The 144,179-nt window shown below is 44.0% G+C and overlaps 1 protein-coding gene across 1 annotated transcript; it reads left to right on the top strand.

Moving 5' to 3' along the window:
- The first annotated feature begins 33,934 nt into the window (after nucleotides 1–33,934).
- Nucleotides 33,935–126,557, top strand: DMBX1 (diencephalon/mesencephalon homeobox 1). Its single transcript, XM_030206315.1, has 5 exons — nucleotides 33,935–34,272; nucleotides 85,611–85,766; nucleotides 93,631–93,809; nucleotides 108,119–108,473; nucleotides 125,232–126,557. Exons 2-5 carry the CDS (start codon nucleotides 85,613–85,615, stop codon nucleotides 125,630–125,632), a joined length of 1,089 nt encoding a protein of 362 aa, XP_030062175.1. The 5' UTR covers nucleotides 33,935–34,272; nucleotides 85,611–85,612; the 3' UTR covers nucleotides 125,633–126,557.
- Nucleotides 126,558–144,179: the final 17,622 nt, after the last annotated feature.

Here is a 144,179-nt window from a genome sequence, read left to right as displayed (position 1 = left end):
TCTCACTGTGAAGTCACTGGTACAGTACACACCTATCCTGTTAGAATATCAATAATATGCTTTGATGTCCCCATGCATACCTCTGACCCACCCCCATCCTCCCACCCTGTCAGACTGTCATAGTAATGCTTGAAGGTTTTCACTTATATACACTGTCAGCTAGCACATTTGCTTATTTCCGATCTGAGGAAGAAGGGCAACCTTCGAAAGCTAATCAAGAAATGTATTAAGTTATGTCCAATAAAAAAGGTATCATCTTATTTTCTTTTCCATGTTTTATTTTGTTTGATTTCTATAGATTCTACATGGAATGTTGCTATTCCACTAGCAACATTCCATGTAGAAGTCGGCCCTTGTAGATCACCAATGTGGCCGCGCAGACTTCTGCTTCTGTGAGTCTGACGTCCTGCACGTACGTGCAGGACGTCAGACTCACAGAAACAGAAGCCTGCGCAGCCTTCTACATGGAATGTTGCTAGTGGAATAGCAACATTCCATGTAGAATCTCCAATAGTAGCAACATTCCATGTAGAATCTCCAGTAGTAGCAACATTCCATGTAGAATCTCCAATAGTAGCAACATTCCATGTAGAATCTCCAATGGTATCTATTTTACTGTCATAGTAATGCTTGAATGTTTTCACTTATATACACTGTCAGCTAGCACATTTGCTTATTTCCGATCTGAGGAAGAAGGGCAACCTTCGAAAGCTAATCAAGAAATGTATTAAGTTATGTCCAATAAAAAAGGTATCATCTTATTTTCTTTTCCATGTTTTATTTTGTTTGATTTCTATTGATAACCTTAAGAGTGGACTAACACACTCCTCTACTGAAGATCACATGAAATTGATCTGAACGCTGACGTCACTGGTTTTCCAGTTATTAATCTAACTACTAGACCACTCTGTCCTTGTTTAGCTGTTGTCTTTACAGACATCAGTTGAAGTGACTTCATTTATTTATTATTAGGATTTGAGGAATTCACTCAAGGCGGTGTACAGTAAGAATAGATCAAACATGAGCAATAGGCAACTACAGCAGTAAAAATATTCAAGGAAGAACAACAAAGTATGGCATGGTATACTACTTACAATGTCAACACAATACAAAATAAAACATTTTAATTGATAGTGAAAGGGTATAAGCAAAGATGGAACTTATAGATAGGTAAGAGAGTAAGAGGAGTTAGGAAGTAAGGTGACTAATTTAAAGAAAGTTACACATGAGGTCAGACAGATGGTTAAATATTATCTCAGCTAAGGCATAAGTACATAAGTAATGCCACACTAGGAAAGACCAAGGGTCCATCGAGCCCAGCATCCTATCCACGACAGCGGCCAATCCAGGCCAAGGGCACCTGGCGAGCTTCCCAAACGTACAAACATTCTATACATGTTATTCCTGTAATTGTGGATTTTTCCCAAGTCCATTTAGTAGCGGTTTATGGATTTGTCCTTTAGGAAACCGTCTAACCCCTTTTTAAACTCTGCTAAGCTAACAGCCTTCACCACGTTCTCCGGCAACGAATTCCAGAGTTTAATTATGCGTTGGGTGAAGAAAAGTTTTCTCCGATTTGTTTTAAATTTACTACACTGTAGTTTCATCGCATGCCCCCTAGTCCTAGTATTTTTGGAAAGCGTGGACCCTTCACATCCAGCTGTTCCAGGAGTGGATAAACATGTAAGGCCATTTCTTCACGTGAATAAGCTTAGTGGCCTGGTGTAAGGAAAATCTATTCATGTAGCAAAATTATCTTTGCTTTAATGGTTTGTATGTTGCTTTTCATTGCCAACCTGTCCAGCAGCGTCGAACGAAGCAGTCTGCAGCAGAGTCTCGAAATGTTGTAATAACTGAGCTCAATCCTGGAATGAGTATTATCGATTTGTAATACTGATAAGGCAAACGCACATTAGCAATTCACATATTACAATGGTTTGTTATGTGGGAAAAAAAAAACAGTCTACGTCTGTTTTAACCATTTCATATCCTTAGAATTCACCTCTGATGAGTAAAGCTTTCCAAGCCTTCAGAGAAAGATCAGGTTTAATGGTCTATTATTAGTGATCCCTGTTTGCTTTTCAGCGTTGATTATGCATGTGATAAAATCCTGGTTTATGATAATTGATTTTCCCCGGACTCTGTTCCTATGAATAATGCTATTGCCCTCCCCGCCTTTTCCCCCTTTTTTAAAGATCAAATGGAATTGATGCCTGTTCTTCTTTAAGTTGGGAGCTGCTCAGAGTATTTGCTACAATCAGATCGGTCTGAAGAGAGGATGGTTAAACTTCTGGATATATCCCTTGCTGCAGAGCCTCCGAACCCTTCAATTGAGAGCAACGTTTGCATCCATTTTCTCCTCATCTATTTTAAAGGCTGTCAGAGTTTGTTAGTCTCTCTCAAAATTACTCCTTTGGATCATCTTCTTACGAAAACCAAAATCTGAGCTTTTTTTTTGTCTGAAAGCAATAGCTGAGGATTAGGGCAAGGAGCTTTGTTTCGCTAAAGCGAGGGATTAGAAAAGATTTGTCTCCATAAAGTTGTGGTTTGATGGTGCTTTTTATCCTTAGATGTTGCTAAAGCTGTGTTGCTTCAGGATTAGAAGGGTACAAAGAGTCTCCTTGTGCTGTTTCAGAGCCGAGAGAGAGAGAGAGAAGAGGCAAGGGTGAGCAGGGTAGGCATTCAAGGGGTGCAAGAGTTCTTGGTCACAAATCAAAAATGTAATTGAACTGAGATGAACCTGCTTCGGAAACCTAGGCTTTTTCGAGATCGCTCTTCAGTGTTTCAGATGTGTGTGTTGAGTTCCTCTGGATTCTCGTAGTAACAATTTCCTGCTCATAGTACAATGATACTTTAAGGGACAAGAATCAAAAAGAATGAATTATGCAGATATGAGGCAGCAAGTTTGAAAGACAGCAATATCGGTACCATCTGACTGTATCAGCTGAAATGTTAGAAAACATGATCCCATGTTGAGGAATTCACTCAAGGCGGTATACGGCAAGAATAAGTCAAACATAAGGAATAGACAATTACAGCATTAAAAATATTCAAATAACATTAAAAGTAGAGTTTAGTATCAGGCTCATTTTCGAAAGCGAAGGACGCCCATCTTTCGACACAAATCGGAAGCTGGGCGTCCTTCTCACAGGGTCGCCCAAATCGGTATAATCAAAAGCCGATTTTGGCCATCACCAACTGCTTTTCCATCGCAGGGACGACCAAAGTTCACAGGAGTGTGTCAGAGGTGTGGCGAAGGCAGGATTTGAGCATGCCTAACACATGGACTTCCTCGACCCATAATGGAAAAAGAAAGGGCATCCCTGATGAGCACTTGGATGACTTTACCTGGTCCTGTTTTTCTTACGGCCAAGGCACAAAAAGGTGGCCGAAATGACCACCGGAGAGAATTGGGGATGACCTCCCTTTACTCCCCCAGTGGTCACTAACCCCCTTCCCACCCTCAAAAAATATCTTTGAAAAAATTTTGTGGCAGCTTCTATGCCAGCCTCAAATGTCATACTCAGATCCATCACAGCAGATGCAGGTCCCTGGAGCAGTTTTAGTGGGTGTAGTGCACTTCAGGCAGGCGGACCCAGGCCCATCCCCCCCACCTGTTACACTTGTGGTGGTAAATGTGATCCCTCCAAAACCCACCAGAAACCCACTGTACCCACATCTAGATGCCCCCCTTCACCCGTAAGGGCTATGGTAGTGGTGTACAGTTGGAGGTAGTGGGTTTTAGGGAGGGTGGGGGGGCTCAGCACACAAGGTAAGGGAGCTATGCACCTGGGAGCAATTTCTGAAGTCCACTGCAGTGCCCCCTAGGGTGCCCAGTTGGTGTCCTGGCATGTCAGAGGGACCAGTGCACTACAAATGCTGGCTCCTCCCACGACCAAAGAGCTTACATTTGGTCATTTCTGAGATGGGCGTCCTTGGTTTCCATTATCGCCAAAAATCAGAAATGACCAAGTCTAGGGAAGACCATCTCTAAGGATGATCTAAATTTCAGAATTTGGGCATCCCCGACCTTATTATCGAAACGAAAGATGGACGTCCATCTTGTTTCGATAATACGGGTTTCCCCGCCCCTCCATTGGGATGTTTTGAGAGGACGTCCTCAGCAAAACTTGGGCGTCCCTTTTTTTTATGCCCCTCCAAATTACATAAAAATGTCAACACAATATTTAATAAAACATTTTAATCGACAGCAAAGGTTGAATGCAAAGATGGAACATATAACTAGATAAGAAAGAGTAACAGGTGTAAGAAAATAAGGGGACTAATTTAAAGAAAGTTGCACATGAGGTCAGAAAGGTACTTGAACATTATCTTAGCTAGGGTAGGAATAGATAAATATGTCCTGCTATAGTATGTGCAGCCGGTGTCATTCCGTGCATGTGTGTGTGTTTGTTTGTGTGTATATATGTCTGTTTGACTAGCCCTTGTCTGTGTGTTTGAATAGCATGTTAGGAACTTCTTCCATTAAAGGCTGGTTGAAAAGCCAAGCTTTCACCTGCTGTCTGAAATACATCACTCTATCAAAAAAATGCTGACCAGTCAATCTTCGCATTGAGACCACACGGTTCTACAGACTTAAGCCGAAATATCTAGCGTTGTTCCAAATGTAGCAATCTCCTGTCAATGTTGCCTCCTCGGGGTCTCGGGATCACATGTCAACCACTCTAATGGTGAAGTCATCCAGAGAATGCGAACGTTGTAAACAATGGGACACTAATGTTGCACCCGCCCTCTAGTGCAAAATGCTGTGCCTGTGTTTGTTGATACAAATATTTAGAGGTCTGATGGTCTTACCAATGTACAGTTTCGGGCATGAGCATGGCAACACATGGACCGCACGAGATGATCTGCAATCCGTATAGCAGGTAGAGTGGTAGATTTTCTTATCCACTGGAGTGATGCCGCAGGTCTTGCAGTGGCCGCACCTATAGTGGCCAACCCTGGTAGAGTCCAGTGCAATTCCGGACACAGGAGCTAGTTCAGCTGGGCTGATGATTTCTTTAATATTCCTACCCCGAGAGAATGCGTTCATTAATTCTTGATCGCTAAACACTGTATGTGATCTCATGACATCCCAATGTTTGTGTAATATGTCAGCTAGCACTTCACCTCCCTCAGTGTTACCTCATCACACACACCATCTTGTGTTGTTCACATTCTGCTAGCTTAGGTGTAAATAAGAGGTCCTGATTGATGTAATGGGCCCTACTGTAGGCCATTTTAAGTCTGTAGAACCGTGTGGTCTCAATGCGAAGATTGACTGGTCAGCATTTTTTTGATAGAGTGATGTTACACATACATGGATACGAGGACTGTTCACTGTTTTGATTATTATTTTTCTTTTTTGATATTTTTTTGTTTGACATTTTCCCTCTATTGGATCCTTGTGGGTACTGCTGTATATTATGACTCGGTGATGAAAAAGAATTCCCTAACTTGCCAACTTGCACATTCACTATCAAGGGTATTCTTAATTATAGACACACTTATGTTTAAGAAGGAAAAGCCTCAAGAAGCTCCTAGATTATTGACATAGTCTTAGAGGAGCTGGACTTCTTCATCATTGGCAAAAACCTCTGTGAGATGGTAATATGCGATGAAACTACAGTGTAGTAAATTTAAGACAAATAGGAAATGTTTCTTCACCCAACGCATAATTAAACTCTGGAATTCGTTGCCGGAGAACGTGGTGAAGGCGGTTAGCTTGGCAGAGTTTAAAAGGGGGTTAGATGGTTTCCTAAAGGACAAGTCCATAAACCGCTACTAAATGGACTTGGGAAAATTCCACAATTCCAGGAATAACATATATAGAATGTTCGTACGTTTGGGAAGCTTGCCAGGTGCCCTTGGCCTGGATTGGCCGCTGTTGGGGACAGGATGCTGGGCTCGATGGACCCTTGGTCTTTTCCCAGTATGGCATTACTTATGTACTTAGTTAATTATTTCAACTTTAAAATATATTTTAAAAAGTATATATATAAAAAAAATGAAAGAAATGATGATGGTTTGGAATCGACAAGATTAACATCTATGGTAACGATGAAGGTGTTGATGCAGAGGGAATCCCTTCGAAAGAAATGTTTTGGGATTAGCATCACTGAGGCACCAAACCCACAAATGTTACTGATTTATTAGCGGGAGGGTTATAAGGAATCTCCTTTGAATTCATGCGCTAATGTTGCCATTAGAATGCAGCCGCTAATAAAAATTACCCTGGGGGGCACTTACTGACACCTATTTTATAGGCAGTAAGGGCTCGGGTGGTAAGTCTGCCCTGTGCGGTAATGAGAATGCGCTGATTAGCGCAGGAACGCCCACTCTCTGCTTCCCGAACATGCCCCCTCCAGCAAAAATGTTAAAATAATTTTTTTGCATGTGGGTAGCGTGCCGATGAACGCACTCAGGCATCCATCCCACAGTATGCGAAAAGGGCCTCTAAGATCCTTTAAAAATTAAAAACTTTTCCAAAGAATGGCTTATGTCAGTGATTCCCAAAGTTTTTCAGTTCACAGCGCCCTCCGTGTCCGAGCAAGTTTTCACAGCATCCCCTCCCCCACCCCCTGGCCACGCAGGTCTCCATCTTTTTCTCTGCACAGTGCAGGGTGTCCCTGTAACCAGCCTCTCCAAATTCCACACTGATTACGATTTATAACAAATTACTACTCTACCTATGAAAAGCTATTTGTTATTATACTTCCTCTTTGTACATCTGTATGCTGCACAAGCAGGCATGTTTGAAAATATAAGTGAGATTAAATAAACAAATGCTACCAACAATAAAGAATGACAACTCAGATGCATCAGCTCGTAGGTTTGCTTGCTTTTTGTTTTGAATGGGAAGGGAAACACAGACTGACCTACTGGCTTCAACTTTTTGACTTCATCCCATATCCTGTTTTCATCCACAGGGCCGCCGAGAGACTGGGCCAGACCTCGCCGCCTCCTCGAGGTCACCGCCGCCGCTCTGCCCCTCCACCCCCCACCCCCCTGAGGTTGCCCTCGCTCCCCCCCTCCACCCACCCGCCACCAGGCTGGGCCCCCTGCATTGAAATCACAGCGCCTCTCACCTCAGTGTGAAAGCGCTATAGGCAGCAGGGCAGCAGATCGCCTCCCTTCGGCCCTCCTTGTGTCCCGCCCTCACGGAAGTTACGTCAGACGAGGGCAGGACACAGGGAGGGAAGGAAGCACGAAGGGAGGCGATCTGCTGCCCTGCTACCTGCAGCGCTTTACACGGAGGTGAGAGGCGCTGTGATTTCAATGCAGGGGGTCCGGTCCGTTGGCAGATGGTTGACGACAGAGGGCGGGTGGGACTGCGGCGCTGGGCCCCCCTTGGAGGCCTGGGGAATTTTGTCCCCCCTGCCCCTCCCCCCTGGGCGGCTATGTTCATCCAACCTCCTTGGCAGTCGCCTCTGCGAGTCCCAAAGGCCGTCTGCTGCCTGTCCCCAGTGGCTGCGACAAGAAAAAAAAAAAAAACAAGCGCAAGGCCGCAGCAGCCTTCAGGCATGCGCTGTCGGTTCTGCTGGTCCTCTGCACCCGCTGACGTCAACTTCCAGTTCCGGGGGGGCAGAGGACCGGCAGAACTGACAGCGCATGCTCGAAGGCTGCTGCGGCCCTGTGCTTGCTTCCTTTCGTGTTGCTGTTTTTCTGCCACTGCTGTCTGCAGTAGCAGTTCAGGCGGGAGGGAGGTCGGGATTTGCCGCGGCACCCCAGAGAGTTCACCGCGGTGCACCGGGGCGCCGCAGCACACAGTTTGGCAAACGCTGGTTTATGTAATTAAGAAACGTGCTTGTTTCCAAACTGATTAGACTCCTCTCTATGAAAAGCTGATGATGTAGACTCTGCAGCCTGGGCTCTGAAAACGCAATAACCGTGTAGGAGCAGGTCCATAATTCTTAATCATTAGCTTTACAGCTTAGCTGTAGTCCCACTGTTGAAAAATGCTTCAAAAAGCAAAATAAATGATCTTTCAGTTACAAAAGTATTGATTTTGCCCACATCCAGTAATAAAGAGCAAGTCACCTGTAGGTAAAACTCTTGTAAAATATATTTTATACTATAATAGTCTGGAAATAGAGTTATACGCAGCTGAGCAGAGATATGACATATCTTTTCTATTAAGATATTTTCTCAACATATTTCATGTCACGAGCTTTATAACTGGAATGAAGCCCAAAGTCTTTCTTCCCCCCCCCCCCCTGCATTTTAGAAAGTTTTATGATGCCTCTTACTTGCCGCAGACTTCATAAACCTGAAAACAATTCATATTTCGTCTTTATGAACTCTCCCGGTTTCTAAACTACTGGCAAACATGAGGTCAAGTCTCAGGATCTGTGAAAGTCCTGAAATGTGTGGATGGTCAGTGGGAAGCTGATACAATTATTATTATTATTATTATTATTATTACATTTGTATCCCACGCTTTCCCACTCAGAGCAGGTTCAATGCGGCTTACATAGTAATGGGAAGTACAATATAACAATATAATCTGGGCAAGTCACTTAACCCTCCATTGCCCCATGTAAGCCGCATTGAGCCTGCCATGAGTGGGAAAGCGCAGGGTACAAATGTAACAAAAATAAAATAGATACTATTGGAGATTCTACATGGAATGTTGCTACTATTTGAGATTCTATATGGAATGTTGCTATTCCACTAGCAACATTCCATGTAGAAGGCTGCGCAGGCTTCTGTTTCTGTGAGTCTGACGTCCTGCACGTCACTTAACCCTCCATTGCCCCATATAAGCCGCATTGAGCCTGCCATGAGTGGAACAAAATAAATATTATGCTGTTATATATATATATTGTTACATTTGTACCCCACACTTTCCCATTCATGGCAGGCTCAATTCGGCTTACATGGGGCAATGGAGGGTTAAGTGACTTGCCCAGAGTCACAAGGAGCTGCCTGTGCCTGAGGTGGGAATTGAACTCAGTTCCCCAGGACCAAAGTCCACCACCCTAAACACTAGGCCACTCCTCCACTGTTGCTACTATTTGAGATTCTACATGGAATGTTGCTATTCTACTAGCAACATTCCATGTAGAAGTCGGCCCTTGCAGATCACCAATGTGGCCGCGCAGGCTTCTAAATAGTAACATACTAGATGACGGCAGAAAAAGACCTACACAGTCCATCCAGTCTGCCCAAGATAAACTCATATGTGTATACCTTACCTTACCTTGATTTGTACCTGTCTTTTTCAGGGCACAGACCGTATAAGTCTGCCCTCCACTATCCACACCTCCCAACCACCAACCCCTCTTCCCCCCACCTGCTCCGCCACCCAATTTTAGCTAAGGTTCTGAGGATCCATTCCTTCTGCACAGGATTCCTTTATGTATATCCCAAGCATGTTTGAATTCCGTTACCGTTTTCATCTCCACCACCTCCCGCGGGAGGGCATTCCAAGCATCCACCACCCTCTCCGTGAAAAAATACTTCCTGACATCTTTCCTGAGTCTGCCCCCCTTCAATCTCATTTCATGTCCTCTCGTTTTACCGCCTTCCCATCTCCGGAAAAGATTTGTTTGCGAATTAATACCTTTCAAATATTTGAGCATCTGTATCATATCACCCCTGTTCCTCCTTTCCTCCAGGGTATACATGTTCAGGTCAGCAAGTCTCTCTTCATACGTCTTGGAACGCAAATCCCATACCATTCTCATAGCTTTTCTTTGCACCGCTTCCATTTTTTTAACATCCTTCGCAAGGTACGGCCTCCAAAACTGAACACAATACTCCAGGTGGGGTCTCACCAATGTCTTATACAGGGGCATTAAAACCTTTTTTCTGCTGGTCACACCTCTCTCTATACAGCCTAGCAATCTTCTAGCTACGGCCACCGCCTTGTCGCACTGTTTTGTCGCCTTCAGGTCCTCAGATACTATCACCCCAAGATCCCTCTCCCCGTCCGTGCCTATCAGACTCTCCCCGCCTAACACATACGTCTCCCTTGGATTTCTACTCCCTAAGTGCATCACTTTGCATTTCTTCGCATTGAATTTTAATTGCCAAACGTTAGACCATTCTTCCAGCTTCTTCAGATCTTTTTTCATGTTTTCCACTTCCTCCGGGGTGTCCACTCTGTTGCAAATCTTTGTGTCATCCGCAAAAAGGCAAACTTTACCTTGTAACCCTTCGGTAATGTCACTCACAAATATATTGAACAGAATCGGCCCCAGCACCGATCCCTGAGGAACTCCACTACTCACCTTTCCCTCCTCCGAGCAAACTCCATTCACCACCACCCTCTGGTGTCATGGAATGTTGCTAGTGGAATAGCAACATTCCATGTAGTATCTCCAATAGTATCTATTTTATGTTTGTTACATTTGTACCCTGCGCTTTCCCACTCATGGCAAGCTCAATGCAGCTTACATGGGGCAATGGAGGGTTAAGTGACTTGCCCAGAGTCACAAGGAGCTGCCTGTGCCTGAAGTGGGAATTGAACTCAGTTCCTCAGGACCAAAGTCCACCACCCTAACCACTAGGCCACTCCTAGATAATGGGAAAAAGAGAAAGGTGGGAGATATAGTCTGGAACAATGTCGTTGTTTCATGGGTATGTGTTGGGTAGATGGGTTCATAAGATTAGTCTGGGTCATTTGGATAGGCTTGCTTAAATAGATGGGGTTTTAGTGCTTTCCGGAAGGGTAGATAGTCACAGATTGAAAGGATAGGTCTGGGAAGGCCATTCCAGAGTTGGCTGCCCAGGAAGGAGAAGTTGGATCCATAATAAGTTTTGTACTTGAGTCCTTTGCAATTGGGGTAATGCAGGTTGAGGTAATTTCGCGAGGATTTAGACATGTTTCTGGTTGGAAGGTCAATCTGGTTAAACATATAGCCCGGAGATTCACCATGGATAATCTTATGGATTAACGTATGGACCTTGAAGTTGATTTGCTCTTTGATGGGGAGCCAGTGAAGTTTTACACGAAGGGGTGTTGCACATTCAAAACGTGATTTGCCGAAAATAAGTCTCGCTGCTGTATTTTGGGCAGTCTGAAGTTTTTTCAGGATAAGACCCGTGTGCAAGACCATGTGTTCTCAACAGTAGAATGACTCCATTGTTCATCTTATAGCAGGGAAACTCAAGCAATGTATTTGCTGAGGTGGATCAGTGGAGTGACACAAGGGTATAGACTTTTTTACTCCTAGGTTCTTGTTCGATTGTAGCCTCACATTAGAATTGCACTGAACATTTTAAACTTCTATAAATGAAGCTCATATTTACGTGCTAGGGAAAATCATCGATAAGCACTATATCCTGGATTCTATATATCAAGCCTAGCATTCCGCACCGAAATCCAAACGTATTCTGTAACAATGCACATAACTTAATTGGCTTAACAAGCCAATCAGAGTTGATAACAGTGCTTAACAAGCAATTATGAGCACAGATTGGCGATAATTAGAATTTATGTGCATAACTTGCTAAGCATATTCTGTAAATCACTGTGCCTAAATTCTAAATTCCAGGCATGACTTTAATTCAGTGCTGGATTTATGTAAGAAACACCTCGGGATGTCGAATATACTTCATAGGCAGCTCACGCACAGTGTCTTACATACTCGAGTTTTTCAAAATCTTTTTATGCATATGAGCAGATTTAACACAGTGCGTTACTGCTGAGGTTCATCGATCAACCTTTTACTTGTGTTGATTTTCTGGAGTTTGTGGCTGTTTATGAAGTATATTAGACATCCCGAGGTGTAAATTCTAATGTGTACGTTCAAAAGGGGGCGTGGCTATGGCTGGGGAAATGGGCGTGTCATATATTGGAGCAGTGGGAATTCCTTCTAATGAAGATTAATTCAAGACGAGCCCCTGAGCACAGGATCACTACGAGGAAACATTTTCTTGGATTGATAAAAAGAAAACTCTATTGGTAACTTACGCTTTTGAAGAAGGACTTCCTGTTTGATATGGACAGTGTGTATGAGAGCAACTGCTTCAATTATTGACTCTGAAATTTATTTTAATTGTAGAATATAATCCAGGGTAGGATGGTATGGTTAATACTTATGTGAGACTTTGAATATTGGAATAAAGTGTTAGATATTGGTATTAAAAATGTTGTGTATGTTTGAAAATTAGTCATAGTATTAATATAATGAATATAGATGAGGCAGATTTGCATAATGCAAATCTGTCTCATGTACATTCATTAGGGAAATCCTGAAAACTTGATTGGCTGGTGGTCTCCCAGGACAAGTTTGAGACCCACTGGCCTAATGCTTAGAGAAGTGAGCTAACAACCAGCAAAACCAGGGGTCAAATCCTGCCTCTGCTTGTGAACTCAGGTAGTGATACCACCCTTCATTGCCTCAAGTGCAAACTTAAGAGTTGATACTCAGCAGGAATTATCTGGGTTCCTAATTGGGTAAGTCCAGCTGATGGGGTCCGTACCCAGATTTTCAGCATCTTTACCTGGATAATGCTACTTAATATCTAGGTAGTGCTTGGGTGGTCCAGGACAGAGACGAGTTAGCCAGGTAACTATCATTAGGACAGTACCAAGTACTAGTCTGAATATTGCTGGTACTCAGGTACCCGGAATCAGGATCCCAGAATGGCCTGGCGCTGATTATCTGGGCATAAAAAGCTACAGTGGCTGGCATTTTAAAAAACACTGAGCACCACAAGCTGAACTTTGACCCGTTAGATTGTAAGCCCTCTGTACCTGAATGTTACTCACCTCGAGCTACTACTGAAAAAGATGTGCACTAAATCCAAACATTTGGATTGAGGATGGACTTGGGAGGGCTTTGAGCAACTTCTCTAGTTGGAACTTAATGTAAGCCCCCTGCTGGTGGAGTGATAGTATTACAACTTAAGAAAATAGATGTTAACAAGTCAAGGCTGGTGGTAAAGGGTTTCCCAGTAAACTCAACACCATGCAAGGAACTTAACATTAAAAATGTATTCATTATCACAATAATAATTAAAAGTTAAGAAAATATATTCTTATTCAGCCAAGCAAGTATCAATTTGTACATTCTTTTTCCCAGATTTTAGCATTCTGACATGAATAACATCACAGAAACAATTTCAGATAAGTAACTGTTTTTTGATTTAACATTGACCTAAACTAATTCAGTTAACACAGGTTTTTGTTAAATCAAGAACATGATGCTTTGTTACTTGTTTTCGGTTTTCAGATTCGAAAGCACTCCACTTCCAACAGGATTCCAGTTGGGTAAGTAGGTTCTTGTCTTTTTCTCCTTCTATCTTTCTTCTCTTTCTTCCTATATTTCCATGCATTATTATTAAGTGTGCACACTTTGGTCAAAGAAAGTAGTAACTTAGCTCTGATTGTCCGATTCTCTGTTTGTGGGGATAAAGTTGGTCAACTTTGAAGATCTCCAAGTCTTAGGTCTTCCTCTTTCCCTTCCTACTCGACTTTAACCAAATCAATAAGAAAAATCCTGTCTACGTAGTGTCTGCATCCCTTAATGTATCCCCCCCTGAAAAAAAGATAGCATTAGAGGCAAAAAAACATAGTAAAAGATGTTTTTGTTATATTAAAAGCAGGAAGCCGGCAAAAGAATCGGTTGGGCCGCTGGATGACCGAGGGGTAAAAGGGGCGATCAAGGAAGACAAAGACGTAGCGGAGAGATTGAATGAATTCTTTGCTTCAGTCTTCACTGAGGAAGATTTGGGTGGGATACCGGTGTCGGAAATGATATTTCAAGCGGACGAGTCGGAGAAACTTACTGACTTCACGGTAAACCTGGAGGACGTAATGGGGCAGTTTAGCAAACTGAAGAGTAGCAAATCTCCTGGACCGGATGGTATTCATCCTAGAGTACTGATAGAACTGAAAAATGAGTTTGCGGAGCTACTGCTAGTGATAATCAATTTATCCTTAAAATCGAGCGTGGTACTGGAAGATTGGAAGGTGGCCAATGTAACGCCCATTTTTAAAAAAGGTTCCAGGGGAGATCCGGGAAATTATAGACCGGTGAGTCTGACGTCGGTGCCGAGGAAAATGGTAGAGGCTATTATTAAAAACAAAATTACAGAGCACATCCAAGGATATGGATTACTGAGACCGAGTCAGCATGGCTTTTGTGTGGGGAAATCTTGCCTGACCAATTTACTTCAATTCTTTAAAGGACTAAACAAACATGTGGACAAAGGGGAGCCGGTTGATATTGTGTATCTGGATTTTCAAAAGGCATTTGACAAGGTACCTCATGAAAGGCTACAGAGGAAATTGGAGGGTCATAGGATAGGAGGAAAAATCCTATTGTGGATTAAAAACTGGTTGAAGGATAGGAAACAGAGAGTGGGGTTAAATGGGCAGTATTCACAATGGAGAAGGGTAGTTAGTGGGGTTCCTCAGGAGTCTGTGCTAGGACCACTGCTTTTTAATATATTTATAAATGATTTAGAGATGGGAGTAACTAGCGAGGTAATTAAATTTGCTGATGGCATAAAGTTATTAGAAGTCGTTAACTCGCATCAGGATTGTGAAAAATTACAGAAGGACCTTACGAGACTGGGAGACTGGGCGGCTAGATGGCAGATGACGTTTAATGTGAGCAAGTGCAAGGTGATGCATGTGGGAAAAAAGAACCCGAATTATAGCTACGTCATGCAAGGTTCCACGTTAGGAGTTACGGACCAAGAAAGGGATCTGGGTGTCGTCGTCGATAATACACTGAAACCTTCTGCTCGGTGTGCTGCTGTGGCTCGGAAAGCAAATAGAATGTTGGGTATTATTAGGAAAGGTATGGAAAACAGGTGTGAGGATGTTATAATGCTGTTATATCGCTCCATGGTGCGACCACACCTTGAGTAGTGTGTTCAGTTCTGGTCGCCGCATCCCAAGAAAGATATAGTAGAATTGGAAAAGGTGCAGAGAAGGGCGACTAAAATGATAGCGGGGATGGGACAACTTCCCTATGAAGAAAGACTAAGGAGGCTAGGGCTTTTCAGCTTGGAGAAGAGACGGCTGAGGGGAGACATGATAGAAGTATATAAAATAATGAGTGGAGTGGAACAGGTGGATGTGAAGCGTCTGTTCACGCTTTCCAAAAATACTAGGACTAGGGGGCATGCGATGAAACTACAGTGTAGTAAATTTAAAACAAATCGGAGAAAATGTTTCTTCACCCAACGCATAATTAAACTCTGGAATTCGTTGCCGGAGAACGTGGTGAAGGCGGTTAGCTTGGCAGAGTTTAAAAAGGGGTTAGACGGTTTCCTAAAGGACAAGTCCATAAACCGCTACTAAACGGACTTGGAAAAATCCAAAATTCCAGGAATAACATGTATAGAATGTTTGTACGTTTTGGAAGCTGCCAGGTGCCCTTGGCCTGGATTGGCCGCTGTCGTGGACAGGATGCTGGGCTCGATGGACCCTTGGTCTTTTCCCAGTGTGGCATTACTTATGTCCTCTACTTGGCTCACTTTTATTACATAGAGCAGTGATTTAACCTATTGTGATGTCATAGTGGCTCATTCCACCAATAAGAGCCAACCTCATTAGTGATGTCACAATGGCTTGATTGTATAGAATGTTTGTACGTTTGGGAAGCTTGCCAGGTGCCCTTGGCCTGGATTGGCCGCTGTCGTGGACAGGATGCTGGGCTCGATGGACCCTTGGTCTTTTCCCAGTGTGGCATTACTTATGTACTTGCATCAAGTAGCTATAGTTTGGGTTCCTCTTTCCCACATGCATCACTTTGCACTTGCTCACATTAAATGTCATCTGCCGTTTGGATTCCGAGTCTCGTAAGGGCCTCTTGTAATTTTTCACAATCATCTCATGGTTTAATAACTTTGAATAACTTTGTGTCATCAGCAAATTTAATTCCCTCACTAGTTACTCCCATCTCTCGATCATTTATAAATATGTTAAAAAGCAACTGTCCCTAGTGCATATCTTCACTACAGCAGTTATCACCACCAAGCTCTTATATGGGTTGTCTTTACCTTTTTCTTTTTCTGTTTTTTGGTTTCATTTGTTTAAATTTGTTTCTAAATACTGATCTCTGTTCCTCGTGAATGTTTAATGCTTGTAAAACTGGAAATGCAAATAAATAAAAATGTTTAAAAAGATATCATAATAATCATAGCTCATTACTTCAGTAAATTAAGTGGTATATCAAGAATCCAAAATAATTCAATAACACAATAAACCAGTCTGGAGACAGAATTTAATTCAATTCTATTCTCACTAGGAGCTAAGAACAATTCTAGCATTACAATCAACATTCATGCTATATGTCATGAACTAATCATCTTGAGACATGTTAGTATATGATATGTCCATTAGCAACATTTAACCTGCAAGATCTTATAAGGCTTTGTGATTGGTGAAGTCTTATAGTTTTGCATGAGTGGGGAGGATAGAAACATAGTGACAGATAAGGGCCAAAAGGCTCATCCAGTCTGCCCATCCTCAGTAACCACTAACTCTTTCATTCCTAAGGGATCCCACATGCCTGTCCCATGCTTTCTTAAACTCTGACACATTCCCCATCTCCACAACCTCCAACGGGAGGCTATTCCACTCATCCATCACCCTTTCCATGAAAGAGTATTTTCTTATATTCCTCCTAAGCCTATTTCCTCTTAGCTTCATTCTATGCCCCCTTATCATGATGGCTTCACTGGCTCCTGTCAATCTGTTCCTTGCTGATCTTTGGATGGTGAAGGTCAACTGATCCTTGACTCCAATCTTCTAAGAAAGATGATGTCAATTGTTCCAAAGATTGTATTCATAGAGAAGTTGAATGCATTTATTGTTTCGGCCAGAAGGAAAATGAATGTAAGAGAAGCTTCATGACAATCCCAGATCTAACTCTTGATCTTCATGTGGTCAAGTCGCTCTCAGAATTATCTCTCGACGGGAGTTGTGTGGATCTGCTGTTTGGAGTGATCTGAGATAACAGCTGGGCAGGCACCTTTTTGGACCCCCCCCCCCCCCTTGATTCAGTGTCAGGTCCTGAGGCCCTTTACCATCATGTCCGAGCCACAGTACAAAGCCTGCGGTCATGTGCCTGTGGGCCTGTGCCTGAAGGGGTGTGACCAAAGTGACCACACCCCTTTGAAGCCCAAGAGGAAGCATTAATCACTTTGGACCCTTCATCTACTGAATCCCTCCCCTTTACTGACCCTTCCTCCTTCCCCCCCCCCCCCCCCCCCCTCCTCCTGCTCCCTCACTCATTTAAATCGCCTGAAACCTCCTGCTGGGATTTGTGCAGTACACAAACTCCAGATTAGATTAGAATAGATTAGGAAGGCAAAAAGCTCTAGAGGTGGGAGTGTTTATTTATTTACATTTTCCTCACACCTTTTTCAGTAGTAGCTCAAGGTGAGTTATATTCAGGTACTCTGGATATTGCTCTGTCCCAGGAGGGCTCATAATGTAAGTTTGTACTTGAGCCAACGGAGGGTGAAGTGACTTGCCCAAGATCAGAAGGAGCAGCAGCGTGATTTGAACTGGCCACCTCTGGATTGCAAGACCAGTGCTCTAACCACTAGGCCAAAGTTCTTCAGTTTGTGAACTCATGGATCAACATGTTAAACCTCTCCCTATGCCAGTGACATATAGAGTTTGGACACCTCATCTCCTAATGTCTTTGGTGATAATGGTGGCCATCTTGCCCATACCTGTTTTTTTTTTTCCTACTGCTGCTTCTGAGCAGCAGGAGTCTTCTCAATCCCCATCGGGGCTTGGTGGGGTGGGGGTGGGGGCATACCTTCCCACCCACCTTGGGTCTGCCTATGGAGGGAAGGTCCCGATGGGGCCTCTTGGCTAGAGCTGAAGGGAACATTGTGGGTTTCTAGATGCCCCATTCAGTTCTGGAGCATCAGCAGAGGATCTGGAAACCCTCTCTGGCCTCCAGTCCACCTTGGACTCAAATGATTTTTACCTTCAGGAGGAGGAAGAGGAGCAATCCCATGGGATTCAGCTCTTCCATTGTGAGGAACTTCCTCACCTCATTGACAAAGTTAGGAAAGCCCTTGGGATGCTCGAGACTGCCACTGCAGACCCCTCTGAAGGGGACCCTCTATTGGAAGGCCTTGCAGGGCCCCCAAAGCATTCTTGCTTCATAAGGCTCTCACCTGCATGATGCTGACTGAGTAGGATAACCCGGATGGGACTCTTAGGGGGGCTAGGACTCTGGATCATCTCTCTATTTTTGCACCCTTCCTTGGCCACCTTTAAATCTAGACTGATAGCCCACCTCTTTAACATTGCTTTTGACTCGTAACCACTCGTAATCACTTTCCTCCACCTACCCTCCTCTCCTCCTTCCTGTACACATTAATTGTTTTGATTTGCTTACTTTATTTTTTGTCTATTAGATTGTAAGCTCTTTGAGCAGGGACTGTCTTTCTTCTATGTTTGTGCAGCGCTGCGTATGCCTTGTAGCGCTATAGAAATGCTAAATAGTAGTAGTAGATGCTTCCTTCTCATCTGTTGAATGTACTTTATCTCCTCAAACAGGTATGACTTTGCTCAGCAGAGAGACAGATTCCCCGATGTGGGGTTGGATGGCTCTCACGTTTCTTTAATTTCTAAGGAAGGATCTATTGGACCTCTCGTGGTTCAGGAAAGCTTAGTCAAGGCTCCTCTGCCAGTGGCAGTTCGAGTTTCTTCTGAGCCAATACAGGAAGGTACTATGTTGTCTGATAAAGTGGTTTTTTTGCAGGATATTTGGCAGGTGGTTATTAAATGAATTGAACACTCTGCTCAGGGGACTATTCCCTTGTTATGTAAATTTTCACAAGAAGGGTCTGTTAAATTTGCAGAACATGAGCAGAGGTTGTGGGGGGGGGGGGGGGGGGGGCTGGAAATAGCATTGAATAAATCTGAGCAATTTATAACAGCCCTTGCAATCTACCGCTGTGTTGGTGGCAAAGGATAGTTATTTAATCCACTCTCATCTGGAAGCTATGGAAAATAAATTGCAGATTAAGAACCCTAGGACACTTAATTTCCCAATGACCCATTATCTGGCTCCTTTAGAGTTATTTAAAATATATTTGAAGAATGTTTTACAATACTCTCAAGCTGATCATTTATCTGTTGAGAGTATATATTATGTTATAAGAAGCTTTATCCAGATTAGGGAAGAGGGTGGAGTAGATCAGACTGTCTGTCTCTGCAGAAAGTCTTGATCTATCTCAATTTCTGGAATCTTTGCAGGATTTAATTTCTAAAAGGACGATACTGTTGGTTAAATTTTCTTCTGAAATTGAGAAAACCACTATACTTAACTTGCATTTTCCCAAGAAGAACGTGCTTTTCTGTGGACAGGCAAACGCGGGTCGGTAGAAAGCAGTTCCTACAGCTGAAGTCTAAAGCTCTAGCTGCGTGGGCGACTTTTTTCTTACTACTACTACTACTAATCGTTTCTATAGTGCTACTAGACGTACACAGTGCTGTAAAATGTCCGTACAAGTGCCTGAACACGTGATGGGAATCATAGGTATATTTTCGTTGATCCTTCTCATTTAGGGGCACTTTTACTAAGCTGCGTAGGTGAATACGTGCATTCTACGTGCATCAGTTTGGAGTTACTGCCCGGCTACTGCATGGCCCGGGTGGTAATTTTGTTTTTTTACGTGAATTTGCTGTGCGCGCCGGAAAATAATTGTTCTTTTCCTGCGCGCGGCGGAGACCCTACGGTAATCATCATTCTACATGCTTACACGATTACTGCACGGTTACCATGCGAGACCTTACCGCTGAGTCAATGGCTGGTGGTAAAGTCTCAGACCCAAAACGGATGTGCGCCAATTTTTATTTTGCCGCACGTCCAATTTCGGCAAACATTTTAAAAAGGCCTTTTTTACAGGCGCGCTGAAAAATGGATCTGCGTGCGCCCAAAACACAACCCATTTTTCAGCGCACCTTAGTAAAAGGGACCCCAAAGAATCTTTTCATCTAGATAAACCAGCTCTTCAAGATGTTACTTAATTCAGGGGCGTAGCCAGACAACAGATTTTGGGTGGGCCTAGGCAAGAAGTGGGTGGGCATCAAGTGTTCTTCCCTCCCCCCCCAAACCACCACCAAAAAAATATCTCAGCTGACGGGAAAACGCTTCTTTCCACCTTGGCAGTCTGCAGCAGGTATGCGCTAAAAACTGAGCATGCTCAGGTGCCAGTCTCATGGAGAGTAGCGTTTTCGTTACCATCAGGGGGAAGTCTTCAACTGGCCAAGCTTGGAATCCTCACCAGCTACCGCTAAACGTGTGCTACTGCTGGGTGGGCCTGAGCCCTAAATGGCCCACCTGTGGCTACGCCACTGCTTAATATAATATGGGGTTGAGTTTGATGGATGTAGTTGAATGTGTTGTATTTTTCTGCCCTCTATTAAGTTGTTTTCTTAGGGGGTCTTTTACTAAGCCTCGATAGCGTTTTTAGTGCGCGCTAATGATTAGCACATACTTAGTAACATAGTAGATGATGGCAGAAAAAGACCTGCACGGTCCATACAGTCTGCCCAACAAGATAACTCATGTTTGCTGCTTTTTGTGTATACCCTACTTTGATTTGTACCTGTGCTCTTCAGGGCACAGACCGTATAAGTCTGCCCAGCACTATCCCCGCCTCCCAACCACCAGCCCCTCCTCCCAACCACCGGCTCTGGCACAGACCGTATAAGTCTGCCCAGCACTATCCTCACCTCCCAACCACCAGCCCCTCCTCCCACCACTAGCTCTGGCACAGACCGTATAAGTCTGCCCAGCACTATCCCCGCCTCCCAACCACCAGCCCCTCCTCCCACCACTGGCTCTGGCACAGACTGTATAAGTCTGCCCAGCACTATCCCCGCCTCCCAACCACCAGCCCCTCCTCCCACCACTGGCTCTGGCACAGACTGTATAAGTCTGCCCAGCACTATCCCCGCCTCCCAACCACCAGCCCCTCCTCCCACCACTGGCTCTGGCACAGACCGTATAAGTCTGCCCAGCACTATCCTCACCTCCCAACCACCAGCCCCTCCTCCCACCACTGGCTCTGGCACAGACCGTACAAGTCTGTCCAGCACTATCCCCGCCTCCCAACCACCAGTCCTGCTTCCCACTACCGGCTCTGGCACAGACCGTATAAGTCTGCCCAGCACTATCCTCACCTCCCAACCACCAGCCCCTCCTCCCACCACTGGCTCTGGCACAGACCGTACAAGTCTGTCCAGCACTATCCCCGCCTCCCCACCACCAGCCCTGCCTCCCAACCACCGGCTCTGGCACAGACCATATAAGTCTGTCCAGCACTATCCCCGCCTCCCAACCACCAGCCCCGCCTCCCGATCTTGACTAAGCTCCTGAGGATCCATTCCTTCGGCACAGGATTCCTTTATGCTTATCCAATGCATTCTAAAAACGCTACCGCGGCTTAGTAAAACACCCCCTTAGTTATTACCTTTTTTTGATGTAATTTATCTTTTCTGAATGTCAGCTCTTTGCAGCTGCTTGATGTGGACTAAATGAAGATATAATTTATTTTAAAATATTTTTTAAAACTTATTTGTTATGTGCTTTCTTTTCTTTATCATGTATTGTAATAATTATGGATAACCAATAATTAAAAAAAAATTATTTCTCAAGAACAGTTAAGGTCTTTATGAATGGTCTGAATTTGGTAAATTTATGACGATATACAAGTCCGCTTTAGATAGAAAATAAAAATCAGAATCAATCCAGCTGATTTTCAGCCTGCAGCAGTTCGCATTTTTTTTTTTAAAAATTAGCCCTGGATATTCAGTGCCAGGCCACGTGCGGGGTCCAGCACTGAATATCCAGGGCTAATTTGCCTGAAGCTGGGTGCTGGAGCTTATGTGGGTCCTGGCCAATATTCAGGGCCATCGAGAGGTGGGGTGGGGGGGGGCAAGATTCCCTAGACCTGGCCTCCAAGGAGGGCTCAGCGCCGGCGATCAAAAGAGACTACTCTGCCGGCCACAGTTACTTCCTCCTGCTGCATCCTGCCTGTGTGGAAACAGGAAGTTACTTCACAGGAGGCGGGACAGGGCAGGAAGAAGGACCTATAGCTGGCAAAGCACTCTCTCTCTCTCATTCACTGCTGCAAGGGAAGGAGCGGTGGGGGGAAGCAGCAGCAGTGGGGTGGTGCCAGGGCCCTGAAGATTGTTTGCTCCGGGCCCAGCTTTGTCTCTCAGCGGCCCTGCCAACATTCAGTCGGGGCCTCCCTAAGACGGTTACACAGGCCCCGGCTGAATATTGGCCAGGAACTGCATAACTCTTAAAAAGCTGTTATTAACCCTTGAGTCTCCTTCAGCTCCCCCAAAACAATCCCCTCCTTCTCCCCCCCCCCCCCCCCCCCGCCTGGAAGAGTCACAACCTCCCTTCTCCCCTGAACAACCCTCAACTCCCAACCCCCCCCCCCCCCCCACACACACACACACAGGCCTACCTGATATCCCTGGTGGTCCAAGTGGGAGAGAAGGGGGCAGGAGCAACACCCACTCACTCCTGCCCCTTGTGGCTGCCTTCAGAAAATAGCTGCCATGAGGGACTGAATATTGCTGGCACCTGTGTAACCGCCGGCTTCTTCCCTGTGCCGCCCCTCGTACCACCCATGACCTGCCCACTGTCAACATGGACGGTCGGAGACAATATTCAGCAGCGCTTTCTGGTTACACACTGCTGAATATCGGTGGCTGAAAGTGATTTAAGTGGGCCAGAGCTTCTCCTGCCTGCTTAAATCGCTCTGAATATCGGACAGATCATGACTATGATCGAACAGGACAAAACGCAATCTTCATCCATTCCAACTCTCCACTTATAACTCATACGATCACTATACAACTTTGTATTTGTTATCCACCGACTGGGCAAACGCCTTTGACAGTGCAATGTAAGCCACATTGAGCCTGCAAATAGGTGGGAAAATGTGGGGTACAAATGCAACAAGTAAATAATAAATAAATGATGAAATATAAGGAATAGTTAGAGACGCCAAATAGGAAGGAGTCAAGGCATATAGAGCTTTATGTGTCAAAATTAACACCTTGAATTTAATTTTATATTCAACTGTTAGTGGTTGGTAATATATGTATGATTTTGTAAACCGCTTAGCGGTCTATAAATTTTAGTAAATAACTAATAATCCAAAGGTGCAAGGTTCCAAGCTGAACTTGGTCTACCTAACTGTAGCAGTTGGAGTTCACAGGGCAAATGCAGTTGGGCATCTCTGCTTCCCTCCAGGCCTCCTTAACCTAACTGTGCCCCAGGCTTTTATATTTCCTGGACCATGCTCTCCTGGCTCCACCCCTCCCATGTCACTTCCCTCTGTGGAACTATGGATTTTTAAGGTGACTCTGACACCGTGAGGGAGTATAGATTTCTTTTCTACAGGTATGTGATATACACATATGAGGGAAAGGGAAATGGGACTTGATATACTGCCTTTCTGTGGTTTTTGCAACTACATTCAAAGCAGTTTACATAGTATATACAGGTACTTATTTCTATCTGGGGCAATGGAGAGTTAAGTGACTTGCCAGAGTCACAAGGAGCTGCAGTGGGAATTGAACCCAGGTCCCCAGGATCAAAGTCTGCTGCACTAACCACTAGGCTACTCCTCCATGTAGAATCTCAAAGAGTAGCAACATTCCATGTAGAATCTCAAATAGGGAAATGGGACTTGATATACTGCCTTTCTGTGGTTTTTGCAACTACATTCAAAGGGGTTTACATAGTATATACAGGTACTTATTTGTACCTGGGGCAATGGAGAGTTAAGTGACTTGCCAGTGCTAGGTGTCTAACATCATGAGTTGCATGGGTATAAGATATGCATGCGTAAATGTTGGTTTCCTAATATCACAGCTTACACCAGGGGGCATAGCCTTCAGCCTCACTATGAGCTTGTTCTCAAGGGCTGCTCTTCCACTGGACCCCTTTTTCTTCCTCCTGGTCCAATCTGCTATCTTCAGAAGACACCTCCAGGGGTTCCTTCTATAGACAGCCCACAGCTCTTTGCTCTTTTGTGTGTCCAGTTCTTACAGCCAGTGACCTGCAATTCCAGGGTTTTCCCCAAAAAGGATGGAAGCAGCGTGGGCAGATAGGAAAAATTTTCCCCACCCCAAATCTGCCCTAAACCAGCCCAAAACCCACCCAAAGTCAAATGCCCCCACCCCCAACATCACCACCCCCACTGTCACATCTGATGTCATTAGCCCTACCCCTGACATCACCTCTGATGTCATTAACCCCACCCCTGATATCAACCCTACCCCAGAAAAGCTTCTATTGGACCAAATTGGACCAATAGAAGCCCCCGAAAAAAGCGCAAACCCCGCACAACTGCAACGAAAAAGCCCAATTTCCCACAGCCTGCAGCCTTTGAAAATTTCCAGCATCCTGGCTTAAAAACCAGCCCAATTAGGTAGGAAACCCATCTGGCAATGCTGGATGGAAGGATCTAAAACCCAGTCAGGTCATGGCTAGACTACCCCAAATATATTCTAGTGAGGAGTTTTCCCCGACTCCCTGACCAGCTTCAGTTACCTTTGCTTAGTATGTCTGCCTTATTAATTCCAACTTTATTTATCAACTTTAATGGATAATCTTCCCCAAAGTCTGCGAATGTGGATCATTTGTCTGCTTTTACTCTCAGTGAGCAATTTGCATATTGTGCTGTTCACCAGCTCACTGAATGTATCAAAATGTTTCTTTTTCCAGAGGGCTGCTGTGAGCAGTATAAAATGTATCCGTTAAAAAGCTCTTTTTATCTGTCAAACAGAGAGAATAAATCTGCCTTTTAAAATCACTTTGGCCAAAGATTTCTTCCTCTCCTGTATCTCAAAAAGCCCTCCCTTTAGGGTTTTTTTTATGCACATACCTTACAGGTGGAGATACACATAGGCGGGGGAGGGGGGCAGACCTCCCTCATGCATGCTCAGTTTCACAAAAAACAAGTATGTGCCAGTGCCGGGGGGGGGGGGGGGGGCAGGAAACAAGGTAGGCTTCTGTTGGAGGAGGGCTTTGCTGGTAAGGTTTAGGGTCCCCGCCAGCCAAAGCAGAAGACAACTCCTTAATTTTTTTTGGAGGGGTGAAATCCCTAATTGGGGGGCCTAGGCCCCTGAGCTCCCCCTGTGGCTATGCCAGTGCTTTACATAAAAGGGCTTCTATCGGATGCCCTCTGGGGCACCTTTCTTCCCATGAGCAACTTTTCGATACCTAATACAATCAATGGTCCTAACCCATGCAGATTATTGCAACAGAATCTACGGGGGCTGTAAAGAACAACTCATAAAAAACTCCAGACCACCAAAAATACAGCAGCTAGGCTGAAATTCAGCAAAACAAGCTTTGAAAGTGCCAAACCCCTCCAAGAAAAGTTCCATTGGCTCCCACTCAAAGATCGGATCATCTTCAAAATCTACACCCTACATGTACGGCGTAGTCCCAGGATACATGAACAGACCTTATAGACTTACCAATAAGAAATGAACTCAGATCGTCAAGATCCTACCTAAACCTACACTACCCAAATTGCAAAGGACTGAAATACAAAACAACTTATGCAGCCGGCTTCTCCTACATACGCGCACAACTATGGAATGGGCTCCCAAAAGCTGTGAAAACAATCCATGACCACTTGAACTTCAGGAAATCACTATAAACCAACCTCGTCAAAAAGGCCTACCCCAACGACCCCACGTAACCCTCTTCACCTACCTACTTTTTTGGGAATTTTGCTAGGTATTTGTGACCTGGATTGGCCACTGTTGGAAACAGGATGCTGGGCTTGATGGACCTTTGGTCTGTCCCAGTATGGCAATACTTATTCCCACCCTCCCTCTCTTATGGGTAGTTGCTCGATGTGTTTCACCAATGGTTGGCTCATTCAGACTCAGTTGCTGAAGGTTAGGGTCTGGCAGGGTGTTAAACTTGATTCCTTGTAGTTCTTAGCTAGTAAATAATATGGGAAGAAGTACAGTGTGGGTCTTTGGTCTTCATTGGAGGTGAGCCACTGTTAGAAAAACAATACTGGGTTAGATCGACCATTGGTCTGACCCAGTATGGCTGTTCTTATGTTCTTATGACTATTTTTCTTGCATGCAGTGGAAACCGGGTGGTAATCGTCATTCTACATGCGTAGATCATTACCGCATGGTTACCGCATGAGACATTAGTGCTAAGTCAATGGCTGGCAGTAAGGTCTCAGACCCAAAATGGATGCACGCCTTTTATTTTGCTGCACGTCCATTTTCGGCAAAATTTTAAAAAGGCCTTTTTTACAGGTATGCTGAAAAATGGATCTGTACGCACCCAAAACAAGCACCTACACTAACGCTGCCCCATTTTTTAAATTACAAGTACATTCCAACTTGTTTTTGTATTTACAAGAAAAGTTACTTTCAGTCAAACTTCTGATTTCAGAGTTCATTATCGATCAAAGCAGGGTTGAAAAGCAATCCTTTAAATCTTCCATTACAGTGCGAAAAAAAAGAATTATTGCCCCTTGGCTCTTGGTAGCCGGGCAGTAACAGCAAATTGACACACGTTGGGCATGTGTAGGCACCTATGCAGCTTAGTAAAAGGGCTCCTAAATTGGTTATTTATCTAATTACCATTAACTTTCTCTTTGCTTCATGTACAATTTCTTATTCATAATACATTTTCTAAATGTTTATTAAACATCCATAGTTATCCCAGTAGGTTTATGATACTTTATTGTAAAATTGGATTCTTACAACAAATTACTTTCTTATGCATTATTCTTAGTTATATATCCAATACTGTTTATTGTAAGCCACATTGAACCAGTAGCGTAGCTACGTGGGGCCACGGGGGCCTGGGCCCCCGTAGATTTGGCCCTGGACGCCCCTGCCAACGACCCTCTCGACCCCCCCTACCGCCGTCGGCTACCTTTGCTGGTGCGGGACCCCAACCCCCACCAGCCGAGGTCCTCTTCTTCTGGCGCAAGGCTTCGTTCTGTTTCTGCGAGTCTGACATCCTGCACAACAGCGTGCAGGACATCAGATTCACAGAAACAGAACGAAGCCTTGCAGATCAGCCAACAACAGAACGAAGCCTTGCAAATCAGCCAGTGGCCACATTGCTGGCTGATCTGCAAGGCTTCGTTCTGTTTCTGTGAGTCTGACGTCCTGCAAGGCTTCATTCTGTTTCTGAGAGTCTGACGTCCTGCACATTGTCATTCTGTTTCTGCGAGTCTGACGTCCTGCACGTACAACGTGCAGGACGTCAGACTCTCAGAAACAGAATGAAGCCTTGCTCTCGAAGAAGAGGACCTCAGCTGGCGGGGGTTGGGGTCCCCCGCCAGCAAAGGTAGCCGATGGTGATGGCGACAGCGGGGCAGGGGGGTCAAAGTTGTTGTTGGTGGTGGCGGTGGGTCGGCAATGGTGGGGGTGGGCAGTGCCGGGGGGGGGGCTAAAATGTGCCCCCTCACCTCAGGCTCTGGACCACCCTCCTGCCGAAGTCTGGCTACGCCCTTGCATTGAACTCAAACTTGTTTGGGATAATGTGGGCTATAAATGTCACAACTAAATAAATAATGATACTAGAGGGGGACAATACACCAATGAGCCCTCACAGGACTCAGCACATTCTAAAACTTAGCAGAGTGCTGAAAACCATTGAGTAGCGACAGCCAGATGCTGGCATTAATCTATCGCTCAATGTCCAGGTCACCTTGTACCGACTTGAGAAACTGGCTCAGAGAAGATGTGACATCGCAATATGATTTAAGCCTCTCCCCCCCCCCCCCCCCCCCAATAAGAGATTTGAGAAGAATCCAAGCAGGTGTAAAGGAAAGGGATGGCCTCTTTAAGCAGGTACCTGAATTCGGGCAAACACCCCCCTCCCCCTCCCTCTTCTTTCCAATGAAGGCTCTGCTAATAACATGTCCAAAAGATGGCTCCTGGCAAATTGCTTTGTTATTCTTGTCAAAAAAAGGTCCCCAGGAAGCAGTCAATTTTAAAACATATATCAAAATGATTAATTGATCTTAAATGAGCAGATGTTGCAGTACCCTTGAATGGGAGCAAAAGAGGCAGGGGCCATTTTGGACTGCAAACATAATGTACTCAGGAAGTTGGAAAGTGTCATTAGACCTATTAATTAGCTTTATAAGCGTGAAGCTTAGTGACTTGAAAAAGTGAAGGGCATTTCTTCCCTTCTTGTAGAAGAAAACCAGAAGGCTTAAGGGAAGAAACTGATGCCATTCTATTAAAAAAAACACACACACATTTTTACTCTGGTTAGGAACAGAAACCGGTCCCTGCTATGCAAAATATCTGCGTGAACTTAAAAGATCTATAGTGTTCGAGCTTTAATTTTGCACCAGGGTAAGTAGGAGGCTTGAAAGAGGATTTGGAAAATTATATGCGAGTTTTGTGAGGAGGAATGAAAATGATAAAAGCTAAGAAAGAGAGAGAGATTAAAAAAAGGTCTGAAAACTCTTGGGGTGGGTTAATTAAGATCACCCCATTTATAATAATATTTTGCAACGTAATGATAACTGTTTGGATTTGCTTAGTTTTAATAAAGCACCTCAAGTCCTAAAATGCTAGATTTAATTTAACCAAAAGGCAAATCACAATGTGAAGTCTCAGCCGAGATGTTTTATTAACGAACGTTTAGGAACTAAGCATGTCAGTGTCAAATAATAACAATTTAAACATTAAAAAAAAAAAGAAAAGATAAACTTTTTCACATAAGAGGAAAAACTCTGTCCAAGTTTCAAAATGAGATTAAAGGAGCAAATGTCGAGGGTCCTCTAGGATCGGTGATATCTGCCCCTTTTTTTTTTTTTTTTTTTTTTTAAGAACAGCTTTTTTCTCTCTCTCTCACTGTGCACAATTTAAATCTCCCTTGATGGACTAGCTAAACCCTCCCGAAAGCCGCTCCTCTTTCTTTAATTGCTTAGGAGACGGTTCCCACAATGAACTGGATCCCAGTTATGATATTTGGGAGTTCACAAGGTAATCCCCCCCCCCCCCCCTCAGTCTCTCAAGCCAGTGCTGAGGGTATCGAGAGGACTGACAGGCTGAACAATCTCTTGAGCGGCTTAAAACCCCCCAAAGATGCCCCATAGAAAAGAAATAAAGCAAAAAAAAAAAAAAAGTGAAAAAGTGAAAGGGCCCTGGTTAAGTTGCACAGAGCAGTCATTGTAACACCTTGTTATCATTTAAATTGAACGTGCTTATTAAACAACTGGACACCTCCACGACTGGTGCTATTCAACAGAGCAGGGTAAGGGGAGTTTAATAATCCAGAGGCAGCAACATCTGAAGGGGGGGGGGGGGGGGGGAATCTGTTATCACAAGATGAAGAATGTCCTCGTACACAGTTTGGTTAGAAAATGTACTCCAAAAATGGTTTAAAATGTTAAATTAATGGCCACTGTTCCTCGCAGGTTTTCATTTAACAAAACGCTTTAGTGCTTTGCAACTTTTTTTAAAATTAAAGAACTTGACAGTTGACAATTCCTCATTCTGCCCAGTCAATAAGGCACAGGCATTTATCACACAATAAAGAGGTACCGCGGATTATTTTTTATCGAATAGAACGCCATTCCGCTTTTTCTACTGCCTAACGGATCAGGTTATATTTTCAGGATTATTCATTATTTCTTTTTGCACAACATAAATTCAGATTTATAAAGGCAAGTGTGAATAACTGTCTCCGTAACACATACCTGCAAACCTGAAAGAAAACTTCCACAGGAATTACAGTTTTATCTAAGAAATAAAATTAGATCTGAAATATAAAAAGAGTACAAATTTCATTTAAATTTTTTAAATGTCAAATTTTTTTAACATTAATTTAGGGAAGTACCTCATTAATTGCATCCCTCTATTAATGCAAACTACATATATACTTCGGATAACAAAAGTCTATAAGCCTTTGACTTTTTCCTTCTCTGTAAATTTAGATACCTAACCAGAAGGTAAAACCTTTATGGACAGTTTACCTGATTCCTACTTCCTTTGAAATAGATTAGGTGGATGATTTGAAGTTTTCTATTTGGGTGTGGTATGCACTTGTAATTAAATATTGCTTACTCATGCTGGTGCCATTTTTCATTGCAATAAAAGCAATATTCTCCTCCACCTAGGTGACATTTCTCCTTTTCAAAAAGAAAAAGTCCAAACCTATTTTGCATTTTAATTGAAAAAAAAAAGGTAAAAACTGGAAAAATGCTGAATATTTCCTGAAAAATAAAATGTTAAAAATGAAATAAAAATAAACCATTCTGTCTCATTTTGGCTTTGTAAATGTAAGAAAAGATGAAGCTCTATTTTAGCATGTTGCTTTCCACTCTGGGGAAAGACTAGGCATCGTGTTGATTGCTTTGTCCCAGTTTATCTGAAACGTAAATTTGAAATTCCCTATTAAAAATGAACTTCTATTTGGAAAAAAAATACAAAGACGAGAATGGTCTAATGTGAACTGTATCGGTTTGTCTTTATTGAGTCATTTTTAAAGGATATACCTTTTTTTATTGCTGAAAATCATATTGATGGCTCCCTAAAATTTAAACCCATTTTGGCAGGCTAAAGGAAGCATTACACTTAGCAAGTAATTTACAAATGAGAATTTCTTAAAGCTGTGGATTTTATTTTCATTTTCTGCAGTATAAAAATAATATGTAATACAGCATTAAAATAATACAGAAAACAAAAAGTTAGAAGGTACCACAAATGACACTCTGATGCCACGACACTTTTTTTTTTTTTTAATCATTTCATAATCACTCTAGATATGGTTTAGAATGATATATTTTTTTTAATTTCAATGCTTATTAAAAAAAACCCCAATAGAACTAAGGCTGGCAATTACATATAGGAAAAGTGCTATCGAATATTAACAAATCATAGGTATTTAACAAAAAGGGAAAATAGTCAGAAAACACCCCAAGCCTACGGTTTAGAATGATATAATCAAATACCTCCACTTCCCATTTTTATTGTGGGAATTCTATTTCTATTTGGTTGTTAGCTAATGTGATGAGACCAGGCATTATTTTTCATTCAAGTTTCCAGCACGTTTCTGCTCAGAAAAAGTTTGCTTCTTACAAATTTTGTGTGTGATCCCTGGAAAGATACGCCTCCCCCCCCCCCCCCCCAAATCAGAGAAAGGTGCATTCTATGTACTGCACATTATAACATGATGTGCACTATTTTAAAACTGCATGTACACTAAGTGTTATAGCACACAAGATGGATGATAAGCCAATGTTTGCTCTAAATAAACTTGATTCGCTTTCTAAGTTTATGAGCTGCTCCTGCACTAGAAGCACAGACCAACGTTGGCCTGCTCCAAAGCACCTGCATACAGCTAACACTGAGAATATTTCCCTGTGAGACACGACGGGGCTTTTTATTTTTAACTGAGTCGGTCTGCTGGGAGTGAGGCACAAGGCAGAAAGGTCTAAACTTCACGATGGATCCTGTAGAAAGGTGTTGGAATCGTGCGTTAGGCTCTCTCTGGAAAATCAGTGAAAATTCTATTGCCCAAGCTGACATTTTTAAAATGGTGACAGAAGTTACATGGAAAAAAATATATATATTTCATACATGTCATGTTGAAGATAATGATAGCTTTCCCACCTGAGTGAAAATTTAAATGTGCTATAGTGTTCCAGGGTTAAGAAGTGAACTGAAATCAGTCTTCATTAAAAAGGAAATTCTACATCCGCGCAATTATTATAGGACTGACGCATCCTATCAATTTGTATTTTCACTCTCAAAAGCTAGTCAAAGATACACTGAAGTTAGTCCAATAAAAGGTTATTACCTACAACTTGCTTGTTAACCTTTATTTACAGATATCCGAAGGGACTTCTCTTAGCTATCAAAATTTAATGACATTCTAAAGAGATTTGATATCATTTGTTTTAAAATTAGCCAACTAAAACGGGTTTATTTCATAAGCAAATGTCTTTATTGGTAAGAAACAAGTCCAGATGACTTCACTGCAGACAGGTAAAAGTCACCAGGCATTAGCGGGGCTTCTTTTCGGTCACCTGTCTGGGGCTTTTTCGTTTGATGTATCTTTATACATCTGTGTTATTCATCATGCTTGCATTCCTTCCTTCTGAATTTATTTAAATACATTTTCTGTTTCTGGGATTTGGCGCTTCCTCTCATGGAAATCTCTTTCTCATATTCAACCACCAAGCCTTGGGGGGGGGTTAGGAGGAAAACAAATTTATGATTTCCCCAGCCTTTTTCCTTTGCTTTATTGGGAATGTGCACCGATTATGCAGGGCTGTTATTAAAAGTTACTTTTTTTTTCTCCCTTCCTTTAATGCATTCTTAATTCCAGCCCTAAACGGTTTTGCTCCGCGAGAAGAAATATTTTCGTGAAAGGAAAAGAAATACCCCCTTCAAGAGGGGAAGGGCATTATTGGTCTAATCCTCTTACCAGCCATCAATTTAAGACAGGCTGTTTCAGAGGCTGAAATGGCGTCTTCCTCCCCCTCTCTCCCGTCCTAAATCCTTCTGGGCTGCGGTAGCTTCTATAGGGCAGGCACCCTGGCATCTATCAGCAATTCTTCTAAAGACTTTAAACTGCTCTTTCTCCTGCAGAGGCACGACAAAGCTGAAAAGCAAACAGAATCAAGGCTTCAGCCCAAAAAAAAAAAAAAAGAGTCGGGGAAGGAAAGAGCCTTCCTCAGGCCACAGGACTTTGGTCTGTGTTAAGCAGTGTAGGAAGAATGGAAAATTAGCAAAGTCCAAAACTGTACAAGATGGTCTCCCCCCCCCCCCCCCCCCGCCGCTTGCTTGCTTGCTTGATGGTTGGTGTCAGAATTACTTCTTTCCTGTTTCTTCCTTGCCAGCTGTTGAGGTGATGCAGAGGCTGCTTAGACCGAGCCTAAGCAAACTGCCTTTACTTACCTCTGAGCCTCTACACACACACAGAGTTATGCCTTGGAGACCCCTGTCCTCCTAGTGAGTTCTCCATGGCTTGTTAGCAGAACAGGGCCAAGCCTACAGCTGGGTTAAATCAAAAACAAAATCCACGTTAGTCACCGATGGAGCTTCTGCTTCGGGGTTGCGCTGCAGAGAGCTTAAAAGCTGCACTCTGTTCACCTTTCGGGTTGCCGGACAAGGAATAATGTTTAAAAAAAAAAAGTGCCCTGTTTTAGCAGGTCTTTACGTTACTCAGGCCGCTAGGACTGATGTGGGCATTTTTCTGCAGGAGAAAATACTTCTGGTTTTTAAAATGTTGTGTTCTACAAAGCCTAAAGTTCTTCTGAAAATATGACCTACCTATCCATCTCTTTACCACTTACTTAGCCCTCCATTGCCACAGGTACAAACAGATTGGGAGCCCTCCAGGACCAGGAAAATACCTGAATGAAGCCCACCCAAATCTGCAGCAGAAAAAAAAGGCATAACTTAAAATCCAAAATCTCTTCTCTACCTGTCTGCTAAAACATTCAGCTTCCAATGTGAAAAACCCCTCATAACTCACAAGCAATTACAGCTACCCTCTCATTTAAAGCTGCCCCCCTTTCCGTGCCCTTATTTGCATCACCAACTAAATAATCTGAAAATAAGTCTCCCCTACTCATTCATCTCACAAGCACCTGCATTTTAATCAACAGGCAACAGAAGCTCTGCATTGTGTATTTCATTAATGTTGCAGCCCTGTGTTTTCTTAATGCGGGATTCGGGGTGCTAAATGGAGAAACTCTGCAATGCATCCATCAGTTTCTGCTTTTTGCAACGTCTGTTCATCTCTTTCTTATCAACATAACCGAATCCTTGCATTATATCCATCATCACAACAGAAGCTAGCAACTGCATCTCGTGTGCCTATTGTCTTATAGTGATTTAATTAGACTTTTACACCTGACTGGGTTTGAGTAAATTACTGGTAAGAAGTGTAGGGGGGGAAAAAAAAAATCCGGAGGCACTTTTGATTGACAGGGTGGAGGACCATTGAAAATGATGCGGGGTTGCGCCCTGCTCCTGTGAAGCTCTTTTAAAAATCCTTCTTCGGTCCTGCCCCCAGTAGATGGCAGCTTAGCTGGACCAGGAGACAGACAACCTGGAAAAGCTTCAAGAGAGGAGAGTGGAGTAAAAGAGCGAGCGAGACAACTAGGAGAGAACTCAGTAGAGGAAGCTTCTGAGGGGCCCCACGATCTTTCCACGCCAGAAGAAGTCCGCCAGCCTGCATCAAGCCTTTTGGCTCAGAAAATCAGGAGCAGAATTTACTCTTCAAACCCAGCCACCTAGACGGAGGAAAGTGAGAGGGTCCTGCACAGGAAACAAAAAAAGAGGTACTTTTAGCCAATAATGTATTTCAACTTTCTTTTCGTGATTTAAACGTGCTTCTGAAGTGATGCTGGAGGGAGGGGGGAAATCCAGGGTATTTCTTCTCTCAGCCCTTACTTACCTTGTAAGGAACACACAGTGATTTATTTTCAAGGTTTATCTTTCCTTACTCGTGCTGTGACTATCATAAAATTATTTTGCTGTTTTTGTTTTTTTCCCTACTGCTGTACCATCTTCCACCCTGCGTTAAGCAGCCAAAGGTAAATGAAATTAGCGCCTTAATTACCCACATGCCCGGCTTTCACTCATGTTTCAAGTCCAGGTATCAAAAAGCTGCCGGAGCAAGTTTTGCTCTTGAGTTTCTTACTTTCTGCTCTGAATTCGTTTGACTTGCCCCAATGTGGCCAGTTTTAGAAAGTTTTGCGATGATCCCATTGTAACACATGTTTTACCATCCAAGGGGTGTCCCCTCTGCCTAAAAAGTCCATGAAAAAGATTAAAGTTGGACTTGGCAGATACCAGAAGTGACTTTTTGTATCAATATCGAGGGACAAGTCTTTGTATAAATGTTCGGAAAATAATTCTGCGCATACCCTGGTTCTTCTCACCCCCCAAAAGAGAGAACGCTACACCAATGACTTAACATTTGATCGTGATAATCCTCTGTATTTAAAATATTCTCACATCTTTTTTTTCTTTTTGTGTGTGTGTGTATATATATAGATATACATCGTTATACACGTGTATCTCAAAGATGACCTTCTAAAAATCCTGAGCCGTTACAACATTTGTATAGTTCTGCTTTTTTTTTTTTTTTGTCAAATTTATACAACTTCTTATTCACGTTTCGTTCTCGCCATGCCGACTTTTTTCATTCCTTGCCGCCGGAGGGCACAATATTTAACAAAGCATTTCTTAATTTCTAGAGATCAAAGTGTTAAGAATGTAAATTTGACTTCATTTACATAATGATGTTTTAATAAGCAAACAGCCTGCTGAGGGGATAGCTGGAGGCCATATCCGAAAGTGGAAAGAGAGAGAGAGGGGGTGGGTGGGTGACAGGAGATGATGGAGACAGACAAAACAAGCGAGACGGGGAAAGAGCAAAGGATGGACAGGGAAGGACAGTGATAAAGTCCGATGAAAAAACACGAGGAAGGCTGATGCCATTCACTTTCGGTGAACTTTTAAACTCTGTGTTAAGTTGCTGGAAAGAAGTATGTTAAAACCGATTTAATTAGTCCTGTCTATGCCCAAACTGACTGAGGGGTTAATACAGGTGAGCCATAAGTGCATAAATATTGCCACACTGGGACAGAACAAAGGTCCATCGAGCCCAGCATCCTGTTTCCAACAGTGGCCAATCCAGGTCACAAATACCTGACAAGATCCTGAAAAAGTTCAATACATCATTTTATGCTGCTTATCCAAGCAGTGGATTTTCCCCAAGTCATTTTAATAATGGTCTTTGGATTTTTCTTTTAGGAAGCCGTCCAAACCTCCTTTTTAAACCCCGCTAAGCTAACTGCCTCAAATTTGATCACAAGAGGTAAGACCTTAAACCAAAAAACAATTACCGACAAAACAAATCAGAGCCATTTATTGTAGAAAGATGCTAATGTCGTATGAGTAGAAATGCAACAGGAAAAGCTCTTCCAAACCAGAATAAATCAACTCACCTGTTGCCAGCTAGTTTACGGGATAACGATGACAAATTCGGAAAAGGGTACTGGGCAATGCATTTGATATACAGCACCGTAAAATAGCAGTTGCCCAGTCAAGACAAAACCTTAGCTTGGCAACGAAAGTGTAAAATCATACGAGTCCAATGGCTGCTTCGGTTATGCTGGGAATGCTACGTTAGTCCACTCGGGCACTTACAAATAGAAGTTGGGGGCCAGACTGTTGCTCTCAATAGCTCTGCAGAAGTTGTATGAATTCGGTCCAGTGACACGCAAACGTGTGTCTTTGACCTTTCCCTGCGTCAAGTAGTAATTAACCTCATGGACCCAAGAACTGCCCCAGTGGCTACAATAACTCACATTGAGGGTAACGTATTACACACACAATAAAATCTCTATATACATCCATATAAGGTAAGCATGTAGAAAAGAGGGGAAACCCCCCCCCCCCTTAATATCCACGTAATTGCTACTGAAATAACTTTCCCTAATGTTGTTCAGATATTGCTCAGGTATATTAGACTAAACTTGCATGCATCTTAAATCTTGCTTCAGCAACTAGCAAAGCTCATGCCTATGTGATTTTGCAGGTGTCACCAGGGTCAATGCCATTTTTTTTTCTTTACTCCTAAGACTAACAGGGTTACCCTTCTGGAAGGTTTCCTATCTGTAAAGATATAGGGTTAATTCATTGTTGACTTTTTTCACATAGAAATGATTTCGAAGGCTGCTCTCATGATCAGTTCTTTCCTACAACTTCTGTAATTCGCAGACTGATCTGCTCAAGGGAAGTCCACACACCCCCGTGTTTAAATGATTTTATGAATGCATAGCGTGCTTTGCTGTATGGTTAAAAAAAAATCAGTCACACATGTTAATTTTTCTTTCCTAATCTCATGAGGACTAGAATAACCTCGAGAGAAAAAAATAGGCACAGAAAAAAAAATACCTGTATATGAATAATACCGAAAAACTATATCCTTTAGTTTAGATGATACCAATAGCTCCATTAGTATCTGCTGATCCACAAAACTCCCAGATGCTTTCCAACTCCAGAACAACTAGCCAGTAAAGCAGTAAACTCCCAGATCAGGCAGGGCCGGGTCTGAAAGAGATTCACATGGCCTCTTCCCCTGGATAAATTGTTGGCTTGATCCAATAAAGGCTTTTGCAGTCTGCCAAAGGTCTGGTTTCCTCTCCAAGAGTGACGGCGGTTAGAGCGCCTGAGAGAGCAGATCCGAGGTGTCCTTGCGTTTTCCTGGAGCTCTGTGGAAAAAAAAATCAGCAGACGAGAATTAAACGCGCATGAAAAGAAATCGAATTCTGAAGAATTCAGTACAATTCGAGTGCAGGACTCCGCAAATAAACGACGCAAACTTCCATAACTTCTCTTCTCACCTTCCTGCTGCTGTCTATTGGCTTTAACTCTTTTGAATTAATTAATTCATGTCTCGGAAAACAGTTGAAACTTTTTATATTGCACATTGAATGAAATGATAAGATTACTGAAATGCAATTAAAAAAAAAAGTTTAGTAAAATCACACATTTTGTTTCAACTTAGAGGAATTCCATTTCCAGGTATTGATTTTGTAATCTTTCCAGTAGTAACAAACTCTTAACTTCTTCCTGATATCAAAATGTTGAAGTAAAGGCTGAGTCGTAAGTTTCTTTTTAAATGACACATCTTCTGCAAGTGAAATTTAGGTCGGTTCCCCATCCCATCTAAATTCTAGAGACCCTCTGCTCATTCCCTTGGGGCAGCAAAATGTTTGTTTTTTATCTTCATGGACTGAAAGGACACAAGGCAGCCCTTCTCACAGTTGCTGTTAAAGTGACATCTCTAAACTTTTGTTTTCAAGTATGAGTTTCAATCCCCTCATAGCTCTGGCAGGGCACCTGCTTCAACGGAAGAGACTTTGCAGTTTAGAAACGGTCTCCCTACCATGTATTTTATGATGACACCGTTATTTTGGGACAGCTGCAGAGAGCTGAAGTAAGGGGGGAGATGACCAGAGATTATGCACGACCTGGACAGTGAACAGGGTCAACTGGGTATGATTATGACAGGCTTTTCTACACATATGGCATCTGTCACAGCGGACATAAGAACTTGTGGTGACTTTACTTATTTCTACACCTTTGTCTCTGTCCCCTTTTTCTAAGGGTGGTTTTCAAGCAATTGTTTCTGCCTTTTTCCCCCACCCCCCTGACTTTTTCTTGCTTGTTTGTATTAGATCGGTCAATGGGGGAAATAATGGTCCATGTGTACCTTGGATGGTTTTGCAGCTATTTGGTTGGCAATAAAAACCATCAGCCCATCAGGTGAGCTGAGAGAATGACCACAATTAAATCAGAAAAGGAAAGAACATGGCAGAGGGGAGGGAGCCTGTATGCAACGATAGAGGATTCTTTGCAATAGTGGATAGGAAAAGGAGTGGGAAGGATGGAAAGAGCAGAGAGAAGAATGGAAGAAGAGAGGAAAATGGAAGTTTACAGAAAACCAATGAAGAGGAAAAAGTGACAGGGAGGAAAGACCAAAGAATGGATAGCGGGAATAAGAGGAGAGAGGAAATAGATGGAAATTGAAGTTACAGAAAACCAAAGAAGAAGAAAATGGAAAGGAAGGGAACAGAGAAGAGGAAATGGAGGAGGCCACAGAAAACTAATGGAAAGAGAGGGAATAAGAGGAAAGGAGAGAGGAATGCATGGAAGGAGAGGGAAACTGAAGTTTAGAGAGAACCAAAGGAGAGAAGAGGAAAAAATGGAAAGGGATTAGATAAGGAGAAGGGGCAAGAGGGAAAGGAAAGAGAAATTGAGGAGTTGAGAGGAAGGAGAGAACAAAGAACGGACAGAAGGGCTAAGAGGAGAGAGGAATGCATGGAAGGAGAGGGAAATTGAAGAGTTAACAGAAAACCAAAGGGAGGAGAGAACAGAGAATAGGGGGAGAAGAGAGGCCAGGAGAGAAGGAAAGACTGGTGGAGAAGAAAATGGAAAGAGTTTACAGTAAATCGAGGAGAGAGAAATGGAAGAGTTACAAGAAACTAAAGGGAAAAAATGGAGAGGGAGGAGGGAAAGGGATAAGAGAAAAGACTGGAAGGAGAGAGAGGGAAGGAGGTGAGGAAAAGATAGAAAGTGAAAGCTTAGAGAGTAGGGGAGGAGAGGCGATACCTGTTACAAAAATGAATTTCATTTAGAAATGCAGACAGGGACAAGCAGTGTTTTCTGGGCATAAATTATATTTGTATAAACTCAGTTAAGGGGGGGGGGGGGGGGGGGACTGGGAGCCACTATCAGGGTAAGTGATAAATGAAGGACTTGGCAGTCGAAACCTATTTGCACCTCTATTAGAAGGTGAACGAAATGGGGCTCGAGATCTGCATATCTCACCACCAGAGACCTCATACATCTCAGCCAGAGCCTCCCCCCAGGCCATGGGATAACAGCTTGCAGAGAGGAGGGGGGGGGGGGGGGGGGAGGCAAACCGCTTCCATTCAATACAACTATTTAGGCAGAAAAGTAAATGTTTAGCGAAGCACCTTCTGTCTAGGTAATCAACATTTAAGCCGTTTCTTTACCCATTCATCATGCAAAAAAGCTTTCTTATAAAATGTTTTAATAGTTTGTGGCAGACCCTACATATAAACTGATCTTTTAAGTTGGCTTTAAAAAAAAGCAGGCGTCATATCCTCTCCTGCTACATTTCAACATAATATAGACTGGAGCAGATAGCTTTTGAAATAATTAAATCGTTTAGTTCACTATAGGCTGCAGGTCTGTAAATAAAGTGTGACTCCTGCATATTAAACACTATGGTTTCTATCACTTCACACGCTGAGCGGCTTCTGACATCACAATACCAAAGGCTTTGGGGATCATGAAACCATTTAAAGGACCAAGACGTGAAACATGGACTTCCCAGACCATGACTGTCCTTTTTCGGGACATACAAATGCACCGATCACATGACGACCCCCCCCCCCCCCCCCCCCGAGTCTCCTGATAGTCCAAACTTGGCCTAAAAGTTCCTAGCAGGATGTGCGCCTTATACTGAAAACAGAGTCTTGGAAAGACTATAATGAGCTCAAGTATCCATCAGTAAAAGGTATAGAAAGTTTAATGACTCGCCCCTCAGTGTGCAGAATTAGAGCATTTAATGGCCTCTTGAGTGAATACTGGGTTTAAATTCTATGCAGCGGGATTTGAGAGGGGGGTGGGAAGCCCTTGATTTGATCAGTGGTTGCATTTTTGTTGATGCATCTTTAATTATTAGGATGGGGACTTGGTATGAATGGTTGACGTTTTGTTTTATTCTTTTACTAATCTAGTCGTATGGATAACGCATTTGTACAGGTTTACTCCTCTGTGGTTACTGGCAGAATATAAATACACAAATTTCAGCATAGATGGGCGAGGTTTACTCGGCACTCACGCCTCTTCCTGAAATGTAAACTTTAGAAAGCGCATGTGAGACAGATGAGGATATATAAACCTTGAGACACGTCTTGTTAAAGTGCTTTCTATCCACACACCTTAAAAAGAAGAATGAAAACCCAGTGGTAATTCAGTCCATCATCTGCAATGCTTGAAACTAAACTCTGCAGCATAGTGTCCAGGTCGACTCACAAATACCTGGGGAGGGGGTACTTCAACTGGTCAGTTTTTTTAAACATCTAATACAGCCACTTGACAGACAAACTTCTCAGAACAAACATGCCCTACTGTACATCGCCTTGAGTGAATTCCTTCAAAAAGGCGGTAAATAAATCCTGAAAAATAAAAATACTAATAACTGGAAGGCGCAATCGGCAGAAGCCTAACGCAATAATCCAATCAAGGTATACATGGCACCTCCGGGGGAGCACTCCCAAAATTTTGTACTGGGTTCTGGTCAAATAACTTGAAAGTTGGGTGTCAGTATTACACCACTTCGATCTGAAAAAGAAACTGAGGTGGAGATGCAAATCAGTCACCACTCGCTCGTTTATGAACCATTGTATAAGTACACAAGTATTGGCCATACTGGGACAGACCGAAGGTCCATCAAACCCAGCATCCTGTTTCTAACAGTGGCCAATCCAGGTTACAAGTATCTGGCAAGATCCCAAAACAGTACAAAACATTTTATGCTGCTTATCCTAGAAATAAGCAGTGTATTTTCCCCAAGTCCATTTTAATAAGACTTATGGAGTTTTTCTTTTAGGAAGCTGTCCAAACCTTTTTTTTAAAACCCCATTAAGCTAACTGCTTTTACTACATTCTCTGGCAACGAATTCGAGTTTAATTATACATTGAGTAAAGAAATATTTTCTTCAATTCATTTTAAATTTACTACTTTGTAGCTTCATTGCATGCCCCTTAGTCCTAGTATTTTTGCTAAGAGTAAACAAGCGATTCACGTCTACCTATTATTCCACTCCACTCATTATTTTATAGACTTGTATCATACCTCCCCTCAGCTGTCTTTTCTCCAAGCTGAAGAGCCCTAGCTGCTTTAGCCTTTCCTCATAGGGAAGTCATCCCATTCCCTTTATCATTTTGTCACCCTTCTCTGTACCTTTTTCTAATTCCACTATATCTTTGAGATGTGGTGACCAGAATTGCACACACAATTTGAGGTGCGGTTGCACCATGGAGCTGTACAAAGGCATTATAACATCCTTTCTTTTGTTTTCCATTCCTTTCCTAATAATACCTAAAATACTACTTGCCTTCTTAGCTGCCACCACACACTGAGCAGAGGGTTTTAATGTATCAACGATGATGCCTAGATCCCTTGCCTGGCTGGATACTACTAATGTGGAACCTTGCATTATGTAGCTAGTTCGGGTTCCTCTTTCACGCTTGCTCACATTAAACGTCATCTGCCATTTAGACGCCCAGTCTCATAAGGTCCTCTTGTGATTTTTAACAACTTTGAATAACTTTGTGTCATCAGCAAATTTAATTACCTCACTAGTTACTCCCAGCTTTACATCATTTATAAATGTTAAAAAGCAGTGGTCCCAGCACAGACCCCTGGGGAACTCCACTATCTACCCTCCTCCGTTGGGAATTACTATGTACGCGCATCACCTCCCATATTTTACAATCATAGGTCCAAAGAGTTTTTCAGCTATCCATTCTTACATCCATTCAGAGGACATTTTGCAATTTAATATCATATATGGATGTTAAATGGCTATGAAATTTGACACCCTGTGTAGTTGTGTATGTGTGTGTATATGTCTATATATATATATATGTGTGTGTGTAGCTGTTTGGACCTATGATTATATATAAATTGGGATTGCCATTTATACACATCTCAGTCCATGAGCATAATTTGAGATTTAAGTGATACTTTTGCTTATGACAGGAAAAAGGTTAGGATATTTTTTTTGCCTGGAAACTGATGTCAATAAAAATCCTATGGTGAGTACATTTCTGGACTAGCCTTCAGGAACTAGCACTTCTTTCCTCAGATGAAAATAAACCATGGGGCTGCAGCAGCCTGAGGAGTCTGGAAACTGAGCACATATTCAGAATATGGTATATATATATATATATATATAGTACTCACAGCTGTCTCGCTCACACACATGCATTTATATAGTGATGGAGTAGCTTACTTTTCAGTCTTTTTATCTGCCATCATGTACTAAGTTACTGTCACTATTTTTGTAAGAATTTTGGGACATACAGTAACAACTTTTCATCTGCCTAACCTGGAAAAGCAGGCAGACAAAAATAAACCCAGAATGATCTCCATTTGGTGACAGGAAATTAACCTGCCCTGAACAGTGTTGAATATCCCCAAGCCAGCCTGGTTAATTATACCAGAGTGAGCACAAATGCGTTTCCGCAGCTCAGGAATTCTACAGAATTAAGTCTTCTCTGACTAGATTCAGTGCCCAATCGTATGTCGACTTTTGTAGCTGTAACACATAATTATGCAACTCAGAAGCTTTGATAGGATTTTCAATATTCTTGAAGACCTTGCTAGGTGATATTCGGGGGGGGGGGGGGGTCCTTCTGATATTTAATGGACAATTTAGTTAAGGAACAAAGAAAGGGTTTCAGCTTCTGGGTAAAAGTAAGTCTTTTGACTTCTGCGCTACTGAGAGGTAGACATTGTTTTTAGTAAATATCATACCACAAACTTCTCAGGGTGGAGGAGTGGCCTAGTGGTTAGAGCACCAGCCTTGCAATCCAAAAGTGACAGGTTCAAATCCCACTGCTGCTCCTTGTGATCTTGGGCAAGTCACTTAACCCTCCATTGCCTCAGGTACAAACTTAGATTGTGAGCCCTCCTGGGACAGAGAAATATCCAGAGTACCTGAATGTAACTCACCTTGAGCTACTACTGAAAAAGGTGTGAGCAAAATCTAAATAAAATAAATGCAGGCCTCGGATTTGCTGAAGGGAGTCATGAGGGGGTCAGGTGTCAAATGAAGGCTGGAGGAAGAGGAGGTAACCTGGAAAATTATCAGCCAGGCAAAACAACTGAAGAAAGGAGTCCCAAACATCTATTTCACTACTGACAACATGAACTTTTCACTTTTCTTTCTAACAGTGCAATATTTCTTCAAAAGTCCAATTCAGGGTACAAAACTATGTAAAGTGTACACTAGACGGCAGGTCTGAAAGGTTTCATACACACACTGAGTAACTTGGTGTCATAAACGCTCTGCATTATATATTAGTAAACCCACGAAAGCCTGAAGGAATGCGATATTTACCACTGATTTTATACACCTAATAACCAAAAGTGACAATGTCTGATTTGGCTCTTTATTCATTGTGCATTTGATGTCACAACAGGGTTATAGTCTATCTTTTCCACAAAAGCTACAGCTGGTTGAAATCTAGATTAAAAACGTTCCCTCTGCACACCACCATCCAACACTCTCTCTTGATCCACCTCTGCACTGACCTCCCACTGTAATATGCAGCATGTCACAGTAATGCAGAAAGAGAGAGAAAAATGGAAAGTATCCAGTGCCCTGAAATCAACAGAACATCTCAGCCTGCCGTCGGCACCTGACGTCTTTAGTAGGTGCCACACAATACTATATCCTATATAATAAAACACACCTCCAGCATTCTGAAGCTGACTACATGGCTGAGGCATTCCTGCTCTCTGTATCCATCTCCTGAATTGACATCACGTACTTCCGGGTTCGTCACAAGCAGAAGTGACCAACCATGTGAGGTTTCTCGGCTTCAGAATGTTGGAGGTGCATTCTATGAAATAGGATTGGTCAGTTCCTTGACGCACAGCCCGAGCTCAGCGTCCTGCACAGTAACGCTCAGACACCAGAGAGGGGGGGGGGGGGGGGGGGGGGGAAGTGTCTGTCTCTGTCTGTCTCTCTGTCTCTCTCTGTCTGTCACTCACACACTCTTGGTCTCATACACTCAAGTCTCACAGAGAGTCTGTGTCTTAAACACACTCTCTCACACTCTCGCATACGCACTTGCACACACACACTCTCTCTCTGACACACTCGCACCCACACTCTCTCACATACTATCTCAAACATACACACTCCGAAGAAAACCTTGCTAGCACCCGTTTCATTTGTGTCAAACGGGCCTTTTTTATAAATATATTGCATTCGACTGCATTTATTGAACTGTGCATTATTACTCTGTTATCCAGTATCACAATGTATACTTTCTGGCAAATCAAATGTGCTTAGACTGGGAATGTGTTTGATGCTGCGCCCTAGTAATACATGAAATTCTGCCTTTGTGACTTTTCAGTCTTGCATTAATGCAACACTGAAAACTGCAAGTTCTGAACTGTGACCCAGCTGCAATACATAGTAGATGACGGCGGCAGCAGACCTACACGGTCCATCCAGTCTGCCCAACAAGACAACTCATATGTGCTACTTTGTGTATACCTGACCTTGATTTGCATCTGCCGTTTTCAGGGCACAGACCGTAGAAGTCTGCCCAGTACTAGCCCTGCCTCCCACCACCGGCTCTGCCACCCAATCTCCGCTAAGCTTCTGAGGATCCATTCCTTCTGGACAGGGTCCCATCAGAAATGGAAGTGTTGTGGTTGCAGCATTAGGGCCACCTCAATGCGCCTGAATTAAGGTGACATCCTTCATTTGACAAGCTGGTCTATGCGCGGCTAGTTTTTAGTATTTCCTCACCCCTTTCGTTGGATTTAGGCAAAACGGTCTCGCTTTGCGCAGATCTGAGAAAGGGAATGGAATTTGTGGACATGTATTTCATTAGCCCAGTATAAAGGTACCCAGCTGCTCTTTGGCTTCTGCCCTTCATGTACACTTTTTCCTCCTAAGCTCTGGTGATTTTTAAAAAGTACGAGAGAACGGTTCACGTTGCGAAAACAAAGAACTGGGACTTCTTACACCAAAGAGACAAGTTTGAAATGACCCGAGATCTGCAAAGGTGCAAAAAGTTTGAATATAAAGAATTCCTGGTATCCATTCATCCAGCCTGTCTTTCCCCCCCCCCCCCCCCCTCCGAGGGGTGGGGGAAATGCAGGACAGCCTCCATGGTAGCCTAACAGTGACAGATTTCAGCACAGCCTGAAAAAGAGACCAATGATCCCTAGGAGTGCTTGATTTTATTAGAGAATATTATTCTCATTTCACTTTGTTTTTGTTGAGATTTATCTTGCTAGGCTTATTTATTATTTTCTGGATAATTTACTCATTCTTTCTATCATGCTCTGATCACCCAGCAGACAGACCATGTAACAGATTTCTAAAATCTTTATTTTAATTTAACAAAGAGCAATCAAATCGACAGGCTGCACGCTCACTCCCTCGGTACCAGGTGTGACAGAATAGAACCCTGGCAACATTTTACAACAGACACAAGGTTGTAGGTAAAATGTGTGGGCTACTAGGCCACAGCTTTATTGACGACTATGTTAAAGCAGACGTTACAAAGAAGCAACCGAGCCTTTTCAGCTGGAGTCGCTCCCTGCCTAGCACCAGCTAGAGAGGATCTGCCCTAGCTCTCTTGTACCTTGGTCTTTCTTGCTCTCCTCTTCAGCTAGACCATGTACTGTTTTCTAGCTATAAACCTTCACCCTCTCATGCCCACCGTGCTGCAGCTAAGTCTGTCTTATCTTTCAGTGAGCCGTACGCTGTTGCCTGGATGTTGTTCCCATACAGATGCTTAAATGGGCTCGGGTGCCTCCGCCATACCTGGGTCAGCAAAGCAGGCCCGAGACCCCCTAATATAAAAATAACAACACAAGCAGGTCTCCTTAATATCTAATAAAGGCAGCAACAGAACACAATGGTGACTTTTAGCACAGAAGACTTGAGTTTTCTTGGGAGTTGATGATCGACAAGTCCAGCGCCATGTCTGGAAGCTTGAACGATGTGGGCTTCTAAGGTTTCTTGGAAGTCCTCGATGAGGAGATCCAGTGCCACATCCAAAAGATGGACCCGATTTAGGTAAGAAGTTCCTGCTGATTGCAGGGGTGGCCCATTGATGTCAGATTTTACCCCTGCCAAGATGACTCCATTGTCCATGTCAGTTCATCTTCTTCAGATCCCTAGTCAAAAGCTTGGAGCCCATCCAGCAGAGGTGTAGCCAGACCTCTATCTGAGACCGGGCATGAGTTCAAAGTGGGGGGGGGGGGGGGTGTACATTTTGCCTCTCCTCCTCCCCCACCTCTCTCAATTCCTGCCGTAATCCCACATATCTGGGCTAGCAGGGGTCCCCAAGCCCCGTCAGTAGAAACTTTCCTGTGGCAATATTCACCACAACACTTGCTGCCCTGCTTTCCTGCCCCAGCGTGCATGCTTGTAGCTCAATTGAGCATGCGCGAAGCTCACACATGCTCAATTTCACTAAAAATTAGCAAGGGCACAGGGGAGGGGGAAAGCAGGGTCGGCAGCATGACAGTGAATATCACTGCAGAAAAGCTTCTACTGGTGGGGTTTGGGGACCCCCCACAAGCAAAACCAGCAAACCTTGGGAGCCCCAAACCCAAATTGGTGCAGCCCAGGCCCCCTGTGGCTATTCCACTGCCATCTAGTGGATTCTTGGGATAATGTCAGACCAACAGATCCATGTTCCTCTGAGGGGGGCCAAAAAGTTGGAGGTCTTTTTAGCAGCCGAAATGAGATCCTTCCATGATAGCAATCCAATGTCATTGCCCCCAGGTGGACGATTAGCATGTCTGGAGGTGGAGATGTTGCAAGTAGCTCACATATATAGTAGGGCAGGAGCAAATGCCGACGCATACTGGGGATTTCAGTCCAGTTGACGATTAGGCGCAGGTTCAGATGTATGCCCAAGGGACGAGCAGAGCAGCACACAGATTCTGATGAGCTGTCTGATCACTTCGACAGCTGCCTCATTGTCAGACCAAAAGGTGACCCTTCTGTTGTGTAGTCTGTTGCCCCAGATGTGTAGCACCACTACAATGGGGAAGAATTTGAGGAAGGTGATACCCTTGGCCAGGCCAGAGGCTAACCAGGAGTCCAGTCATGAGGCTGCAAACCAATCTCCGCTATAATATGCCCCAAAACCAGCTGCATCTGTGAATTGTTAAAGTCCACACTGGATACGGGGGTGGACTGCATCAGGGCCGGGCCATTGAAGTCATGCAAAACACAGAGGGATTCTAAAGTCTTCCATGATAGTGAGATACACAGATGTGGTGATACTTACTTATGCTTGACACCCGCAGTGGCTGCGGCCACTCTTCAGATGCAGATCCGGTCCACGGGGATAACACGGCAAGCAAAGCTCAAGGAGCTGATAAGCGATTGTATCTGGTGTAGTGTAAGCTGTACTGCAGATAGTGCCCCTGTTATCTTCATTTGCAAGTCAATGAGCTTCTCTGGTGGTAGGCGAGTTGTCATCAAGATGGCGTCAATCTCAATGCCTAGTTAGGTAAAGAACAAGCATGGTCCCACTGTTTTGTTGAGTGCTACTGTCAATCTGAATTCTTGGGTGACTGCATTGAATGTGTTCAGAAGCTTCAGGCAGCCATCCGAATCCTTAGGCGATGAAGAGGAAATTTTCCAAATAGTGCACTAGAGATTTTCAGGAGGCTACCTCCGCCACCACTCAATGCAGGAAGGAGCTGACTATGTCAAATGTTGCAGGATGTGGCACAGCTCAACTTCCATTTGTCGAACAAATACTGCCCTGCGAACTGAATTCCAACAGGGGAAAACGGTCCAGGTGTATTGGCAGGAGACGAAAGGCAGACTCGATATCTGCTTTTGCCATCTGAGCACCCTGCCTGGCGACTCTGATCAAATCCAGTACATTGTCAAAGGACGTATATTGGACTGAGGAGGTAGTTTCAGGGATGAAATCATTGACAGAACACCCTTCAGGGAATGGCAGGTTGTGAATCAGGTGATTATTTTACAGGTTCTTTCTTAGGCATGGCCATGAGTGGGGACAAACATCTCGGGGGAAGGAAGGTGGGGGGGATTCAAAAGGCCTTGATGGGCAATTTCTTCACCCGTTTCTCATGAATTACTTGTCACAAGCAAGGGAGGTTCTATGGTGCTGTGCTCTTGTGTGGTAGGCAGAGAGTCCTGGAAAGAGATGACAATTCCAGAAGACAATCCTTCTGCAATAAGTTGAGTATCGCGCCTTTTAGAATATAGTGCCAGCCACAGTTGCATTGGTGTGGGAGCTCGTGTGAACTCGTGTGGCTTTGGGTTCTCAGGAGGGTATCTTCTTTGTACATAGCAGGACATGATTGCAATCGATGGCACAGGTTCCTGTGTTGTAGTATCAGTAGACATCCCATGGCATTCTGGCCAGCCTCCCTGATTTTGGTTCTGCTGCAGCAGCCTTCAAAAAGGAGCATCACGTGTGAGGGAGAAGTCTAGAAGCCAATACACCAAAGGCAAAGCCCCAATATCCATGTCCCACACCATGAGTGGATTGGACTCAATCTTGTCATGGAAGTTCCCATTGTAGCTTAGCCATATATGTCCCTCTTGCATTCTGTAAATACCAATGAAAGCATCTAGTTAGCAGAGCAGAGTCCAACTGGTCGGGCCTCTTTATTTTATTTGTTGCATTTATACCCCGCTCTTTCCCGCTCGGTAGCAGGCTCAGTGTGGCTTACATAGTATGGATAACAAAGCATCACAGAACATAACAGCCACATCTTACCTCTACTATTGCTACAGTTAGGTGAAATGGGCAGGGGATATAGAGGTAGGAGTGGTGTAGAGTGGGTTCATAGGTTAAGTCTGGTCATTTGGGTAGGCTTGCTTGAAGAGGCAAATTTCCGGTAGGGTAGATGGTCGCTAACTGTTGGTAAGGCATTCCAGAGTTGGCTGCCTATAACGGAGAAGTTGGATGCATAGTACGTTTTGTACTTGACCTTTGCAGTTGGGAAGGTGTAGATTGAGATGTTCAAGAGGATTTTGATCCATTTCTAGCTGGTAGGTCAATCAGGTTGGTCATGCAGGTTGGTCATGCAGCTTGGAGATTCTCCGTAGATAATCTTGTGAATCAGTGATTGGGCTTTGAAGTTTATTCGTTCGTTGACAGGGAGCCAATGGAGTTCTTCACGAAGAGGTGTTGTGATTTACCAAAAATGGAGTCTGGCTGCCGTGTTCTGGGCGGTCTGGAGTTTTTTTTTTTTTCAGGATTTGGGCCTTACAGCCAATAAAAATGCTGTTGCAGTAGTCAGCGTGGGTGGGTAAGTATAGTGGATTGTACCAAGTTGCGGAAAGTTTTTAGGGGGAGAGATGGCTTTCTGCACATGATGCTGATCATCCATGCATATGACTAGACCCAACAGGCATGCGGGGGGGGAGGGGGGTGGGCTTGTCATGGCCTTGTAAGTCACTACTGCTGCCTCTGGGGGCTGAGATTGAAGTTCCTGCCTGAGCTGGGAGACATAGGTGGGTGTGGTGTACCAACTCCTGGTGCAACTGGTGACACCTGCTGTGTAACCAGCGGTACTGGCTGCAATGCTGACTTTTTTTTTTTTTTTTTTTTTTTCCTCCGTATGCTTTGTCCTCTGGTGTGAGTGGCCACATGACTGCCAGAGACTGCTTGTCCTGGCTCTGGAGTGAGAGCATATTCTGGTCCTTTTATGATCATGTCTCCTCATTGAATGTCTGGAGGAAGAGCTGATGGCAGGACTCTGTTAGGAGTTCCTCTTGTTTTTGTTTTTCTTTTGTACGGGGAGGGCCTCATCTCTGGGATGAACGGTAGTGATGCCTGTGTTGGACACTGCTATGCTGTGAGTTCCGATGGGATTGCAAGCTCCTATGGTAAACTATGTTCCAGCTTGGGGACTTGGGGAAAATCCACTATTTTTGGGATAAGCAGTATAAAATGTTTTGTACATTTTTGGGATCTTACTGGGTATTTGTGACCTGGATTGGCCACTGTTGGAAACAGGATGCTGGGCTTGATGGACCTTTGGTCTTTCCCAGTATGGCAATACTTATGTACTTATGTACTCAAGAACTCCTCAGCAACTCACCAATGTCACATAGGGGAGGCACTGAACTCAGCACAAATGGTGAATTAGCAGCAGGTGCTCGGACCTGGGACATTATACTGTCAGGAAGTGAGGCTTTAGGATCCAGGTCTGAGTGGAGCACTGGTTCATAGGGTGGCTCCTGTGCACAGTTCCTCTGCCAACAGGACCCTCCAACATTTGCTCATTGGCCTCAGGATATGGGGCCAGGTCTCCAAGTGAGCCAAGAATAGGGGGATATAGCCATTGTGACATCACTGATGAGGTTGGCTCTTAGGTATTGGTGGAATGAGGCATTATGACATCACAATATCAGCTCTGGTTACCAGAGACTGAAACTCTTCTCTTTAAGCAGGGAAAGTATCAATGTGGGCTACTGTTTAATACATGTTGTTTTACCACTAACTTGTATTATTTTAGTACGTGTCCCATGTTATGCAATGAAACGTTGTTCCTAATAACTGGGGTTAACAGCAAAATAACACATCTTAATGGTAGACTACATTGATATCACCCCCCTTATATAAGACTAAGTTCAGGTTCCTAATTTGGAACATCAGATAAGTGTTTTCTTTAAATTTGTACCCCGCGCTTTCCCACTCATAGCAGGCTCAATGCGGCTTAGGTACTTTATTTGTACCTGGGGCAATGGAGGGTTAAGTGACTTGCCCAGAGTCTGTGTGTGTGTGGGGGGGGGGGGGGGGTAATTGGTTGAAGATTGTAAAAGGCCATATGAACAAGGCATCAAGGTTCCTTATAATTTTGGGAGGGTGGGTTACAAGAGGTAGCAACCCAAAAAGGGGGAAGAGAACAATATCTAATGCTTGTAATATTACCTGAAAGTAGTGAACTACTACTTTGTACTTTCTAACTGTAGTTATTGTTGCAAGTTGAATTATCTATGAAAATATTTCAAATATATTAATTTTCTTATAAGAATAACGCCAAAAATGGGCAGCCTCCATCATACTGCATTATAGAAGGTTTGCACCAGAGAGGTCATGGATTCTGCTGCTATGCTAGGTTTCATGGTTTCAGATGTAACAGTATATATCAAATCTCTTTATCACATCTGTTTTTCTAGTGGATCTGCTTGTAGGCTTAATCTGTACTTATGTTCATATTTATTGGGCATAATGAAGACTCTTTCCATTACACCATGTTGTACTCTGCCTCTACTTATTTGAGAGAGAAAGAGATGGGGTCGATACTAAACGGGAGATAACTGGGTAAGAGAAGCTCCTGCCTGGTTTTCTCCCACTGATCGAGTTATACCCAGATAGTGCTGCTGAATATCTGTGCAGACCACCATGGCACCATCTGGCTGGTGCTCGGGAGGTCTGGAGGCAGAGTTCGGGGAGTGAGGGTTTACCCGTTGGTGGCAATTTATCAGTTCAGTAAATGGATTAGTGTCTAGGCTGTCTTCACATTTATTTATGTATTCGTTTGTTTGTTTGTTACATTTGTATCCCACATTTTCCCACCTATTTGCAGGCTCAATGTGGCTTACATAGTACCGGAGAGGTTTTGAAGTCTCTGGTGAACAAATACAAGGTAATGTTGTGATAGGATATGAGTTCATGTAGCACTGTCACATTAGGTTATTGACCAGGTACCGGTTTGGACATTGAGGGGACCTCCGGCAGCCCTGATCATCCAGATATTCAATGCCAGCCCTGATTAGACCCGGCATTGAATATCCAGGTTATTTTTTGCTTGCAGTGGGCAGGGCTGTCAAGTCACCCAACACCATAGGCTGAATATTGGGGCCTCCATGTTAAATTTTAACTTATGCTATGGCTCACGTTGCATAACATCTGTAATCCACCTTGGACTGCTTTAAGTAAAGCAAAAAATAAATGCCGATATGCAGAAAATGACAGACTAGCAATTTGAGGAGACGTTTTATTATGATTTATATAACTTTAATTAACTGTGTGATTCTAGAAACATAGAAACACAGAAACATGACTGCAGATAAAGGCCAAATGACCCATCCAGTCTGCCATCCTCTGTAACCCCTAATTCTTCCTGTTCCTAAGCGATCCCACATGCTTGTCCCATGCCTTTTTAAATTCTGGAACAGTCCTCGACTCCACCACCTCCACCGGGAGGCCATTCCACGCCTCCACCACCCTTTCTGTGAAATATTTCCTTAGGTTACTCCTAAGCCTATTCCCTCTTAACTTTGTCCTATGCTCCCTCATTCCAGAGCGCTCCATTTGGAAAAGGCTCTCTTCCTGTACACAAATGCCCTTGAGATATTTAAAATTTTCCATGTTTGTGCTACAGCCTTAACCCATGTGCAGCCTTTGGGTGAAATATTTGGGGTTTTTGTTTTAATAAAACCACATAATCTCTTTCAAATTACTGGTCTGCTCCATATTTTGCAGATCATCCCCTATCGTTTGTTAATAAATGCTGATATGACATTCAATTATGTAAACATATAATCTATTCACTTAATAGCTTTCATTTGGGACAGGCAGATCATGCGGTTTGGATCAATATTTTATTTTATTCCGCCCCTCTTCCCCTTTCCAATGCATTCATTTTGGAGAGGCGTTAAAAGGAAAAACCAAAACACATTTCAGGGTTCTCCCAGCCCAGCCCGCACTCCAGGCGGGTTTACCATAGTGTCAGACACCTGCTTGGTTCCCACTGTAGGTCTTCTACTGGTTCCAGTTCGCCAAGTTTTTTTTTTCCACGTAAATGACAGCAATAAATATGTAATCATAGCCGGCAGCTATATCAGCCCTCTGAGCAAACCTCATTAATGAATTATCAGCCACTGATACGGGCTCTTTAGCACAACGTTTCCTAGAAAACCATTTGAAATACAGAAATTTTATTTACATATTAACAGGTTTTTCTTTTCTTTTCAGGAACATATGAAAGATTTTTCAAGTGCCGAAGGTGCACTTTGACTCAACTAATGTAATGGGTGTTATTTAAACGGACTAAATTCCACTTTACACGGGAGCTGTTTTCTCTTTATAACTCAATTTAGGGGCGGGGGGGAGGGGGGGGGGAGGCTGTGGAGGTTTCTAAAGCTTAATTTGCAATTAGCTCCTAGATTAGTATTTGCCATGGAGAACTGAATTCAGAATTATGATTTCAGAGGTAACCCTTGGTTTCTCTTCCCCACATTGAGAAACAGAATTTAAAAACAACAACAAAAATCTTTAAAAAAAAACACCCTGTCGTCAGATGAGGCTGTTTATCTAACGCAGCATAAAACCATACAGACTTTTTTATTTTTCTTTTCAAGCACATCACGAATTTAGGAATCGCTTCCCTGAGCCACCTTTCTGGACGAATTCCGTCTAAAGAGAGAGGTGAAAAATGTACCTCGCAGACATTCCAGAACAATTAATACGGCCTTTTAAAAAGCCTTTAATTTGAAGGAGGGGAATGAAATTAGATCTGTTCCCCTACCACTGAACAAATGGAGTGATTAAATTCTTTCAAAACGCATCAGTCACAGGACATTAACCTGGCGAGAGCTAATTATCCCAATTAGAAGGCTGATTTATAATTAATGGCTTGGACCAAGTGATAATTGGATGCTAATGGATAACACTTTTGTTGTTGTTGTGTGGGGTGTTTGTCTGGAAGGAGTCTCTTGTTCTCTCCCCCCACCCCCCCACCCCCTCTTCAAAAAAGAAAAGAGAAAATTCCCCTTCCTTTCCCTGCCTCATAAGGAATGATGAAAGAAATCTGTTATTAGCTGATTCAATGAATTATCGGAGGCAAAGCTTTGGGGAGTTGCCTGAAGTGACCGAGCGCAGAACTGGACTCGGGAGGGAACTTCGCATGCCCTAGAAAGGGTAGGGGATAACTATCTTTGCCTGTCTCTCGTGGAGGAGTGGCCTAGTGGTTAGGGTGGTGGACTTTGGTCCTGAGGAACTGAGTTTGATTTCCACTTCAGGCACAGGCAGCTCCTTGTGACTCTGGGCAAGTCACTTAACCCTCCATTGCCCCATGTAAGCCGCATTGAGCCTGCCATGAGTGGGAAAGCGCAGGGTACAAATGTAACACAAATAAAATAGATACTATTGGAGATTCTACATGGAATGTTGCTGCTACTACTACTACTATTTAGCATTTCTATAGCGCTACAAGGCTACTATTGGAGATTCTACATGGAATGTTGCTACTATTTGAGATTCTACATGGAATGTTGCTATTTTACTAGCAACATTCCATGTAGAAGCCTGTGCGGCTACATTGGTGATCTGCAAGGGCCGACTTCTACATGGAATGTTGTTAGTGGAATAGCAACATTCCATGTAGAATCTCAAATAGTAGCAACAGTGGAGGAGTGGCCTATTGGTTAGGGTGGTGGACTTTGGTGGAGGAACTGAGTTCGATTCCCACCTCAGGCCACAGGCAGCCCTTTGTGACTTTGGGCAAGTCACTTAATCCTCCATTGCCCCATTTAAGCCACATTGAGCCTGCCATGAGTGGGAAAGCAGGGGTACAAATGTTACAAAAAAAATAATGCAAGCAGAGATAAGACAGACTTTTGGAGACCACTTGCCACATCAGACGGTGGTTTTCGAATCTGCATTTCACGTTTAGAAATCCCTGTGCTTCCTGTCACTGTCGAGACGTTTCAGGAAACTAATAACTTAGCCATGATCCCTAGCTGGTAATCGGAAAAGAATTCTAAAATGGGAAGGTAAGATGCAGCAGAGCAGGAGTGAGCTGAGCTGTATGTGAGGGTTTAATTACTGAACCAGTAGGGGGTGCTGCAGGGCAGGTGGACTGGAACAGCTGTGTGTAGAGGAGGTTTGTATACTGAACCAACAGGGGTGCTGCAGGACAGTATTAGCCAGCACTGGAAGCCTTGTGTATAGTAACAGTAAATGACAGCAGATAAAGACCTGTACAGTCCATCCAGTCTGCCCAACAAGATAAACTCATTTTACATGGTATGTGATACTTGAGGTGGGAGGATTTTCTTGGGGTCATTAAGGTAATGGAGGTTGGTAAATCTGTCCTAGTGGGTGGATGTAGGGGGAAAGCCTAGCTTCTGGAGGCAGGGCTGAAGAATGGGTTGGCTTATGAACTGTTGCTGGTTTGAGTTAATCCAGTATCAAAGTTTGAAGTTTACCTATTGAGACTGTTGGTGGTTATTGGAAAGTGGAGTCTTGCACCTCCTGAGGGTAGGAATACCCTTTGGCCTACCAGAGAGTTTCTTTGGCCCTGGCTTGCACCCAACTCATCTAAAGTACAACCTGGTTTTTGAATCCTGGACCCAGGTACCTGACCTGGGGAGCTTAGCTGGTGACGCTGATTGAGAGGTGAACCAAACTTAAACTATTTTAATGTCGCCGTTCCTTTCTCCTGTTTCTTGTAAACAGCTCTCTGCCAGCATGACTTGAGTGTGGTACTACTTTCTCTCTAAGCTGGGTGGGAGTCGTGCTGGGTCCATTGCTGCCATTGGATAACTGTGGGATACAAGTATGAAAAAATATAAAATAATCCAGACTAATAACCTACCCGACTATCCATAGTTATAAAAACTGTGCTAAGGCTATTTTTCTGCAGGGGTAAAATGAACCAGTTTTTCTACTTCTCTGTTAATGGCCACACACTAACTTTCCCATTAGCGCATGAGCTCATACTAACACCTATTTTGTAGTCGCAAAGGGCTCAAGCGCTAACACGCTAACATTAGCGTTCAGCAACGTAACTGCGCTAACCAATTAGCACTGAGCTTGCCCGCTCTCTGCCGCTGGAGCTAAAAAATAAAATGTTTTTTTAGCACTCGCCAATCTCAAAATTAGAGGGATGCCTGAGCATGCCCTGCAGTAAAGCATTTTTAGCCGCAGTAATCTTAATAAAAGGATTCCGAAAATGCAAAAAAACAACCTACCTAACCCTGCTTAGCTTAGCTTATTTATTAATTTTGTTCATACATGTATCTCACAATTTATTTTAAAAACGAGTTTCAGTTCAATGTGGCTTACATTTTAACAGTTAGAGATTACATTCATTCAATTACATTTAGAAGGTTGTATGCTGCTGTGTTTTACAATGGTTGGCAAGATAACTATTAGTGTGTATGGAATAGCCATTGGGTTTCTTGAGAAGATATGTCTTAGTTCATTTCTTAGTTTTAAACATTTTTTATTGATGCTGCAACACAATGAACGTTTTCATACAATCTCTGCACAGATCAAACATCAGATCCCAATGTGATTGTGCAATAATTGCTAACAGGCATCAATTTTTATATAACTTTTAATATTACTGTCTACCCCTCCTTAGTTCATTTCTTAAATGAAAAGATGCATTACAGTTACAGGTTGTGTATTGTTCCAGAATAATTAGTGCATATTTAACTCGTAGAATTTCTTGGAGAGGTAGGGTCTTTTCTGCTGGAGGTAGTTTTTGTTACATTTGTATCCCACATTTTCCCACCTATTTGTAGGCCCAATGTGGCTTACATAGTACCGGAGAGGCGTTACAGACTCCGGTGTAAACAAATACAAAGTGATGTGGTAAGATAAAGCTCGTGGCACAGCCACATTAGGGAATCGTACAATGGAAGAGCTGTGTTTAAGTTTGTGATGCTTCTTATGACTCTGGGAATTGAGGTCCACCATTTTGAGTTAGTTATAAAACACCACACATACATTAATAAAACAAAATTCATATTTATAAAATGACTTGTATATTAAAACTAAAAAAAAAAATAGCCCATAAGAAAACAAAACACAATCACCAAAAAACATACCGTCTTGAACTTTCAAGATCCTTAGTACCAGGAAACCTAACCTTCCCAAAGCCAAGAATGTGTCAAGATCAATATTCAAAAGCACTCAGGTACTTGGTGACAGCATTGACTGCATTGTGCTTTTATTTTTTTTTTAATCATTCCTAGGAAGTAAATATGTAACTTTAGCCATGTTTGCAAAATGGCCAGTTACATATTTTAAAAGGGGATGTGGCTGGGGGTGAATCAAAAGCAGGTGAACAAGCACAAGGACTTTGGGAATAAAAACAATTTGGACATTCCGTTACTTGAACCTCAATATTCTGAATTACTTGTGGTTTACATGTGAGCATTACAGGGAGGCCCATGTATGAACTATTACAATAATCCAGCAGTATAGTCACAAGTCACATTAATTCTAAAACAAGAGTTCAGTTTTCGGAAAACACTGCATAAACCATTAACCTCCAAATGAAATGCTTTATCCATATGAACTTCCAAAGAACCACCGTATCCTCAATACTTATAGATGAGGTTAAAAAAATAGTGTAAATCTGCCCTGTATACATCCCTTTTGTGGATTACATGGCAGGTTTATCCAGTGTTCACAGAACTGTGAAGAATACATAAAAAAATGTACTTAAGTGAAAGTAAAAAAAATAATTGCCTAATGCAGTACGTTTACTTTTTACTCAAAAAGTAGTGTAACTACAATGAATGCAACTATTAATGTTTTTATCCCAACAACTTTCTTGCTGTACAATTCGATCCACTTTGCTTTTAGTAAAACTAAATGTTGGGAAATGACCGTCACTTATGTGAGTGTGTTTGTGAGTTGTTAAACCAGCACAGCTAAAAAGGTTCACCAACTGCACCAGCAGAAAGTGGATTGTTCAGTGTGATGAAAAAATTCCCTCAGGCGGTGGGGCGGTCCGCCCCGGGTGCACGCCGCTGGGGGGGGTGTCATCTCTGTTGGTTCCTTGCTCCCTTTGCCCCGGAACAGTAAGAATACATCAAACATGAGCAACAGACAGTTACAGCAGTAAAAATATATTAAAATAACAATGGCATAGTATACGACTTGCAATGTCAACACAATACATAATAGAACATTTTAATTGACAGTGAAGGGTATAAACAAAGATGGAACATTTAGATAAGAGAGTAAGAAGTTTATTTATTTGTTACATTTGTATCCCACATTTTCCCACTTATTTGCAGGCTCAATGTGGCTTACATGTTACTGTAAAGGCGATCGCCCCGGGTGTCAGCCGCCCTCGCTACGGCACTGCCCTCAGGTCAGGTTACAATACTACTGATGTCTTCTGGGTGGATCTTCAGGTTATGATCAAGGGAATCGCTGAACCACCTAACTTCTATTTAATCTGAGTATTGTATCACCGTTATTGTCATTATTGTAATTTAGAAGCAGTGCTGTTCATCACTTGTATTTTCATCTTTATCCTCATCATGCTTTTCAGTTACAGTAGGCTTTCACGAGTTGGAATCATTGTGTTCTAGCAATTTTTCATCTGATGGCAAAACTCTGTTTGAATATCTTCAAGAACTGATGCGATGATTTCAAATGTGTGGGAACCTTTCAGTCTTAAGGCCAATCAAACTTCCTCTCTAAAGACTCACCAATCCAGTGGACAATCACCCAAATGAAAAATTTCCCATGGGATGACGAGCAGTCTGTTGCGATAGTAGAGACACCAAGAATTGCCACCAGCTTCAGCTTCATCTCCGGATTAAAAAGACCCAACTCATTACTGTTCTGTTTGGCTGGAGACCAGTAACCATTTCAACAACCCCAGGCAACTCCACTGTTCTTATAGGCTATAGTCACTGAACAGCAACATTTAAGATGAAATGATCCACTGTTTGCGTGATGAGGTTTGTAATAACAAAATCTTGTTCTGAGTTTCGCTGTTTCATTTGATTACTGAAGAATTGTCACTTCTCCCTTTTGTGTTTATTTTGTACTTTTAACTGCAAGCATCAGATGTAACTGAGTAAAAGGAGTAAAAATTGTTGAAATTATTACTTCAAAAACAATTGCTTCTTTACAAGCAAAAGTAACTAGTTACATTTACTTAGTGTACAACACTGGGTTTATCACAGGTTAATCCATATGAACATCTGAATCCCTTATGATCCAATAACATAAAGGTATCCTCACTACATAGGATCAGAGTCCTAGTTAAACAACAAAAAAAAAAACCCTTATTCTCAGCCCCTCAGTGTTAGCCCTGTTCAAATACATGCTGTTCTCCAATAGGTAGGAGGCTCTTTCTGCTGCTACTACTACTTAACATTTCTAGAGTGCTACTAGGGTTACGCAGCGCTGTACAAATTAATAACTAAGGACAGTCCCTGCTCAGAAGAGCGTACAACCTAAAGGACGAAATGTCAAGTTGGGGTAGTCTCGATTTCCTGAGTAGAGGTGGTGTGATTAGGTGCCGAAAGCGACATTGAAGAGGTGGGCTTTGAGCAATGAAGATGAGTAGGGAGGGGGCCTGGCGTATGGGCTCAGGGAGTTTGTTCCAAGCATGGGGTGAGGTGAGGCAGAAAGGGCGGAGCCTAGAGTTGGCGGTGGTGGAGAAGGGTACTGAAAGGAGGGATTTGTCTTGAGCGGAGGCTACGGGTAGGGACGTAAGGGGAGATGAGGGTAGAGAGGTAAGGAGGGGCTGCAGATCGAGTGCATTTGTAGGTTAGTAGGAGAAGCTTGAACTGTATGCGGTACCTGATCGGAAGCCAGTGAAGTGACTTGAGGAGAGGGGTGATATGGTGTATCGGTCAAGGCGGAAGATAAGATGTGCGGCAGAGTTCTGAATGGACTGAAGGGGGGGGGGGATAGATGGCTAAGTGGGAGGCCAGTGAGGAGTAGGTTGCAGTAGTCAAGGCGAGAGGTGATGAGAGAGTGGATGAGAGTTCGGGTGGTGTGCTCGGAGAGGAAGGGGCTCTTTCTGCTATGTTTTAAGAGTCCAAGGATGATATTTATTAGAATTTATTTACCACTTTTTTTTTTAAGGAATTTATTCAAGGTGGTGTACAATATGAATAAATCAAACATGAGCAATAGACAATTACAGCAGTAAAAATATTCAAATACAAAGTATGGCATAGTCTAGTAATTACGATGTCAACACAATAAGTAATAGAATATTTTGCAAAGATGGAACATAATAGGTAAGAGGAGTTAGAATATAAGGTGACATGTGACTAAAGGTGCACATGAGGTCAGAGAGATGATTAAATATATCAACTAGGGTAGGAGTGGATAAACATTTCATCAGTCTGTATGAGCACAATAAGCTGATAGTCACCTGCATAACAAAAGCAAGGTCCTGGACAGTGGCCCCTAAATATTACGCAATAATGGTACCTGAGACCTTTTGGCTCTGATTGGCCAACCCATTTGTTCAATTTTAAAAAAATGACTCTCAAAATACAACCATTAATCCCAATGTCCTTACATTGGTCTAATCCCAAGGAGCAATTCACTAAATTGTAAACGCTCATAAGACCCATCAAAATTACATTGGCTGCACTAGCCTTACCCTGGCAGGAAAACAACTAAACTTTTGCTGAAGCCAGGACCCTTTCTGTGTTGGGACCAGCAGGAAGCTAGTCTGTCTCAGATCCAGTCTAGCTAAAATTTCTAAAAGAGATGTCAATTGATTTTGTCACTAGTTTCTCAATCTTAGCCATAAATGTCCAGGCTACATGATTGACCTGATCAACTTACCTAGGAGAAACACATTTGAATCAGCAAGAACATACGTAAACCTTCCTGAGATGTAAAGGGCTGAAGTACAAATCAACATACACGGCTAGCTTTGCCTACATAAGCACGCAACTATGGAACGCATTACCAAAAGACTGAAAACCACGAACAACCATCTAGACTTTCGAAAAACTTAAAAAATTCACCTTTTTAGAAAGACATACCCCACAAAAACACAACATCACTAGCACATGAAAAGGACGTAACACAAAACCACCTGCTGCTCGATCCCCTAGTGTGGACGAACCACACTAGCTCCATTTGTACAAACTATTCGCCTTGTATTTGTTAACACCGGACTTTGTAATCGCCTGCCTGGAACCATGTAAGCCACGTTGAGCCTACAAATAGGTGGGAAAATGTGGGATACAAAGAGGGGCATAATTGAATGGCGCCGGCCATCTTTTCTTTCAATAATACGGTTGGGGCCGACTAAATCTCAACATTTAGGTCAAATGTTGAGATCACTGGGTTAAATATGGGAGGAGATCCGCCGGCAAGCGGAGAACTCAAACACCCCAGGGTAAAAACAGAAGAATGCAAAGAGTGGGAGAGCAACCAAGGATGCCAGAAACTGGAGGATGTTCGTTAATAAAGAATTTTATTAAAAGTTTTGAAGACTCGACACAACGTCGTGTTTCGCCCATCAGGCCTGCATCAGGAGTCTATAAAAACATACATTTATAATAAAAGGACAAAAAAAACAAATATAAATGCGCACAAAAAATTAATCAACTTGTAAACACTAAAATTTAGTAATTCTATAAAATGGTCTAAACATAATAGTAAAACACGCATATAACAAACTTATACAAAAAATAAATAAAAAATATATGGATATATAAAATGGTAATACAATAATAGTTTGCTAGAGAAAGCAAAAGCTCATGCATATTTTGTATGGATAAAAATTATAAACAAGCAATTGTCTACACATGTAAATTTAAATAAAGCAGAAAAATATAAAATGCATATAAGCAGTAGACAATAACCATTTGAGAATACAAATTGTAAAAGGACAGAAGAAAGAAATCAAAAATCATAATATAGATAAATAATCTGGGTTTACAGATAGCCGGCTTCAAAAAAAGTTGGAAAAAAAGCCCAAGTGCTTGTCAGGGACTTTTTTTTTTTTTTTTTTTCTTCTCTTGAGGATGTCCCTGACGTGCACTTTTTTTGGACGGCCACCTTTGGATTACAAGACCGGTGCTCGCTTCACTTACTTGGATGTCCCTCCCTTTTGATTATGCCCTTTCAGGTCTCTCTCAGCCAATCACAGACATGGGGTCTCTCTCAGCCAAACGGTTTTCAAGTTACTGTTGGTAAACCAAGTTGAAGTCTTCTGCAACTGGGATTGCTGACTAGTGTTTGGTATGCAAGAGAACGAGGGAGAGCCCAGAGAAAGAGTACCCTTGGCTACCGTAGTAAGTCTGACCCTGGCCTATGCCCAGCTTGTGTGATTCTGCCAGTGGAGCTACGTGTGTAGCAGAGAAAGATCTTGAATTCGTTTAGGTGCCCAGGTGGAGTGAAACCCCGAGCTGGAGCTGAGCCAGAGGTGTGAGAGCACCCCGGATGGGTTACAATAGTGACTAGAGCAGATGTCTTCAAATTCACATTGTTGCTAATTAACTACAATCAATTACTAATAATGCCTTAATTTGGGCAACCTACATAGAATCCAAAAAAGGTGCTGGCACTCAAATGCCAGGCCACCCTTCAGGGGTGGGGTGATCACTGAGGGACCCACCCCACAACAGCCAGGCCCCCTGCAACCAGTCACAGAATCTATGACATGGCAGAACTGGTGTGTAGAGCCTGAGCTCTTTCATTAAAACTTGGGGACCATGGGTCAATTTTTAGCAGACAATGGAAAAGGTGCCGGTACTCGGTACCCCCCAAGTACCCCCTCAAAAAAAAAACCCTGGTTCTGAAACATCACAGTTTTGGGCCAAGGATTTCATCTTCCTGAAGTGTCTTATGTCCACTGGCAAAGGAAGAAGATTCCTGAGCAAACAGCATATGCAGAAGATTCAGCCTGGGACTTTTGACCACCTCCGCAGGCTAGTACTTTGATGCAACGTTTCCCACAATGCTTTCTGCGTGTTTTTGTTTGTTTGTTTTTATTTATTTATTTATTTATTAAGATTTATTTACTGCCTTTTTGAAGGAATTCATCAAGGTGGTGCACAGTAAGAATACATCAAACATGAGCAACAGACACAGCAGTAAAAATATTAAAATAACAATACAAAGTATGGCATAGTATACGACTTGCAATGTCAACACAATACATAATAGAACATTTTAATTGACAGTGAAGGGTATAAACAAAGAAGGAACATTTAGATAAGAGAGTAAGAAGTTTATTTGTTACATTTGTATCCCACATTTTCCCACTTATTTGCAGGCTCAATGTGGCTTACATGGTACCGTAAGGCGATCGCCAATATCGGTATGAACAAATAGAGTAATGTTATGGAAGGGTAGAGTTAATGTGTGACACACATTGGGGAATCGTAAGGAGGAAGAGTTTGTCCTGCACGAGCTTTGGCTATGTTATCTTGCAGAGTTACGACATTTAAGTTGGATCGTTAGGGTATGCCTTTCTGAACAGGTTAGTTTTTAGTAGTTTCCGGAAGTTTAGATGGTCGTATGTTGCTTTCATGGCGTTTGGCAGTGCGTTCCATGGTTGTGTGGTTATGTAAGAGACGCTGGATGCATAGGTTGATTTGTATTTGAGGCTTTTGCAGCTTGGGTAGTGGAGGTTTAGATATGTTAATGCTGATCTTGATGTATTTCTGGTTGGTAGGTCTATGAGGTCTGTCAGTATGTGCCATCGTCTGTCACTCCTTGTGTATGTGAGTGAAACTAATGAGTTAGTTACGTCTTCCATTAAAGGCAATAATAAAAATAAAAAATCAGTTAAAATACATTTACACTTTAACTGGTTGTTGGATCCTGTAACCTACTTATTATTATTTTTTGATGTTTACTCTGTATTTGTGCAGGCTCCTGAAGAAGGCAGTTTCAGTGCCGAAACATAGAACCATGTTGAGTCATCTTTAATTAAAATTTATATCTACGTTGAGTGTTTTGGTCTGTTTTTGAAGATCCTGATTCGGTTTCCACTCTTCTCCGTTCCCTGTGACATCCCGTGGAACATTGTTGTTCTTTCCACTTCCGTGGTGGTTTTTTTCTTTCCACTTCCATGGTGGTTTTTTAAACATCTGCATCAGCGCTTTTTTTTTTTTTTTTTTTTTTTTTGGGGGGGGGGGGGGGGGGAGCAGCCATGTGACTTTTTCCCTTTAATATCCTTTGTCTTCACCATACCCCCTTCAAGACCTCAGATAACATGCCAAGGCAGGTCTTGGTACTGTTACCTGCCCCAGCCCCTCATGGGGTGATGTGGCCACTTATTGGCCAGCAGGGGCCACTGCAGTCACACAGTAGGCATCCTCTATCTTTGGAGATGTAGCAGCTATCCCTAGATGAAGAGGACACAGAATGGATCCTGTATCCAGGGCCAGTAAGCCAATATTTGACTGACCTGGTTGGCATCAGTGAAGGGATGCTAAGAGGACTTTTCAACAATGTAAGTACAGCTATGCTGTTGACCACTGGCCTCTATAGCCACTGTTCTACCCTACCTGTGAACTTCTCATAGACTCAACTTTCCTTCTTAACCAGAGTCTGTTCACCAAACCACAATGGCATTAGTTGGCACACATTGTGGTAATACACAGATGGGGTGCTGAGCTACCTCGACTTCATCTGACACCACCTTATGGCTCCCATATGGAAAGCGGGACCTGGGAGAAGAGGAGCAGGTGCTGGCTCAGTTCTCAGTCCCTATGTCTACACAATGTGCCACTACCCTACCATCACCATGACTGGTCCATGGAGGAGGGGAGGGTGTGGTTGCAATGGTGAGAAATTGGAGGATGGCTGCGAGAAAACCACAAAAGTGGAACACCAAAATCCCACAAGGAAACACACAGCAAGATGACGAGTGGGAACAGTAGTGGTCTTTAAAAAGGACCATTGCTGAGTTTTGCAAATAGTATCGCTTCTGGATGCCACTGAAAAGGCTAGAAAGTGTGCAGTGGTGTCCAGAAGCGATACTACTCGCAAAACTCACCAACGGCCTTTTTAAAGGCCACTGCTGTTCACAAGCTAAAGATTCATCACTGAAGACAAAAAAACACAGTGGCGTACCAAGGGGGGGGGGGGCAGTGGGGGTGGTCCGCCCCGGGTGCACGCCGTTGTGGGGGGGGGGGGTGCCATGCGCCTGTCGGCTCTTTGTCTTCATGCTCCCTCTGCCCTGGAACAGGTTTACTTCCTGTTCCGGGGCAGAGGGAGCATGAAAACGAAGAGCCGGCAGGGGTGCGCACCCCCCCCCCCCCAGCGGCGTGCACCCGGGGTGGGGGGGGGCGCATTGCCAATCCGCCCCGGGTGTCAGCCCCTGTAGGAACGCCACTGAAAAAACAATAGTGATTGCTACAGGAGTCTTGATGAATGTATTAGACAATCACTTTTGTGTTGAGTAATCTTCAGTAAAAGTTTATAATTTACATTTAGCATCTTTGGTCTGGTTTTGAAAAGTCTGATTCTGTTCCTGCTCTTCATCTTTCCTTGGTGGATGTCTGGCCATTTTTCAACCCTAGCTGAAGCCACTGTGTTGTTGCACTTTCTCTTTTCTTTCTAATATTTATTTAAATTTTGCTCACACCTTTTTCAGTATTAGCTCAAGGAGAGTTACATTCAGGTACTCTGGATATTTCTCTCACAATCTAAGTTTGTACCTGAGACAATGAAAGGTTAAGTGACCTGCCCAAGATCACAAGGAGCAGCAGTGGGATTTGAACCAGCCACCTCTTGAGTGCAAGACCAGTGCTCTAACCACTAGGCCACTCCTCCACCCCAAAGAATCTTGTTACTCTTTGGGGTTCTACATGGAATGTTGCTACCCTTTGAAATTCTGCATGGAATCTTGTTATTCTTTAGAATTCTAGAATCTTTATTTATTTAGATTATGCTCACACCATTTTCAGGAGTAGCTCAAGGTGAGTTACATTCAGGTACACTGGATATTTCTCTGTCCCAGGAAGGCTCACAATCTAAGTTTGTACCTGAGGCAACGGAGGGTTAAGTGACTTTCCAAGATCACAAGGAGAGCAGTGGGATTTGATCTGGCAACCTCTGGATTGCAAGACCGGTGCTCTAACCACTAGGCCACTCCTATCTGCAAGCTGTTAAAGCAGTGTACAATTAAGTACAGTAGATCTTTCTCTGTCCCCAAAGAGCTCATCTGAGCTTATAGCAGACACATTGGAAGGTTAAGTGATTTGCCCAAGATCACAAGATGCCACCGTAGAATTTGAACCCGGCTCCCCTGGTTCTCTGCTGTGCGAACCACTACAGGACTCCTCCACTGCTGCAACTTGAACTGTAGGGTTTTTCAAGAGTAGATTTGAACCTGCAGTCAGAAGGGGAACAGGACAAGATCTTTCCATGCAAAGCCGCCTTTGAGAAAATCACCGAGCGCATTCAGCTGGGGGGGAAAACAAGCCCCAGCAAGAATCATAATGTGTTCTTCTGCTGTGGTTTAAAATTTTTAATCTGCTTTTAAATGGCTTAACTTGGCATTTGAACAGTGATCATCAGACAATAAACTGTGATCAGGTTTCATGTTTATTTCAAGCAGAAAGGGGAGCATTTAGCATTTGGGCTTTTGTGAGCTTTAAGCTGTGCTGGAGCAGAAGTGCATGCTATCGAGGGTCTGAAATCAAACTGGGCCTGGGATGTCTGAGCCTTGGAATTTGCTGGCAACTGCTTTGGGGTGTTCTTTTGTTCAAGGTGTAGATTGAGATAACATGAGCCCCTGGACCTTAATAGAACCCTCAAAACTACAGTTGGGCTGTTTCCACTAAACCTGACTGAGGATGCTACCGACAAAATCAGCGTTAGCAAATTGGCCTGTGGTGTACTGAACATAAAACAATGCCTTAAGGGGTGTAGCCATGAGCTGGCCTGGACGGGCCCAGCCACCTTTTGCTCTATTAGATTGTAAGCTCTTTGAGCAGGGACTGTCTTTCTTCTATGTTTGTGCAGCGCTGCGTATGCCTTGTACCGCTATAGAAATGCTAAATAGTAGTAGTAGTAGCAGGCCCGCCCACCCTAACTAGCCCCAACCCAACCAGTGGTGTAGCTCTCCCCAGCGAGGCTCCAATCTTTCCCTGCCTCTTCTGCCCGCTCTCCCCGTCGGCTTGGTCTGCTCACTTTTACTGCCCTGTAGCACCGTTCTCCCTCCAGCACCGGCAATTCCAATAGCCAGCCTTCTGCCAGCGTGCGTCGTCGGGGCCTCTTCTCAGGCGCGTCCCGCCTACTCTGCAACTTCCTGTTTTCTGCAAAGGTGGGACGCGCGCCTGAGGAGAGGCCCCGACGACACACGCTGGCAGAAGGCTGACTATGGGAATCGCCGGTGCTGGAGGCAGAACGGCGCTTCAGAGCAGTAAAAATGACCAGAACTGACCATGTGCAGCGGGCTGTCGGCATCTGGAAGAACATTGCCAAATCCCCTGGATTTGAAACAGTTTGGGGGGGGGGGGGAGGGTAGGGGGTGGAGAGGAAATGTGAGGCCCGTGCCCACCCAGTCTACCTCCAGGCCCATCTAAAAATTGAACTCTGGCTACGCTACAGCTTAAAACAACTTGCTAAATTTGATTCTGCTTCCGAACTTTCCATTTTCATCCCACTTGGCAATCAAACATGGCTGCCATTACAAAATGAAACTCTTACCTTCTTCCTGGTCAGAGGGGGAGGGGGCTTCTTTCACCTCTGGCTCATCAGTTCCCATTGTCTCAGGCTAATAGTGGCCAAAGGTTATTGCCATCTGCAAGTTGTCAAGTCACATATGTGAAGTAAGACACTGGCCTCTTTCCAGTTCCCAGGAACCTACATTCATATAAGTAACATTTTTGTAATGTCTGCTTTCCTTCTTTTCCATTACCATATGCAAATTTCTGTGCCAATGTTCATTTTGTTTACTTTCTGTGCAAGTCAAACACATTTAATATTTAGGGTGAGATAGCGAAAGGACCCACTTGCCTACTGTTGAGTACAAAGGACCCCTAAGTAAGTTGTGGCAAAAACTGGCCTTAGCATGCCCTTGCATGGGTTTTTCCCACACACTAAGTCCACTCTTAACCTGGATTCTATATAGCATGATTAAAGTTGACCATGCAAATCCAGTTGTATTCTGGATTTGCACATGCAACTCAATCAGTGCTGATAATTGCCACTTAACAAGCAATTTGATACTAATTGGCATTAATTAGAATTTACATGCACAACTGCCTAAGCATAATCTATACTTATCCAACACAACTATGCAAATATTTAATTTATTCAACTGCTTTTCAAGTCATACACACGTCATTGTCACAAGACTAGAACTCTCAAACACACATTCTCACCTATCTATTCATCCACTCATCCAGATTTCTCTCGAATAACTACACACTCATTAATCAATCTCAGGGCTGTACCAAGCCGCTGTGAACAATTTTAAATCACATGCTTGTGTACTCCTAAACCCCACCAAACATAGGATAGTTGTAAATATCGTTTCTCCTTATTGGTTCATGTCCATGTCAACGACCTAATAATCCTGAAATTGGTGTAGGTATGCTGACTCACAAAGTCCACTTAAACATGTATATACCAAGTCCAAGATTGGATTCATATATGTTCGCTGTTCACCAATCACAGCTCTTGAAAAGATCAACCCCTCAACAAACTTTTTTAATGATTCTTATTTCATAAGGGTCGCTTTACTCATACTACCCCTCTCCTCAAGACCCTTCACTGGCTCCCTATCCGTTTTTGCATCCTGTTCAAACTTCTTCTACTAACCTATAAATGTACTCACTCTGCTGCTCCCCAGTATCTCTCCACACCCGTCCTTCCTACCCTTCCGTGCACTCCGCTCCATGGATAAATCCTTCTTATCTGTTCCCTTCTCCACTACTGCCAACTCCAGACTTCGCGCCTTCTGTCTCGCTGCACCCTACGCCTGGAATAAACTTCTTGAGCCCCTACGTCTTGCCCCATCCTTGGCCACCTTTAAATCTAGACTGAAAGCCCACCTCTTTAACATTGCTTTTGACTCGTAACCACTCGCCTCCACCTACCCTCCTCTCTTCCTTCCCGTTCACATTAATTGATTTGATTTGCTTACTTTATTTATTTTTTTGTCTATTAGATTGTAAGCTGTTTGAGCAGGGACTGTCTTTCTTCTATGTTTGTGCAGCGCTGCGTACGCCTTGTAGCGCTATAGAAATGCTAAATAGTAGTAGTAGTAGTCTCTTGTAACCAGAGCTAATATTGTGATGTCATAATGCCTCAGGCCACCAATAAGAGCCAACCTCATTAGTGATGTCACAATGGCTTGATTGTCCTATACTTGGCTCACTTTTATTACATAGCTCTTTGAGCAGGGACTGTCTTTCTTCTATGTTTGTGCAGCGCTGTGTACGCCTTGTAGCGCTATAGAAATGCTAAATAGTAGGAGTAGTAGAAGCGATATGGGACACTTATGAAATGATAAGAATCATAAAAAAAGTTCGTTGAGGGGTTGATCTTTCCAAGAGCTGTGATTGGTGAACAGCAAACGAGGACATATATGAATCCAATCTTGGACTTGGTATATATACATAGCTACGCCCCTGATCTATAGTCGCCTGGTTCTTTCTCAGTGGTGGAAAATTTCAGAAAGCAACCATTCGTTTGTTGCTCCTCGTGTGCTCGGAGTGGAAGCACTCAAAACGCAGCCGGTATAAGAGATCTTCACCTTTGAGCAGTCTCTCTGCCAGAAAGCTGTGTTAGGAGCAGAAGGAATTTGCAGCCGACTAAGAACAAACTCTGCCAGAGTAAATAAAGTGAATGCTGAACTGCATTGCATTAGGGGATGCCAAGACTTGAGCCTGTGGGTATTCAGTGTCATGCGTGCAAAAATCTGTTCTTACCATGATAAACACTGAAAGTCATGTTCCCTATTATTCACGGTCAATAAAGAGGGCTAAAATAGCTCACATTCGTTTGTACAGGGCTTAGAGCAGGGGTTCTCAACGCAGTCCTCGGAACACACCTAGCCAATCAGGTTTTCAGGCCACCTAATGAGAGAGATTTGCATACAGTTGTGAATATTCTGGAACCAGACTGGCTAGGGGTGTTGAGAACCCCTGGCTTAGACTATTTTTAATGCATCCGAGGATAGTCACTGCACAAGCTGTATGATGATGTGTACTCTGGGTTTTTTTTTTTTTTTTGGGGGGGGGGGGGGACGCAATGAAGCTAGAAAATAAGTAAATTTTAAAATGATTTGTAGAAAATTTTTCTTCACTCAATGTGTAATTAAACTGTGGAATTCATTGCTAGAGAATGTAGTAAAAGGAATTAGCTTAGTGAGGTTTAAAAAAGGTTTGGATAGCTTCCTAAAAGAAAAGTCCATATGCCATTACTAAAATGGACTTGGGGAAAATCCACTGCTTATTTCTAGAATAAGCAGTATAAAATGTATTGTACTGTTTTGGGGTCTTGCCAGGTACTTGTGACCTGGATTGGCCACTGTTGGAAACAGGATGCTGGGCTTGATGGACCTTTGGTCTGCCCCAATATGGCAATACTTATGTACTTAAAAGTCCCCAAAGGTGTCTATTTAAGCCTGTTTATGTGGCTTTTATAAAACACTCCAGCCATACAATTAAAAAAAAAGGGTACTATTCAAAATAAACTCATAAATTTTTTCATCTTTTTTTTTTTTTTTGTTTTGTTATGGTAGGATCATCATGTAAAGGCTAGTAAGTCACGTCCAATAAACGCAGCAATTTCACTTGGCACCAAACAGAGCACTCTTACTTACTGCTTTAATCCTGGGAGAGGGAAAAGTGGCCTATTGGTTACTGCCGTAGGCATTGATCCTGGCATCCTAGGGTCAGCTCCCACTGCAGCCCTGGGCAAATCACCCAACCCTCCATTGCCTCAGGCAAGGAAACTGAGCTTGTGAGCCCTCTAGGGACAGAGATAGCACTGCTTATAAGGTGAGTTTGTTCTCTGCTTTGACATTGATGATTAAACAGATTATAAAGGCCAGAATTAAAAATAATCACATCCCAATTTTTCTATAAATGCATATTTAAATCAGTCTTTAGTCATTTATTCACCAGCATTATTTTAAAAAGTGGTATAGAAATAGGACTTACCTGGCAATCACTGTTCCTTGAAAATAGGGTACAGCACATACAATTCCACAAAAAAAAGTCAACGTGATCACAGTTTGAGCCAGAGCTCTGCATCAGGATGTGGTTGTATGTAAGACTTATTGATTTATTTATTTAGATTATGCTCACACCTTTTTCAGGAGTAGCTCAAGGTGAGTTACATTCAGGTACTCTGGATATTTCTCTGTCGCAGGAGGGCTCACAATTAAGTTTGTACCTGAGGCACTGGAGTGACTTGCCCAAGATCACAAGGAGTAACAGTGGGATTTGAACCGGCCACCTCTGGATTACAAGACCGGTGCTCTAACCTTGTTATTCTTAAAGGTTCTACATGGAATGTTGCTACTGTTTGAGATTCTGCATTGGAATCTTGTTACTCTTTAGGATTCTAGAATCTTGCTATTTATTTATTTAGATTTTGCTCACACCTTTTTCAGGAGTAGCTCAAGGTGAGTTACATTCAGGTACTCTGGATATTTCTCTGTCCCAGGAGGGCTCACAATCTAAGTTTGTACCTGAGGCAATAGAGGGTTAAGTGACTTGCCCAAGATCACAAGGAGCAGCAGTGGGATTTGAACCGGCCACCTCTGGATTGCAAGACCGGTGCTTGAACCACTAGGCCACTCCTCCAAATCATCTAAAAATAAATAGAGACAAACTTTAGCAAAATCGATCTGTACATGCACCCAGTATCCCACTTATAAAAGAAGTATATGTTTCTATATGTGCTTACAAAAGTCTTTTGTATGAAGACACATACATAGGCAGCATAGACTTCCAGAGTCAGCCCTACTTTGAGTGTGTAAAAGCCAGAGAATGTACACCTGCTCCAAGGTGTAAATATGTCTGTCTAGTCCAGGCATGGATGCTTGTATCTTATACACAGGGCTTTTTTTGAGGGGGTACTCGGGGGTACTGAGTACCGGCACCTTTTCCACTGTCTGCTAAACTTGACCCATGGTTCTCGTATTTTAATGAAAGAGATCAGGTTCTACATACAAATTCTACGACGGGTTGCAGGGAGCCTGACTATTGTGGGGTGAGTCCCTCAGTGATCACCCCACCCCTGAAGGGTGGCCTGGCATTTGAGTACCGGCACTTTTTTTGCTAGACAAAATGCACTGCTTATACAGTACCCATGAACACTGCAATTCTCCCTCCTCTGCCCAAACTATACTCCCCCCCCCCCCCCACACCCAGGACCACCATTCCCTCCAAGCTGAGTGGGAGTCTTCCACCTACAGCTCCGACAGGGGGTGGTGCTGTTTCACTATCACATTTTCAATAGTGAGGTACAGGCAACCTCTGTAGAACTCCAGGTAACCTGCCTGATCCTAGTGATTCAAAACAAAATATTGAAGCAGCGCCGCCCCCCCCCCCCCCCCCCACACTGGTAGCAATGCGGTTGGAGATGGACCCCTGCTCCTGCTTAGAGGAAACAGTGCCCAGGAATACAGTGCGAGTACCTGTGTGTATGGCTGCATGATTTTATAAAGCTCCTTTTCTGACTGTGTAAAAACCTGTGTAAAAAATACCCCCATAAATGTATTGGTCGTTTCACTTTCCTCGTCCACCTTGGTATTTATTTATGATTTAAAGTTTTTGTATGTACTGCTGATTGTAGAATTCTTAATAAGAATCCAGGACTGGAATCTGACACAGGGATTCTTTATTCTCAACTACTGGACTATAATGTTCCCCCCCATTTATCCAGTCTGATCAGCACAGCAACTGCCCTCAGCCTAGGGCTGAGTACCAGGAATTCTCCCAGGATTCTGAGCCTTAAATCCAGCCATGAGGTATCACCCTTAAGCACTGACCAGGGGAGCACAATGACACTTTCTACCCTTGAAAGAAAAAAATGGTTAATGTATACTTTGGAACATCGTAACACAGATTGTTTCAAATCATATGAATATTCAGCAACACCTGTTTATGTAGGCAGCACACGATGAGGCACTCGCGTTGAATCATGACACATACATGCATGCAAATGCACATAGATATGTAAATGTCCATATTGTGCTTAAACATTATTCCGCAAATTCTAGCTTAACTTACATAAGAATAGCCACACTGGGTCAGACCAATGGTCCATTTAGCCCAGTATCCCATTTCCAAACAGTGGCCAAAGCTAGGTCACAAGTACCTGGCAGAAACCCAATTAGTAGCAACTTTCCATTGGAACCCGAAAGAGTAGCAACATTCCATTTAGAATCTCAAACAGTAGTAAAATTCCATTCAGAGCCTCAAATAGTAGCAACATTCCATGCTACCAATCCTGGGGCAAGTAGCTGCCTCCTCATATCTGTCTCAATAGCAAATATGGACTTTTCCTCCAGGAACTTGTCCAAACCTTTTTTTTAAACCCAGTACATATTGCAAGAGGTGAACACGGGAGGGCAGAGCATGGCCAGAGACATGGGCGTGGCTCAGACTTGCGTAACTTAGAATCCTGTAAATTTATGCATAGTCCTGCTGCATTTTGGTGCCTGTACTTAAACCAGCTCTATGTCTGGCATAAGTGGCATAGATGCACCGATCGGGCATCATGCTACTGTTCTATAACAGAACTTAGGCTCTCTGGCTATTTTTATAGAAAGGCTCCTACCGGGCACGTAAATGGAGACACCCAGTTAAATGGAATGGGCACGTAACGGGAATAATGTTTCAGGCTATAAATGCTTTTTGTGCAGGCCACATGAATGTTGCCGCTTAGATGTATAAGTTAGACGGACAAGTGTCAATATCTCTGGGATGATGAAATCCTGCCCCCTACGCATCCAGCGTCTCCTATATAAGCACACAACTATGGAACTCACTGCCAAAAGCTGTGAAAACAACCTACGACCACCTAAACTTCAGGAAATCACTAAAAACCAACCTGTTCAAAAAAGGCATACCCTACTGACCCAACATAAATGCCTACACTCTGCAAGACAGCAAAACCAAAGCTCATAATGGTCACTATATAACCTCTCCTCTTCGATCCCCATTGTGCCTGAACCTTAATTGACCACAACATCACCATGTGTTTGTTTCTCTACCGGACTAGTGGCGAACGCCTTTACGGTACTATGTAAGCCACATTGAGCCTGCAAATAGGTGGGAAAATGTGGGATACAAATGTAACAAATAAAGAAATCATTTTGGCTGTATAACCATTTCCACATTCAAAGTTATCCATTGAAGTAGCCTAGATAATTTTTTTTTTAAAGAAGCACTCGTGTGATTAGCCTTGCTGCTGACCGTATAATATTTCGTCAGTCTTCAAATGTGAAAAAAAAAAAATTGGAAATCCACTCATTCCATCCTGCATTGTTCTCAATATTTTTGAAACTAGCAGAACGCACAGTTTCACGGTAAAGTATGCCCGTCTGTCCATTAGGAAGAATAATCCAAATCGTAGTTACCTGATGCTGGGGTCCACCTTGGGGGGGGTCAGCATCCAAGAAAAAGAAATGTAGGTGTTGTAGACAATTCACTGAAATTTTCTGCCCAGTGTGCGGCAGCGGCCAAGAAAGCAAACAGGATGCTAGGAATGATTAGGAAAGGGATGGCGAATAAGGCTGAGAATACTATAATGGCTCTGTATCGCTCCATGGTGTGACCTCTCCTTGATTATCGAGTTTAGTTCTTGTCGCTGTATCTCAAAAAAGACATGGCGGAATTAGAAAAGTTAGCTTTAGGTACTATTCTATATACCGGAATCTAAATCTGGGCACCGATTATAGAATACGCTTAGTCGGCATGATTTCAGTGCTGATTTTTTTTTTTTCTTTAGTTGACATGTATAGAATCACCCCATTAATGCTTTTCGGTTAGGTCTGCCACCTTATCTGTCCATGTTTACCATTTCGTAGTCACCCACCTGTTTGCTTCAGTCCATAAATGATTACCGTTTAGTTCTCCCGGGTCCCCGTCTGGCCCAGCTTGAGTCCACCCGACACCATGCATTTTCCTTTACGGCACCTTCTTGCTGGAACTTTCTTCCCCTCTTTATTCGATGTGAACTCTCTTTCAGAAATTTCGAACCTGGCTATTTCCACAAGCTTTTGACTTAAATTAGGTAGAGCTGTGTCGACTATTGGCACGTTTTCCTGTCCTTGTTGTGCCCTGCCCCTCCCTTACCCCACTATTAAATTCACCCCTTCCTCCCTGGATTTATATGCTTTTGAGTGAATGTATCCTTTCCTATCCAGATTGTAGTTCTTTTCGTAATTCCATTATTGGTTTGAGTTTGTGAAACGCCTAACATTAAAAAAAAAAAAAAAAAAAACATAGTAGATGACGGCAGAAAAAGACCTGCACGGTCCATCCAGTCTGCCCAACAAGACAAACTCATATGTGCTACTTTTTGTGTATATCTTACCTTGATTTGTACCTGTGCTTTTCAGAGCACAGACCGTAAAAGTCTGCCCAGCACTATCCCCGCCTCCCACCACCGGCCTGAATCTGCTGGTTAGGTAGGACAGTATAGAAAGTTTAAATAAGCAAAAAAAATATAAGCAATAAGGACAGCCAGGTCAGTATGTCGCTGGTGGTGTTAGTATTTTAAACCAGGATCTGTGCTGATGTACAGCCTGTTCTAAAATACATGAAAAGTGGTGACGTCCAGTTTAAAAACTAAAATATTCCAAGTATGAACGGAGCAAATCAAGGGACTATTTTATAACATGGAAATCGTTGTGGCAGCATTGGGATATTCACATCATAAAATGGGCCACATATGTTTCCATGTGGAATGGAGGAGTAGCTTAATGGTTAGAGCAGCAGGTCGGTTCAAATCCCACTGCAGATCTTTGAGGAAGTTTTTTTTTGTGAGCCCTCCAGGGACAGAAAAATACCTACTGTACCTTACATAAGTAATGCCACACTGGGAAAAGACCAAGGGTCCATCGAGCCCAGCATCCTGTCCACGACAGCGGCCAATCCAGGCCAAGGGCACCTGGCGAGCTTCCCAAACGTACAAACACTCTATACATGTTGTTCCTGGAATTGTGGATTTTTCCCAAGTCCATTTAGTAGTGGTTTATGGACGTGTCCTTTTAGGAAACCGTCTAACCCCTTTTTAAATTCTTCCAAGCTAACCGCCTTCACCACGTTCTCCGACAACGAATTCCAGAGTTTAATTACACGTTGGGTGAAGAAACATTTTCTCTGATTTGTTTTAAATTTACTACACTGTAGTTTCATCGCATGCCCCCTAGTCCTAGTATTTTTGGAAAGCGTGAACAGACGCTTCACATACACCTGTTCCACTTCACTCAATAGTAAATTTAAAACAAATCGGAGAAAAGTTTTCTTCACCTAACGCGTAATTAAACTCTAGAATTCGTTGCCGGAGAACGTGGTGAAGGCGGTTAGCTTGGCAGAGTTTAAATATACACTGTTTCAATACCCTTCGGGCTTGCAAGTGGTATGTATGAAATTTTAGTTTTAAAAAATAGTACTATGAACGTCCATAGCATCTGCAGCTGTCATAGAGCCAGGTATCCCTTGCTAATTTCACATGGGGGGGTGGGGAGGGGACAGCAACCTCTGGAGGATTAAAGGGTTGACTTCTCTTAATCCCTCCAATGAACAGCTGCTCAATCTGAACACCTTTCTGCCAACTGGACGTGCCAAATACCTGGTCTAAATACCAAGCAGTAGCATTCCTAGGTCAGCTGCCACCTGGGATGGATCGCTGCTGCGCACACCCCTGGTGCATCACCCCCTCCCCCAGCGCATTGCTTTTACCTTTTGGGGGTGCATGGAGCAGCCGCGGCTGTCTGCTCTACCAATTTTCCCTGCCTCAGAACAGGAAGTAACGGCGGAGGGAGCAGGGAACTGGCAGAGCAGACAGCCGTGTGGCTGCTCCCTGCACCTCCTTGCAGCGTGCATCCAGGGTGGACCACCCCACCCTCGGTACGCCACTGATACCAACATCCATCTTTTCAGACATAGAAGACCCTTCCCCTTCTGGAATCAGAGTTTCACATCCCCTTGCCATAAGGATGTACTGTAGTTTTAGATATCTGTATCCCAGCTTTATAGAATTGGGATTTCGCCACCCGTGCAATATAGATGTCTAAAGGCCACTTTCAGATGAATCCAATTTCTAAAATAAGGCTTATAAAGTCTCCAGGTAAAATACCAGCAGACATCATGTGTCCAGGCTCTGCTTGAAAGTTGCCTTGTAGACTCCAAGGTTCTGTTCTAGAACCCAAAGTTTCTGGGATGATCTATTCCCTGCAGCCCAGTTGAATGCTTTTATTCTGATACGAAAACCCAATTCATCCTATGTGACGGTTCGCTGGTGAAACTGGGTCATTGAACATTGCATTTCTAAGCTTGCGTATTGTGCTCAATCGTCTGATTTGAGGTAAATGCGGAGAAAATGAGCGCTTATGTGGACGAAGGCCCTACGCACTGTTTTGTAAGAGTGCACACGAGTACTATGGCGTGAACTACAAGGACCAGTGTTGCCAGATGGAAAAAATTTGTCATGCCCAAAGCCAGCCCCAAACCGCAGTCAATTTGCATGTGAATGACATTAATAAATATGGAGTCAATTTGCATACAAATGATGTCATTAAGCCTGCCTCTGTGGGGCTTCTACTGGCCGCGGGGAAAACTAGCCAACCTGCGGCCAATGGCTGCGGGAAAAAACCGCCGGCGGGGCAACAAGAAGCCGCCCAAAATCCCGCAACCCGCACGTGATGTGAAAAAGCCGCAGCGGGTCACGGAAAGGAGCCCAATTGGGCAGGAAAAACGCCCATCATGATCTGGCAACACTGACAAGGACACGTGTGTGGGTGGACCATGGGCAGGGCTCCTAGTTGTGTAACTTACTGAGTGCTGTAAGTTATGGGAGTCGCTACTGCATAGACACCCGCAGCAGTGTCATGATCCTTGATATACCACTTTTCTGTGGTATAACCAGGGTTGTCAACTCCATCGTTTTCCCGTGGAAGTGGGCTGGTTTTTTGAGCTGGCTGTGGGCAGTTTTCTGACAGTTGCAGGTTGCGACTTTTGGGGTGTTTTTTTTCCCCCTTGGGTGCTCATTCATTGTTTCCTCAGTCTGTCACCCAATTGATCAAATTTGGAGCCAGAATAAGGCTTGTTACATCTCAAGCCTCCTTTCGGCTCCAAATTTGACCAATAGGAGGGCGAGGAGGGTGATGACTCATCATGCTGACGCTCTGCTAGTGCCACTCTGCCTGGAAAGGAGTCAGACTCTGAGCACTGAGAACAGCACGTGACACATCCTGGAGGAGAAGAGAGCCACGGGTAGACTCGAGAACAGAGGCAGTAGCCACATGGGAAGAGAGTGCACTGATACCAGATTACATTAGTGTTCTGGGCACTGAAGCATCATTATTGAATACGCTACTATTGCATCTTATCAGGGAATGTAGTAAAAGCAGTTAGCTTAGCAGGGTTTAAAAATGTTTGGCTAGCTTCCTAAAGAATAGTTTATAAGTCGTCATTAAAATGGCCTTGGGGAAAATCCACTGCTTATTTCTAGAATAAGCAGCATAAAATGCATTGTACTGTTTTGGGACCTTGCCAAGTACTTGTAACCTGGATTGCCCACTGTTGGAAACAGGATGCTGGGCTTGATGGACCTTCGGTCTGTCCCAGTATGGCAATACTTATTCTTATGTTCTAACTGGAGACTTCCTGTTATATAACTGCCCCCAATAGGAGGCACAAAGTTATACAGCTAAATCTTCCTGAAAAATTGACCCCACCATGTAGCAGCTAAAAATAACCCATATATTTCACGATACACATAGGGCTAGATTCCATATATGGCACCTAAAATACCCACTTAAACAGTATTCTATAAGCCACACCTATAGTCCGTGTGTGGTTTATAGAATACACACTTAAGCAGAGAGGTCACGCATAAATTTAGGTACTGCCATTTGCACCAATGAAAATCTGGTTCAAATGCCATGCCTAAATGTATGCTTGGAGCACCATATTCTGTAATTACGAGCGTACCTCAAAACCACACCCCCATTCCAGCCCGAAACACCCATGACCCTCCCATTTCCACATGCCCTTTTTTTTGGACCTCATGTAAATTTTAGGCGCAGATTCCGTGTCTAAATTTACATGCATTAGTCCTAATTAAATTTAATTAGTGCCAAGAATTGCTTGTGAAAGCCAATTATTGGCACTAATTGGCTCGTTATTCTATTAAATCGCACATGAAAATCAAGGCTGTGTCTAAATTTGCACGGGCAATTTTTGTCGACCTTTTTAGAATCGGAGGGATACTGTCTGCTGCATGTCTCAATCTGGGGAGAGTTTTCAGAGATGTGTATTTTTTACCAGTGTCATTTGATCTAACATAGTAAATGACGGTAGATAAAGACCTGAATGGTCCATCCAGTCTGCCCAACAAGATAAACTCATTTTACATGGTGTGTAATACTTTATATGTATATCCAAGTTTGATTTGTCCCTGCCTTTCTCAGGGCACAGACCGTAGAAGTCTGCCCTGCACCGGTTTTATTCTCCAAATACCGGCGTTGCCACCCAATGTCCGCTAAGATTCCATAGATCCATTTCTTCTAAACAGGATTCCTTTGTGTTTATCCCACGTAAGTTTGAATTCCATTACCGTTTTCCAGTGGCGTTCCTAGGGGGGCGGCGCCCCCCCTGGGAGCATGCCGCTGGGGGGGGTGCCGCAGCATGCGCCTGCTGCGAGTTTACTAACTTTGCTCGTTCGTTGCAGCTCCCTCTGCCCCGAAACAGGAAGTAACCTGTTCCAGGGCAGAGGGAGCTGCAGCGAACGAGAGAAGTTAGCAAACTCTCGCAGCAGGCGCGCACCGCGGCGTGCACCCAGGACTGCCCCCACCGCCCCCCCCCCCCTTGGTACGCCACTGCTGTTTTCATCTCCGCCACCTCCCACGGGAGGGCATTCCACGTATCTACCACCCTCGCCGTGAAAAAATTACTCTTGACTCTGCCCCCCTTCAACCTCAATTCATGTCCTCTAGTTCTACCGCCTTCCCGCCTCCGGAAAAGGTTCATATGTGGATTAATACCTTTCAAATATTTGAACGTCTATATCATATCACCCCTGTTTCTCCTTTCCTCCAGGGTATACAAGCAAGTCTCTCCTCGTACGGTTTACAACGCAAATCTGCCAGATGTTGAGGGGCCCTTTTTACAAAGGCGTGGTAGGCTCTACACACACGCAGCGTGCACCAAAATGAGACTACCACCAGGCTAGCATGCACACCTTGGCAGTAATTATGGATTTGGAGCACACTCGTACTGCCTGGATGGATTATTTATTTATTTCCACACACGGCATTTCTGGCATAAATCGGCAGCTGGTGCGTACGTGTAGTCTGTGAGCCTTTACCACTAGATCAATGGGTGGCGTTAAGGGCTCAGGCCGGTATTAGGCGCTCGCTGGATTCAGTTTTACTGCATGCCCTTTTCCCGTCCATTAAAAAAAAGCCCTTTTTTTTTGCAGACGCGTTAAAAACTGGCCAAGCGCATGCCTAGTACACGTGTCCACACTACCGCAGGCCTCTCTTTGCAGCTGCTTAGTAAAAAAAGGCCCCCTTAGTATCTGAGGAACCTTTGTTGCATTTTCAAAGGCAAATTACTTTCTTGAAATTCAGGAAACTTAGCACGGTTATGAAAGTATCTGTGTATTTCACCGCAAACAGGGTTCTGAACATTTACACATGCACGTTCACAAATATACTTCTGAACTCTTGGCCTGTTTTTAAAATTCCTTAGCTGTGTCTTATTGTCTATTAGGGTACTTTCCTAAAATCTACATAGCTGAGAGTTACATAAGAAAGAACAGCTATATTTTAACAGAAAAAGGTGAATGATTGATCCTGGCTTAATCAAAGACAACTTAAGACACAATATTTTTTCCTCCGTACTGTTGATTTATTCCAGCTAGCAGCTAATAAAACTCGACTTTAGTCTTTGATAGGATTCTGTACTTAACATGCCCTGCGGCAGCTGGAGGGCATAAAAAGATGTATCTGCAGATTTTGAAAATTAAAGTCATCCATAGAGCTAGTGATGGAAGATCAGCTTGTTTGGGTGCCTAATGAAATATAAAGATTATTTTAACCAATGTAAGCAGAACCCGACAGCTTGCAAAACACAGTACTGACATGATGAATGGCCTTTCTCCTCTCTTAAATATTTAATTTATTATCGCTTCTGCGCTCGTTGACACCAGGGCTCTGTGTGCACTTCCAGTTAACCCCTGCCTGACGGATTAGCCACACATACAGGCTGTAAACTCCGAAGCTGCTCCCATCACTTGCCATTAGCTGTAGGGTCTGAAGACCACTGGTTGGCTCTGACCCTCATCTACGGTTACAACTATTATACAGTGTTCTGATGTTATTAGTATCACGTTTAATTTAACGTGTGTCTTTTTATTGGGCTTTTTGGTTTTATATATATATATATATATATATATATATATATATATATGTGTGTGTGTGTGTAAATGGTGGTGTATCCAGGTCATGACAGGTATTTTACTTGTTAGGATTCAATCACCTGAATAATCGAAGTGTTGAGAGGTTGTTGATTTTAAATGTTACTATGACAGGATCGCTATATTTGATATTTCTCATTTATTTTTTATTTCTGAAATTGCCTCTACTTCTGCTGTACATATTGTGCTTTGCTTTGGGCACTGGTGCCCTAAAGAGAGTAAAATGTTTCCTAATAAATACTAAATCTAATCGACTCTAATCTAAAATGACACTTTTAACCTGCTTCTTTCCTAAAAAGGTCCGAAGTGGCTTACAAGTTAAAAGAAAACCTTAATGCATTACCTACACTTGACAGAATACAAAAATAGAGCAGATCATAACTGTTCTAAACATCAAAATAACTACACTTTGTAAAAAGAAAAAAAAGTTTTAAAATCCTTCTGGAATAGCGAATAAGAAGATTGAAGTTTCAGACTACGCAGTAAATTATAAACCTTGAAGCTGGGACCCCCCCCCCCCCCAATAACTCGCCGACACCAGAGTTGAGTAACCATAGGCCGCAGCTTGCTTTATTAACCATGTACTTAATTAACTTCATTAGTTTGACGACGCAATATGCCCCCCCCCGCCGCTCGCCATGTTAGCAAAGCGGCAACTTCTCAGCTTCTTCCGGACCCCGCCATCACAGCAAGGGCTCTAAACCATGCAAACCTCCGCACATCTTCCGGGTCGCCCGACCCGCCTGTCAAGCCCTGGCTCAGCCCCCATGAGCCATAGTGCCTGTAGCTTGGGGTTTGATTGCTTCTTTTTACAGCTGCGATAAACTTCCAGGCCATCTGCTGTAACGAAAAAACACAACCAGAAAACCTGCTCCCAAACAAACTTCCTCCTAACCCACATACCCATGCCAGGGTGGGCAATCTGCCTCCGAGGAACAGGGAAAACGCCCTGAGCCTCGGAGGACCTTCTTTTTATTCCCCCCTTAGCCCCGCCCCCCCACGCTGCCATCCACCAATGGCAGCCCCCCAAAGACCCGCCAAGCAGCCACTAGCTTAAACTGGCCACTCATCGCGAACCCTTCCGCGCGTCATGCACGTGGCGCTTTCGACCCCCCCCTCTCGCCCCTAACTAGAGCTGTCTTGAACGGGCCCAGCCCTCGTTTAACGGGGCCCGTCGAGACAAGCTCTCAGGCCTTTTATTCCAGCCTGATAAAGTTTTGCAAAAATTCTTTTTCTTAAATCTTTCTCCCTTAAAAGTAGGACCAACTAAGTTCATACGATGCAGCGAACGTGTAAGATTTGACCTGTTCTGATAATCAAACCATTCCGAATCTTAAAATAACGCAGCAAGATTTAAAAAAGTATATCTGACTGCAGCGGAAGCCAGTGTAGCTCCTTCAACGTGATCAAATTTGTTCCTTCTAGACACCATGTGAGCTGCCGTGTTTTGCAGCAAGGCGGTTCCTCAGTTTTGCCGATGTACCCAAGTATAACACGTTACAATAATCCAATTGGGCCAAAATGAGACTTTGAATCAGCATCCTAAAATGATATTCATGAAAATAAGATCAAATAATTCATAGCTCAGTTTCAGAAAACCTTTTGCTAAATAGGTTATTATTCTGTACTTAGAGACAAAGACAAATCCAAAATTACTCCCAATACTCAAGATTTCTCTGCTGTCAAGTATCAACTTCTCATTTTGCTCAAGAATAACCTGTGAATTGGTTTAAGGCATCAGGTCAATGAACGGTGTTCTGCCTACCTCTCTCTTAAGTTGTAGGAAAAAGGGATTTATGGTGATCTCCGAAAAGCTGTTGTCCTGTGCACTGCCCCGCAGGAAAGTCAAGTCCAATCTCTAGGCCTAGGGCCAGATTGGGGAGGGAACAGGAGGTACAAGAGAGCCAACCATCAACCCACTGATGAGACCAATTAGCCAGATTCAGGGTGAGCAAGTACCGGCTTCCAGAAGGAGTCGGAGTTTGTGGCCCCTGAGCAAAAGCTGGCCCTCCACTGGTTGAACTACACCAGAGAAGACTTAGAAATGGGAAGGAGAACCCGGGGCAGTTACGAATGAAGGCTCAAATCGTGGGATAATTTTTATATTTGCGTGTTAACAACGCATGTAAGTGACATAAATACTGGCACATACACGTGAACGCCAATATTCCAGCTACATGGTATTCTAAAATTTAGAACCTAAATGTGATGGCATACATATGGGCAGAGCAGGGGAGGCAGGGGGGAGGCAAGATTCCCCAGGCCCGGCCTCCAAGGAGTGCCCGGCCCTGGCAATCAAAAGAGACTGCTCTGCTGCCTCCTTCTTCCTGCCGCATCCTGCCTTTGTGGAAACAGGAAGTTAGTTCTCAGGAGGTGGGACTGGCAGGAAGAAGGATCTGTAGCCGGCAGAGCTCTCTCTCTCTCTCTCTCTCTCTCTCTCTCTCTCTCTCTCGGGGGGGGGGGGGGGGGTCAGCGGTGGCGGTGAGAGAGCAGCAGTGGGGCCCTGAAGATTGTTTGCCCCAGCCCAGCTTTGTCTTTTGGCAGCCTTTGGGCAGAGTCTGGGCACAATGTGGATGGGGTGCACAGTAATGCATATAAATGATAGAATATTATCACTTGCATATGTGTTTTAGCAACCTTGGAGTGAGCATTTTCACCTGCGCTATGGCTGGCATAAGTGATCACGCTGAAATTATATGTATGTATTCAGGACCGGTACAAGGGACTGTGGCACCTGAGTCAACCTTTGTATTGGCGTCCTCACTTCCATCCCTGTCCACAATCCAGTATCTCTCCTTTCACTCTCTCTTTCCTCCACCGGTGAACCAGTATCTCCTCCTCTCAAATCCCCCCCCCCCCCCCCCCCCCAATTACAGGCACCAAAATCCCATTTTGACATTTCTCTTTCTCTCTTCCCTCCCTCCTCCCTGTGCTTCACCTGGTCCAGCGGGAATTCATTGCCAGAGAATGTAATAAAAGCAATTAGCTTAGCAGGGTTTAAAAATGGTTTGGACAGCTTCCTAAAAGAAAAGTCCATAAGCCATTATTAAAATGGACTTGGGGAAAATCCACTGCTTATTTCTAGCATAAGCAGCATAAAATGTATTATGCTGTTTTGGGATCTCGCCAGGTAATTGTAACCTGGATTGGCGACTGCTGGAAACAGGATGCTGGCTTTGATGAACCTTCAGTCTGTCCAAGTACGGCAATACTTATGTACTTATGCACTGTGCCCAAAAAAAGGTGAGCCCCTAAACATTTTGCAATAACTGCAAACTGCACTGAATTAATTAAAATTTTATATGCACAATTTTGACTTCTGTTTCAAAAATTTTTGTGTGGTTTTGTAGAAATCCACCTTAACATTACTGAGATGTCAAATTTTAAATAACGCTACCCAAAAGTTAAAGAGTTTCTAGCACAGTTAATGGGAACCTTAACAGTCCGAATGTTTAAATCTGATCTTTTAGAAATGTATCTCTTTTTTTCAAGTCTGAGTATTTTAATTAAAACATAATCTTCTTTTGTCACCATCTATCAGCATGCAATGGCATCACGGATGATGTCGGGAACTGAGATTTGTGACAGCAGTTTGTAAAAAATTAAAAATCTCCTAAACGGTACGAGGGACTCCTATGTAATTTGGTGTCGATGACACTTAAAATTTTAATTAGTTCGGCAAAGGTTCGAGGTTGTTGTTGTTGCAAAATGTTTAGGGGGTTTGTTTTTTTCCAGACACAGTGTATATTATAAAATCACCACTCTCCCCATAACATCTGTTTTCCTAAATGTATGGGACACTGTCAGCCATGCAGTGGTGAGCTCTGTGTGTGTTCCTTTCTGCATGGCATTGCATTCTACAAGTTTTTGCCATGTTCTATGAGAAGACATGCAGGATTCTGACTGACACTTCTCCTTCTGTGTTACACAGCCATGCAGCACTACGGGGTGAACGGTTACTCACTCCATGCCATGAATTCCCTCAGCGCAATGTACAACCTCCACCAGCAGGCGGCCCAGCAGGCTCAGCATGCGCCCGACTACAGACCTTCAGTCCACGCCCTGACCCTGGCTGAGAGACTGGCTGGTAAGAACAAAGGGGTCAATATTGAAAGCAATTTAACTGGCTAACCTTTAATTTTCAGAAGCATTTAACCGATTAGTGCTGTTGAAAATAACCAGTTAGCGCTGAAGTGAAAACCAGCTATTTGGGGGCATTCCAGGGGCAGAGTCAGCCCTTAACCGGCCAGGTTAACCTTGTATACCAGGCTGCAGAAAAGTCAGACCTGTCATTGTGTAGTTGCTGTTGTGCTTTGGACCTCTGTTCCTCTCAGTTTTCGGTTAGAAATTTTTTTCCAACAATTTCAAGGTGATTCTAAAAACGTTCTTCTCCAATGAATCCTTTGACTCCACTTGAACGACATTTTGCAGGTTTTGTAGTATAGAGTAGTGATTCCTAAACCTGGTCCTGGAGGCACCTCAGCCAGTTAGGTTTTCAGGATATCCACAATGAATATTCATGAGACAGATTTGCATGCAGTGGAGGCAGTGCATGAAAATATCTCTCATGAATATTAATTATGGGTTTAAAAGCCACTGACCTTGGGATGTGCTACACCTGTGTTGTCTTTGTCTGTCTCCCCTTCCTCCTTTTGAATCCTTAGGGTTAATTTTGTCTCCTTCCCCCTAACCCCTTATTAAGCAGAAATTGTAACCTGACATCCCTCTTGTGTTTCTCCTTTCCCCTATTCGATTAGCCTTTTTCTGTTCTTTCTCTCCAATTTGTTTGTAAACCGCTTAGATTTTTCACTGATTTGCAGACTAACGGGCTCATTTTTGAAAGAGAAGGACGTCCATCTTTCGACACAAATCAGAAGATGGACGTCCTTCTCACAGAAACGTCCAAATCAGTATAATCGAAACCCGATTTTGGACATCTCCAACTGCAGTCCGTCGCAAGGACGTCCAAATTTCAAGGGGGCGTGTTGCAGGCATAGCGAAGGCGGGACTTGGGTGTGCCTAACACTTGGACGTCTTTGATCCATAATCCTTGACGAAAACTTGGACGTTTTCACCCTGGGCGTGCTTTTTTTATGAATAAAGCACAAAAAGGTGCCCAAAATGACCAGATGACCACCGGAGGAAATTGGGGATGGCCTCCCGTTACTCCCCCAGTGGTCACTAATCCCCTCCCACCCTTAAAAAAACATCTTTAAAAATATTTTGTGCCAGCCTCAGATGTCATACTCAGGTCCATGACAGTGCATGAAGGTCCCAGGAGCAGTTTTAGTGGGTATTGCAGTGCACTTCAGACAGGCAGACCCAGGCCCATACCCCCCCCCCCCCACCACCAGTTACATTTGTGGGGAAAACAGCAAGCCCTCCAAAACCCACCACAAACCCTCTGTACCCACATATAGGTGTCCCCTTCACCCGTAAGGGCTATGGTAGTGGTGTACAGTTGTGGGTAGTGGGTTTTGGGGGGGGGGGGGTTGGGGGCTCAGCACACAAGGTAAGGGAGCTATGTTCCTGAGAGCAATTTATAAAGTCCACTGCAGTGCCCCCTAGGGTGCCCGGTTGATGTCCTGGCAAGTCAGGGGGACCAGTGCACTACAAATGCTGGCTCCTCCCACGTCCAAATGGCTTGCATTTGGACGTTTTTGACATGGCCGTCTTTGGTTTCGAAAATCGCCAAAAGTCAAAGACATCCATGTCTAAGGACGTCCAAATTTAAGGATTTGGACGTCTCTGATGGTATTTTCGAAACGAAAGATGGACGTCCATCTTTTTTCGAAAAAACGGTTTTCCTCGCCCCTGAATTTGGATGTTTTGCAAAGACGTCCAAATCGCAACTTGGATGTTGCTTTCAAAAATGCCCTCCACGTATATTAAATGAAGCTGAACCTTGAATCTTAGCCCATAGCTTGTTAAGGGCTGAATATCGCACTTAACTGACTAGGCATTGGCCGGCTCCAGATACCCAGAATTCAATTTCTGGGTTTAACGCCAGTGGCGGTCGGCAAAATGCTGATCACTGCTGGCTGAATATCAGGCCCAAGGAGTTTAGGCTCTCTGTGAACTGAATACTGAGAACAAACAGAAAACGGAGCTAAAAGTTACTAAAGCCGCAGCATGGGACTCTGTTGCATTAGCTGCATTTTCAGATTTCAGTATTACAAGGCATTGAAAGCAAGAGGGTAAAACTTAGAACCCTATTTACTAACGCGAGTTCATGCACAGTATCTGCGGCGGCCCAAGACAATCTGCCGCCTGAGGCGAGGAATGAGCTGCCCCCCCCCCCACTGAGGCATAGAATGAACCACCCCACCACCCCCTCAAGCGGAGGGAACTGCTGCCGCTGCCAACACCCCCTCCCCCCAGGCCTGCCATCCCCTCCCTTCCTTCCCCAGCTCCTTGTACATAAGTAATGCCATATTGGGAAAAGACCAAAGGTCCATCGAGCCCAGCATCCTGTCCCTGACAGCGGCCAATCCAGGTCAAGGGCACCTGGCAAGCTACCCAAACGTACAAACATTCTATACATGTTATTCCCGAAATTGTAGATTTCTCCCAAGTCCATTTAGTAGCGGTCTATGGACTTGTCCTTTAGGAAACTGTTCAACCCCTTTTTAAACTCTGCCAAGCTAACCGCCTTCACTACGTTCTCCGGCAACGAATTCCAGAGTTTAATTATGCGTTAGGTAAAGAATTTACCTTTTTTTTTTCCAAAGGCGATGGAAGCAATTCCTAGAGGTTGCCCTGCCGCCAGTCCTGGCCCCATTTTCTCTACTGCAGCCTGCTTCTCTGATTTAACATCCTGTTTCCTCGGAGGCGGGCCACAGTAGACAGAAGGGGCCGGGACTGGCGGCAGGACAGCCTTTGGGAATCGATGCTGCCGCCTTTCAAAAAACAAGAAAGAAAAAAGTTAAATTGATTTGAAAGGGGTTAGAGAAGTAAGGGTGGGAGGCGATGCCATCTCAGAAGAGTGCCGCCTGAAGCCCCCGCCTCAGGTAGCCTAATGGTACGGCCGCCCCTGCACAGTAGCTTGTTAAAATGATTTAACACGTTAAATAATCCAAACTCCATTATTTTCAGCGGGCCTATTTACTAACTCACATGCCTAACTTGAATCGATGCACAATGATGTCCGTTAACACATGTTAGTAAATAGACCGTGACCCCTCTCTGCGGACAGGGAAATATCTTCTTCCGCGTCAGAATGCACCTCAGCTTGAACTATTACTGGGAAAGGCGTCAACTAAATCCAAAGTTACAATTAACAAATGAGCCCAAACTGCTTATAGAATTATGGCAATCCAGGAACAAGATGCAATGTTTCTATTCTGAACTCTATCATAGTCCTAAGCAGCGGCGTAGGCAGACCTGCCATTTTGGGTGGGCCCTTTCCACCCCGACCCCTGTACATACATATAATATAGTGTTTGGGGTTTTTTTTTAATGACCCAACGTCTGCTCATTTCTCTTTGAACCCCCTCCCCTGGTCCTACCTCCAGAGCCATTGCGTGTCGCAATTCCTACAGGCAACCTGCGCCAGCCCTGCAGGCCTCTTTCTACCACGTCCCCACCAAAGAAATAAGAAGTGACATCACTGTGGGCAGGACACGATAGAGAGAAGCCTGAAGGGCTGGCGCAGGATGCATACAGGAATTGCCACCAGCAGTAGCTCTGAGGTAGACAGGAAGGGGGGTGGGTCCAGAGAGAGAGACGGGCAGATGACAAGCCATGAGTGGAGAAGAGGGAGAGAGACTAGTGAGGAGTTTTAGGGGCCTCATGGGCTGCTGACTGGGTGGGCCTGAGGCAATAATGGGTGGGCCTGTGCCCACCCGGGCCCACCCTTACCTACGCCATTGGTCCTAAACTTTCAGGCTTCTGTCTGAGTGCATGGCAGTCCTTGGAATTATGCCTTATGCTCCAGGTCAGCCTGAGTTCAGGGTTCAGCCCAGGTGGACTTGCACCCACCTTCATTCGCTCTGATGAAGCAAAATAATCTGAGCTAAAAAAAAAAAAAGAGAGAGCGGGAGGATTGATAACCGGGTTCAGAATAATATCTCAAGATGGCAGGCATACAAATGTACCAATTTTAGTGCTATAGCTTTTGCTAAGATATAAAATTTCACTAATCCAGAGGGACTGCTTTTGACCATCAAGTGCCTTTGCAAATAAGGATGAGGGGATATGGTTACTGTAAGGACTCTTGAAGGAACCAAGATAAAGACCAGAGTGGAGGAGTGGCCTAGTGGACTTTGGTCCTGGGGAACTGAGGAACTGAGTTTGATTCCCACTTCAGGCACAGGCAGCTCCTTGTGACTCTGGGCAAGTCACTTAACCCTCCATTGCCCCATGTAAGCCGCATTGAGCCTGCCATGAGTGGGAAAGCGCAGGGTACAAATGTAACAAAAATAAAATAGATACTACTGGAGATTCTACATGGAATGTTGCTACTAGTGGAGATTCTACTTGGAATGTTGCTACTATTGGAGATTCTACATGGAATGTTGCTATTCCACTAGCAACATTCCATGTAGAAGCCTGCGCGGCCACATTGCTGATCTGCAAGGGCTGACTTCTACATGAAATGTTGCTAGTGGAATAGCAACATTCCATTTAGAATCTCAAATAGTAGCATTTAGAATCTCAAATAGTAGCAACAGTGGAGGAGTGGCCTAGTGGTTAGGGTGGTGGACTTTGGTCCTGGGGAACTGAGGAACTGACGATTCCCACTTCAGGCACAGGCAGCTCCTTGTGACTCTGGGCAAGTCACTTAACCCTCCATTGCCCCATGTAAGCCACATTGAGCCTGCCATGAGTGGGAAAGCGCAGGGTACAAATGTAACAAAAATAAAATAGATACTATTGGAGATTCTACATGGAATGTTGCTACTATTGGAGATTCTACATGGAATGTTGCTATTCCACTAGCAACATTCCATGTAGAAGGTTGCGCAGTCTTCTGTTTCTGTGAGTCTGATGTCCTGCACATGCGTGCAGGACGTCAGACTCGCAGAAGCCTGCGCAGCCACATTGGTGATCTGCAAGGGCCGACTTCTACATGGAATGTTGCTAGTGGAATAGCAACATTCCATGTAGAATCTCCAATAGTAGTGGAATAGCAACATTCCATGTAGAATCTCAAATAGTAGCAACAGTGGAGGAGTGGCCTAGTGGTTAGGGTGGTTGTGGAGGAGTGGCCTAGTGGTTAGGGTGGTGGACTTTGGTCCTGGGGAACTGAGGAACTGAGTTCGATTCCTGGCACAGGCAGTTCCTTGTGACTCTGGGCAAGTCACTTAACCCTCCATTGCCTGCCGCATTGAGCCTGCCATGAGTGGGAAAGCGTGGGGTACAAATGTAACAAAACAAAAAAAAAAACAGGAAGAATGTGAGTAACGGCCAGAGTGAAGGCTGAGAAACAGTAAGAGAAATTGAGTGAAGAGGGTGCGTCAGATTAATCAATAGCAACACAACATTCTGCAGAGCCAGAGGTGGCTACAGTAGGGACCTTTGGAGTGAGAGTGACGGCTTTTGGCTCACCCCAGTTCACTGGTCGAAGAGTGTACGCTATTGGCAGTGTTAGTGGAAGAACAGAAGCATCTGACTCAAATGAAGCAGAGAGAATTTGAGAGGGGGAAGCCGGGTGGGAGAAAATAGTTGGAAGAAGAATCATTGATTTTGTTACGTCAATTAGCTGAGTCAATGGATGTGGTTCTGGGACTTACCCAAAGGCAATATTTGGTTCAGTGCTTGCTCTGGGGGCTATGATATTTGTTACAAAGCTGAAAGAAACAAAATGACTGCATTTCTAGCTTAATTTTATGAATGCTGGCATCAGCTTTTCTCATTGGGCCTTTTTCCCCCCAGTATCTTGCTTCCCACAGCTTTATCTGCTGTTCTGCGTCACATTTTCCAAGAGTCCTCAATTGACCATGTCAAGACAGCCTTGGTATTTGAATCAGAAACACTCAATTTCTCTTTCTAAAGTCAGCCCATTCCCCTTAGATAAACATTGAAATATTATCTTACTTTCAATCATATAGGGGTCAATTCTATATATGGTGCTGAAAAAAATGTAGCTCTCTTTTGGTGCCATTCTATCAACTGCGCTTAGTTAGACACAGTTTATAGAATGCGTTTAGGCCTGGAGTCGCGCCTAACTTTAGGCGCAACTGTTTGCACCAACTGAATTTTGCTGGAAATGTATGCGCCTACATTAGACGCGTATCCTCCCTCATTCTATAACAACGTGTGTAAATGTTTTTAAAAAATGCTCCCGTTCCGCTCATGACCCTCCCATTTCCACACCCCCTTTTTGAACTTGCATTTAAAATTTAGACATGAAAATTCCAATTGTTTAATTAGTGCCAATAATTGGTTAAGCCAATTAGTGCTAATTAGCTCATTCAATTAAATTGCGCATGCAACTTTTAGCAACTTTTATAGGATTAGGGGGATAGTGCAAGCTTATTTTATGACAAACTGTGCTACTTTACCAAAGGGTCTGATTGGATAAAATGGGACCAGTGCTAAAATAGCAGAACTTGTGGTAAAATGACCCATCTTAACGGTAGCTCACGTTGATAATGTCCCCCTTTATTCTGCTATGCTTTAAAAATCTCAAGCTATGAAGCGCTGTTGAGTGGTTTCCAGGCTGCAAGATGTGAGCCACAGAATGTGACAAATGAGTCCTCAATGGCAGTCATTGTCCCCTTGAGCAGTGGCTTCAGGGCATCAGGGATGTTTGGCTGGAGATGGGTTGTTCCCCCAGTTACAAGAGGAGCTTAAATTTCTAAGAGAGAACATAGACTAAGGGGTCCTTTTACTAAGCCACACGTAAGCGTCTACTAGCGCCGAATGCACACCAAAATGGAGTCACCACCCGGCTACCACATGGCTCTTGCGGTAATTTCATTTTTGGTACATGTCCGAGATGCGTGTCTGAAAAATAATTTTTATTTTCAGCTGCGCATATCGGACGCGCATAGGTCATTACTGCCTGGGTACCGCGTGAGACTTTACCGCTAGGTCAGTGACTGGCGGTAAGGTCTCAGACCCAAAATGGACGCACGGCAATTTTCATTTTGCCACATATCCATTTTCGGCAAAAGTTTTAAAAAATGCCTTCTTTACAGGTGCGCTAAAAAAATGGATGGGCGTGTGCCCAAAGTCCGTGCCTACACTACTGCAAGCCATTTTTCAGTGTGCCTTTGTAAAAGGACCCCTAAATTTCCTGCAAAATTATCCATAAGCAGGAAAATTCCTGTATGGGAGGTACGTGCCTAAGTAAGAACTGTATGCATTGGGGCTGGCATTCATAAGTACATAAGTAATGCCACACTGGGAAAAGACCAAGGGTCCATCGAGCCCAGCAACCTGTCCTCGATAGCAGCCAATCCAGGCCAAGGGCACCTGGCGAGCTTCCCAAACATTCTATACGTGTTATTCCTGGAATTGTGGATTTTTCCCAAGTCCATTTAGTAGTGGTTTATGGACTTGTCCTTTAGGTAACCGTCTAACCCCTCAAGTGATTGCAGGAGTTAATCAAATAAATCTTCACTTTGAGAAATTTCCACACCAGCCACCAGTTATCTTTTATCTGGACAACTTGTTGCCCAGTCAAAAGATAAGGTCTGGAGGGTGCTGGGAGCACAGGTCTCTTTGAATTGGACAGTGCCGATTATCTAGTGCTATCTAGTTTATTAAATATAATCAGTTAAGTCTTTGAATATGTGGTCAAAAATAAGTTATTCAGTTATCTTATCTAAATATCATCTCTGTTGTATGTGCACGTCTCTTGCCACTAAACCATCTTGTCTGTGAGATGAAGCCCTTATATTCTCCCCCTTGTCTACATGTTTTGGTTGCCTGTGTTCTAAGGTACCATTTCCAATAATTAAATTGGCCACTTTACTTGTCTTCCAACGGCTCTACATTTCAAGACATCATCTTGGAAGCCCGTTATGGATCCCAGCATCGTAAACAGCGGCGGAGCCGGACAGCCTTTACTGCCCAGCAGCTGGAAGCATTGGAGAAAACTTTCCAGAAGACTCACTATCCAGATGTGGTGATGAGGGAGAGGCTGGCCATGTGCACCAACCTGCCTGAAGCCAGAGTCCAGGTATCAAATCTTCCCTTTTCCTACTGTGCAGGTCATTGGTGAGACCTCACCTAGGGTATGATGTGCAATTTTGATGAGTCTAGATAAGGGCTACCAAAATGGTCTGTACCAAAATCTTAAGGAGATGGGATATAAGGACCTAAATATGTACAGCCTAGAGGAGATATTCAGACAGCTCATGGGTATAAATCAGATATAAAAAAAAAGTTCAACAGATAGGATGTTCTAGAAGAAGAGGTGATGGAGTTGGGACAAGAAAGTCTGATGTATCCATGCAATAGGCTTCTGGAGGGGTGAGAAGAATATAAACAGTAACAGATTTCAAGAAATCACACAGAGGATCCCTAGTTGTGAAAGATAAAGTGAAAACCAGATCTACTTGGAGTCTTATTAAATGATACCACGAATGACCAATAAATCAGAATCAAAAGTAGAAGACAGATCCAGGGATAGAATAATAACTGTCTTGTCCTGATCAAATGATGAAGTATGGTAGTGATAAGACCCAGTAAAGCAGTTTCAGCACTACGAATTTTCCTAAAACGTGTTTGGTGAGGGTGTAAATCATTGGCTTTATCTAAATAAAACACTAAGACAGCATTGGTGGATACACTGAAACAATTGAGACTATGGCTGACTTGATAAAGGTTGGAAGAGGTTGGTGTTGCAGGTGGATCTGTTGGCCACCTTCTGTTCGGAGAACCATACTGTTTTGCTTGTCAGACTGGAAAGCTTAAGGTTTTGATTTGGCTAGTGGCTTTTTTAGCTTTAAGAATGGTCATGTCTTTTTGAATAGGAAGACGTCATTGAATTAGATGCACGTAAGTTGGGTTTCTCAGGGCTTCCCCTTGTCGTTCAGTGTATACGTAAGTGATTTAGGATATAGTCCATTTTTTATACACAGATTGATTTTCAGCTACCTGTGCCTATCTCTGATTCTCTTCAGATGAACCATTTTAAAATTAGTCGCTTTTCTGAAACCGTATTTTCAAACTGAATCTGGAAAAAAAGAGCTATATTGTAGGTCGGCAATGATTTAGGTTTCTTTCCAATTGACATTGGAGGAAATAGTCTATAACTGCAGTGTCATGTGAAAAGCTTAGGCGTCCTAACTGATTAAGCGTTATCATTTGAGGCCCAAGTATCTTCTATTTTTAGCGCCCTAATAAGACAGTTTTGGTTCTACTTGAAAGAGGAAGGTTTCAGGCAACGGTTTAAAGACAACTGGATTATTATAAACTACTTTATTTAGGACTGCCAAAATGGTTACGGGGAAGACTTCAATTGTTACAGAACACAGCAGTTAAAATGATTTATAGAGGTAAGAGACAGGATTGTGCTATCCCATTTTTAATAACGTTGCATTGGTTGTCGTATATTTGTTCGTAGAATTCTCCATAAGGTTGAACCTAGATATTTGCATAGTTTAATAACTAAGGGGCTCTTTCACCAAAATGTAGTTTAAAAATGGCCTTAGTGTGTACTTACATGGGTCATCCCTGTGTGCTACGACCGTTTTTACCGCACGGGTCAATCTGAATAGATATTGGCACAGAGAAAGTACCCTGCAAATGCCTTGGCTGTACCACAGAAAGGTGGTATATCGGTTCCATGACCCTTTGCCCTTTACTATTTATCCTTTAATTGTGCAGAGTGGTATTTAAATATTTTTACACTGTAATTCATCTCCTTTTCCTAGTGGGGATGTATGTTTGCTTTGTATGCTGCCTAGGATTGTATGATTTATTTCTTTATTTGCAAGCCAAACCACCACAAGGGTGGAGGTACACAAATTCCTACGAAAAGTAGAATCTGAGGAAAGGGGGAGTAGGAGGAGTAGGCTCTTGAACAACACTAGTAGGCGACGTAGATTAGGAACAATCTCTTTATTTAAATATACACGCGACTCAACACAGCCGTGTTGCGGCGCTACAGACGCCTTCTTCAGGAGTCTATGAAATAAAACCAAACAATGGTAATATAACAAACATGCAGAACAAAAGTAAAATAAATGTAGAACATTAAATGTGTGATAAACATAAATTCCATGTAGAATTAAAAAATAAAAACATTAAAAAAAAAATTTTTTTTGTAAAAATTTTTTGTAAAAAAATTATTAGTATTGCAGAAATGCTATAATATATATACACATATACATATATATACATACACACACACATATATATATATATATATATATATATATATATATATAAAATCCATACATGTAAAAATACATATACTAAAACATACATGCATATATAGTTTTCAAATATATAATAAATACTTAAATTATAAAAAAATATTAGATTATATATAACCTACGATAAAGGTGTTGTATATTACCAATCAACATCTAAAAATTAGTAGAAAAAACATCAAAATTTTGATGTCATCCTTCTTTGGTAATATACAACACCTTTATCGTATGTTATATATAATCTAATATTTTTTAATAATTTAAGTATTATATATTTGAAAACTATATATGCATGTATGTTTTAGTATATGTATTTTTACATGTATGGATTTTATGTGTATGTATATATATGTGTATATATATTATAGCATTTCTGCAATACTAATTTTTTTTTTTAAAAGTTTTACAAAAATTTTTTTTTATAAAAAATGTTTATTAATTTTTTAATTCTACATGGAATTTGTTTATCACACATTTAACGTTCTACATTTATTTTACTTTTGTTCTGCATGTTTGTTATATTACCATTGTTTGGTTTTATTTCATAGACTCCTGAAGAAGGCGTCTGAACACAGCCGTGTTTCGGCGCTAGAGTCGAGTGTATATTTAAATAAAGAGATTGTTCCTAATCTACGTCGCCTACTAGTGTTGTTCAAGAGCCTACTCCTCCTACTCCCCCTTTCCTCTTATTTCTTTATTTAACACATTTATATCCCACATTATCCCACTTAGTTGCAGGCTCAATGTGGCTTACACAATACCATAGAGGAAGACTCCGGTTCAATAATACAAATGCATAGTACATTAGAAAGCACGTAATAAGCATCAGTATAAACAACAAGGAAATAAGTTATGAAAATCTAGTACGGTTCATATTTTGTTGTGTTGCATGAAGCAGGGGCGTAGCCAGACAGCCAATTTTGGGTGGGCCTGAGCCCAAAATGGATGGGCATGGAATTGAGCCCCTCCTGGCCCTCCTATGCTCTGCATTCTGCCTCTCTCCCTACCCTCAAACACAAAATATTAAATACCTGAGCTGGTGGGAATTCCTAAACTGCACCAGCTGAAGATTTCCTCCTCCTTCCAAACAGCAGCCGGCAGCACTTAACTTGAGCGGACGCTGCTGACAGTAGTCCGTACGTGCTCAGTGATTCCGCATGGGTGACAACTGAGCATGCACAGAGGGGCCGGTGTGTGGTGCCAGATGCCATTTGGAAGAGCCTGAGGAGAAGGATTCCCACCAGCCACAGCAAGAGTGCCACAATTTTGGGTGGGCCTGAGTTCAAATTGGGTGGGCTGTGGCCCACCTGTAGCTACGCCACTGGCATGAAGTGAGAAGTTAATTTGGATCAGGGGGGTAGAGCTTCTCAAACGAGTTGGTTTTCAGTAGTTTCCTGATGTTAAGATGGTTATGGATAGATCTCGCGATCTCAGGATAGTGTGGTTTATAAATATTTTAAATAAATAAATAGTGTGGAATATAACTACTAAATTTAATTTGTGGGCAGTGGTGGCCAAAAAAGCCTAGAGAATGTTTAGAATTATTAGGAAAAGAATAGAGACTAAAACAAAGAATATTAACATTATCACTGTGGTGCTTCAAAGTGCAAACCACACCGTGGAGCCAATGCGATAAAGTGCACTGTGTTTTCCATGTATTTTATCTCGGCTTTGGTGCACAATGTAAAAGCAAAGCATTGGATAGACAACAGCGCACAACACGTTTAAATGCCCAGGGTAATGATGATATTAGGTATTCAGCACAGATGCAGAGAAGCGAGCAGGATTTTCTAACGCTGAGGTGCCAATGCAGTGCTGGCTCTACCCCAAAACTAGCGCTGGAAAACATTTTATAAGGAACCAGCATGCAAATTAGCATTGCATTTAAAATCGTAGCGGTCATCTGCAGCTCATTGCAAAATGGTTCGTTTAATGTCACCCTTCCTGTTAGTGCCTGAGCTGCGACTGGCTCTAGCATTGACAAGAAGGGTGACTTTTTTTTTTTTTTTTTTTTTTTAATTGCCAGTGGTCATCGGTTCCATTCTCCCCCGCTTTCTGCCTGACCCAATCTCCCCTCCCCTAATATTTAAAAAAAAACTTGCCCTGGTAGGTCTACTGGCCTCCTCTCCATCCCTCCATTTACTTCCTAAACATTGCCTAGTAGGTCTACTGCCCAGTATTTAAAAAAAAAAAAAAATGCTTCCCCCTGTAATCTAGTGCCCCCCTTCTTTCTTCCACAAAAGTCTCTGGTGTGTAGATGCACCCATCCTTACCCCCCCAACCCAACATCTTGAAAAATCTCCTGGTGTCTAGTGGCACCCATTCCAACTCCTTGCAAGGCCCCCAGACCTTAAATGAGGCAGAAGCAATATCCCCTTGTTCCTGCCTCGGGCGCCATAATCTTCAAAGTGGTGGTTCTCTGCCCTGCGCACTGTACATTGGGATGCTCTGGGGCAGGGCCAGTCTATCATATAAGGGAGAAATTCCCCTATATGGTAGACTATCCCCACCCAGTGCATCCCCAGGATGCAATGCACAAGGGAGGGCGCTTCCGTTTTTTAAGATGGTGTGTGCATCGCTCCTGCCTCAATTAAGGTATAGGAGTTGCGGGCCTGGCATGGAGTCACAAGGTGAGGGGGTGTTACTAGACACCAGGGATTATTTCCTTCCTTTTAACAGAGGGAAGGGAAGGAGGACAACTAGACTATCAAGGAAAATGTTTGAAGTGTGGGTAGGGAAGGGAAGGGGCTACTAGACTACCATGGAAATGTAGGGGGGAGGGGAGGGTCGTCAGGGAGAAGAAGAGCCACTAGACCACTAGAGGGGCCTATGACAGTTATTCAGGGCAGTGTGGCCACGTTACACCTATTCCCCTCAATAAACCCTTCTACAATGTCCCAGATCTTATGAAGACTTTCCTGCTGTGGCCATACATCAAATTCTTTTTTTTTTTTTTTTTTTTGCATGCCACAGTATAACACATCCACTGCCTTTGCATACAATCTGCAGCCAGGGTTTCCACACTGCATTCCTAAGATAAGAGTGTTAAGCTCGCAGTAACCACATGTGAAGATACCTGTATCAGCCCCCTGAGGTTTTAACGCAATACCCCAGGAGGAGTAAAAGGTTAGATCATACATCTGCAGTCAGTGCTAGTGAGGATTTTATGCTTGCTTGCCTTCCGTTTATTAGGAAGCACACAGGACCCACAAGGTTTTCTGGCTTCCTTAAAGAGGAGGAGGTGAAGGGAGAGGTTCAGTGGAACAAAGAAATGCTGGAATGTTGACAATAAACAATTTGTGCAAATATCAGTTTTAACACTTTTAACATGCGTGCGTGTATGTGCTGGAATGCCAGTATTGCAAAATAGCATTCCAGTAAACCTGTAGAGAGGGCAGCAAGTAAATCATAGTTAACTCTGTGATTGATGAATTATTAATCTCAATGTTAAAAAAAATTAATTGTGATTTTAAAAATTAATCACGTTACAGCATCTCCTGTCTCTTCCAACCATCTCTTCTGCTGTCTTCCACTCCCAACCCCTATCCTTGGCACAATCCAGCATCTCCCCCCCCCCCACACTGTGATTCAGCATCACTCCCCCCCCCCCCCCCCCCATACGCACACTGGTCTATCTTAAAGGTGGTCTTTTGTTGGTCCCCAGCAGTGGCAGCATTATACATACACTGTCTGTGGCCTGGTTAGAAGCTTCCTCTCTGACCCATCCCATTATCAGGGTTGCCAGGTGCAAAATCTTTTCCCCACCCCTGACACCCCCGCCCCTGCCATCATCAACCCCGCCCCCGCCGTCATCGGCCCCGCCCAGGACGTCACTAACCCCGCCTAAAACGTCACTAGCCCTGCCCCCGTGGCCCAAAAAAACCGCTAAAAAAACTGCGGAAAAACCCCAAAACAAGCCCAAAAAAACACAACCCGCTGCGGTCAAAACTTTCCCGCGGTGGGTTGCGGAAAACCGCCCAATTGGGCGGGAAAACCGCCCACCTGGCAACACTGCCTATTATGCACAAAGAGGAAGTGATGTCAGAGGGGGTGGGACAGGCCACAGTGAAAGCTTTAGAGGGAGGAGATAATCAGTCCTGAAGGGGACGGTGATAGGATTTGCTATACTGCCTTTCTAAGGTTACAGTCAACATGATTTACATATTATATACAAGTACTTGTTTTGTACCAGGGGCAATGGAGGATAAGTGACTTGTCCAGAGTCACAAGGAGGTGCAGTGGGGAAATAAATAAGTAAATAAAATACCTTTAACCCTTTAGTGTCCGATGTTCCCGTAATAAGCCATATGGGAACAGATTGATGGGAACATTGGACACTAAAGGGTTGTGTGATTAATCTCATTTACAAATTTGAATCAAAATGCAGCCCTAGTATAGATGTAGGTGCATGTAACTCTGGTTCCAGTATAGCCTGCCACTAGCACAGTTGTGGGGCAACCAGGGTCCTTGAGGACCCCAACCCAGTCGGGTTTTCAAGATTCCCACAACAAATATGCATGAGATTGATTTGCACGTTCTGCTTCCATTGTATGTAAATAGATCTCATACATATTCATTGCAGAGATCTTGAAAGCCCGACTGGGTCGTGGCCCTCAAGGACCGTGGCTACCCACCCCTGCGCTAGTATACATCCATGTGCTCACACGTCCAGTGTGTTCTCCTGTATTGTCTTTATTCATTTATAATAGTTTTTACATCTCTTTACAAGTCATTCACTTGTTAACAGAAACACAGCCTTAGAAAATATTAATAAGAAAAATGACAAAATATGAAATATATATATATAATATATATATATATATATATATATACTTCAGCTTTCTTAGGTCACTTTTAGGGGGACGTGAAAAAGAAATATAGGAGTATCTTAGGAAATTATAACATAAATTAAGACTGTGTGGAGACTCTGCTTATTATTTTATTTTTGTTACATTTGTACCCTGCGCTTTCCCATTCGTGGCAGGCTCAATGCGGCTTACATGGGGCAATGGAGGGTTAAGTGACTTACCAAGAGTCACAAGGAGCTGCCTGTGCCTGAAGTGGGAATCAAACTCAGTTCCTCAGTTCCACCACCCTAACCACTAGGCCACTCCTCCACTGTTGCTACTATTTGAGATTCTACATGGAATGTTGCTATTCCACTAGCAACATTCCATGTAGAAGTAGAAGTCGACCCTTGCAGATCACCAATGTAGCCGCGCAGGCTTCTACATGGAATGTTGCTAGTGGAATAGCAACATTCCATGTAGAATCTCCAATAGTAGCAACATTCCATGTAGAATCTCCAATAGTAGCAACAGAATCTCCAATAGTAGCAACATTCCATGTAGAATCTCCAATAGTATCTATTTTATTTTTGTTACATTTGTACCCTGCGCTTTCCCACTCATGGCAGGCTCAATGCGGCTTACATGGGGCAATGGAGGGTTAAGTGACTTGCCCAGAGTCACAAGGAGCTGCCTGTGCCTGAAGTGGGAATCAAACTCAGTTCCTCAGTTCCCCAGGACCAAAGTCCACCACCCTAACCACTAGGCCACTCCTCCACTGTTGCTACTATTTCAGATTCTACATGGAATGTTGCTATTCCACTAGTAGAAGTCGGCCCTTGCAGATCACCAATGTGGCCGCGCAGGCTTCTGCTTCTGTGAGACTCACAGAAACAGAAGCCTGCGCAGCCTTCTACATGGAATGTTGCTAGTGGAATAGCAACATTCCATGTAGAATCTCCAATAGTAGCAACATTCCATGTTGAATCTCCAACAGTAGAAACATTCCATGTAGAATCTCCAATAGTATCTATTTTATTTTTGTTACATTTGTACCCTGCGCTTTCCCACTCGTGGCAGGCTCAATGCGGCTTACATGGGGCAATGGAGGGTTAAGTGACTTGCCCAGAGTCACAAGGAGCTGCCTATGCCTGAAGTGGGAATCGAACTCAGTTCCTCAGGCCCAAAGTCCACCACCCTAACCACTAGGCCACTCCTCCACTGTTGCTACTATTTGAGATTCTACATGGAATGTTGCTATTCCACTAGCAACATTCCATGTAGAAGTAGAAGTCGACCCTTGCAGATCACCAATGTGGCCGCGCAGGCTTCTTCATGGAATGTTGCTAGTGGAATAGCAACATTCCATGTAGAATCTCCAACAGTAGAAACATTCCATGTAGAGCCTCCAATAGTATCTATTTTATTTTTGTTACATTTGTACCCTGCGCTTTCCCACTCATGGCAGGCTCAATGCGGCTTACATGGGGCAATGGAGGGTTAAGTGACTTGCCCAGAGTCACAAGGAGCTGCCTGTGCCTGAAGTGGGAATCAAACTCAGTTCCTCAGTTCCCCAGGACCAAAGTCCACCACCCTAACCACTAGGCCACTCCTCCACTGTTGCTACTATTTCAGATTCTACATGGAATGTTGCCATTCCACTAGTAGAAGTCGGCCCTTGCAGATCACCAATGTGGCCGCGCAGGCTTCTGCTTCTGTGAGTCTGACGTCCTGCACGTATGTGCAGGACGTCAGACTCACAGAAACAGAAGCCTGCGCAGCCTTCTACATGGAATGTTGCTAGTGGAATAGCAACATTCCATGTAGAATCTCCAATAGTAGCAACATTCCATGTAGAATCTCCAACAGTAGAAACATTCCATGTAGAATCTCCAATAGTATCTATTTTATTTTTGTTACATTTGTACCCTGCGCTTTCCCACTCGTGGCAGGCTCAATGCGGCTTACATGGGGCAATGGAGGGTTAAGTGACTTGCCCAGAGTCACAAGGAGCTGCCTATGCCTGAAGTGGGAATCGAACTCAGTTCCTCAGGCCCAAAGTCCACCACCCTAACCACTAGGCCACTCCTCCACTTACTTGTCCAACAATATTTTAGTCTTTTTTTCAAATCTAGAAAAATGTTTAATTGTTCTGGTGTATAAAATATATACTTAGTTTCTCCTAATCTTATGGAGCATTTACATGGATAAGCAAGGAAGAATGTGGCCCCAAGATCCAACACTTGCCCGCTCCTCTGGATATCTCCGCAGCGGGCCCTACCGCCCCGTCCTTTGAAGAGACTCCGGCGAGGAAGTGATCTAGGCTTTGTAAGACTGTAGAGGAGGTCGGGGTAGGCGGGGGAACAAACCTCAGCGTTCCTTTTCTTTTGGTATGAGGCATCTTAATTCAGGCATTGGTTTTAAAAATCCAGCAGAAGCCCAGCATTCACTCACCAAACGCCTTCACACCGCCATCTTGACACGCCCCTTCCCCTTCCATGCCTTCTCTCCCCTCCTGTATTGTCTTTGGCGAACAAATAATTTGCATTCAGGAGGTCTTTTTACAAAGGTGTGGTAGCGTTTTTAGCGCATGCTAAACGCTAGGAATATATGGGCATGCTATAAACACTACCGCGCCTTTTGTAAAAGGCCCAGTCAATTAGGTTACTTCATTGGGAACAATTTTTTTTTTCTTTTGGGTAATGCGTTAGGAAACCCTGTGCTGGTTGCCGCATCTCAAAAGATATAGTGGAATTAGAAAAGGTGCAGAGAAGGGCGACGAAAATGATGATAAAGGGGATGGGACGACTTCCCTATGAGGAAAGGCTAAAGTGGCTAGGGCTCTTCAGCTTGGAAAAAAGGCGGCTGAGGGGAGATATGATAGAGGTCTATAAAATAATGAGTGGAGTTGAACGGGTAGATGTGAAGCATCTGTTCACGCTTTCCAAAAATACTAGGACTAAGGGGGCATGCGATGAAGCTACAATGTAGTAAATTAAAAATGAATCGGAGAAAAGTTTCTTCACTCAACGTGTAATTAAACTCTGGAATTCGTTGCCAGAGAAAGTGGTAAAGGTGATTAGCTTAGCGGAGTTTAAAAAGGTTTGGACAGCTTCCTAAAGGAAAAGTCCATAGACCATTATTAAATGGACTTGGGAAAAATTCGCTATTTCTAGGATATGCAGTATAAAATGTTTTGTGCATTTTGGGGATCTTGCCGGGTATCTGTGACCTGGATTGGCCACTGTTGCAGGCGGGATGCTGGGCTTGATGGACCTTTCGTCTTTCCCTGTATGGCAATACTTACGATATTAACACAGATCCCTAACACACAGCTTTCTGCAACAGCTCCCTTGGGAACCGTTTACAATTCTGACAATCAGTCTCAACAAAGATAGAGGAATTAGAGAAGTCACAGAGAAAGGCAGCAAAAATGGTTAAGGGAACAAAACAACTCCCCGATGAGGAAAGGTAACGAGATTAGGGCTCTTCAGCTTGGCGAAGAGACAGCTGAGGGCAGATAATGATGTCTATCAAAACCTGAAGAGAATCAGTTTTTACTCTTTCAAAAAATACAAAGACTAAGGGACGCGCTAAGAAGTTCCAAAGTAGCACATTTTAAACAAATCTGGCAAGACCATTTTTTTCACTCATTACATAATTAAGTTCGGGAACTCATTGCCAGATGTGGTAAAAACACTTAACAGCCGAGTTTAGAAAGGGTTTGGACATGTTCCTGGAGGCAGAGTTAACAAACCATTACTAACCAGATAGACTTGGGGAAAGCCACTGCCTGTCCCTGGGGGCAGTACAGAAATGTATCCACTTTTTGGGAAACTGACTTGCATTGGCCACTGTTAGAAACAGGATATTGGGGCTTGGTAGAACTTTAGTCTGACTCAGTATAGCAAGTCGAACTAAAATTACTTGTTAGCATCGTTCAACCACCTCTCCTAAATGCATCTAGGGGTGTCCACTGAGTGGCATAAAATCTTACCATAAAACTGGCAAATCCAGTTCTTCAACCCCAACTCTGCATTCAATATACCAAGTTATATATCTATAGATACTGATACACACAGATTTCAGTGGCAGGTTAGTAACAGAATCCACAAATGGCAAATATAAACTTAAAACAAAACAGAGAAAATTATGGGAATCAATCACATGATAGTGCTCGTATCTAAATTCCCATAAATAACCAATTTTCACTAATCTTATATTATAAGGTATGGTTCCTGAGCAATGCTCTTCCCAGGTTATTTTTCCCCACATATTCCAACCAAAAGTGTTGGTTCAATGTGGCTTACATTTTACATCACCTAAATATATGACATATTACATTGTTGTTGGAAGTGTCCGTGTGTCCTTATCCGGTTTCTGATCGTAGTTTGCACTTTGTGGTATTTTGTGGTGTGTTTTTATTATTGTCCGGAGACATTAAATAGCGATTTGCTGAAAAAGTGGGCTTTCACATGTTTTCGTAAAGTTAGGTCGTCGGTCGTCTGTTTCAGGAGTTTCGGTAGTGTATTCCATGTCTTGGGACAGACCAATGTGAAGTTGGTTGAGTATGCAGATTTGTATTTTAGGACTTGACATTTTGGGAAATGTAGGGGTCAAATGGGTTCTTGCGCCTTTTATTGTGTTGTGTATAGGCAGGTCTGTTGGGTTAGTGATGTATTCAGGTGCAAGGCCAAAACGTATTCTGTAGGTCAGGGTGCAGATCTTAAAAGATATACGTGCTCTGATGGGTAGCCAGCGAAGTTTTCGGAGTAGTGGTTTTGCACTTTCCAATCATTTTGTTCCAAATATTAGTCTAGTTGGTGTATTTTGTGCTGTTTGCAGTTTCTTTAGTAGTTACTCCTTGCATCCTGCATAAATACTGTTTGAAGTAGTCTGCACGAGCTAAGACCATGGATTGGACTAAGGTGTGGAATACATCTCTCAAAGTATTTTTTATGGGGGGGGGGGGGGTGTCTGGTCCTTGTCGGTCGTATTAAGGTAGGATGCAGCACGATTTCTTCCTTATTATTTGCCCAATGTAGTGGTTCCCAAACCTGGGCCTGGAGGCTCCCCGGCCAGTCAGGGTTTCAGGATATCCACAATGAATATTCATGAGAGAGATTTGCGTGCAGTGGAGGCAGTGCGTGCAAATCTCTCTCGTGCATATTCATTGTGGATATCCTGAAACCCTGTCTGGCCGGGGTGCCTCCAGGACCAGGTTTGGGAACCACTGGGTTAATGCATCTGTCCCCAGAAGCTGTTTTATGTTTCTTGCTTAGCTGATGGGAAATCACATTTCCTTATCCTAAGTAGATGCTGGCAACTCTTCATTTCACTGTGCCCACAAAATTTATTCCCTGTAGTAGTTTTCTGGTAATTCTTTAGTAGAGAGGTGTGGTAGCTGTGTTAGTCCACTTTTTTTTTTTTTTTAAATTTTGTTTTTATTGCAATTTCAATTACCAATCAAGTAAACACTTGTACAGAAAGGTATACTATCCTATATAATAATTCTCACCTCCAACGTTCCATGCTTGGGACCGTGGCTCCCTGGCTGCAAGTGGTCTGCGAGGCAGACACGCACGGACATCACTGACGTCAACACAGCTGATTCCAAGGCAAGGGGAGGAGCTACGTGTGTTTCCCTACTCCTCCTAATGCCTCGGAATCAGCTGTCACCCTCCCCCCGCGCTATGGCCCCCTCGAAACCCACCCCCTCCCGCGAACCTGTCGATTTCCCCCCCCCCGCCGGAACGCCGAAAACTGCCGCCACTGTTGTTGTGCTACCTTCCCGTAGGTTGTTCAATCATCTTCTTAGAAAGTTTAACTCCGTGCGTCTGACGTCAGACGCACGGAGTTAAACTTTCTAAGAAGATGATTGAAGAACCTACGGGAAGGGAAGGTAGCACAACGGCGGTGGCGGCAGTTTTCGGCGTTCCGGGGGGGGGGATCGACAGGTTCGCGGGAGGGGGTGGGTTTCGAGGGGGCCATAGCGTGGGGGGGGGGGAATTGCCTGCCTAAGGCCCATTTCCTTGCCTACAGAAACGGGCCTTTTTTTACTAGTTTTGATATAAATTCAAGGAAAACATAAATTGTATAATAAAAAGGAAATAGATACACTCTTAAGTCCTCATTTTGGATCCAAGATTAACACACACAGAGTAGATTCTTTAAGAAAACAGTTTAAAGTAAATAAAGAATCTGAAATTATCAATGCCTTACTTTTAAGCAGAACTCACTAATTTTTTGGCTATAAGAAATTCTGTTAATAGCCTAGGCTAAAAAAAAACCCCATATTTTTCTGACTTGTATTTTATCACACATTTACATGGGTAATGAAGAAAAAAGGTTGCCCCAATCTGAAGCACTTCTAATTTTAACGATAAGAACTGTTGACGCCTTTTTTGGGTTTCTCTTGCCACATCTGGGAAAATACTTATTTTATGTCCCAAAAAATTCCTTATCCTTATTTTTGAAGAATTTCTTCATTATCCAAACTTTATCTATAGTCAATGCCACTGTTGCTAATAATGTAGATGGAAAGATTCTTTCTGTGTCCGAAGACTCCAAAATAGCTGATACATCCAAGGGTGGCTGATCTTGTTCAATATTAATTTGGTCTGATATCGGTTTACATGGCAAATAGTACACCTGGGAGAATGGAGGTATAGTTTCATCCGGAGCTCCTAATATCTCTTTTATATATCTTCGTAACATTTCCCTAGGAGTCACTAAAAGTGACCTTGGGAAATTCAAAAATCTTACGTTGTTAACTCTTAAGGAATACGTTAGTCCACTTTTAAAGGTAATCAATAGAAATCAAACCAAAATAAAACATGGAAAAGAAAATAAGATGATACCTTTTTTATTGGACATAACTTAATACATTTCTTGATTAGCTTTCGAAGGTTGCCCTTCTTCGTCAGATCGGAAATAAGCAAATGTTGGTAGATGACAGTATGTATGAACGAAACATCAAAGCATTTCAATGATAGTCTATATGCATGGAGACAGGGGATGAGTGAAAACATCAAAGCATTTCAGTGACAGTCTATATGCATGGAGACATGGGATGAGTGCATGGTAATTCTTAGAAACACAGAAATAAAAGAATTGCCAAAGAGAGGAAAATTCTGTATACTTCCCTCAAGATTTGACCAAACTTAAACATAAATAAGAAATCTGTATGTTACCTAAATTGTAATTCGCTTTTCTGTATGTTTTTAGCGTAATATAAGAATTTAAATCAAATGATGGCCATTCTGTAAGGGTAAATTGTTAAAAAAAATAACTTCTCTTTGATCTTTCTTTTGGAATTCAAGGTTTGGTTTAAAAACAGACGTGCCAAATTTCGCAAGAAGCAACGCAGCTTGCAGAAGGAGCAGCTGCAGAAACAGAAGGACTCCGAGGTAGGCCGTGGTGACGGAAAGACAGAAGGTCCGGCGCCGGAAGCAGCCGCCCCCTCCTCCGACACGCAGAAACCCCAAGGCCGGCCAGTCGAGTCCCACGCCGAGATGACCCTGACTCTGTCCGAGCAGTCAGCCAGCGAGTCGGCAACCGAGGAGCAGACGGAGAGTGAGGAACAACCCCAGGTGCTCTCTGATGAACCAAAGGCTGAAAAAAGCCCCAGTGCTGATGTCAAACCATTGGGCTGCAAGCGGACCAGTCCCAAACCAGGTTAGTGTAGGTGTCTGATGAAACTTGAACACCAGAAATCCAGAACCAATGTGCACGTTTTCTCCTGGTTTAGGACACCACAAAAATATCAAGACCCCCTCCCCCAAGTTGAAAGACAAAAGATAATTACTATTAAATGTGTATCAAAGATTTGCACAATAATAAGACTTCAAATATCCATCTATTAAAGGGTATTAAGCCCTTAAAGCATGGTAAGCACACAAAATAGGGTACTGCACAAATATGTTAAAACATTTTGCGGTATTCCACTTTTTCCATGTGCTAAACCATGCGTTTAATTTTTTAAATTTTTTTTTCCTCAGAGGGGGTGTGGCATGGATGGAGCATGGGCATGGAAGTGTTAACCAGCTAGCACGTTACGTTATATTAAATAGGAGGGGCTAAGTGTTCCCATGTTATCTGTCGGGAAATTGTAACATTAGCGCAAGACCTACAAATGAACACAATAAAATAAAGCCCTACGAAAGTGTTGCGTTAAAGTCTGTGCTTAGTGTACGGTAAAGTCTCACACTATAACGCATTAAACCCAGATTTTACCAAATTTTAGTAAAATGGCCCCTAAATTAAATAATAACAGTGCTGGAGGCGAGGGAAAGTGCCATGAAACAAAACTTGGTTATTCAGGGTATTCAAGGTTAGGTAATAGCTGCAGTCACCCAAAGCGCAAACCGCCTTGAGAGTGGGCAACTAACTGAAACACGAGCAATCAGGGCCGCAGAGAGAGACAGCCGGGCCCGGGGCAGGACCGCCCCCCCCCCTCCACCTGGACCGCCACTGCATTGTCCCCACTCCCACTCAGGGCACCGCCCCTTACCTTCCTGTATCGACTCCTTCCTTGGTGTATCATCTCCTGTGTACTGGGATCTGGGTTATTACGTTAATGCAATCATCTGGGTCCTGGCACACAGCAGCACGAAAGAGACAGACCCAGAAGCAGGCAGGAAGAAAGAAGCTTCTGCTACATCGAAGCTTTGCCTGCGCTGGGCCCCCTCTGCCTCCCCTCTCGACGGCCCTGCAAGCAACAACATAAAAGCTGGTTTCCAACCGACCCTCTTGCAGCTCAGCGGCTCTATTAAAGAATTCATGGAACGCAACAAGAGTTGAGTGCTTTCTGTAGTTCCCTCTCCCATCCTGTTGTAGGCAGGAGGAGAAATGGTTGCAACTAGGGGCCACAGCTGTTCCCTTTCCTTCGAAGTCCTAACTGTACCCTGCTGGCAGTGAAAGACGTGGAGAGAACCACAGCAGCAGAGAAGCAATGAATGACGTGGGGATGGAAGAGGAGTTCAACCCAGAGAGCAGGTGGGGTGAATGCTGGTGGGAAGGAGCAATGACCAGGAGTGAAGAAGAGGGTGAATCCTACAGATGGGGGGGGTCAACGAGATGGGTAAGTGCAGGAGGAGATTCATTGGGAGGATTGAGCATGGTGAAGGGAGGGGGTAGTGAATGATAGAGAGAAACATAAGGGCTGGTAAATGATAGATGAATGAGGAAGGTGGGGTTGATGCTAGGGGGTGGAGACAGGATGAGGATAAAACGCACATAAGAAGAAAGGGAGAGAGCAGTAGGGATCAGTGGTAGTGAGGGTGAGTGTGAGGAAGACAAGGAAAACAAATATGATTGACTGTCAGGGGTGCTAAAATACCTAATAAAGGGCTTGGAGCCCAAACCACCTGCCAGGAACACACACAACACTCTCATAGGCACTAGTAGAAACACGATTCCCTCTCAAGTCTACTGAGGTTTGGAGTGACTAAAATCTAGCACCATCTAGTGGTCCTTTAGGGAGAGGTGACTTGATATATTGCCTTTCTGTGGTTTTTGCAACTACATTCAAAGTGGTTTGCATAGTATATACAGGTACTTATTTGTGTCTGGGACAATGGAGGGTTAAGTGACTTGCCCAGAGTCACAAGAAGTAGCAGTGGGAATCAAACCCTGTTCCCCAGGATCTAATTTTGCTGCACTAACCACTAGGCTACTCCTCCACGAGCAACATTCCATGTAGAATCTCAAATAGGCTGGGATTCTGGAATCTTGCTATTCTTTAGGGTTCTACATGGAATGTTGCTACTCTTTTGAGATTGTGAATGGAATCTTGTTAATAGGACTTGATATACTGCCTTTCTGAGGTTTTTGCTCCTACATTCAAAGCAGTTCACATATATTCAGGTACTTATTTTGTACCAGGGGCAATGGAGGGTTAAGTGACTTGCCCAGAGTCACAAGGAGCTGCAGTGGGAATTGAAACCAGTTCCCAGGATCAAAGTCCACTGCACTAACCACTAGGCTACTCCTCCACTAGCAACATTCCATGTAGAAGCCTGCCCTTACAGATCAGCAATGCGGCCGCGCAGGCTTCTGTTTCTGTGAGTCTGACGTCCTGCACGCATGTGCAGGATGTCAGACTCACAGAAACAGAAGCCTGCGCGGCCGCGTTGCTGATCTGCAAGGGCAGGCTTCTGCATGGAATGTTGCTAGAGGAATAGCAACATTCCATGTAGAATCTCAAATAGGGAAAGGGAAATTTGACTTGATATACTGCCTTTCTGTGGGTTTTTTTTTTTGCAACTACATTCAAAGCAGTTTATATATATTCAGGTACTTATTTTGCACCAGGGGCAATGGAGGGTTAAGTGACTTGCCCACAGTCACAAGGAGCTGCAGTGGGAATCGAACCCAGTTCCCCAGAATCAGAGTCCGCTGCACTAACCACTAGGCTACTCCTCCACGAGCAACATTCCATGTAGAATCTCAAATAGGCTGGGATTCTGGAATCTTGCTATTCTTTAGGGTTCTACATGGAATGTTGCTACTCTTTTGAGATTGTGAATGGAATCTTGTTAATAGGACTTGATATACTGCCTTTCTGAGGTTTTTGCTCCTACATTCAAAGCAGTTCACATATATTCAGGTACTTATTTTGTACCAGGGGCAATGGAGGGTTAAGTGACTTGCCCAGAGTCACAAGGAGCTGCAGTGGGAATTGAAACCAGTTCCCAGGATCAAAGTCCACTGCACTAACCACTAGGCTACTCCTCCACTAGCAACATTCCATGTAGAAGCCTGCCCTTACAGATCAGCAATGCGGCTGCGCAGGCTTCTGTTTCTGTGAGTCTGACGTCCTGCACGCATGTGCAGGATGTCAGACTCACAGAAACAGAAGCCTGCGCGGCCGCGTTGCTGATCTGCAAGGGCAGGCTTCTGCATGGAATGTTGCTAGTGGAATAGCAACATTCCATGTAGAATCTCAAATAGGGAAAGGGAAATTTGACTTGATATACTGCCTTTCTGTGGTTTTTTTTTTTTTTTGCAACTACATTCAAAGCAGTTTATATATATTCAGGTACTTATTTTGCACCAGGGGCAATGGAGGGTTAAGTGACTTGCCCAGAGTCACAAGAAGTTGTAGTGGGAATCGAACCCAGTTCCCCAGGATCAAGGTCTGCTGCACTAACCACTAGGCTACTCCTCCACTCATTCCACCAATAAGAGCCAACCTCATCAGTGATGTCACAATGGCTTGATTGCCCGATACTTGGCTTACTTCTGATATTGTGATGTCATAAGGGAAAGGGGGAAAGGGAACTGGGACTTGATATATCGCCTTTCTCAGGTTTTTGCAACTACATTCAAAGTGGTTTAGGTATATTCAGGTACTTATTTTGTACCAGGGGCAATGGAGGGTTAAGTGACTTGCCCAGAGTCACAAGAAGTTGTAGTGGGAATCGAACCCAGTTCCCCAGGATCAAGGTCTGCTGCACTAACCACTAGGCTACTCCTCCAGTGGGAGTTACACATTTGCTGGTCTTTAGCTAGTTCCCAGTAGACGGTCTGCACATCACATCTCAGGATGTCCCTTAGCAACTGGCTGCCAGTTTCAGCACAAATGCCACACACTGAAAATGCAAAGACGCTACACTTCGTTTTGTGTGTGTGAGGGAAACCTTTATTCCTTTTACACTACATTACACAAGTCTTACAGCCCTCAAAAAACAATAACAAAAGGCTGAACCAACCATTCAAAAATTCACTTAACACTCTTAATAGATTATATGACTCAACAATATGTTCGACAAACCTTTGTAAAAAAAAAAAAAAAAGAATCAGAGCAGATACATTTTCTTAGTAAAAGAAATAGTCTTCAATAACTTCCGAAACATTAAGTAATCTCTAATTACTCGGAGTTCAAGAGGAAGACGCTTCCATAAGGTAACTGCTTGACATGAAATGGAAGTAGAGAGAAATCTAACCTACTTAATGTGGTGGAGCAACGTGTGTGTTATGTAGGTATGTGGGGAAGCCTTACTCCTGATGCGTCTGCCATACCTGTTCGGTTGGGGGGGTGGGGTGGGGGGGATGGAGGGGGGAATATGTGTGTGGACGTATGCAGTCCTGTCACAGTAGGCAAGCAAAATATGTCCCACCTGGACTTTGAAAACAGGAGGCACATATCACAGTCCAACAACAGTCTGTCCTGCACAACTGTTCTCTGCAACATGACAAGGAGGGTCACCTATCCCAGGTACCCGGATGGCACTATGTCTGGATATGGTCTTGTGTGTGTGTGCATGCGCACGTGTGGGTGTGTGCACTTGCATGTGTGTACATAGGTGTGGGTATATACATGGGTGTATGTTTGCATGCGTGTGTGCTTGTGTGTATGTGTGTGTATACAAATGGGGGGGGGGGTGTGTATACACTTGGGGTGTATGTGTGCATGTGAGTGTATATACACATGGGTGTTTCTGTTTGTGTGCACACATGGGTGTGTAAGGATGTGTGTGCACTTGTGCTTTTGTGTGTGCTTGTATACACAAGAATGTGTGTACACTTGTGTCTGTGTGGGTGTGTATGTCTGTGCATATGTGTGTGTATACACGTGGGTGTATGTGGGAGTGTGTATAGCTGTGTGTATACATGGGTGTAAGGATGTGTGTGCACTTGTGCGTGCTTGTATACACAAGAATGTGTGTACACTTATGTCTGTGTGTGTGCGCAAGTGGGTGTGTCTGTGCATATGTGTGTGTATACACGTGGGTGTGTGCACATGTGAGTGTGTATAGCTGTGTGCACACATGGTTGTGTGGGTGTGTGCGCACGAGTGCACCTGTTTTTCTAGCTGCTCACTAACAGGATACCAGAAAGAAGCCCTTCTCCCGAAGGACCGGTTCTCTGCTTAGTAAGGAGATGGCCCAAATAGGATTTGGATGGGGTACAGATAATAAAACAAGTGCTTATTAGTGTTCTGTTGATTTTCACAAGCAGAGGATTAAACAGAGTCATTTGTGATGCGGAGAATGTTCTGTGGGGCTCATTTAGCAAACTGCATCCCCCGTCGTGCGTCTGCAGGGAAAGCCTTTGATTAATCGGGCTCCTTCTGCTTCTGATGTTAGCTTTTAAGCATCAGAACAAATAACCCTCTAAATATTTAATTTTCAATAAGAAATACAGACCTTTACTAACTAAATTAATTACTTTAATTAGCCATCTAATGTTAATAGCCTAACTCTCCAGTTGATATTAATGGTGAAACATGAAGGCAGGAGCTATGGAGACCCTAACCACTTGCTTTCCTCCGGTTACTTTTTCATTGCAAGGGTACCAGCTGCCTGCAATCAATCCTCTGTAGGAGAGGAAAGAAAGTCGGTACGGCAGCAGGGAAAATTCAGTGCAGCAGAAGTTTCTACAGCAGACTGTCAGGCCTAATGAGCCAGTCTGTACATTGTTTCACTGAGAAAGGGTCTTCTTCAGAGTTCTCCATCCAGGGATAGAGACATTTCACATCGAATAAAGCAGAAACTATATAACTGGAGTATAAGAATAAGGTACAGGTTACAGTATATTCACGGGGAAGCCCATGCGCATATGTCATTTTTAAATGCCGCAACCGGCATTTAAAAAAAAATGCGATCACTGTCGGCTTTGCATATTGACCGGATAGGAGCTGCCTGGGTTCCCTGTCAAGTCTGCCCATCTGTGCCTCTGTATTGTGTTGTCACAGGTTTTACTTGATCTGTGGCCTTTTCCCTCCCTTGTCTTGTCACGATCATTGTTTGAGTCCTATTATCTATACTGAAAGTCTGTTGCGGGTCATCAATAGTCTCTCAGCGAACGTCTGTTACTGTTTGTCAGTACTGCTTCTTCACATACACAGAATTTCAAGCCGATACGGTGCCTGCTCCGTGACGCTCATAATCTTGTCCAGAAACACAAGCAAGAGGGTTTGAGAAACGCCACCTGAAACTGAACATGGCCAAGACTGAACTTATTGTTTTCCCACCCAAACCCACTTCTCCTCTCCCTTCACTCTCTATCTCAGTTGATAACACCCTCATCGTCCCCGTCTCATCTGCCCGCAACCTCGGTGTTATCTTCGACTCCTCCCTCTCCTTCTCTGCGCATATTCAGCAGATAGCCAAGACCTGTCGCTTCTTCCTCTATAACATTAGCAAAATTCGCCCCTTCCTCTCCGAGCACACCACCCGAACTCTCATCCACTCTCTCATTACCTCTCGCCTTGACTACTGCAACCTACTCCTCACCGGCCTCCCACTTAGCCATCTATCCCCCCTTCAGTCCATTCAGAACTCTGCCGCACGTCTTATCTTCCGCCTTAACCGATATACTCATATCACCCCTCTCCTCAAGTCACTTCACTGGCTTCCGATCAGATATCGAATACAGTTCAAGCTTCTCCTACTCACCTACAAATGCACTCGATCTGCAGCCCCTCCTTACCTCTCTACCCTCATCTCCCCTTACGTCCCTACCCGTAACCTCCACTCTCAAGACAAATCCCTCCTTTCAGTACCCTTCTCCACCACCGCCAACTCTAGGCTTCGCCCTTTTTGCCTCGCCTCACCCCATGCTTGGAACAAACTCCCTGAGCCCATACGCCAGGCCCCCTCCCTACCCATCTTCAAATCATTGCTCAAAGCCCACCTCTTCAATATCGCCTTCGGCACCTAATCACTTCATCTCTTCTCAGGAAATCTCATCTACCCCAACTTGACATTTCGTCTTTTAGATTGTAAGCTCTTCTGAGCAGGGACCGTCCTTATTCGTTAATTTGTACAGCGCTGCGTAACCCTTGTAGCGCTCTAGAAATGTTAAGTAGTAGTAGTGTTTATTACGGTAAACGTGGTTAACATGGAGAGGGCCAAAATCGAGAAGAGCCAGGGGTTCAAATTTCACTGGTACGGTGGAGCTGGAAGGGCCTTGGTTTGATTTCCCGGTTGGGACTTCCACTCTGGGTTACCTGGAGCTGAGGATGCCATGAAGACAGTGCTCAGAGCCTCAACAGCCGGGGCGCTGTTGCCATTGGCTGGAGTTTAAGTTTTTTATTTATGGCTTCATATATTGCAAAGTGCAGCAAGCGGGTTCTTCCATTATACGATGCCCTAATGTGGCTGTTCCACATGAACTTTATCTTACCACAACATCACCCTGTATTTGTTCACACCAGAGTCTGCAAACGCCTCTCCCGTACTACGTAAGCCACATTGAGCCTGCAAATAGGTGGGAAAATGTGGGATACAAATGTAACAAACAAAAAATAAATAAATACTATAAAATCATCTAATATAATAATTTGCTCCTGCAACGTTCCAATGTGTCTACCTGCGTTCGTAACCATCTCCTGACGTCAGCCAGCCTCCAGCGTTCCATTCCCCCTCACTGCCCCGCCCTCGCGTCAAAACGTAATGACGTCAGAGGGCGGAACAGTGAGAGGAAAGGGAACTCTGGAGGATGGCTGACGTGAGGAGATGTTACGAACGGAACGTTACAGAAGCCAGACAGAGCTTTCAGGTACAAATCAGCAAGTTGACTCCCGCTTCCTCCTCCCAGGCATTTTAAATGTCCATCAAAAAATTCTTTTAGCTAGCAGCTAGGACGTGGAAAATGTTTGATTAACAGAGCTGTTCGTCAGCATGGTCTGCTCCTGCTGTGTGGAGGGGGAGCAGGGGAGAGAGGAGAATCGCTGGGTGGCTGGAAGGGGGGCAGGAGAGAGAGGAGAATCGCTGGGTGGCTGGAGGGGGGGGCAGGGGAGAGAGGAGAATCACACACTCTCTCTCTTACAGACACACTCGCACCAGTGGCGTTCCTAGGGGGGCGGACACCCGGGGCGGCGCCCCGCCCCCCGGGTGCAGCGCCCCCCCCCCCCGATGCAGCGCGGACCCCCCGGTGAAAGACCCCCCCCGGGTGCATGCCGCTGGGGGGGGGGGGTGCCGCAGCGTGCACCTGCTGCGAGTTTACTAACTTTGCTCGTTCGCTGCAGCTCCCTCTGCCCCAGAACAGGAGGTAACCTGTTCCGGGGCAGAGGGAGCTGCAGCGAACAAGAGAAGTTAGCGAACACTTGCAGCAGGCACGCGCCGCGGCACCCCCCAGCGGCATGCACCTGGGGCGGACTGCCCCCACCGCCCCCCCTTGATACGCCACTGACTCGCACCCAGTCTCACTCTCTCTCTGTCACATACACACACTCGCACATTCACTCTTTCTCTCACACACACTCTCTCAAACATACACACTCCGAGGAAAACCTTGCTAGCGCCCGTTTCATTTGTGTCAGAAACGGGCCTCTTTTACTAGTATTACATAAAATTTGGAAACAAAATCTATAAAATGATAGAAAACCTCTTACATATATACATACAAAGAATAACAATTAACAGAGTGCAAGTACAGGTAGGCGGACTATCTGGTTGGACCCACCGGCATAACCCCCAACTGTCTTGTGGAAAAAAAAATATGGTTTGAACTTTGTGAACGATTGTTCCCCATGGCTCTCCAGGGGAAGGTCATTCCAGAGCTGTAGGCCAGAAAAAAAGGTGGATTGACGGGTGACACCCAGACGGCCAAATGAGGCAGGTACCAAAGGGAGCCAGGCTGCATGTCCTTTCACCTAGGAGGGTCCAAGAAAGCACAAAGGCAGACGGTCTGCAAGCTCCAAGATGGAAAAAATACAGAGCACATCGTAAAGAACGTAATTTATTAAAACAATTAAAAATTAATATAAATACATATGAAAAGTTAGCCCGACACAGGCCGTGTTTCGCCCAGCAAGGGCTGCTTCAGGGGCTACAAGAGATCATAACATAAATATAATTATTATATAGTTACTGTCACATGTATATAACAAATTACATATATATACCATAAATACACATGGAAAGACACATATATCAAGATTCACTATAGATATGTATATGTCCATAACACCAAAACCCACAAACAAAACATATAAATATATATGTGTATATAATCAGACAAGTATAATAAAACTTAAATATACAAATATATACTAAAAGTAAATATTAAAAAATCATATTAAAAAATCATCACATTCAGTAGGGACATGTATATAATAAAATGAACTACATATATATATATATATATATTTCTTTATAAAAAACATATATAATAAAACAAATATATATTTTTCTTCATAAAAGATAGCATAAGAGACTTATAAGAAAATGACATGGAAGACTTTTACAAAAATACAAATATACAAATAAGGTACACACCCACCTACACAAAAATCCTTTTAAGTTGGAAAAATAATGAATAATTAGCAAAATGCACTGTAAAGAGAAAAAGAAGGGGGAAAAAAAAATTAAAAAACAAACAAACAAAGAGTAAATCTAAAACCAAAAATCAAAAATCAGAAATACAAATGAATCCTAAAACGGGAACTCACATATGCTAGCAATCTCAGTGTGAAAAAAACAGCTCTTCGAGAGGGCCAAATCAACATAACCTAAAAAAATAATAATATTAATTCATATACAGATCAATAATATTATCAACATCATTCTTGTAAGGGGCTCAATTGCGGTTTCAGAAGGTGCTTGCTGGCGCATGATTTTAAATCATATATCTATTTACAAAAAGAGTAAAGAGATCAACATTCTATACTGCACAACTCCGATATCAGGGTATTGCTGCTGCTAATAGTATCGCTGAACAGTCGCCGTCAGGAAACTTATGTCAGCTCAACTTCTTACATACCATCTATCTAGTGTCTCCGTCAGAAAAAATATATATGTATATATATATATATAAGCTAGGCTTCTATCGAGCGTCTCTTGACTCTGAGGAAGGTTGAAATGCGCAAAAAAATGCAAGAAGTTAAATATCAAACATCCAGGGTGAGTTACTTATCTTATATTAATAGTGATGCAACAAATCGGCAAACGTCGAAGAAAACTAATAAGAACTACTTACATCCAGTCTATCTGGCGTCTCTTGCCTCTGAAGAAAGCCGAAAAAACGCGCGAAAAAATGCAGGAAGTTAAATACAGGATCTCCGGGTTAAAGTTCATGGTGTGGTACCACAACCAACGGGGGAAACAACGTGAATAGGAGTGTCACAACTAAACCAAGGGGGTCCAGAGAAAATTAAAATATGCACAGCGATACTTAATTAAAAAAGAAAGTATGCATAGAGATACTCAGTTAAAAAGAAAAATAATATATATCGTATCTCTTACATAACATCCAATTATACAGACTAAAATGGAGAATAATAGCAAAAGTATAAAACAGCGCAAAAAGTTAAAAGATAATGCAACAATAAAAATGAAAGGTATGATAAAAGAATTTCTGTGTGGTGGATGTTCAACATATCTATATCAGGTCAAATATATCTAATGGCATAAACGTCTAATATATAAAGGTCATAAGAAAACCGAAAGGTCTGTCTCAGAATTCAGACCATGGGGATGAAGAGTATTTAAATCATATATAAATTCTTGTTCCTTGCGTAGCAAGTGAATATCAACTGGTCCCCCTCTTAATCTGTTCTTATGGACATAGATTACACAAAACTTATATTCTTCAAATCTATGGCCTAAATCAATAGAGTGCTGTACCAGTGGTTTATCTAAAGATTTTCTTTTTAATGCACTTTTATGTTCTATGATCCTAGTCTTCAGTTTCCTTTTTGTTTCCCCTATGTAAACAAGGTTACATGGGCATATGGCTGTATATATGACTCGACTTGTTTGACAATTTGTAAATTCATAAAGTTTGATCTCTTTATTAGCTGATTGTATAAATAGATTCCTAGTTTTGACATTCACAATGCACACTGAGCATTTGCCACATGGATAATGGCCACTAGGGCGACTATTTAGTGGTGCATCAATTTCAGGTAATGTGGATGGTACCAAGAGATCTCTAAGATTCTTCTCTCTCTTGTAAGCAACAATCAGTTTCTTTTGTTCAAATACCTCTAAATTAGCAAGCAAATGCCAGTGCTTTTTGATAATATTAACAATAGGTTTAGACATATTTGTGTATGGTAGTGTGCAAACAATCTTCTCATTACCAATTCTGTGAACAGGCTTCAATAGTGTTTCTCTTGAAATGCCAGAGGTTTTTTCTAAACCTTCTCGTATGCATTTTGATGGATATCCTTTCTCTAAAAAGCGTTTGGATATATCTTTCGATCTTAATGTATATGTGTTAGTCTGAACATAGCCGCTTTAACCTGAGAAATTGACTATAAGGTAAATTTGTTTTAAGACTTTTGCTATGGCAACTCTCATAATTTAAATATTTGTTGACATCTGTTGGTTTTCGATAGATATCTGTTATAAATCTATTTTGAAGAATACTAATATTTATATCCAAGAAAGGAATACTTTTGTTACTGTAATTCATTTGAAATTTTAAATTGACATCCATAGTATTTAAACAATTGTAGAAATCTTTCAACTCACTTTCTGTACCTTTCCAAATCAAAAAAATGTCGTCTATGTATCTTTTCCACAGACATATTTTATCTATGTGTTTATTTTTGGATATGAATTTCTCCTCAAAGCGTGCTACATATAAATTAGCAATAGATGGTGCAAATGTAGAGCCCATAGCTATGCCTTTAATCTGTTGATAAAACTTACCATTAAACAAAAAGAAATTCTTAGTTAGTGCTAGAGTAGCCAGCTCAGTCACATATTGTACTGGAATCCTAGGATGTTTGTCACATTTAATCAATTCTTCTTGTATGATATCTATAGATTCATCTTGTGGGATATTGGTGTATAAACTTTCTACATCTAAAGTGGCTAGAATCATGTCTTTACTTGGAGTAATTTTGTCCAATGTATTAATCATATCTACTGAATCTCGTGTATATGATGGAATTTTATAAACCAGAGGACGCAAAAATTTATCTATAAAGATGGATAGTGGTTCTAATAACGAGCCACAGGCAGAAACTATAGGTCTGCCTGGGGGTTTGGACAAGGATTTATGTATCTTGGGTAGAATATATATGGTTGGTATAGTTGGTTCTTTAACAACCAAAAAATTAGCCTCCTTTTGTGTTAGATATTGTGCTTTTATACCTATTTCCACCAAAATGGAAATTTCATTCTGAATATCCTTTGTCGGATCTTTTTTCAAAATTTTATAAAAAGTTGGATCACTCAATTGCCTTTGGATTTCATGAATGTAGTCGTCCCTGTTCATTACGACTATGGCTCCCCCTTTGTCCGCAGGTTTTATAATAATATTTCTATCTTTTTGTAAAGTTTTAACTGCCACTTTCTCTTCTTTAGTCAAATTGTAAAAGGCCCTTTGCTTTCCTTGTTTCTCTAATGCTGTTATATCATTAAGCACTACAGTCTCATAGGTTTGTATCAAGTGATGGACATTGCCAGGCGGGAGCCATTTACTGTTTTGCTTGACTATTGAATGGTCAATGCAGTCCGACGGATTCTTGGAGAAAAATTCCATAATTCTCAATTTTCGTATAAACTTAAAAAATTCCACCCGAGTTTTGAATGCATTGTATTTCGGTGTTGGTATAAATGATAGTCCTTTACTTAGGACTCTCTCTTCAATATTGGTTAATTCTCTTCCTGAAATATTATATACTGTACTCAATACTTGTTTATGTTTTCCTGTCCATATTTGTTGAGAGAGAAGCCACCCCTTCCTCTGCCTCTACCACGGCCCCTTCCTCGATACGATAAATATCCTCTAGGATATTCTGAGGTGGAGGTCTCAGTGGTAGATTTCTTCTTCCAAAGCTGGTCTAAGTGATGCATTTGTTTGTTAATATTAATTCTTGGGGGTGTTGTGTACAGGGAGGCAGACGGATCAAATACCTCATCGTGATCACTTCTAGGGCGTTTCCTTTCTCTGATGGTTTGTGGACTTATAGGGAAATTGTTTCCTATTGCTTTATTATATAGTGTATTATGATTCACTATTTTACGAGAGTGGTCTATCTGTCTATTCGAATATCTACGTATATTCTTATTTCTCTGATTCTTATATCTATGCCATGGGTAAACACTATGGTTCTTATAATCCTGGTCATCTCTTCTGAACTTCTCAAACTTAATTAATCTTATATCTCGTTCGAACTGTTCCATACTCTTTTTAAAATCCTCATGTAAGAGATCAAAACATGCATCATTTTCTTTTAAAAAAACTAATTCCTTATCTAAATCTGCCTTAATTTTTTGTTCTTTCTCTTTGCATGTTTTGATAAGCAGGATCATGAGGTCTAACGAACACTTATTGAGTATAGCTTCCCATTGTAGCATAAATGTCTGGTCATCATTAAACATAGTAGATGCCTTGGTCATGCGTAATCCTCTCGGAATCCTTTTGTATCTGCAATATTCTAACAGCGATGAGCCATGTAATTCCGTCCTCTTCCATCTTTTGCTCAAATTCACTGCTTCTTCCCAGTGCTTGAGATTGTCCTCTAAAACATCAGGTTCTTTAAAAAAAGGTTCTGGTGGTAGCATCTCTTGAAGGCATTCTTCGTTAAAACTTAACACGTCTATCTGATTTAGGCCATAGATTTGAAGAATATAAGTTTTGTGTAATCTATGTCCATAAGAACAGATTAAGAGGGGGACCAGTTGATATTCACTTGCTACGCAAGGAACAAGAATTTATATATGATTTAAATACTCTTCATCCCCATGGTCTGAATTCTGAGACAGACCTTTCGGTTTTCTTATGACCTTTATATATTAGACGTTTATGCCATTAGATATATTTGACCTGATATAGATATGTTGAACATCCACCACACAGAAATTCTTTTATCATACCTTTCATTTTTATTGTTGCATTATATGGCATTATCTTTTAACTTTTTGCGCTGTTTTATACTTTTGCTATTATTCTCCATTTTAGTCTGTATAATTGGATGTTACGTAAGAGATACGATATATATTATTTTTCTTTTTAACTGAGTATCTCTATGCATACTTTCTTTTTTAATTAAGTATCGCTGTGCATATTTTAATTTTCTCTGGACCCCCTTGGTTTAGTTGTGACACTCCTATTCACGTTGTTTCCCCTGTTGGTTGTGGTACCACACCATGAACTTTAACCCGGAGATCCTGTATTTAACTTCCTGCATTTTTTCGCGCGTTTTTTCGGCTTTCTTCAGAGGCAAGAGACGCCAGATAGACTGGATGTAAGTAGTTCTTATTAGTTTTCTTCGACGTTTGCCGATTTGTTGCATCACTATTAATATAAGATAAGTAACTCACCCTGGATGTTTGATATTTAACTTCTTGCATTTTTTTGCGCATTTCAACCTTCCTCAGAGTCAAGAGACGCTCGATAGAAGCCTAGCTTATATATATATATATACATATATATTTTTTCTGACGGAGACACTAGATAGATGGTATGTAAGAAGTTGAGCTGACATAAGTTTCCTGACGGCGACTGTTCAGCGATACTATTAGCAGCAGCAATACCCTGATATCGGAGTTGTGCAGTATAGAATGTTGATCTCTTTACTCTTTTTGTAAATAGATATATGATTTAAAATCATGCGCCAGCAAGCACCTTCTGAAACCGCAATTGAGCCCCTTACAAGAATGATGTTGATAATATTATTGATCTGTATATGAATTAATATTATTATTTTTTTAGGTTATGTTGATTTGGCCCTCTCGAAGAGCTGTTTTTTTCACACTGAGATTGCTAGCATATGTGAGTTCCCGTTTTAGGATTCATTTGTATTTCTGATTTTTGATTTTTGGTTTTAGATTTACTCTTTGTTTGTTTGTTTTTTAATTTTTTTTCCCCCCTTCTTTTTCTCTTTACAGTGCATTTTGCTAATTATTCATTATTTTTCCAACTTAAAAGGATTTTTGTGTAGGTGGGTGTGTACCTTATTTGTATATTTGTATTTTTGTAAAAGTCTTCCATGTCATTTTCTTATAAGTCTCTTATGCTATCTTTTATGAAGAAAAATATATATTTGTTTTATTATATATGTTTTTTATAAAGAAATATATATATATATATGTAGTTCATTTTATTATATACATGTCCCTACTGAATGTGATGATTTTTTAATATGATTTTTTAATATTTACTTTTAGTATATATTTGTATATTTAAGTTTTATTATACTTGTCTGATTATATACACATATATATTTATATGTTTTGTTTGTGGGTTTTGGTGTTATGGACATATACATATCTATAGTGAATCTTGATATATGTTTCTTTCCATGTGTATTTATGGTATATATATGTAATTTGTTATATACATGTGACAGTAACTATATAATAATTATATTTATGTTATGATCTCTTGTAGCCCCTGAAGCAGCCCTTGCTGGGCGAAACACGGCCTGTGTCGGGTTAACTTTTCATATGTATTTATATTAATTTTTAATTGTTTTAATAAATTACGTTCTTTACGATCTGCTCTGTATTTTTTCCATCTTTCACCTAGGAGGTCACTACAGTGATCCAATAGAAAGAGTAGGGGGTAAGAGGCAGATATAAATGGAGAAAAAAAATCCCCAGATGCAAATGAAGGCTCATGGTGCAGATCATAGGAGACAACTTTTCAGAATGATTGTGGGTGCTAAGTCCAAAGGAAACAACCCCTCAATGGACACACACAATGAAATTTCTCAATATCGGGGTGCTCAAGCACCCACAGAGCCGGTTCCTATGGTGGAGATCCCAACCCTAGTTTCGATTCAGCTGGGAAAAATCGAAGCAGGAGAGAACTGCCACTTACTAATTTTATTTACTTTTTCCAGCATTTATTTACTGCCTAGACTTAAGTGGTTTAACATTTCTTTACAGCTACTAGCGCTGTCCCTACTGGGCTCACAATCTCAGTAGTATATTGTACCAGGAGGGCTAAGTGACTTGCCCAGGGTCACACGGAGCTACAGAGGGAATTGAACCCTATTCCACCCCAGCGACTTCAAAAACAGTGGGTCAGCTGGCTTCAAAGTTCTGCAATTCCATTAGAGCGCCTGTTTCCCAGCCTGCAGGGGGCAGTACTCACAGCCTCAGCACTGTTCCACGGAAACAATTGTGCCCCACAGCAAGTGGGAGGTGCCCTAGGGCCACATTAGGTTCTCCGGGAAACCTGCAGGGCTAAGGACTGTCACTCCAATTGCTGACCAGCATTGATCAGGGCTATAAAATAGGGAAATTCTCTGTACAGTTACAAGTGAAGGCGCATGGTGCTAGAGCCCAGGGTTATCTCCATCTGAACAGGAAGCCCAAAGGGGCGAGGAAACAGCCAAACTACAAAACCAGGAGGGATTTTCTCTCCCTCTAGAATCATGTGACGGCTCCTTGCCCTTGCGCTTCTCAATTTATGAAAAGACTTAAGTATTGGGCCTACAGAAATAATCATTTCTCTGTAGCTCTTGGTTTTATTACAAACCCACAAACGTTTACAATAACTTTTTGTTCTTTCTTTTTACAGACTCCCCAATCAATGCTGCAATAACACCTTCCTCCAGCAGTGCAATACCTCCTTCTCACTCTTACTCATCCTCCCCACTCAGTCTCTTCCGCCTGCAGGAGCAATTCCGGCAGCACATGGCAGCCACCAACAACCTGGTCCATTACTCTTCCTTTGACATGGGAAACCCTTCTACGGTGCCCTATTTGGGCATGAATGTCAACATGGCACCCCTGAGCTCTCTCCACTGTCAGTCCTACTACCATTCACTCTCCCATGCCCAGCAGGTCTGGTCCTCCCCCATCTTGCAGGCGTCAAGCGGTCTACCAAGCCTGAATAGCAAAACAACAAGTATCGAGAACCTGAGGCTCCGAGCAAAGCAACATGCTGCCTCCCTTGGACTTGATACCTTACCCAACTGACAGCAGACAGAAAAGAGCCCTCCTCGTTGAAAAATGACCACCAGAAAATGGGACGTTGGCACTGAATGTCTTCATCTTGAAATGAGAACAGGGACGGTCATACACTGGAGCAGGGACAGCCACCATTAAATGACTTTGACTTGAAATTAATTCTCCACTTTCTTCATTCACTTGAAATTGAAGTGTTTCCTGAGGGAAAAACAAAGAGGATATTTAAATATCTTAACTCTTGTTAAGAAAAAGTAATGTTCTTCAAAATAAACAAACATTAAGCGGAATTAAGTCTGTGATACTCCAAAGAATTTTGCTTTGGCGAGGACTGACGTGTACATGATACGATCAATATTCTCTCTTTCTCTGTATAAACATATACATATCTATATTTACTTGCTTTGTATAGAGTACCAGATGTTAAAATGTTCTTCTACTTGTGTGTTTGATGTCAGTGTTGCCTTATGCAGAGTGTGTTAACTTTTTTTTCAGTTTTCCTTATCCTTGAACCTCAGATGTCAGCATTAGAGTCTGGTGTCATTTGGAAAAAATTATGATCAGCCAAGATGAGAGGGATTAAGACTTTCAGCTTTTCCACCACAGCAAAACTTGTCAAATTCGAGGGCGGTAGCTACACCAGGAAACGGTGTAGACTTAGCTTCCTGTTTAAGCACTTCCTGTGGGAAAAGAGAAACTTCCTTCTTTTTTTTTTTAAAGCACTTCCAGGTCATCATTTAGAGGACATTCTCATTAAGGCTGAATTAGTGAGGAAAAAAGAAAACACTGACCTTTCTGCAGTTCATCAAGACGTTATAGGTTATTGATGCATTTGTTCACTACTGTATATCTTGTTTTATTTATAAATTATGTGTAAGAAAAATATTTGCAATTTACATAGACAACAGAGTCTTAAAAAGTAACAATAAAAAAAACTTGTATGGCTTCTGCTGCATTTGCAGAAATGTTGTGTTACATCATCTATCTGTCTTGGTCATGATTCGTATACAATTTGAAACAGGGGCGTAGCCAGAGAACAAATTTTGGGTGGGCCTGGGCAAGAAGTGGGTGGGCACCAAGTGTTCTCCTCCTCCCCCCCCCCCCCCCCCCCCCCCCCAAAAAAAAAAAATATCTCAGCTGACAGGAAACAAATTCTTTCCACCTTGGCAGTCTGCAGCAGGCATGCGATGAAAACTGATCATGCGCAGATGCCAGTATGGTGGAGAGTAGCATTTTCGTTACCAGCGGGGGAAGACTTCAGCTGGCGGAGTTTAGGATCCCCACCAGCTACCGCTAAATGTGTGCTACTGTTAGGTGGGCCTGAGCCTTAAGTGGATGGGCCCCAGACCACCCAGGCCCACCTGTGGCTACGCCACTGGACTGAAAGATGAGGCTAACAACACAACAGCAGCAGCGATCCGGGGCAAGAAGAGTGGGCAAGAGCTCATCTGCACTGAAGAACTGTTCATTCAGGAATCAAAGCATCAGTCCTTGAAGATTTTCAAACAGAGGGCTCCTTTTACTAATGTGCGCCGAAAAGTGGCCTGCGCTGGTGTAGACGCGTATATTGGGCGCGCGCAGGTTCGTTTTTCAGTGCGCTTGCAAAAAAGGCCTTTTCCATGGTCCGAAAATGGACGTGCGGCAAAATGAAAACGGGCGTGCGTCCATTTTGGGCCTGAGACCTTGCCGCCATCCATTGTCTTAGTGGTAAGGTCTCACGCGTTAACCGGGCTGTAGTCACGAGCGCGCATAATGCCTCATTGATTTTGGCTTGAAATCCTGACCCCTGTTGAAGGTCTGTCTGAAACTTGGCCAGGTCGGGTCTTGTTTCCAATAAGAGTTTGTTTGGACGAACTCTTATTTTTATTTTTGTTATCTCATCTCCCCTTATGTCCCCACCCGTAACCTCCGCTCTCTTGACAAATCCCTCCTTTCAGTACCCTTCTCCACCACCGCCAACTCTAGGCTTCGCCATTTCTGCCTCGCTTCACCCCAGGCTTGGAACAAACTCCCTGAGCCCATACGCTGGGCCCCCTCCCTACTCATCTTCAAATCATTGCTCAAAGCTCACCTCTTCAATGTCGCCTTCAGCACCTAATCACTACACCTTTTCTCAGGAAATCTAAACTACCCCAACTTGACATTTCGTCCTTTAGATTGTAAGCTCTTCTGAGCAGGGACTGTCCTTATTTGTTAAATTGTACAGCGCTGCGTAACCCTAGTAGCGCTCTAGAAATGTTAAGTAGTAGTAGTATATTTGTACCCCGCACTTTCCCCCTCATGGCAGGCTCAATGCGGCAGGCGATGGAGGGTTAAGTGACTTGTCCAGAGTCACAAGGAGCTGCCTGTGCCGGGAATCAAACTCAGTTCCTCAGGACCAAAGTCCACCACCCTAACCACTAGGCCACTCCTCCACTGTTGCTACTATTTGAGATTCTACATGGAAAGTTGCTATTCCACTAGCAACATTCCATGTAGAAGTTGGCCCTTGCAGATCACCAATGTGGCCGCCCAGGCTTCTGCTTCTGTGAGTCTGACGTCCTGCACATACGTGCAGGACGTCAGACTCACAGAAACAGAAGCCTGCGCAGCCTTCTTCATGGAATGTTGTGTTGCTATTCCACTAGCAACATAACATTCCATGTAGAATCTCCAATAGTATCTATTTTATTCTCCGAGGACAAGCAGGCTGCTTGTTCTCACGACTGGGTGACGTCCGCGGCAGCCCCCACCAACCGGAAAAAAGCTTCGCGGGACGGTCGGCACGCAGGGCACGCCCACCGCGCATGCGCGGCCGTCTTCCCGCCCGTGCGCGACCGCTCCCGCCAGTTCCTTTTTTTCCCGCGTCTGGAGAGAGTCGTGCCTCGCCGCTCTCTCTGATTCAGCCGCCGGATTTCGATCACGTTTACGCGGATCGTGCTTTTTCTTTGTTTAATTTTGTTTAGTTACCGTCCGGTTTCTTTTTAAAAAAAAAAAAAGAAAGAAACCCTGCGCGTGTGGCGCACGCGCTCCCTTTTTCCCTCGCTTCCAGCGGGGACGCCGCGTTGCGGCCTAGTGGCCGCACGGTCGTTTTCCTTTTCGTGGTGTGATTTCAGCCACCATTGACGACTTTGACTTCGCCGACGCGATTTTTCCGTCGATGTTCTCAAGGGTCCCGAGTGGATTTAAAAAGTGTGGTCGCTGCGGCCGGCCGATCTCGCAGACCGACACCCACGCTTGGTGCCTCCAGTGTCTCGGGCCGGAGCACAATATCAAGTCGTGTTCCCTGTGTCTCGGTCTCCGGAAACGGACTCAGGTTGCGAGGCAAGTTCTGCGGGACCGTCTTTTTGGAACTTGCGCCGGCCCCTCGACGTCGACCTCGACGGCATCGGTATTGACGCCCGGTTCTTCGGTACCGGTATCGATGCCCGAGACATCGGCACCGATGGCATCGACCCCAGGAGAACAGGTCCCGTCGGCCCGCCGGTCCGCTGGCGAGGGTAGAGGTGAGCGGCCGCGTGGGCAGTCGGCCCCGGTCACTCCCTCAGCCCGTGGCCCTCGGGACCGAACCCTGTCTGACCCGGCTCCCCGGGACCGAGGGGGATCGTCCTCATCCTCCTCCATACCTCCCGGCACCGGTGACGCGCATCGGAAGAAAGACAAGAAGCGTCGTCACCGGTCGCCCTCGGTGCATCCGGACATCGGAGAGGAGGCGGCGCCGAAGCGTCATCGTCGAGAGGAGAGGTCCCCGTCGGTCGTGGAGGTACCGACGCGTCAGGGTTCCGGCACCTCGGTGCCGTCTCCTGGCCCCCATCAGCTTCTGGCACCGACACCCCTACCGGCCCCACCGCCTTTCCCGGCAGCGGGCCTGGACGAGTGTCTCAGAGCCATCCTTCCGGGGATCCTGGAAGGGCTGATGCGCCAGGCTGTGCCGGCGCCGGGGGTGCTTGCGCCCTCGGCGCCGATGTCTGTGGCGCCGGTGAGCTCTAGCCCGGCGCCGGGGCCGTCGACACCGCCGCCGCTTGCGGCGCCGGTCTCGACCGCCACGCAGGTGGAGTCCCCGTCGACGTCGATGGAGGGAGCTCCGTCCCCGCCGGCGCGGGAGTCCACCGCTCGACGACACCGAGATCTCGGTGCCTCGACGTCGAGCCGGGCCCGGTTCAGGACTCAGCTACATGAGCTTATGTCCGATACCGAGGATGAGGACTCGTGGGGGGAAGAGGAGGACCCTAGATATTTCTCCTCAGAGGAGTCTTCGGGCCTTCCCTCGGACCCCACGCCTTCACCGGAGAGGAAGCTCTCACCCCCCGAGAGCCTCTCCTTTGCCTCCTTTGTGCGGGATATGTCTATCAGCATTCCCTGCCCCGTGGTCTCTGTGGAAGAGCCGAGGGCCGAGATGCTCGAGGTCCTCGACTATCCATCGCCACCTAGAGAGTCCTCCACGGTGCCGCTGCACAATGTCCTCAAGGAGACACTGCTTCGGAACTGGGTGCGACCGTTAACTAACCCCACCATTCCCAAGAAAGCAGAGTCCCAGTACAGGATCCACTCCGACCCAGAGTTAATGCGGCCCCAATTGCCCCATGACTCGGCGGTCGTGGATTCTGCTCTCAAGAGGGCACGGAGTTCGAGGGATACCGCCTCGGCGCCCCCGGGGCGGGAGTCTCGCACTCTGGACTCGTTTGGGAGGAAGGCCTACCAATCCTCCATGCTCGTGACCCGCATCCAGTCATACCTGCTCTATATGAGCATTCACATGCAGACCTATGTGCAACAACTGGCGGACCTGGTCGAGAAGCTCCCGCCGGAGCAGTCCAGGCCTTATCAGGAGGTGGTCAGGCAGCTGAAGGCGTGCAGAAAGTTCCTGTCCAGGGGTATCTATGACACCTGTGACGTGGCATCTCGTGCTGCGGCCCAAGGTATAGTGATGCGCAGGCTCTCATGGCTGCGTGCCTCTGACCTGGACAACCGCACCCAGCAGAGACTGGCCGACGTCCCTTGCCGGGGGGATAACATTTTTGGTGAGAAGGTCGAGCAGATGGTGGACCAACTGCAGCAGCGGGAAACCGCTCTCGACAAGCTCTCCCACCGGGCGCCTTCAGCATCCACCTCAGCAGGTGGACGTTTTTCCCGGGCCCGGCAGGCTGCACCCTATTCTTTTGCAAAGCGTAGGTACAACCAGCCGGCCCGAAGGCCTCGTCAGGCACAGGGACAGCCCCAGCGCGCTCGTTCCCGTCAACAGCGTGCGCCTAAGCAGCCCCCTGCGCCTCCACAGCAAAAGCCAGGGACGGGCTTTTGACTGGATCCACGGGAACATAGCCGCCCTCAAAGTGTCCGTACCGGACGATCTGCCGGTCGGGGGGAGGTTAAAATTTTTTCACCAAAGGTGGCCTCTCATAACCTCCGACCAGTGGGTTCTCCAAATAGTGCGGTGCGGATACGCCCTGAATTTGGCCTCCCTGCCTCCAAATTGCCCTCCGGGAGCTCAGTCCTTCAGCTCCCATCACAAGCAGGTACTTGCAGAGGAACTCTCCGCCCTTCTCAGCGCCAATGCGGTCGAGCCCGTACCACCCGGGCAGGAAGGGCAGGGATTCTATTCCAGGTACTTCCTTGTGGAAAAGAAAACAGGGGGGATGCGTCCCATCCTAGACCTGAGAGGCCTGAACAAATTCCTGGTCAAAGAAAAGTTCAGGATGCTTTCCTTGGGCACCCTTCTGCCACTGATTCAGAAAAATGATTGGCTATGTTCCCTGGATTTAAAGGATGCATATACTCACATCCCGATACTGCCAGCTCACAAACAGTATCTCAGATTCCGCCTGGGCGCACGGCACTTTCAGTATTGTGTGCTGCCCTTTGGGCTCGCCTCCGCCCCACGAGTGTTTACAAAGTGCCTCGTGGTGGTGGCGGCGTACCTACGCAGGCTGGGAGTGCACGTGTTCCCATATCTCGACGATTGGCTGGTCAAGAACACCTCGGAGGCAGGAGCCCTCCGGTCCATGCAGTGCACTATTCAACTCCTGGAGCTGCTGGGGTTTGTGATAAATTACCCAAAGTCCCATCTCCAGCCAACCCAGTCTCTGGAATTCATAGGAGCTCTGCTGAATACCCAGACGGCTCAGGCCTTCCTTCCCGAAGCGAGGGCCAGCAACCTCCTGTCCCTCGCTTCGCAGACCAGAGCGTCTCAGCAGGTCACAGCTCGGCAGATGTTGAGACTTCTGGGTCATGTGGCCTCCACTGTTCATGTGACTCCCATGGCTCGTCTTCACATGAGATCTGCTCAATGGACCCTAGCTTCCCAGTGGTTCCAAGCCACCGGGAATCTAGAAGATGCCATCCGCCTCTCCACCAGTTGCCGCACTTCACTGCTCTGGTGGACCATCCGGACCAATTTGACCCTGGGACGTCCATTCCAAATTCCGCAGCCCACGAAGGTGCTGACGACGGATGCATCTCGCCTGGGTTGGGGAGCTCATGTCGATGGGCTTCACACCCAGGGTCTGTGGTCCCTCCAGGAAAAGGATCTGCAGATCAACCTCCTGGAGCTCCGAGCGATCTGGAACGCGCTGAAGGCTTTCAGAGATCGGCTGTCCTGCCAAATTATCCAAATTCGGACAGACAATCAGGTTGCAATGTATTACGTCAACAAGCAGGGGGGCACCGGATCTCGCCCCCTGTGTCAGGAAGCCGTCGGGCTGTGGCGCTGGGCGTGCCAGTTTGGCATGCTCCTCCAAGCCACATACCTGGCAGGCGTAAACAACAGTCTGGCCGACAGACTGAGCAGAGTCATGCAACCGCACGAGTGGTTGCTCCATTCCAGAGTGGTACGCAAGATCTTCCGAGAGTGGGGCACCCCCTCGCTGGACCTTTTCGCCTCTCAGACCAACCACAAGCTGCCTCTGTTCTGTTCCAGACTTCAGGCACACGGCAGGCTAGCGTCGGACGCCTTTCTCCTCCATTGGGGGACCGGCCTCCTGTATGCTTATCCTCCCATACCTTTGGTGGGGAAGACCTTACTGAAGCTCAAGCACGACCGCGGCACCATGATTCTGATAGCGCCCTTTTGGCCCCGTCAGATCTGGTTCCCTCTTCTTCTGGAGTTGTCCTCAGAAGAACCGTGGAGATTGGAGTGTTTTCCGACTCTCATCTCGCAGAACGACGGAGCGTTACTGCACCCCAACCTTCAGTCTCTGGCTCTCACGGCCTGGATGTTGAGGGTGTAGACTTCGCTGCGTTGGGTCTGTCGGAGGGTGTCTGCCGGGTCCTGCTTGCCTCCAGGAAGGATTCCACTAAAAAGAGTTACTTTTTCAAGTGGAGGAGGTTTGTCGTTTGGTGTGAGAGCAAGGCCCTAGACCCTCGTTCTTGCCCTGCACAGAACCTGCTTGAATACCTTCTACACTTATCAGAGTCTGGCCTCAAGACCAACTCAGTAAGGAATCACCTTAGTGCGATTAGTGCTTACCATTATCGTGTGGAAGGTAAAGCCATCTCTGGAGAGCCTTTAGTCGTTCGATTCATGAGAGGCTTGCTTTTGTCAAAGCCCCCTATCAAGCCTCCTACAGTGTCATGGGATCTCAACGTCGTCCTCACCCAGCTGATGAAACCTCCTTTTGAGCCACTGAATACCTGCCATCTGAAGTACTTGACCTGGAAGGTCATTTTCTTGGTGGCAGTTACTTCAGCTCGTAGGGTCAGTGAGCTTCAAGCCCTAGTAGCTCATGCTCCATATACCAAATTTCATCACAACAGAGTAGTGCTCCGCACCCACCCAAAGTTCCTGCCGAAGGTGGTGTCGGAGTTCCATCTTAACCAGTCAATTGTCTTGCCAACATTCTTCCCCAGGCCGCATACCCGCCCTGCTGAACGTCAGTTGCACACATTGGACTGCAAGAGAGCATTGGCCTTCTACTTGGAGCGGACACAGCCCCACAGACAGTCCGCCCAATTGTTTGTTTCTTTCGACCCTAACAGGCTAGGGGTCGCTGTCGGGAAACGCACCATCTCCAATTGGCTAGCAGATTGCATTTCCTTCACTTACGCCCAGGCTGGGCTGACTCTTGAGGGTCATGTCACGGCTCATAGTGTTAGAGCCATGGCAGCGTCAGTGGCCCACTTGAAGTCAGCCACTATTGAAGAGATTTGCAAGGCTGCGACGTGGTCATCTGTCCACACATTCACATCACATTACTGCCTCCAGCAGGATACCCGACGCGACAGTCGGTTCGGGCAGTCGATGCTGCAGAATCTGTTTGGGGTGTAAATCCAATCCACCCTCCAGGACCCGAATTTATTCTGGTCAGGCTGCACTCTCAGTTAGTTGTTCTTCGTAGGTCAATTTCTGTTGTACCCTCGCCGTTGCGAGGTTCAATTGACCTGGGTTCTTGTTTTGAGTGAGCCTGAAAGCTAGGGATACCCCAGTCGTGAGAACAAGCAGCCTGCTTGTCCTCGGAGAAAGTGAATGATACATACCTGTAGCAGGTGTTCTCCGAGGACAGCAGGCTGATTGTTCTCACCTACCCTCCCTCCTCCCCTTTGGAGTTGTGTGTTTCATCTTTTGCTAGTCATTCAACTGGCGGGAGCGGTCGCGCACGGGCGGGAAGACGGCCGCGCATGCGCGGTGGGCGTGCCCTGCGTGCCGACCGTCCCGCGAAGCTTTTTTCCGGTTGGTGGGGGCTGCCGCGGACGTCACCCAGCCGTGAGAACAATCAGCCTGCTGTCCTCGGAGAACACCTGCTACAGGTATGTATCATTCACTTTTTTGTTACATTTGTACCCTGCGCTTTCCCACTCATGGCAGGCTCAATGCGGCTTACATGGGGCAATGGAGGGTTAAGTGACTTGCCCAGAGTCACAAGGAGCTGCCTGTGCCTGAAGTGGGAATCAAACTCAGTTCCTCAGGACCAAAGTCCACCACCCTAACCACTAGGCCACTCCTCCACTCTTCTTTCCCTGGATCGCTTCTACTGTTCTGTTGTTTGCTTCAATTCTGCAGTGCATAAGTACATAAGCATCGCCATGTTGGGACAGACCAAAGGTCCATCGAGCCCAGCACCCTGTCACCGACAGCGGCCAAAAGAACAAGCAATTTGTGGGCTGTCTCCTGTGTGTGTTTGTGAAAAATGAGGCTACCAACCTGTTCCTTTATTTCCCTGCAACATAAGAGGAGGCCGGACACTACTACAGACCCCCAGGAGCTACCACAGAAGCACATCAGAAACCTATAAAGGGGTAGGTGCACGAACCTGTACAATCACATACCCATAATTTTAGATTCTTCTTTAAATATCAAAAACACACCACTGATGATGCAGAAGACTTCCCTGAGTGATATGAAGACTCCAGTGGTATCTACCTAATTTCTGTAAGGCTGGCCATCGGAGTTTAGGCGGGTTCCACATATCAGCCAGACCCCACTACCTGCTCCTTAGAGCTCTTTTGAGAGAATGCCAAAATAAGTCATCAGATCTTCAAGGAAGGTAAGTGTTCTAGTCTCTGGCCGGAGGCTTCAGGTGGTCCTGGCTTTTGACATCCCTTCCCCGTTCATCTGCTGTGGCATCTGGGGAGCTAGTGGCGGAGAGAGAACCACAACCCCTACACTGCACTGGCACTAGGGCACTGGGCAACCTCCAGAAATGCCACCTTCATCGGAATATCTCAGAGAAATGAAGACGTCAACTCATTTTCCAAAGTCTTCTCAAACATGTTGCTAGTGTCACTGTTCTATGTGAAATTAGTTTTAGAAAAAGCTATCAGGATTTTTGCGGGGATGTGCACAGGACAAACGTCTTTGGTTTGGGCTTTTTTTTCTCTCAAATTTCTGAATTTTTTTTTGGTTTTTCATACTTCAATAAAAATGTTTTAATGCATGTTATAACCTAATACAAGGTAATTGACTTATTGTACGTTAATCTGTATATTAACGCAAGTTAAATCAATTTAATAAAACATTAACATTTTTAAGGCACACTAAATGCACATTAACTAGTGCTCATTCCTAACAGAGCTGACAACTAACTATCTTGCTTCCATCTTCCCTTAGAAGTAAAATGTAAACTACGAGAAAGGTAAGGACTGTCACCCCAATATTCAGCCGGCAGCAGTCCGTCACCGGCTAGGTTAGACCCCAATAGTGCCAGGCCACGTCCGGACACTGGCACTGAATATTGGAGGCTGATTTCTGTGAGGCTGGCCATCGGAGCTTAGGCGGGTTCCACATATCAGCCAGACCCCACTTACCCCCACCCCCACCCGCGGAGCTCTCTGCCTCATGCTCTCCTCCAGCCCACCACCATATGAAGTTCTCAAACTCCCCTCCCCCGAATATACCCCCAACCCTCCCCCGGTCCTATCTCTATCCCTGGTGGTCCAGTGGGGGGGGGGGCCATGGGGGCAGAAGCGAAGCCTACTTGATCCAGCCCCTTGCGGCTGCCTTTTGCAAATGGCTGCCATGACCTCTCACAGCAGCTTGCAGTACTTGAATTAGTGTGTAGGAATTATTTATTTATTTATTTATGACTTTTGCATCCCACATTTTCCCAAACATGTCCAGGTTCAACGTGGCTTACATGCAAGAAAACATTCAATTAGAGTACAGTCAGTTAATTATAACAATTTTAACATATTAACATAATTACAAGTTTGTTATCGACTGAGGCTAAAGTTCTGGTCATGTCAAAACCGATTAGAATTGATATTCCATGTGCTGCCAATTGCTTGGTTTCCAAATTTTATTTGGTAACTTGCAGTTTCGTCCTCCTATGCCTAGAACCACAAGCCTTTACTTGCAATTCAATGAGGTTTTTCCGTCTGTTTTTGTGGGCGCCTTCCAATAGACCTAGTTTGCATATTGCGTACCTGGGAACATTTGAATTCTGGTCACCTTGAGTTTCTTGTTGATTAATTGAGGGAAAGGGGAGAAAGCATATTAGCTGTCTCTTTCCGACTCTCTTCTCCACCCCTGCTAATCTACAGTCTCACAAATACTCTCTACTCTCTACCCTTCCCCCTTCCTTCTCCAAAGATCATCCCCAGTATTCTTTCCATTCCATCAAGCCTGACTCCAGCACTTTCCTTCCTCCCTATAAATCACTCCTAGTTCCCAGGCCTGACAAAGTGTGTACACACCTTGCAATCCAAACAGCATAACCTGCACCAGCCTCCATAAGGCAGACACACTCTGCCCCATATTTAAAATGGTTTGACCACCGAAATGGCACTTAACCAGCTACCCAGCGCTATTAAGCACCGGATAGTGGCTTAACGGTAGCTGGTTACATCGTGCGATATAGCTGGCTATCCAGCAATTTTCACCGTGAAGCCAGCTAAGTTTGGCGGCCATATTTGACTGCCACAATAGGTAGAATAACTTTGACCGGCTCCAACTTGACCAGTTAGCGCTGAAAATCAGCTTGGCCCATTAAGTTGTAACCGGCTAAATTTAAACCAGATATTCAACGCCGGTCACTCGAAACGACCCGGCATTGAATATCCGGGTTAAGAGCTGACTGCAGGAGGCAGCCTGGCCATCTCCCATGGTCTGAATATTGGAGCCACTGTCGGAAATTCCAACCGTTTCATGCGATCTGAAGTAGATAGCGGGCCACTTAGCACTAAATTCTATAAATGGCAATACGGGTACTGATAAAAATTAGCGCTAAGCGCTACGCTATAAGTGGCATTGAGAATCGGGCAAAAACAACCATGAAAGTGGAGAAACTGGATTCGCTATGAGGGGAAGCACAGAAACAGAGGAGTAGTGTGATCAACAGGACGCTTCCAAAGAAACCAAGCAGACGAAAAATAAGGAATAAAAATGTTCTTTAATAGTAGAAAATAAGACAGGATGAGTTGGTAGAAAGCACAAGCAAAACTGAAAGGGAAAGGGGACTTCATATACCGCCTTTCTGTGGTTTTTTTGCAACTACATTCAAAGCAGTTTACATATATTCAGGTGCTTATTTTGTACCAGGGGCAATGGAGGGTTAAGTGACTTGCCCAGAATCACAAGGAGCTGCAGTGGGAATTGAACCCAGTTCCCCAGAACTAGAGCCCGCTGCACTAACCACTAGGCTACTCCTCCACTAGCAACATTTCATGTAGAAGCCTGCCCTTACAGATCAGCAACGCGGCCGTGCAGGCTTCTGTTTCTGTGAGTCTGACGTCCTGCACATATGTGCAGGACGTCAGACTCACAGAAACAGAAACCTGCGCGGCTGCATTGCTGATCTGCAAGGGCAGGCTTCTACATGGAATGTTGCTAGTGGAATAGCAACTTTCCATGTAGAATCTCAAATAGTAGCAACAGAATCTCAATAGTAGCAACATTCCATCTAGAATCTCCAATAGTAGCAACAGAATCTCAATAGTAGCAACATTCCATCTAGAATCTCCAATAGTAGCAACATGCCATCTAGAATCTCCAATAGTAGCAACATTCCATGTAGAATCTCAAATAGGGAAAGGGAAATGGGGCTTGATATACCACCTTTCTGAGGTTTTTGCAACTACATTCAAAGCAGTTCACATATATTCAGGTACTTATTTTGTACTAGGGGCAATGGAGGGTTAAGTGACTTGCCCAGAGTCACAAGGAGCTGCAGTGGGAATCGAACTCAGTTCCCCAGGATCAAAGTCCACTGCACTAACCACTAGGCTACTCCTCCACTGCCGAAAGGAGAATCGTGTCCACAGTGATATTTTTTGTGGCCATGATTCTCGTTTTGCTTGTGCTTTCTACCAAACGCATCCTGCATATGCACCAATCATTAGTCTTTTTCAAGGCTTGATTTGGTTCAGCTCCACTTACTGGCGTTTACCATGTACAGACTCCTGAGGCAGGCATTTCTCGCCGAAACACGGTGCTATGTCGAGTCTTATTTTCTACTATTGAAGAACATTGTTATTCCTTATTTTCATCTCCTTGGTTTCTTTGGAAGCGTTCCTGTTGGTCACAATACTCCTCTGTTTCTGTACTCAGAATCGGGCACCATTTATAGAACAACATTTGGTGCTGAGATCGGCACCCAGTTTTGGGCACGAGGATTTACACCAACTGAAACCTGGTGTAAATTCTCGCACCTAAATTAAGTGCGGACCTCTCTTATTCTGTAACACCGCTGAGCTGCCCATGCCTTTCCTATGACTGAGCCCCCTTTTCTGATCCATGTGTAAAATTCATGTGTGAATTCCCAGTGCCTAAAGATGCATGCGTAAAGTTAAATTAATGCCAATTAGCACCAATAATTGATTATTAACACCCAATTACTGGTGCTAATTGGCTTGTTCAATTAATTAATCAACCTACGCATCCAGCTTCTCCTACTTAAGCACACAACTATGGAACGTATTGCCAAAAGCTGTGAAAACGACCTATGACCACCTAAACGTCAGGAAATCAGTAAAAACCTACCTATTCAAAAAGGCATACCCCACCGACCCAACATAGATACCTACCCTCTGCAACACAGCAAAACAAAAGCTCGAAATGGACACGATATAATCTTTCCTCTCCTCAACCCCCAATGTACCTGACACACATATACCTTATTCGACCACAATATTACCTTGTATTTGTTTCTCTACCGGACTTGGCGACTGCCTTTCCGGTACTATGTAAGCCACTTTGAGCCTGCAAATAGGTGGGAAAATGTGGGATACAAATGTAACAAATAAAATAAATAAAACAATTTGCACAGTAATTTTGAGCACCATATATAGAAATACGGTGTTACTGCATGCAGGCTGGAGATGAGTTTAAACAGAGCTCTGACTTTGCTGCTCACTTGCTTCTGGGACTGTGGTGAAGAGTTGGTAGTATGAGATACGTAAAAAGAACGTACTCAGATGAGGAGAGGAGATCCAGAGCTACTCACAGGACGCCTAGCAGGACAGAAGCGAGGGCCAATCAAACAATGGCAAGTGACAGATGACTGAGGCAGTAGTAATAGAAGCAGAACAGGAGCTAAGTCTCCACGTACCTACATACATTTGCTGCTTTTCGCCATGGCGTTCACAGCACTATGTACTATAGTGTTTATAGTGGAGTCTATGGTTTTATGGTCCCCTCTGATAACCACCTAGTCTCAGAGAAGGCTGTAATATGTGGGAATTCTTTCTCTGATCCTTCTACTTACCATAAGAAATGTACCACCCCAAGACACAGTGGGCCAGCCACCCCTAAGATACGGGGTGACAGAAAACAAAGGCTATGCTTCTTCCAGCAGAAAAGTCTTTATTCCTGACCAATTTAGATAACAAAGCAATCAGGCAATAACAAATAGCAATTTGTTATGAGAGGGAGAGAGAGACCACTGCTGTAGAAATTTATTCACTGTTGATCATCTCAGCCTCTGCCTAAATACAATACAACAGTGACTTATATACCTTTTTGTACAATGGATTGGGCATCAATTCCCTCCCAAATCATGCAGCTTGCAACTTCAGCTAATTTCTGTCTTACTCCATTGTCTACATAGAATGGAACACACTATCTGAATGTTATGGAACACAGCATCTTATAACAAGTCCAAGGTTTCTTTTACAGGAGATTGTAGCCGTCATTTTGCCACAGGAATTTCTCCAAGACCCAGGTCTTATCATTGTTTTGCCTGGTAACCTCAACACATCTTCGCTTTCAAACTGTGTATACATTCTTAGTGTCCTTGTGATGTAGAGTCAGTGGCACCAACTCTGTCAAGGGGGGGAAGAGCGCTCCTTGCTGTAGATCAACATGACCTCAAATTCACAGCTTTCAGCAGAAAGTTCAGAAAGATGCAGCTTTCAGGCATTTTAAGTTTGAGCCCTTAGCTATGCAATTCATGGGTCATAACTGACCTGTCAGTGGTCAGAAAAGTGCAAATCAATTAAATAGATATCTAGTCCAATGAGCCCATAGCAAAGCTTTTTGTCTTTGTGCATCAGAGACATTATTTTGTTTAGCCTGGTATCTGATTAGGAGTCTGACTTGAGACCCCTGATGCAGGTGTCTGTGTCCACCGAAACACGGCCCATGTCAGGTTCTATCACACTGATGCTTTCATTAAAGATTTAAAGACTTCATCCCTAAGTCTGATTGTTCCATCTTTTTTGACAGAAGACTGAGGCAGACCATGGCTGGTCTGTCTCAAAGAAGGGGGGGGAAAAGTCACATGCAAAGGGCTGACCAATAAACTCAGAGCTGTAAATAGCAGGAAGTAAAGCAACTGTAGTTCAGGGTATCAGTGGACTCAGACATGCCAGGTCACACCCATTAGGGCATGCGGCACATGCATTAGGCCCTCTTCCACAGTTCACATGCAAAAGTGCCTTTCCCTACATCATCAGGACCTTGTTCCTCACTCTCACGGTAAGGCACCTTTCTCCCTTCCCATGCACCTTTCCTCCATGGTTCGGCATCGCTCCCTCTCTCTCATGAGCCGATGATCAGAAGCAAAGGCAGGTGCTAGAGGCTGTTAGCGCCATACTAGCACCTGTGTTTGCTACCGCCCCATGATCAGAGCCCCCGAGCGTGTGAAACAACATGCTCACGGGCTCTGAATGCAAGTAGCATGCAAATGCATGCAAAACAGGGCTAAACTTATTCATCCCCAATGATCAGCAACCAGCACGCCAAAGATTGGCTCACTGGCCACGGTAAACCCTACAATCAGTGGTGTGCTGGTAAATTTTTAACAACAGGCTCTCTCCCCGGTCCACCTCAGCGCCCCCCCCCCCCCCCCCCCCCCCCCCCGTCCACCTCTGCGCCCCCCCCCCCCCTGTCCACCTTTGCGCCCTTCCAAAATTGCAGAGCTGGCTATAGCGGGGGAGGGGGCAATGCATTACTCTCTCCAGGAAAAAAATTAAATGATCCCAGGTTCCAATCTAATTCATGTTTAATGTGGGATAAAATGCCATAAATAAGTAAATAAATATAAACTTTTAATGTTGAGCACCTGATTCTCAAAGTGAACATATTCTAAACACTATAATGAAAATAAAATGATTTTTTTTCTACCTTTGTTGTCTGGAGACTGTTTTTCTGATCATTCTGGCCCAGTATCCGATTCTGCTGCTATCTGTCCTCTTAACTCCGTTTCCAGGGCTTCCTTTCCATTTCTTTCTTTCCTCCTTTCTTCTTCATTTCTGGTCCTCAGCTTCTGCCTATTTTCTTCATCCATGTGCAGTTTTTCTCCTCTCTTCCTTTTCCCTCATCTCATCTCCTTCCTCACTTTTCTCTCCCCTCCATCCATGTCCAGCATTTCTTCTCTCTCCCCTCCTCTCCCCTGCCCTGCATGCACCCATGTCCACCAGTGACCCTCCTCTGCCCTGCCCTGCATGCACCCAGATGTCTAGCAGTGACCCTCCTCTCCCCTGCGTGCACCCATGTGCAGCAGTGACCCTCCTTTCCCCTGCCCTGCATGCACCCATGTCCAGCAGTGTACCCTCCTCTCCCCTGCCCTGCATGCACCCATGTCCAGCAGTGACCCTCCTCTCCCCTGACCTGCATGCACCCATACCCAGCGACCCTCCTCTGCCCTGACCTGCATGCATCCATGTCCAGCGACCCCCTCCATCCACCCATGCCCAGCAGCGACTCTCTTTTCCCCCCCTGCCACGCCCTCCCAAGCTGTTTTATGAAATTCTTCTTCTCCTCCCTCCCGCCCTCCCGATCCGGTCTCTCACCGCGCGCCTGTTTTTTAAATTCTTCGCTTCCAGCGCCGAGTCGCCGACTGTCTGAGTCCTCCCTTGCCGATTCGCGCTTCAAAATGGCCGCCGAGACTTCAGCCGAAGTCTCGCAAGGCCGCCTCTGGAAGTCTTGGCGGCCATTTTTAAAGCGCAAATCGGCAAGGGAGAACTCAGGACAGTCGGCGACTCGGCGCTGGAAGCCAAGAATTTAAAAAACAAGCGGGAGGTGAGGCGGATCCAAAGGGAGGGAGGAGGGAGGGAGGAGGGAGGGAGGAGAGCCAGAGCCGGCTCGCTATTTGCAACAACCGGCTCGCAAGCCGGAAGAAAATTTAACAACCGGCTCTTGCGAGCCGGTGCGAGCCGGCTCCAGCACACCAATGCCTACAATGGCTCCTTCCTGAAAGAGTGCTGGAAACATAGTAACATAGTAGATGACGGCAGAAAAAGACCTGCACGGTCCATCCAGTCTGCCCAACAAGATAAACTCACCTGTGCTACTTTTTGTATATACCTTACCTTGATTTGTACCTGTCCTTTTCCGGGCACAGACCGTATAAGTCTGCCCAGCACTATCCCCACCTCCCAACCACCAGCCCCGCCTCCCACCACCAGTTCTGGCACAGACCGTATAAGTCTGCCCAGCACTATCCCCGCCTCCCAACCACCAGTCCCGCCTCCCACCATCGGCTCTGGCACAGACCATATAAGTCTGCCCAGCACCATCTCCGTCTCCCGCCACCGGCTTTGCCACCCAATCTCATCTAAGCTCTTTAGGATCCATTCCTTCTGAGCAGGATTCCTTTATGTTTATCCCACGCATTTTTGAATTCCGTTACTGTTTTCTTCTCCACCACCTCCCGCGGGAGGGCATTCCAAGCATCCACCACTCTCTCCGTGAAAAAATACTTCCTGACATTTTTCTCATTTTATGTCCTCTCGTTCTACTGCCTTCGCATCTCCGGAAAAGGTTTGTTTGCAGATTAATACTTTTCAAATATTTGAACGTCTGTATCATATCACCCCTGTTTCTCCTTTCCTCCAGAGTATACATGTTCAGGTCAGCAAGTCTCTCCTCATACGTCTTGTAACACAAATCCCATACCATTCTCGTAGCTTTTCTTTGCACCACTTCAATTCTTTTTATATCCTTAACAAGATACAGCCTCCAGAACTGAACACAATACTCCAGGTGGGGCCTCACCAACGACTTATACAGGGGCATCAACACCCCCTTTCTTCTGCTGGTGACACCTCTCTCTATACAGCCTAACAACCTTCTAGCTACGGCCACCGCCTTGTCACACTGTTTTATCGCCTTCAAATCCTCGGATACTATCACCCCAAAATCCCTCTCCCCTTCCGTACCTATCAGACTCTCCCCGCCTAACACATAACCCTACAATGGCTCCTTCCTGAAAGAGTGCTGGAAAGTTAGATATACTGTTTGAGTGAAAAAGCGAATGAATGAACCAACCAACCAATTAATCTATTAAAGAAGTAGAAAATGAATGGATTGTTTTCTTGGGCAAGAAAGAGGCATGGGTTCTGAGCCATTGAGTTGAGCATTGCTTCTCAAAGAAGCAAACAAAATGGCTTCCATTCCTAACTTCACCACCCTCTGACTCTCTTTGTGATTTACAGGTGAGAGAATGCTGTGTCGGACTACAAGAATTAAAAGTTGACCTTCTACCCTAGTCTGATGTGTTTTCTGACTGAGATTGCAAAGAGAAGCAGGCTCCTTGTACATGCAACCAACTTCGCAACTCGCAAATCTTTTTGTATCCTGCATATATTTGTAAGATATGTTTTTCTTCTCTCTTTCCCCCCGTCCTTCACTTTAAATTCAGCTGTCCAGGTTTTCTACCTTGGTGACCAAAAATAACTTAAAGTTGTTTCTGAAAAGTCAAACGACGATCAG

The sequence above is a fragment of the Microcaecilia unicolor genome, chromosome 6 (assembly GCF_901765095.1).
Source record: "Microcaecilia unicolor chromosome 6, aMicUni1.1, whole genome shotgun sequence".
Lineage (NCBI taxonomy): Eukaryota > Metazoa > Chordata > Amphibia > Gymnophiona > Siphonopidae > Microcaecilia > Microcaecilia unicolor.
This window is presented reverse-complemented; position numbering and strand designations above follow the sequence as displayed.

Coding starts and splice junctions, on each gene's coding strand:
- DMBX1 (XM_030206315.1), top strand. CDS start 85,613: ATGCAGCACTACGGGGTGAACGGTTACTCACTCCATGCCATGAATTCC. Junction 85,767..93,630: donor CCTGGCTGAGAGACTGGCTG/GTAAGAACAAAG, acceptor CTACATTTCAAG/ACATCATCTTGGAAGCCCGT. Junction 108,474..125,231: donor GCGGACCAGTCCCAAACCAG/GTTAGTGTAGGT, acceptor TTCTTTTTACAG/ACTCCCCAATCAATGCTGCA.